This window comes from Arvicola amphibius, chromosome 4, assembly GCF_903992535.2.
Source record: "Arvicola amphibius chromosome 4, mArvAmp1.2, whole genome shotgun sequence".
NCBI classification, from domain to species: Eukaryota; Metazoa; Chordata; class Mammalia; order Rodentia; family Cricetidae; genus Arvicola; species Arvicola amphibius.
The window spans coordinates 70525309-70667516 of NC_052050.1; the positions used below are offsets into that span (position 1 = coordinate 70525309).

General features: G+C 44.9%; 4 protein-coding genes across 9 annotated transcripts in view; 3 read left to right on the forward strand and 1 right to left on the reverse strand.

Annotated features, from left to right (window-relative positions):
• The first annotated feature begins 36763 nt into the window (after nucleotides 1-36763).
• Canx (calnexin) lies at nucleotides 36764-67228 on the forward strand. Of its 5 annotated transcripts, none has more exons than XM_038324640.1 (16): nucleotides 36764-36919; nucleotides 37211-37333; nucleotides 48510-48690; nucleotides 50138-50211; nucleotides 51412-51470; nucleotides 52975-53116; nucleotides 53521-53602; nucleotides 54463-54655; nucleotides 57168-57357; nucleotides 59416-59529; nucleotides 60151-60307; nucleotides 61815-62030; nucleotides 62609-62728; nucleotides 63869-63989; nucleotides 64120-64199; nucleotides 65029-67228. In XM_038324640.1, the coding sequence occupies exons 3-16, from the start codon at nucleotides 48517-48519 to the stop codon at nucleotides 65080-65082; spliced, it is 1776 nt and encodes a 591-aa protein (XP_038180568.1). In that variant the 5' UTR covers nucleotides 36764-36919; nucleotides 37211-37333; nucleotides 48510-48516; the 3' UTR covers nucleotides 65083-67228. The 5 variants fall into 5 exon arrangements, with proteins under 5 accessions (XP_038180568.1, XP_038180567.1, XP_038180566.1 ...); XM_038324639.1 differs by having other exon boundaries at nucleotides 37211-37267; XM_038324638.1 differs by lacking the exon at nucleotides 37211-37333 and having other exon boundaries at nucleotides 36768-36919.
• A 2146-nt stretch (nucleotides 67229-69374) lies between these two features.
• Maml1 (mastermind like transcriptional coactivator 1) lies at nucleotides 69375-108516 on the forward strand. Of its 2 annotated transcripts, none has more exons than XM_038328556.2 (5): nucleotides 69375-69741; nucleotides 96973-98391; nucleotides 99934-100167; nucleotides 102044-102140; nucleotides 105323-108516. In XM_038328556.2, exons 1-5 carry the CDS (start codon nucleotides 69406-69408, stop codon nucleotides 106300-106302), a joined length of 3066 nt encoding a protein of 1021 aa, XP_038184484.1. In that variant the 5' UTR covers nucleotides 69375-69405; the 3' UTR covers nucleotides 106303-108516. The 2 variants fall into 2 exon arrangements, with proteins under 2 accessions (XP_038184484.1, XP_038184485.1); XM_038328557.2 differs by lacking the exon at nucleotides 69375-69741 and adding an exon at nucleotides 81088-81180.
• A 23879-nt stretch (nucleotides 108517-132395) lies between these two features.
• Ltc4s (leukotriene C4 synthase) lies at nucleotides 132396-134453 on the forward strand. The gene is made up of 5 exons (XM_038327138.1): nucleotides 132396-132518; nucleotides 133504-133603; nucleotides 133680-133750; nucleotides 133847-133928; nucleotides 134218-134453. Exons 1-5 carry the CDS (start codon nucleotides 132461-132463, stop codon nucleotides 134357-134359), a joined length of 453 nt encoding a protein of 150 aa, XP_038183066.1. The 5' UTR covers nucleotides 132396-132460; the 3' UTR covers nucleotides 134360-134453.
• A 1227-nt stretch (nucleotides 134454-135680) lies between these two features.
• Mgat4b (alpha-1,3-mannosyl-glycoprotein 4-beta-N-acetylglucosaminyltransferase B) overlaps nucleotides 135681-142208 on the reverse strand; it is a 9613-nt gene continuing 3085 nt past the window's right edge. The window contains exons 2-15 of the mRNA XM_038327137.1: nucleotides 140076-140261; nucleotides 139840-139980; nucleotides 139618-139751; nucleotides 139148-139194; nucleotides 138760-138873; nucleotides 138534-138609; nucleotides 138273-138387; nucleotides 137866-137996; nucleotides 137560-137667; nucleotides 137151-137344; nucleotides 136638-136716; nucleotides 136471-136558; nucleotides 136280-136392; nucleotides 135681-136189 (exon numbers count right to left, since the gene is read on the reverse strand). Coding sequence (XP_038183065.1) covers nucleotides 136166-136189; nucleotides 136280-136392; nucleotides 136471-136558; nucleotides 136638-136716; nucleotides 137151-137344; nucleotides 137560-137667; nucleotides 137866-137996; nucleotides 138273-138387; nucleotides 138534-138609; nucleotides 138760-138873; nucleotides 139148-139194; nucleotides 139618-139751; nucleotides 139840-139980; nucleotides 140076-140261 — 1550 coding nt within the window. The 3' untranslated portion in view covers nucleotides 135681-136165. The remainder of the gene's footprint in view (nucleotides 136190-136279; nucleotides 136393-136470; nucleotides 136559-136637; nucleotides 136717-137150; nucleotides 137345-137559; nucleotides 137668-137865; nucleotides 137997-138272; nucleotides 138388-138533; nucleotides 138610-138759; nucleotides 138874-139147; nucleotides 139195-139617; nucleotides 139752-139839; nucleotides 139981-140075; nucleotides 140262-142208) is intronic.

Consider the following 142208-nt stretch of genomic DNA (forward strand, 5'->3'; position numbering starts at 1 on the left):
ATCCCTGGTGCATGAGCTAGCTTCCCTATGCATTCCCTATGCATAGGTGCATTCCCTATGGTGGGATGCCATGCTTGGTCCTGTCCCAACTTACTGTGCCAAACTTTGTTGACTCTCCATGGGAGCCCTTACCTACTGGGAGGAGTGGATAGGGTGGGCTGTGGGGGGAGGCGGGAGGTAGGAGGGGCAGGAGGAGAACTGTGGTTGGAATGTACAATGAAATTTTTTTTAAAAAATTTTTTTAAAGGACTTATGACATAAACAGGTGTGAAGAGAGAGAAAAAAGACTTCATCTTAGTCATTATCTTCCTGTGTCTGTATTGTCTAATCTGTGGTTTGAATTTCCATTTTTCTCTTTTTCTTTTTTGTTTTTTTGTTTTTCTAGACAGGGTTTCTCTATAGCTTTGGAGCCTGTCCTGGAACTAGCTCTTGTAGACCGGGCTGGTCTCGAACTCACAGAGATCCGCCTGCCTCTGCCTCCCAAGTGCTAGAATTAAAGGCGTGCGCCACCACCGCCCAGTGAACTTGCATTTTTCTAATGACTAGACAGACATGTTTCTTAGCCATTTTGACAAAGTGGTGGTTCAAGTCTTCATATTTTATCCTTTTGTTTTGGTTTTTTGAAACAGAGCCTCACAAGATAGCCCGCGCTGGCCTGGAATGTGCAATCCTCCTGCCTCAGCCTTCCTAGTGGTAGAACTATAACTGTGCGTTTTCCATCCAGGTCTTGCTTCTTTTTAAAAATTGAATTTGCTATTTTTCTTTTAGACCGCATCTCAAACATACCAGCTGTCCTCAAGCTCACTGTGTGGCCAAGGGTGTCTTACTGAATTGTAGGACTTTTTTTTGTTTGTTTTTGTATTTTCAGGACAGAGAGTGTTTCTCTGTGTAGCCCTGGCCTGGAACTCAATCTGTAGACCAGGCTGGTCTTCAGCTAATAGATCTGCTTGCCTCTGCCTCCCCAGTGCTGAGATTAAAGGCATCTGGCAACACAGCCTGGCTTGAATTTAAAAAAAATGCAAAACAAAATTTTTGTTAAGCAAATTTTGCAAATATTCCCATGGAGTCTGATTTCTTGATGGTGTAAAAGTTTTAATTTTGATAAAGCCCAATTTGTCTTTTTTTGGTTGTAGTGTTTATAATTTTTGTGTCGTATTTAAAAACTCATTGTTATTCCTAAGGAAACTAAGATTTCCTTTCTCTTCTGAGAAATTATTTTAGTTCTACGTGTAAATCTGCTTCATTTCTAATTAATTCTTATTTGTTTATAGTTTCCCCCATACAAATATTTTTCTTTTTCTGTATTATTCAGTACCATTTATAATAAAGTTGAGCCAGGAGTGGTGTTTCATGTCCTTGGTCCCAGCACTTGGGAGGCAGAGGCAGGCAGATCTCTGTGAGTTCAAGACCAGCTTGGTCTCCAGAGCTAGTCCCAGGACGGCCAGGATACACAGAAACCCTGTCTGGAAAACCAAACGAACAAACAAGTTCTATTTCCCCCCATTAACTGTGGTAGTGTCTTTACTGACCATCCTACGGGTTGTTCTGTTTCTGCTCTCCCTCCCCCTCTCGCTCCTTCCTTCCAAAGTAGAGCTGTTTTTATCTTCAGTGGCTTAAAATCACCATGGAAACAACTGTTAAGAGTGTCTGTGGAGGTGTTTTCAGAAAGTTTTAATTTGGAAGGAAGACCCATGTTGACCCAGGATCAAGGCCCTAGACAGAATAAAAGAAAGCTAGCTGAGCTCTTGGAGAGATGGTTTAACTGATGAAGTTCCTGCCATGCAAGCACAAAGATTTGAGTCTGATCCCTAGCATACATATAGAAGTCTGGGCATTGTGCCCTTGTCTGTGGTCCCAGCATTGAGGAGGCGAGGACAGGAAGATCCCAGGGCCTTGCTGGCTGTCAGTCTGCTGAGACACTGAGTCCCATGTCCCATTGGGAGACTCTGCCTCAAATAAAATGGTGGAGAGCGACTGAAGAAGACAACAGAAGTCAGCCTCTGGCCTCCATGTGTGCACATGCACACGCATCCATGTGTACATGCAAACAGGTATGCACCAGTCACTTTAATAGGAATGTTTTGATGTTTCCCATGGCCTTTGAATTTCCACATGAAATTAGGAACAAAATGCCATTTTCAGCAAACAGACCTTCAGCTGGATGCTCAGAGGTCTTTCCTCCCCTGGATGTTTAGGGGCACTCAAAGGGTGTCTGGTGGGCACGGGTGGAATCAGAACGCAGGAAACCCACTGTTTTCACCATGCAAATTGTCTGATGAAAGTTAATTTCTGCTAACAAGTACGAAGCACTGAGGTGTCATTCAGTGATGAGAGTGTTGCCTAGCATGCACAGGAGCCTGGTTCCATCTTTTAGCTCTGAAGAATACACAAAATTAACCGTGGACACTGGGTGGTGGTGGTGCATGCCTTTAATCCCATCACTCAGGAGACAGAGATGGGCTGATGTCTGTGAGTTCGAGGCCAGCCTAGTCTACAAGAGCTAGTTCCAGGACAGCTAGGACTGTTAGTCAGAGAAACCCTGGCTTGCAAAACCAATAAATAAATAGATAAACAAATAAACAAACAAACCTTGATACAGGGCATGGTGGCACATGCTTTAATCCCAGTACTTGGAAGCCAGAGGTAGGCTGGTCTCTGAATTGGAGGCTAGCCTGGTCTACATAGCAACCTGGCCAGGCAAGGCTGTGTGGCAAGAGACAAAAGATAAAACTAAACATGATATTTTGGGTAGGTCATGCATGACCACCAGAAGACATACAATTTTCAATTTCTGTTATTCCTTCCTACTCCCATGAAGGAAAAGCTGCCAAACATAAGAAAATCTTATTTGGTGACTGAAGCAGGAAGTAAGGAGGGATGTAGTTAACTCCCATTTTGCCAGCTAATTCCTTTCATGAACACACTTTGATTTTGAGGAAATTTATCTTTAAGATTATAGCGTGTGTGTGTGTGTGTGTGTGTGTGTGTGTGTATAAATTTGGTTTTTCGAGACAGGATTTCTCTGTAGCTTTGGAACCTATCCTAGAACTAGCTCTTGTAGACCAGGCTGGCCTCGAACTCACAGAGATCTGCCTGCCTCTGCTTCCTGAGTGCTGGGATTAAAAGCGTGTGCCACAACCAACCGGCCTTTTTTTCTTTATGGTTTAAGATGAATTTTTAAATTTATGTGTATGGGGGCTGGAGAGATGTCTCAGCAGCTAAGGGCACTTGTTGCTCTTGCAGAGGACTGAATTTGATTCCCAGCAACTACACTGGTTCACAAACACCTGTAACTCTAGTTTCAGGGGAATCCCATGCCTTCTGGCCTCCTGGCACCAGGCACATGGAATGCACAAACATATATGCAGGCAAAACACCCATATACAAAAGGTAAAATTAAAAATATCTGTTAAAAATTTAAGTTGGGCAGTGATGGCGCACGCCTTTTATCCTAGCACCTAGGAGGCAGAGTCAGGTGGATCTCAGTGATTTTGAAGCCAGCCTGGTCTACCGAGTGAGTTCCAGGACAGTCAAGGCTACACAGAGAAACCCTGTCTTGAAAAACAAAACAAAATTTATGTGTATCTATTTGTGCCAGTGTGAGTTTAGTGTGTCTGTGTGTGTGTGTGTGTGTGTGTGTGTGTGTGTGTGAGAGAGAGAGAGAGAGAGAGAGAGAGAGAGAGAGAGAGAGAGAGAGAGAGAGAGACGAGTCCAGAAGAGGGAGGAAGCTCCCTTGGAGCTAAAATTAGAGGTGGTTGTGAGTGCTTTGGATCCTTTGGATCCCAGATCCTTTGGGAGAGAAGCAATAGCTCTAAATCCCTGATCCATCTTTCCAGTCCCAGGAGACGTGTGTGCGATTATACATATGTACTATGTATGTGTGGAGAACAGAAGAATTTCTTAGGTGTCTGTCATCTCCACCTCTTTCTTCAAGGCAGAGTCTCTCCCTAAACCTGGGGCTTATGTTTCTTTGCTAGTCTGGAAACATGTAAGCCACAGATCCTCCTGTCTCTGCTCCTCTCAGAGCTAGGGTGACAAGTGCCCAGCTTGCTACATAAGTGCTGGGATCTGAAACCTGGTCTTCAGGCTTGAACACCATGCTGAGCCATCTCTACGGCCCCTTGCAATGTGTAATGTTAGCCAGAGGATTTGCATTCATAATAAAAAACAAAAACAAAAAAACCCCCAAACTATTCCACAGTTGGCCTTGACTATTTTAACAGCTTCCCCTTCAACATCATCCAAATCTGGTCCCTGTGGAGGGGGAGGACCAAGTCCCAACAGATTTGAACATAAGGACATAAAGGTCACTGTAGTGACAGGAAAGAAGAGAACACAAAAGCCCGGTGTGGGCCTGCATGGCTGAGCATGTAAAGACGTTTGCCGCGCAGGCCTGGCAACCTGAGTTTGATGTCTGGAATCCATGCAAAGGTAGAAGGGAAGAACCGACTCCACAAAGTTGTCCTCTGACCTGGGCAGCATCCACATACAATGTATACACAACACATTTTGTTTTGAGACAGAGCCTCACTATATAGCCTTGCCTGTCCTGGAGCTTGATATGTAGACCATACTGGTGTTAAATTCACAGAGATCCACCTGCCTCTGCGCCCCCAGTGCTGGGATTAAAGGTGTGCGCCACCACCACCTGGCACTCATAATAAATTTAAATCTTGGCGTGGTGTCATACCAGTTATCTCAATACTCTGAAGGCTGAGGCAGGAGGATTGCATCAAGTTCCAGGCCTGGGATTGAATAGTGTGTTTGAGTTTGAGGCCAGAGCTTGTCTATAACTGGGGGAAAGAATGGAAGCAAAAATAAATTTTCAGATCTCCCTGTACCACAAGCAAATCTTGGTCAGCCGGTCCTTTCTAGCTACGGAAGATAACACTCCTATAACGGAAGAAGTGAAACCTTGTTTTAGCCACACTTTTATTCTGGCTTCTGAATTAAGTTTGTTTCATTGCAGTTTTGGGGAGCAAACCCATAGCTTTGCTCCACCACTCGCCGTAGCTTCTGAGGCAGTCTGCTAGCCACACTTGTCCTCTCTGAGAAAATCAGCGGATCCCTGCGCTTTACAAAGAGTAAAACAGGCCTGTGAAGATGGCGCCCAGGTTTAAAGCACTTGCCGTGAAAGTCTGCTCAGTCCCCGGAAGCCAAGTAAAAAGCTAGGTGCAGTGGTGCACATCTGTAATCCCGGCACTCTTCAGTGAGACGGAGGCCTGGCTGTGGTGGTGCACATCTGTAATCCCGGCACTCTTCAGTGAGACAGAGGCCTGGCAGTGGTGGTGCACATCTGTAATCCCGGCACTCTTCAGTGAGACGGGAGGCCTGGCAGTGGTGGTGCACATCTGTAATCCCGGCACTCTTCAGTGAGACGGAGGCCTGGCTGTGGTGGTGCACATCTGTAATCCCTGCACTCTTCAGTGAGACGGAGGCCTGGCTGTGATGGGGCACATCTGTAATCCCTGCACTCTTCATTGAGACGGAGGCCTGGCAGTGGTGGTGCACATCTGTAATCCCGGCACTCTTCAGTGAGACGGGAGGCCTGGCAGTGGTGATGCACATCTGTAATCCCGGCACTCTTCAGTGAGGTAGGAGGCCTGACTGCGGTGGGGCACATCTGTAATCCCGGCACTCTTAAGTGAGACGGAGGCCTGGCTGTGGTGGTGCACATCTGGCTGTGGTGGTGCACATCTGGAATCCGGGTACTCTTAAGTGAGATGGGAGGCATGGTTGTAGTGGTGCACATCTGTAATATGGTACTCCTCAGTGAGACGGGAGGCCTGGCTGTGGTGGTGCACATCTGTAATCTGGCACTCTTCAGTGAGACGGGAGGCCTGGCTGTGGTGGTGCACATCTGTAATCCAGGCACTCTTCAGTGAGACGGAAGGCCTGGCTACGGTGGTGCACATCTGTAATCCAGGCACTCTTTCTGTGAGGTGGGGAATGGGACTGAATCACAAGGAAGCTAGTGGGCCAGCTGGCCAAAGTACTATTATTGTATAGCAACAGACAAGCGACCTGTCTCAACAAGGTACAAAGGAGAATGACTCCTGAAAGCTATCCTCTGACAGCCACATATGTGCCTTGGCGTGGTTGCAACCACATACATACAAAACAAAATCAAGTGGTTTTTTGTTTGTTTGTTTGTTTTTGATTTTGATTTTTTTTAAAGTAGGAGCTTTTTTTTTTTTTTTTAAAAAAAAAAGTGAGTGCTTAGTGATTTTGAACTATTGCTGTTCTTCTTGAATTTGTGTTGGGAACTGTGGACCACCAGACCCTGAATTTCCTGTAAACAACTTGTTTTCCTTTGCTCTGAGCAGCCTTCAGCTGCTCTGAGCACGAGACCCTGATGGCAGGGGAGTGGGTTCTGATGAGTCTGCAGCTGAAAGATCCCGAGAGCTGGGGCGTGGCCAGAGCCCTATATAAACTGTCCCTGAACACAATAAAGTGGGTATTCTTGGCATTCTTGTATCAAGGATGACCCGTATCACTGTGTCTTTGTCTGTCTGTGTGCATGTATTTTTAAGTCTCCAGTTTAGTTCCTAGCTCCCGTATTGTCCTGTAGCGACACAGGTGTAGTTACCGTAGAGCGTAGAGCAGGTGCTGTGCTTTACAAATTTGAGTCCCAGCACCCATATGAAATGACTCTTATCTACCCATAACTCCAGTTTTGGTGAATTATTTGCCCTCTTCTGGCTTTTATAAAAGCAACTACTTGTGCTGAACACACGCACACAAATCACCAAGTGTGGTTGTGTGCGCCCTTAATCCCAGCACTCAGGGAGGCAGAAGCAGTTGGATATCTGTGAGTTTGAGTCCAGCCTGGTCTGCCTAGTGAGTTCTAAGACAGCCAAGACTAAAAGTGAAACTATTTACATGCCAGTAATCCCAGCAGCAGGAAGGCAGGCAGAAACAGAGCTCTGAGGTCTTTAGTCACGGAAGGAATGAAGTGAACTGACAAATGCCCAGCACACATTCCAGAAGGCTCCATGACTTTTGCCTCAGACACCAGCTCATAATCCACAGCCCTTTTATCTTTGTGTGTGTGTGTGTGTGTGTGTGTGTGTGTGTGTGTGTGGTTTTTCGAGACAGGTTTCTCTGTAGCTTTGGATCCTGACCTGGAACTAGCTCTTGTAGACCAGGCTGGGGCACTGTTGTGTACCCTTTAATCCCAGCACTTAGGAGGCAGAAGCAGGTGGATCTCTGTGAGTTTAAGGCTACTCTAGTCTATAGAGTGAGTTCCAAGCTAGCCGGGGGTCACACAGGTAAAACCCTTTTGAAAAAACAAAAATAATTTTAAAGTTTTATTTTTTATGTGTATGGATTTTTGCCTGCATGTATATGTCTTCGCATATCACATAAATGTATGTCTGGTCCATAGAGATCAGAAGAGGGCATTGGATCCCCTGAACTTTTAGTTGCAGATGGTTGTGAGCCACCATGTGGATACTAGGAGTCAAAACCTATGTCCTCTGGAAAAGCAGCCAGTTTCCTTAACCACTGAGTCATCCCTCCAGCCCTGAACAGTGTTTCTTCTTATTGTTATTATCTTCCTTAAATGTTAATTAGAAAAAAATGTTAGTTTGATTTTTTAATTTTTTTTAAATCTAAGTTTAAAAATCTTTTGTTATGGGCATGGTGGCACAAGCCTTTAATCCCAGCACTGGGGAAGCAGAAGTAAGATAGATCTCTTAGTTCCAGGTCAGCCTAGTTAGTGAGATCCTATCTCAATTAAATGTAAAAAAAAATCTTTGATGAGAGCTGAGGATGTATACAATGGCAGAGTGTTGCATTAGTCCCTGAGTTCAGCACTGCAGAAATGTTTTATGGTTTATATTTATAGGATAGTTATAAATAAGTAACTATTTACTTACAGGTTTGTTTGCTCATTTATTTTTGCAGTGTTGAACTGAGCTACACTGTCAGCCTAAATGAATGGTTCAGAGTGGGTTTATGCTATGTGCACTCAAATAAGACTGTGTGGGGTTAATCTTTAGCCCGTGTGTGCTCAGCTTGCCTGGGCTGATTGTCTTTTCTACTTAGCTTCTGTTACCACTTCGGTGAACACCTGAGGTATTCTACACAAAACAGAACTCTGTTCTGAGCGTTGAACTTCCGAAACATACTCAGGTGGTTGTCCTGAAAGATAAACGCTTACCCTCCACCCCTGTTTTTTTTTTAAGGACAGGTCCTTTGAAGTCCTATCCACTTCAGCAGCACATCCCACCCCACCCAGTGCTGGTATTACACAGTCTTGCACAACCTGACCAAATTCAGTCAACAGTTCAGCCTATTGGCCTTGTTTCTAAACATTTATATACATTATAGCCCTTTATTCTTTTGTTTGTTCTTGGTTTGTTTGTTTGTTTTGTTTTGTTTTTTGGGTTTTTTGGGGGGTTTTTTTTGGAGATAGGGTTTCTCTGTATAGCCCTGCTGTCCTGGAATTCCCTCTGTAAATCATGCTGACCTCAAACTCAGAGATCACCTGCCTCTGCCTCTCGAGTGCTGAAATTAAATTAAAAGGAGTGTGCCACCACACCAAGGCTATAGTCCCTTATTCATATCTGGGGTATATAATATCTTTTTTGTTTATTTTTCCAGATATGCTTTCTTTCTGTAGTCCTGGCTGTCTTGGAACTCAATCTGTAGACCAGACTGGCTATGCACTCAGAGATCCACCTGCCTCTGCCTCCCAAGTGCTGGGGCAAAAGGCATGTGTCCCAACGCCAGACTATATCTTCTGTCTTTTGAAAAAGGGTCTCAAACTGCCCAGGCTGACTTAGAAATTGCTATATAGCTGAGGATGACCTTGAACTTGTGATTCTCCTGTATTTACTCCCTGAGTGTTGGGATGATGAGCGTCTGTCACCAAACCTAGTTTATGAAGTGCAGGGTCCCGGGCCTCACGCATACCAGCCAACCCCTATCAACTGAACTTCATCCCCACTCCTCAGTGGGAATTCTCTTAAGTGATCCCAGTATAGCTACCAACTTGATATAGAGATTGATACTTGCTATCCATGCCTTAGTTCTGCAGGTTCACGAGTAGTGTCCGCTCCAGGTTGCTGCTGTTAAAATACTCTGTTCATGCCAGGCAGTGGAGGCACACGCCTTCAATCCCAGCACTCGGGAGGCATAGGCAGGTAAATCTGAGTGTAAGGCTAGCCTCATGTACATGAAGGGAGTTCCAGGACAGTCAGGGCTACCCAGAGAAGCCCTGTCTTCAGAAAAACTAACATATGTATACATACATACATACATACATACATACACAAACCCTATTTTTTTATTTTAAAGACTTATTTATTTATTATGTACACAGTGTTCAGCCTCCATGCCTACAGGCCAGAAGAGGGCATCAGATCTCATTACAGATGATTGTGAGCCACCATGTGGTTGCTGGGAATTGAACTCAGGACTTCTGGAAGAGCAGCCAGTGCTCTTAACCTCTGAGCCATCTCTCCAGCCCAACAAACCATATTTGTAAATCAAGTTTCTCCCCAATTTTACAACTCTTGATGATTTTGATTGACCTGAATTTGTTTTTACCTGAATTTTTTTTTTTTTCGAGACAGGGTTTCTCTGTGGCTTTGGAGCCTGTCCTGGAACTAGCTCTTGTAGACCAGGCTGGTCTCGAACTCACAGAGATCCGCCTGCCTCTGCCTCCCGAGTGCTGGGATTAAAGGCGTGCGCCACCACCGCCCGGCTTTTACCTGAATTTTTAAAACACTCTTACTATATGTGTATGGGTGTTTTGCCTGCATATATGTCTCTACACCTCTTGAATGCCTGGGCCCCTCTGAAGCCAGCAAAGTTGAGTGGATACCCTGAGACTGGAGTTATAGTTATGAGCTACCATGTGGGTCCTAAGGATCAAACCTAGATCTTTTGGGAGAATAGCCATTTCTCCAACCTTTGATCTGAATTTATTTAAAAATTACTTTTGTTGCCAGGCTTAGTGATACATGCCTTTAATCCCAGCTCTTGGGATGAGGCGGGAAGCTGATCTCTGGGTCTGAGAGCAGCCTGGTCTACAACATATCCGGTTCTAGGCCGGCTAGAACTATATCATGAGACCATCCTAAAAATAATTCCTTTTGTTATGCAGCGGATCAAACCTAAAGCCTTGCAAATGGGAGGCGCATGCTGTGCTGCTGAGTTATGTCCCCGGCCGCCTGATCCTAAGGTTTCATGATGTGGAAGAAGCACCCTTTCTCAACCCACTCTTTCCCTCCATTCGTTTCTGCCAACTGACCCTCAGCAGGTGAAAGCAAGAGATCCGATCTCTTCTCTATTGACGACATAGTATTGTTTATTATCGATATAACTTACTTCTTTTGTATTCTTTACCATTTATTTCTGGTAGGGGCACATATGGCACAGTGCACACGTGGTGACCAGAGGACAACTTGGTCCAGGAGTCAGTTCTCCCTTTCACAAGGACGGCCATCAGGCTCGCTAGCAAATATATTCACCTGCTGAGTCAGCTTGCTGGCCATGATCTATCGTTCGTTTTCTTGAAGATTTATTCATGTTTATGTATATGCCTTTGGGTATATGCCAGAATAAAGTATCAGATTCCCTGTAGCTGGAGTTACGGGTAGGTGTGGACATCCCCACGTTGGTGCTGGGAACCTTACTCAGTCCCTCTGCAAGAGCACCAAAGGCTAGTAATCAGTGAGCCGTCTCTCTCCCCCATCCTCCTTGTTTTGTGTTTTGACATAGAGTCCCATATAGCACAGGTCTTTTTTTAAAAAATATTTGTTTATTTATTATGTATACAATATTCTGTCTGTGTGTATGACCGCAGGCCAGAAGAGGGCACCAGACCCCATTACAGATGGTTGTGAGCCACCATGTGGTTGCTGGGAATTGAACTCAGGACCTTTGGAAGAGCAGGCAGTGCTCTTAACCTCTGAGCCATCTCTCCAGCCCCTAGCACAGGTCTTGAACACTGGATCCTCCAGTGTTTTCCAAGTATTGGAAGAGTGGGATTACAGGTATGTGCTACCATCCCTGGATTAATTTATATTTCTCAGTGGTTTATAAACCCTTCAATTAACTTCGGTCCTCAGATGACTGATCCCTAATCCCAAAAATCTGATGCAGTATTCTGCCATATAGCTTGGGAACTGGTTTTATTTTTGTCAAGATTTCACTACAAGAAGGGGAGAGAGGAGGAGGCAAGGGGAGCAGACAAAAAAATGTATAGCTCAATAAAAACGATTTAAAAAAAACCTCACTACAACGTCCTACAGGGACTCCTTAGCTCAGTTGCCTTCAAACTAGTTATATAACACCAGGAATGACTGAGCTGCTGATTGTCTGGTCTCCACCTCCCCAGGGCAGGCATTACAGGTGTGTACCACCACATCTGCCTGCTCGATGCTACTCTGGGACTAGAACTCAGGGCTTCTTGCATGCTAGGCAACCACTGTGCCTATCACTGTGCTAACTGAGCTACATCCTGAGGCCATGGCCTCAAAGTTTTCATTTTCCTGCTTCATCCTCCTGCATGCTGGGATTACTGTTGATTTGCATTGGGATTTGAGAAGCTGCTCAGATAATACTGACATGCAGGCAGGGAAAATAAGTTATGCATAGAACAGGGACCAAGATAGGCAAGCAGGGAAGCAGTGTAGGGAAAACAGAGACTGTGGCTCAAGAGGGAAACTGTTTGGCTAATGGCGAGAGAGGCCAGTGGTGTGATAGAGTGAGATTAACACATCCTATCTCTGGCTGGAGGGATGGCTCAGCAGTTAAGGTGCTCTTCCTAAGGACCTGGGTTCAATTCCCAGCACCCATATAATAGCTTGCAACTGTCTGTAACTCTAGTTCTAGGGGATCAGACACCCTCACCGAGGCATACATGCATGCAAAACAGTGATGTACATAAAATAAGTCATTTTTTAAAAGGGAGGAAGCAAAACTACAAAACTGGAGAAAACTTAAAGCCACACAGGGGTCAGGGAGACTGTGGGTTAAAGGCCCACTTAGGCTACATAGTAAGTCCTAGACAGCTGTGTGGTAAGACCCTGTCTCAAAAAAACAAAACAAAAGGATATGGTGATGACTCGCTGGGTAAACGCACTTGCCACTCAAGTGTATAGGACCTCAGAACCCACATAAAAAATTGTAAGAATCCCAAGAACCCACGAAAAACTGGATGTAAAGCACAAATGTCTGTGATCCCACACCCCTCCGGGGAAGTGGGAGGCAGAGAATCCCCAGAAGCTTCAAACAGACTGTCTCAAAGTGGACGGTGGGACCCAACAGCCTAGGTTGTTCTCAGATCTCCACACGTGAACTGTGACATGTGTGTGTTCACACATACACATGAATGCGAGTACATGCACTTGTGTATACAAACACAGTCATATACACAAACAGACACACAGAGACACACACACAAATACAGACACAGACACACAGACACACATACACATACATACACACACAAACACAAACACACACATATAGACACACAAACACACACACACATAAATACACACATGCATTGAAAAAGATGACAGACCCAGTTAAGGCTCTAGAAGTTGAACCACAGCACTGGAACAATTGCAGAAGTGTTTAATCCAGGAGAAGCTTTGGACCTGCAGGTAAGAACTGTAACATTCTTGCCTAGGGCTCTTAACTTTGCCCCACCTGGTAAACAGGGTTGGTGTACCAAGAAAGATTAGGCAAAATGTACAGAATAACAGTTCTGCTGCCAGAGGGGACTCACCTGACCTTCAGTGAGATAGCCTCTCACCCACTAGATGGATTTTAAAAAGACAATAGCAAATCCGCAGTGACATCGAAAGACTGGAACCTTCCACAGGGGAACATGAAATGGCATAGCCACCGTGGAGGACAGTTTGGTAGCTTCTTTACAAAGTTAAACATAAACCCACAAGTCTACTATGTGCTGCCCAAGATAACTGGAAACATGCCCCTGCGAATACCTGTGTACAGATACTCAGCAGCATCCCTCGTTATAGCTGGTAACGGGAAGCCATCCAGATGTCCTTCAAATAATCAGAGAATAAGATCTGGAATAGCAGCCGGGCGGTGGTGGCGCACGCCTTTAATCCCAGCACTCGGGAGGCAGAGGCAGGCGGATCTCTGAGTTCGAGGCCAGCCTGGTCTACAAGAGCTAGTTCCAGGACAGGCTCTAGAAACTACAGGGAAACCCTGTCTCGAAAAACCAAAAAAAAAAAAAAAAAAAAAAAAAGATCTGGAATAGCCATATACTGGAACATTATTAAGCCATAAAAAAAAGGGATAAAGTATTCTTATGTGTTTCATCAGGAACAAGCTGAAAACATCCAAACCAAAAGAAATCAAACACTGTAAGTCACCACAGAGTGTATCATCCCACTGCTGACAGGGAAATCTGTAGTTAAATTAGTAGAACCAAAGCCAAACAAAACATGATTTGAAAGTCAATCAGCTTCCAGAACCAGAGCAGCCAATGACTGGATCAGACAACATAGAAGCCAAGTGAGAGATTACAACAAAGGCAACTAAATTGGTTATAGTTTAATCTACCAATCAACTGGTTAGGGGTTTTGTTGTCATTGTTTGTTTGTTTGGGTTTGGGTTTTCTTGTCTAAATATTTATTTGTTTGTTTGTTTGTTTATTTGTTTGTTTATTTATTTATGTGTATGTCTACATATGAGCAGGACAGAAGGGTGTCAGGTCCCCTGGAGCTGGAGTTCCAGCCAGTTGTGAGCTGCTTGAAATGGGTGCTGTGAATTGAACTTGGGTCCTCTTGAAGAACAGAATATGCTCTTAATCACTGAGCCATCTCCCTAGCCCCTGGGTTTGGTTTTTCTAGACAGGGTTTCTCTGTGTTGCCCTTCCCCTGGCTGTCCTAGAACTCACTGTGTAGACCAGGCTGACCTTGAACTCACAGAGGTCTGCTAGCCTCTGTCTCCTGAGTGCTGGGTGAGATTAAAGGTATGTGCCACCACTGCACATGAGTTACAGTTTTTTGCTTTGCTTGTTTGGTTTGGTTCAGTTTGGTTCTGGTTTTTCAAGACAGGTTTCTCTGTAGCTTTGGAGCCTGTCCTGGAACTTACTCTGTAGACCAGGTTGGCCTCAAGCTCACAGAGATCTGCCCGCTTCTGCCTCCCTAGTAGTGAGATTAAAGGCATGTACCATCACCACCCGGCTTGTTTTTGTTTATTTAATTTGTATGAGTGTTTGATTGTGTTCTATGTGTGTATGGTTTCATCTGTGTGTCTGATACTCAAAGAGGCCAGAATAGGTCATGATCCTTAGAGCAAGAGTTAGGAACAGGTGTGAGCTACCATGTGGCATGCTATGTGGGTACTGGGAATGGAACCCAGTATCTCTGCAAGAGAAGCCACTGAGTCATCTTTTCAGTCCCTGGTTACAGTTTTGACTAGCCAATCTGTAGCTTAGGTGACTGACCGACCATCAGGCCTTTTACAACCAATCTGGACTCAGTTACAGTGATAACACTGTCAGTTTGGTCTACTGGGGTCCAAGCAGATGCCCATTCCAAATCCATGGCCTCCTACAAAATATGGTGTAAAGAGGAAGACATATTTCGGTTGTCTGGATGTTGACTGTCAGTAAATACCAAGGAATTTGTTGGTGGTATATGTATTATATAAATTTAATGAAAGTAGTCACTCTTCAAATGGGTAACCTTTATAGTGTGTAAATTATATCAGTGAAGATTGTAGTCCTAGATCTAGTTGACTGAGCCTGGGTTAAAAGATCACTTGGTATCAGGAGTTCAGAGTCAGCCTGGGCAAACAGTCAGACACCAACCCTAAAATAAAACATCATAAAACCATGTAATGATGGGATGGGGGATTCCATCCCACACAGGCACTTCTGTATTCTACATGGTGAAGAGGATTCTGCATGTGTGTTACTATCTCAATACAAGGCAGTTAAGGACCTCTTTGTCCCAAATTGATCCCATTAGCCCAGACGGTACCTAGAAAAGCACAGAGTTGACACTGGCAGATACTCAGACAGCTCCGAGGAGTCCCATCAGTCTAGAGACACAGTACTGAGAAGAGCAAGTATGATGAGAGCCGGGCAGCTACGGCCTGATCAAGACCACACCTAGCTCCTGAATGATTGCTACCCCTCCTTTCACCCCTATAAAACCGGCAAGCTAATGTAATGTTGACGAGGTTTATCAGATCAGGGTACTGATCTGGTAACCTCAGATTTTTTTTAATATTTATTTATTATGTATACAATATTCTGTCTGTGTGTATGCCTGTGGCCAGAAGAAGGAACCAGAACTCATTACAGATGGTTGTGAGCCACCATGTGGTTGCTGGGAATTGAACTCAGGACCTTTGGAAGAGCAGGCAATGCTCTTAATGGCTGAGCCATCTCTCCAGCCCCACCTTCTCAGATTATTACACTCTGAATAAAACACAACTTAATTCAATCTCTGGACTAGAGAGGTAGTTCATTTGGTATTGTGCTTGCCTAGCATGTATGAAGCCCTTGGTTCAATCCCCAGCACTGGAAAAAACTGGGAGAGGGGTACACACCTGCAATCCCAGCACTCAGGATGTGAAGGCAGGAAATCAGAAGCTCGAGATCCTTCTTGGCTACATAGTGAATTCAAGGTCAGTCTGGGAATACATGAGACCCTCCCTGTCTCAAAAAAATCAGTTTCTAGTTCTGCTCATTGGTCTCTGTGATATTTATGGTAGTAGGAAGCACAGGGTCTAGTATTCTGGTTATAAATTTAGATTTTTTCTTTTTTCTTTTTTTTGGTTTTTTCGAGACAGGGTTTCGCTGCAGCTTTTTTAGAGCCTGTCCTGGAACTAGCTCTTGTAGACCAGGCTGGCCTCGAATTCACAGAGATCCGCCTGCCTCTGCCTCCCGAGTGCTGGTATTAAAGGCGTGCGCCACCACCGCCCGGCTTAAATTTAGATTTTTAAAAGTATTTATTTTGTGACAAGGTTTTGTCAGATTGCTCAGGGCAGTCCTAAACTCCTAGACTCGGGCATCCTCCTCTTTCCTCAGTCTCCTGAGTAACTAAGGGTACAGGTTCACACCACTCATAACTGGCTGAGAACATACATTTTTATTATTTTTTGTTTGCTTACTGTAAGGCCATATATTATACAGGCCCATATGTCTACATTGTATGGCGGCCAGACTCTCAAGCCATAGTTTGCACCTGCCACACAGGAGGTGGTCACCTCCCTAACAAAGGGTCAGGATATGCTAACGTTGTTCTGCTCCTTCTTTGTAATTATGGAGATTGCCTGGGAAGAGGTACTAATCCAGGCTATGTGACAGAGCAGCCATAGTTGCAGGCATGACTTTAGTCCCACTACCCCAGAAACAGAACGCTAATGAACTTCCCCTCAGTTTACATTTTGATATAAAAGCTGTTTGGAGCATAAACACAGGTGAATTTTCAGGATGTGAACTCAGGATTTCATGAGGGACCACTGAGAATCTCCCTCCCCATAAAGCCATGTGAGTTATGTCTTTATTCCCATGTCTCTCAGCTGGTCTGGAGAAATAATTTATGGTACGGGTTGGCACTGGACCACAACAGCTTCCCCATTATATTCTCTCTCTCTCTCTCTCTCTCTCTCTCTCTCTCTCTCTCTCTCCCTCTCCCTCCCCGTGTGTGTGTGTGTGTGTGTGTGTACCACTTCACACATGTTAAGGTCAGAGGACAACATGGTAAGGCCCCATAATGTGGAATCCCAGGGATTAAACTCAAGTTATCAGGCTTGGCTACAGGTGTCCTTCCCCGCTAAGCTGTTTCATCATCTGCAGTAGTCTGACTCTGTCTCCCCAATACTGGGATTCCAAGCCTGCGCTACAACAGCTGGATCATATTGTCTCGTTTATTTTAATATTGAGACAGGTTTTTCCTGGTGTAGGAGGTCCTTCTGTTTATGTGTTGCTTTCATTGGTTGAATAAAGAAACTGCCTTGGCCTTTTGATAGGGCAGAACTTAAGTAGGCATGGAGAAGACAGAACTGAATTCTGGGAAGAAGGGCAGACAGGGAGAGACACCATGGAGATGTCAGAGACAGACGTGCTGACTCTTTCCCCGTAGGCCACTGCCACATGGTAATACAGATTAATATAAATGGGTTAAATCAAGATGTGAGAGTTAGCCAATAAGAGGCTAGAGATAATGAGCCAGGCAGTGATTTAATTAATACAATTTCTCTGTGGTTATTTTGGGTATAAGCTAGCCAGGTGGCCCTCTCTCCTTCAACATTTTCCTATACTGGGCAGGCTGGTCTCAAATTCTTGAACTGAAATGACCCTTGAGCCTCCATCTTTCAACTGCTGGGATTATAAGCATGTGCCAGCCTACCCTGCTAGAACACACATTTTCAGGGCTGGAGACAACTCAGTTAAGAGCACTGATTGCCGGGCAATTGTGATGCACGGAGGCAGGAAGATCTCTGTGGGTTCGAGGCCAGCCTGGTTTACAGAGTGAGTTCCAGGACAACTGGGTTTACACAGAGAAACCCTGTCTTGAAAAAACAAAACAACAACAACAACAACAAAACACCCAAAAAAGAGCACTTGCTGCTCTTGCAGAGGTCATGTGAGTTCCTAGAACTCACAACCACTCAATTCAAGTCCCAGGACTTCTGACCTCCATGGGTATCAGGCACTCAGGTGATGCCTGTATATGTGTGTGTGTGTATCATATATATATAAAATAAACAAATAAGCAATCTTTTTGGTCAGCAAGTTGGCTTAGTGGGTTAAGGTACTTGACTCCCAGCCTGACAACTTGAGTTCAATCCCTGGAACCTGTTCCAGTTCAGTTCTTTCCTCTCACCATACAGGTGGCTCACAGCCTTCTGGTGTGCAGGTGTACATGGGAGGAATGTTGTTATGTATACAATGTTCTGTATGTATGTATGCTTGCAAGCCAGAAGAGGGCACCAGATCTTACTACAGATGGCTGTGAGCCACCATGTGGTTGCTGGGAATTGAACTCAGGACCTCTGGAAGAGCAGTCAGTGCTCTTAACCTCTGAGCCATCTCTCCAGCCCCAAATAAATAAATCTTAAAAAAATAATAAAATAAAAAGACCTGGCAAGATGGATCATCAAGTAAGGGTACTTGTTGCTAAGGCTGATCTAGGTTCAAGCCCCAGAACCCACATGGTACAAGACAAGAACTGACGCCTACACAATTGTCCTCAGATTTCCATACTTGCTTCATGGCACACTAATGTATATACACACATACACAGATACAATGTGTTAAAAGAAAATCCGGGCAGTGGTGGCACACACCTTTAATTCCAGCACTTGGGAGGCAGAGGCAGGTGGATCTCTGTGAGTTCGAGGCCAACTTGGTCTGCCAGAGCTAGTTCTAGAACAGGCTCCAAAGCTACAGAGAAACCTGTCTCGAAAAAACAAAAACAAAAACAAAAAATAAGAGCCAGACCCCAAATACTACAAAATTGTCTGCTATCTCTCTGGAATATGTTCTAAGATATTTCTTAGATGCCTGGAACCTAAGACACTCTGAGCCTTTTATATCCATTTTTGCTAAACTCATACGCCCATATTCATGGTAAGTTAATTTATGAACATAATAAGAGCTTAACAGCAATAGCTAGTAATAGGATAATTGCAACTATACCATAATAAAAGTTATTTAAAACTTGGTTATTTTTATTTCTGGAATTTTCCATTTACTAATTTTGGAGTGAGGTTAATCGAGGTAGCTGAAATCTTGGTAGAACCTTGGGTAAGGGAAGGCTACCAATGGTTCCACGTTCGTGAAGCTCTACAAAAGATAGACCTTACCTACAGTGAAGCTCTACAAAAGATAGACCTTACCTATAGGAGCAGACCAGCTCTCCTGGTGCTGGTGGGAGGGAGAGACTTGGAACAGGATAAAGTATAGGAAAAAACTATTTGGTTCCTACCTCAAAGTCCTAAAGCCTTTGACTTCTTGGGACTGGAACTCCTACCACGCCCCCCCACCAAGGCTACACCTACATTAAACTGTCTACAAAGCAGATTGACTGACTGAAACGTCTGTGATTGGGCAGAGCCAGGGCTCCCCAGGTGGGGAGCCAGATTCTGTTGGGATAGCTTCAGCTCTTTAAATAAGCCTTGTGTTGCCTGTCTCTCTGTGTAACCTAATGTCTTCATAAATATTTTGTAAACCCTTTTAGAACGTACCAGCAAGAGCCCTATGTTTCCTAACAATGTCATCAGATAACACCTGAGGCCTAGAGCAGAGACTTCCTCCTACCTGAAGTTTCTACCCATGTATATCTTGATTTATGGGTTTTCTGTTCTTTGTTCTGTTACTATAAAACCTTCAGTAAACAGTTAGGTTGGGGTAGCCTAAATCTGTGTCCATGGGCCCTGATCATTCGTATTTGTCCCCAGAATCAACTTATTCCCTTTTAGTAAGAGATGTGTTTTTGAGTTTTTAGTCATTTCTTGTACTTTACAGAACCCCTGTCAGTCACTGTAGAGTTTGTGTAGGTGAGGTGACTACTGGTGAACTCTAGACAGCTTCAACATGAGGGCTGGTGGCCATGAACCGCCCACGTAAGTCGGCCTTGGAAGTTTCTACTCTTTACTTTAGGAAAAAAAAAGGTCTTGGAGAGTGAGCTTAGAAGCGGCAAGTGCCTGCCCTACCACCTATCTCTTGCTCTGTGCTGCTTGTTCCTCATCTGGCTGTGCCTGAGTTATATCCTTTAGAATAAACCAGTAAATATAAATAAAGCACTTCACTGAGTTCTGGAGTTATTCTCTTTAGCAAGTTATGGAGCCCGAGGGCAGCTTGTCAGAATCTCCAAATGTGTAGTCAGTCTAGAAATGTGCCTGGGCAATCTGGGCCTCCTGTTTGTACTGGCATCGGAGTGAGTGCAGTCTTCTGAGACTAAGCATATGGAGTCGGGTTTGTAATTGGGTGGTGTTAGGAAAGAATTGAACTGACAGAAGTGGTGTCCATCAAAAAGATGTCACATTGGTAGTCAGAAGAGAGCACACCTATCTTTGGCGTCGGGGGACATGGAAACATCATTTGGGTAGTGGAAATGTTCTGTCTTGACAATGGTGGTGCTTACACGGTATGTGTTGTGCATTTTTTTAAAATCCTAGAAATGTACAACAAAGGTGATGTTTTGTAACACAGATCAAGGAGTTGGCAGATGAGTTCGGTGAGTCAAAGGGTGAAGGTGCTTGCACAAGCTTGGCGAGCCCATGTAAGTGGTTGAAGGAAAGAACAAACTTCGCAAAGTTGTCTTCTGACATCCACACAACTGGAGCATGCATCCCCCAACCCATGCACACAAAACAATTCATAAAACTACAGATCATAGGTTGGTGGTTTGCTCAGTTGATACAATGCTTACTTTACATGCAGAAGGCCAAGGTAGGGTTTCATCCCCAGCACTGCATAAACCACTTAGTAGCCCATGCCAATGCTTAGGAGGGGAAGGTAGGAAGACCAGAGTTCAAGGTCATCGTTAACTACAGATTGGGTCCAAGGCCAGCCTGGTATACTGGAAACCCGGTCTCTAAATAAGTAAAATAGATAAATAAGTAAAATAAGGGCCAGAGAGGTGACTCAGTGGCCCTAATGTCTGATGTCAATCTTGAGGACCTAAGTTTAACCCTCATACCTACACTATAGAAGAAAAGAAGTGATCTCTGAATTCAAGGCCAGTCTGGTCTACAGAATGAGTTCTAGGACAGCCAGGACTACACAGAGAAACCCTGTCTCGAAAAACCGAGAGAGAGAGAGAGAGAGAGAGAGAGAAGAGGAGAGGAGAGGAGAGAGAGAGAGAGAGAACTGATTCTCTTGCACATTATTCTTTGGCCTCCACACCCGTGTCGTGGTAATTGCACCTTCACTCTCTAGACACAATTTTTAACGTAAAATTGAAAAATTGTTTGTACTGGGTAATGGTGGCGCACGCCTTTAATCCCAGCACTTGGGAGGCAGAGGCAGGTGTGAGTATGAGGCCAGCCTGTTCCAGAAGTTATGGCAGTCGGACACTTAAAAGAGATCCCACCCTAGCTCAGAATCGAGAAATAGATAGGCATTTATTAAGGGGTAAACTCACAAATCAGAATTCTCTGCTTGGCTGGTTGAATCATGCGATCCAAAGGAGCAGCCGGTGGGAACGGAGCAAGGGGAATGAGAGAGAAGGGGCGAGGCCACGTCCCAGTAGGCGGGCAAATACAAGCTGTAATACTTCCTACAGCACCAGCCTAGTCTTTGTGTGTATGTATGTGTTTGTGACGATGGTGTAGCTTAGTGGCAGAGTGCTTATTTAGTAGGCACAGGTGGTGGGTGGGGTGCAGGAGCAGCTGTGCTCAGTGGTACAGGCCTGTAATCCCTGAATTAGGAGGCAAATGCAAGGCCATTCCCATCTGCACATCAAGTTTCAGGTTAGCCAGCTCTGTACTGGAAGATCCTGCCTGAGCCAATGGGAGCAGAGTGTTAGTGAAGGAAGGGAGGAGGAAGCAGGAGTCAGGCAGCTCCAGAGGAAAGAACAGCGTCCCTTGCAAGTGCCAGGTTGGAATGGCATAAGGTGAGGTGTGCTGGTATTTTTTTTTCTCTTTGTGGGTCTTTGCCATCACTATGCATTTAAGTTACTGTGTGTATGTTTATGTATGTTTGTATGTATATGCACTAAGGAGATTGAGGCAAGAAGATTTCAAATTCAAGGCCAGGCTGGCCTTTGTAGTGAGTTCTATCTCACAAAAGAAAACCAAGGGAGCTAGTGAACTGGCTCAGCAGGTAAAGGTATTTGCCACTGTGCTGCATAGTCAAGTTGACACAAGCTAAAATTATTTCAGAGGAGGGAACCTCAAATAATAAAAATGTCTCCCTGCTTAGCATGGTACATGTCTTTAATCCCAGAACTCAGAAGACAGAGGCAGGCAGATCTTTGAGTTTAAGGCCAGCCTGGTCTACAGAGTCAGAGGACAGGCTGGGCAGTCATAACTCTTAGAGAGAAACACTGTCTCAGAAAGAAAAGGAAAAAGAAAATGCCTCCATAAGGCATTACGGTTGGGCTATTGAAAAGCCTGTGGGACATTTTCTTAATTAAAGATTGATAGGGGATGGCCCAGCCCATTGTGGGTGGAGCCAACCCTGGATTGGTGCTCCTGAAGTCCATAAGAGAGCAGGCTGAGCAAGCCATGGGAAGCAAGCCAGTAAGCAGCACTACTCGAGGCCTCTGCATCAGCTCCTGCCTCCGGGTTCCTGCCGTTTGAGTTCCTGTCCTGCCTTCCTCTAATGATAAACTGTAATATGGAAGCATAAGCCAAGCAAACCTTTTTCTCCTCAAGTTGCTTTGATCATGGTGTTTCATCACAACAATAGTAAGTATGAAATAACCACCAGGCCTGATGACAACCTCAGTTCAGTCCTTGGTACCTACAAGATGGAAAGAGAGAACTGACCCTTGCTGTCCCTTCAAAGAACAGTCATTGCTCTCACCCACCAAGCTATCTCTCCATCCCCAAGAACATATTTATTTTTAAGGAAAAAATATAGCCAAGGGTGGTGGTGTATATCTTTAATCCCAAAACTTGGGATTCAGAGGCAGGTGTATCTCTGAGTTTAAGTCCAGCCCGGTCTACAGAGCTAGTTCTAGGACAGCCAAGGTTACATAGAGAAACTCTCCCCCACCCCTCTCTCATATATATATGAGATTACTGGAGTGCTGTTTAATATCTGCAGCACAGCAGTTACACCTAATCCCATCAATGCCTCAGCTGCTGTATCTGCACAGCTGCCTCCTCACTGATGAAGCCAAGCTCAGGGGAGCCTTTGCATCTCACCGCCACAGCCTCAGCCACCTCCACATAGGGAGACAAATGTTGTTTTAACCAAGTTATCCTCTTGTTTTACCAGTAAAGACTTGGGAGCCAGATAATGGGGTGAAAACCTGCTAGCTCAGAGAGGCAGAGAAAGCAGCCAGCTGATCTTCCTCCTAATAGGTTTTCTGGCCCCAATAAGAAGTTTCTCTGCTGACTCAATAGGTCAGATCAAGCTTAATTGAAAAAGGATAATAACAGGTTTGTTTGAGCAAAGCAACTCCTGGGCCGAATTCTCCAGTCCCAGAGATTAAGGCCGGAGAAGCCACGCCCCTGAACTAAAACAGGGAGACTTTATAGGTTGTAGGCAAGGTTTGATGACATGTCCTCCACAAGCTGAGTTTGTGCCCAAGTATGGTCAAAAACTGGTTGCTTAGGTGGGGGTTGGCAACTTCAGGGGAGAAAGTTGTAGTAGCCACTAAGAATGGTAACTGGGCTTTTGGTGCTTTTCCTTTGTCCAGAGACTGTTTCAGCAAGTAGGGGTTGGAGAGAGAGACAGGAATGGGGCTTTCCAGATTGTGCAGGAGTGAGCTGGAGGTTCCAACTGAACACCTTCTTCACTGATGTCCCAGAAAGAGAGCTTATCTTCTGCCATCCCAAACCAAAAAGGGCCATCAAACTCAAAGTCCCTCCCTACTACTTCCTGTGCATCTCTCTGTCTTTCTGACTCCTTCATACTCTCTATGATTACTTTCTGTCATTAGCTGCTCACTCCTCTTGATCTCTAGTTGATTTTATTTATCCTATTTATGATAAATAGAAAATTCTTAGATTAAGGATGTGAACTAAGGCTGGGCCACATCACAGTTAGAGGCAGGTTTTTCCAGTAAGTAACGCAATCCCGGGGTTCACTGCTGTGCAATAATGCTCTCGTACACTGTAAAGATTTGTCACTCATATTAGTTAACAAAATGCTGATTGGCCACTAGCCAGGCAGGGAACCAGACTAAGAGAATTCTGGGAAAAGGAAAGGCAGAGTCAGTCACCAGTTAGATGCAGAGGAAGCAAGCTGAGAATGCCTTACTGAGAAAAGGTACCAAGCCATGTTGCTAAACGTAGACAAGAATTATGGGTGAACTTAAGTCATAAGAGCTAGTTATTAAAAAGCCTGAGCAATAGGCCAAACAGTATATAATTAATGTAAGCCCTGTGTTTCTTTGGGACTGAATGGCTGTGGGACAGGGCAGAACAGAAACTTCCATCTACAATTGGTGCCCAAACATTTGGCAAGAATTTCCACATAAAGCCTGAGAAAACTTTACAAAAGGGGGGAGGGGCTGGAAAGATGGCTCAGTGGTTAAGAGCACTGCCTGCTTGTTTAAAGGTCCTGAGTTCAATTCCCAGCAACCACATGGTGGCTTACAACCATCTGTAATGAGATCTTGTGCCCTCTTCTGGCCTGCAGGCATGCATGTAGGCAGAGTACCATATACACAAAAAATAAATATTTTTTTACAAAAGGGGGGCCTCTAGACAGATAACAATAGAGTCAAGCACAGCTTCTTAGTCACTGTATTTTCTCCGGTAGGTTCTGTTTGCTGGCAGTGAGCAGAGGCATGACTCTTAAGAGAGGCTTCCTGACTCAGCATTAACAGCAGAAACCCCACAGCTCTTTTAAGAGGCTCTGCCACCAAACACTTAAGTGGTGTTTGTGAGCAGCAGGCAGCAGGCTTCTTGGTGGTGGCATGGACCTAGAAACGCCACAAAGTTGTGGCAATAAAGTGGCTCCTGCCTGTACCTCCTCCATGAAGCTAGATTCTTCAGGAGGCTAAGGAATGGGGCGGAGTCAGCTGCCAAAACCACAGTTTTAATCCTAGCCATGCTGCTTAGCAGATTAAAGACTCGTGCTCAGAAAAAGATAGATGTATACAGTAAATACAGATTTAGACAGAAAAAAAACCCTCTAAACAGTTCACAGTGTGCTTAAAAATATACATAGGCTAGGGAGAGAAAAAAAAAAGGATAGAGAAAGTCCTTAAAGAAATAGAGAAGCTTTGAATACTTGGGACAAAAAAAAAAAAGAAAAGAAATAGAGCTGGGCAGTGGTGGCACATACCTTTAATCCCAGCACTCGGAGGGCAGAGGCAGGCAAAACTCTGTGAGTTCAAGCTCTGCCTGGTTTACAGAGTGAACTCAAAGATACACAGAGAAATCCTGTCTTAAAAAAACAAAATTTAGGAGCTGGAGAGATGGCTCACAACCATCTGTAATGGGGTCTGGTGCCCTCTTCTGGCCTGCGGTCATACACATAGACAGACAGAATATTGTATACATAATAAATAAATATTTAAAATAAATAAATATTTATTAAAAAACAAAAATTTAAAAAATTAAAGAAATAGAGTTTTAAAAAAGCCATGTAAAGATGGAAAATACACATAGAATCTGAATACCATTTGTTATTGTGTTGTGTTGACTTTGAGTTGTTTGAGGAAGGATCAACAGCTGCTAAGAAGACATTTGATTATAAATGCTGCTGAATTAATACAACCTATATATTTTGAAAATGCCTTGAGTTCAAAATTTAAGTCACAAGATATGTTACTTTGTATAAGAGGTTTTGCTTTTGTTTCCATGGAAATGAGAGGTTGTGGATTCATTCTGGATTAAGTAAAATAAGGTTTGATCAAGGAAGATCCCCTGAAAAGTTTCAACAGGAGCAGGTGGCCCAGATGATGCAATGTTTCAGAGCATCTCTGTTGCAGTTTCCTGTGAGTTCTACATCCAGAACAGCCTTGAGACTGCTGACTGAGACGATCCAGCCTCACACAATACTCCAGTCAGGATTTGACCACAATTCTAAATTTTCTTTGGATCACCATAAGATTATCAGTGCCCCCAATCAGCAGGAAGTAACCTAGAAAACTAAACCCACATTCCCAAAAAATGAATTATGGATGTTTTCTTTGTTTAGAATGTTGCTTACAAGTTGTTATGGATAATGGTCAGGAAAAAAGCTAAACAAAGGAGATAAGATTCAGAGTTCTTGTTTTGAAAAGAAAAAAAGGGAAAATGCTGGGGGATAATGCTCTTGTACACTATAAAGATTTATCACTTGTATTAGTTTAATAAAATGCTGATTGGCCACTAGCCAGGCAGGAAGTATAGGCAGGGCAACCAGACTAAGAGAATTCTGGGAAGAGGATAGGCAGAGAGTCAGTCACTATCCAGATGCAGAGGAAGAAAGCTGAAAATGCCTTACTGAGAAAAGGAACCAAGCCACGTGGCTAAACATAGCTAAGAATTTTGGGTGAAAGTAGCAAGAGCTAGTTAGTAATAAGCCTGAGCAATAGGCTAAATAGTTTATAATTAATATAAACCTCTGTGTATTTCTTTGGAACTGAATGACTGTGGGACCAGGTGGGACAGAAACTTCTGTCTACAGTTCACAGTGTAATCAAATATCCTACAACACTGAAGGATAAGTAAAAACTTATTCTAAGAAATCAAGGACATGGTGCAAATGCCTATAACCCAGTGCTGTGGCAGGTAGAGACAGGAAGAGCATTAGGGAAGGCTGGCTGCCCCTCCTAGTTCCAGGTTCAACAAAGAGATCCTGTCTCCTGTGTTTTAAGGGATTAGGGTGAAGAATGATAAAGACATACTCACCTTGCTTCCACACACACAGACACATGCACATTTAGCACACGCATACAGTCCTCAAACCCACCCAAACCATAACAAGAAAAAAAGGAACAAATGTGTTGAGAGAGAGAGAGAGAGAAAGAGAGAGAGAATGCACTCCTAATTCAAAACTTTTAATGAATCTGGAGATGGGTTATAGTAGTAGATAAAAGAATGTACCAATGCATAAAGATTTCTTACAAATCATCCAAACATCTCATCCAGAAGACAATTAGCTGAAGATTTCTTACAAGTCAATAAAAGACAAAGCCTATAATAGAAAATTGGACAAGTTACATGAACATTAAGAACAAAAATTAATAAATGGGAACTCATGAAAATTGTTGTGAGATAATTTGATTACACTGTATAAAGATATGTCAAGGTGATTGGTTTAATAAAGAACTAAGTAGCCAATAGCTAGGCAGGAGGTATAGGCGGGACTTCTGGGCAGAGAGAAAGGAAGTGAGGGATGACGCTAGGCGCACGAGAGATGCCAGAGGATATGAAGAGGAAACAGGAGGTACAAGATGGAAAAGAAGTAAAATGTCACAAGGCAAAATGTAGATTAATGTAAAGGGGTTAATTTAAATTGTAAGAGCTAGTTAGATACAAGCCTAAGCTATAGGTCAAGCTTTCATAATCAAAGACCCAGTCTCCATGTCATTATTTGGGTAGCTGACTGGGGCAGAGTTGGACACATTACAGAAACTGAAAAGATAATGTTCAGAAAGTGAGAGGCCTCAGAACTTTGCATTCTAAATGGGATAAATGGGATGGCTTCATTGTCGGGTCCAGTGCCACCCGGACCCTAAATTGTTTCTCCAATTTAGACCAGAGGAGAGGCATGGGAATAATTGAGACAACTTGCATGACTTTATCGGGAGGGAGATTCTCAGTGATCCCTCATGAAATCCTGAGTTCACATCCTGAAAATTCCTCTGTGTTTATTCTTCAAACAGCCTTATATACCAATACATAAGATGAGGGGGAAATTCATTAGCATTCTGTTCCCTATGTAACCAGGTGAATGGTTGTGGTCATGTCCACATCTACCTATGTCTGCTCTGTCACGTCTTCCTGCTCTGTATGCCAGCTCTGTCACACAGGCTAAATTAACATCTCTTTTTAGGCATCCTCCAAATTACAAAGAAGGAACAGAACAACATCCTGACCCTTTGTTAGGGATGGCAACAGGCTAGGTGAACGACCATCTCCTGTGTGCAGGTGCAAACTATGGCCTGAGATTCTGGCCACCATACCATATAGAAATATGGCCTACACTTCATCAAATCCTTCCTCTCAGGGCTTAGGGAACCTTGAAGAAGAGAAAACAGGAAGATTGTAAGAGCCAGAGGTGACAAAAGACACTAAGAAAACAAGGCCTTCTAAACACATGAGACCCAACCTACATATCACTCACTGAGACTGTGGCAGGATGCACAGGTATGCACCAGAACACTAGAAATGTACTTGATTGGGGCTGGAGACATGGCTCAGAGGTTAAGAGCACTGACTGCTCTTCCGGTGGTCCTGAGTCAATTCCTAGCAACCACATGGTGGCTCACAACCATCTGTACTGAGATCTGGTGCCCTCTTCTGGTGTCCAGGGATACATGCAGACAGAACACTATGTACATTAAAAAAAAAAAAGAAATGTACATGATTAATGCAAAGTGTTTGAGATCTTTGCATGAGATGCTTTCCCCACCAACTAATTTGACAGTGTCAGATTAATGTGTGTACAGAAAAATGACCAACAGGGGCTGGAGAGATGGCTCCGCGGTTAAGAGCATTGCCTGCTCTTTCCAAAAGTCCTGAGTTCAGTTCCCAGCAACCACATGGTGGCTCACAACCATCTGTAATGAGGTCTGGTGCCCTCTTCTGGCCTGTAGAACATAGACAGAATATTGTATATATAATAAATAAATATTTAAAAAAAGAAAAATGACCAACACCAGTGTAGCCAGTAAGAAAGGATTGGTGTGCTGGGTGGTGGGGTGGCACATGCCTTTAATTCCAGCACTCTGGAGGCAGAGGCAGGCAGATCTCTGTAAGTTTAAGGTCTGCCTGGTCTACAGAACAAGATTGAGTTCCAGGACAGGACAGGTTCCAAAGCTACATAGAGAAGTCATCTCGAGAAACCAAAAACGGGGGGGGGGGGGGAAGGGGGAGAAGAAAAGAAAAGAAAGAAGGGTTTGGGTAGAAATGTAAGTGTATTTTGTGATAGGATCCAATCAAGTCAAAAAGGCTAGGGTTAAGGACAGTGAGAGTGGTTTCAATGGAAGGGTGAGGGAAGAAATTAAAGTTTAAGATAAGGGTGGAAATGAGCTAAATGGTGGTGGCACACTCCTTTAGTTCCAGCACTTGGGAGGCAGAGGCAGGCAGATTTCTGTGAGTTCAAGACCAGCCTGGTCTACAGAGACAGCCCAAGACAGCCAGGACTTCACAGAGAAACCCTGTCTCCAAAACCCAAAACAAACAAACAAACAAACAAACAAACCAAAGCTGGATATGAAGCACAAATTGATCAAGAATTTTGTTTATGGTCATTTTATTTTGTTTTCTTTGAGATAGTGTCTCATGTAGCCCGGGATGGTCTTGAACTCACTATGTAGCTGAGGATAACATGTGTTTCTGAACTTTTTTCCCCAGCTTCTCAGGGGTAGGATTAAGAGTGTGCATCAGTATGCCTGGGTTGTCTGTGCGGGCATTCAGCCTACAGCTTTGTGTGTACCACATTCTCCCCACTGAACTGCATCCCTCCCCTCATTACTTTGCTTGCTTTTTGTTGCTTTTTGTTGGTCCTGGGAATTAAACCGAGGGCCTTACATCTGTTAGGCAAGCACTCCAACACTCTCCATTGAAGTAGAATTTGTGTGTCAGATGAAGTGTATGCTTTAAAATGGATATAATTTGTTTCAAAACCATATCCTAGCCATCTTATATACCATGAATACTAGATTCTACATCTAAGAACTAAGACAAAACAACCAACAACAACAACAAAAATCCCAAGACCCCGTTTTCCTTCTAAAAGACTGGATCTCAATATGCTGACCAAGAAATCCTCCCCCTGTTTTTAGGGCAGCTGGCACTCCAGGCTCATTCCATCACACCTGGCTCTGTTTATTTATTTTAAAATATCTCAAAGTTCTTTTGGGATTATCAAGAAAAGAACCTCATTCCTTAGGGTTTAGTCCGTGGTCCCTCTTTGAAGAATCCCAACCTGTAGCTATGCCTTGGACCCAGAAACAGGACTCTTGACTTACTTTCTGCTTTGCATTCTGCTGTGCTTGCCAGCCATCCAGGCTGAACCATCAGTGTTGGCTCTGGTAGCTCATTCTTCAGCAACAACATCCATTGGCTTTGTTTCTCTATCCCTGCTAATCCCACTCCTGTACTCTATAGTGAGATGGTCTCTTCACTGCTGCCAGACTTGTCTGGGATAGCATTAAAATATTTCTTCCCTGAAAATCTCAATTGTGACCACAATCTATGTTGTTATGTTTCTACAATTCTCTGGCTAAGGTAGGCTTTCAGAGCCTGGTCCCAACCCAACTCTGGAGCCGACTTCTGTTTATTCCCTAATACCCTTTTTCTGTCAAAATATTTTATTTATTTTTGTTTTTCCCCCAAGAAAGGGTTTCTTTGTGTAGCCTTGACTGTCCTGGAACTCAGTTTGTAGGCCTTGACTGTCCTTGAACTCAGAGATCCACCTGCCTCAGCCTCCCAAGTGCTGGGATTAAAGGCATGTGCCACCACTGGCCTGCAAAACATTTTATTTTGTCAGGTCCCAAATGGCTAACTGAGATGGTTATTAGCATACCAAAGTAGTTGCTGCCCTCTAGGTTAACTGGGTACCTGTGACTCCCTCTGCTCTTCTCACACTTGCCTGCTACCTCAAACCTCTCCAGCCCAGGGGCTTCCCTTTCCTTCCCCCAGCTTATTATTATTTTTTAAATATAAGCCTGTCATTTTGAGCATGTTCCTTTTTGGTTCTCAGCTCTCTCTTCTCTTCCTCTCTTGTCTCCCACCTCCCGTGGTTCAGTCTGTTGGCCATATTCAGTCTACTTCTTTCTTTTCCTCTTCTGGACTCTTCCAGATGCCTCTAGCTGAACTTTCATATCTACAATAAAATCCTTCTCAACCATACCCTGCAGCGGTCATGTCCTTGTTGATGTTCTGTTTTATGTGGATCCATGGAAGAAAAAGATTGCTCCAAGATGAATTTGGATTTAGCAAAAGCAGCAGGGTGAATCAGCATCTGGTGAACTGACTGCCAAGTCCTCTCATTATTAAGTTTTGCAAAGGTTCTGGAGTCCTTCAGGAAGAATGCAGATAAGAATCAAACACTTCAAATAAAAGGTAGCAATCACAAAAGGCAGTTCAAGGCCTAGGTGCTGACTCTCCAGAATTCAAGCCAGATGCAACGTCTCTGTGGGATCTTTCATACATGTCTTCATTTGCATTTATCTGGTGCCTGAAACCTGGGAGGGGCATATATGAACTCCCTTCCAAGGGACTCAACTCCTTCAAACCAAGATGCTGATTTGATTCTCTCAAGGTGTGGATTGTAGATGGGGTTTTCAGTCCCACTGGCCAGCTCCCAAATAACCACAGTCTTATTACTAATTATAAATGCAATGCTCGGTTTATAGCTTAGGCTTGTTACTAACTAGCCCTTACACCTTAAATTAACAAATATTTCTTTTTTTGTTTTCAAGATTTATTTATTATGTATCCAATATTCTGCCTCCATGTATGCCTGCACACCAGGAGAGGGCGCCATATCTCACTACAGATGGTTGTGAACCACCATGTGGTTGTTGGGAATTGAACTCAGGACCTCTGGAAGAGCAGCCAGTGCTCTTAACCACTGAGCCATCTCTCCAGCCCCCTAACCCATAATTCTTATCTACGCTCTATCCTGTGGTGGTAACTTTTTTCAGCATGGCTTGTTCATCTCCTGCTTCTTCTGTGTCTGGCTGCTGACTCCGCCTTTTTCATCTCTATGCTTTCTTTTCATCTACAGATCCTTCCTAACCTCCACCTGTCCTCATGATTCGTTCCTCCTTGCCTGCTCCATAAGTGTTTTCTCTGGCTCCTGGAACCTACTATGCCTCCCAGGCACTCATCACACATCTCTCAGTCTCTCTGGCTCCTGGAGTCTGCCATGCCCTCCTCGGGCACTTGCCACCTGGGCATCTCTCAGCTAAGACACTTATTCCTCTTTCTCTGTTGAAACCCTCCCTTTCCCCCAAAGCCTCTCCTAGTCCACTTCTTCAGCTGTTTTCTTGTACCACCCTCCACTTGTTCTCAGCTCCCACAGGAGCTGCCTGCTAAGTCCTACAGCTTCCCTGTGCCCTCCTAGGACCCTGTGATATTGGAATCCTCCCATGGGTAATCTGTGACCCCGTCCCTTCTATCAGCTCCCTCCTGGAAGTCCCACTGCTTCCTTTTTCCCTCCTGAGCTTCTAACTTCCTTATACCCTCTGGGCCTTACATGACCCCATCCTCTCTTCCTCCTTGGTTTCATTATAGCTCAATGGCCAAAGATGGCACACTAGATTTCCAAATTTCTCATGTGGTAGCAACTTCTGCCCCTGCACAAATCTCTCATACCTAAACTTTCTCTGTTCTACACTTTCAACTCTATTTCTAAGGTTTTTCTACTTTCCACTCTTAAAAATATTTTATCTCTATAATGTCTTGGCTCTCTACTCTAAAAACAACAACAAAAATCCTTAAAACTATTGATGAGTAAACTCTTTTTCTCAGGATTTGGAAGTGTAACAAAAGGTTTATAGTTAAAAACAACTGTACATAGCTAATCTCAAATTGCTACAACAAATGAGATATGTGATTCAACTTTTGTTTAGAATATACTGTATGTCTCAGGGTTTCTATTGCCATGAAGAGACACCATGGTCATGGCAACTTTTTTTTTTGAGGCAGAGTTTCATTGTTTTATCCCTGGCTGTCCTAGAATTCATGCTATAGAAGAGGCTGACCTCAAACTCACAGAGATCTGCCTGTTTCTGCCTCCAGAGTGCTGAGATTAGTGGTGTGTACCACCACAGCCTAGGGGTCACAGCAACTTTTATAAGGGAAAATATTTAATTGGGGCAACTCATAGTTCAGAGATTTAGTTTATTATCATCATGGTGGGAAACAAGGCAGCGTGCAGGCAGACATGGTGCTAGAGAAGGAGTTCAGAGTTCTTGCAGCTTGACTCACAGGCAACAGGAGGTGATCTGAGACACTGGGCACAGCTTGAGCATATATGGGACCTTAAAGCCCACCCTCACAGTGAAACACTTCCTCCAACAAGACCATACCCACTCCAACAAAGCCATACGTCTTAGTAGTGTCACTCCCTATGAGCTTACGGGGTCCAATTATATTCAAACTACCACATTTCACTCTCTGGCTCCCCAAACTTGCAAAAATATCATAATGCTAAATGCATTAGTCCAACTTCAAAAGTCCCCATAGTTTATTATAGTCTTAACAATGTTTAAAAGTCCAAAGCTCAAAGTCTTTTCTGAGATTCATGCAATCTCTTAACTGTAACACTATACAATCAAAATAAAGCAGATCACATACTCCCAGCATGTAATGGCATTCCAAAATGTAACAAAGGGAACATAGTGAGGAAATACTGGATCAAAGTAAGACCAAGAACCAGCTGAACCAACTCTAAACTCTGCATCTCTGTGTCTGATGTTAAAATGATCTTCAGATCTCCAACCCCTTTCAGCTTGTTGGCTGCAACACACTTTTCTTTTTGGGCTGGTTCCACTACCTGTTAGCAGCTCTCCTTGGTGGGTATCCCATGGTTCTGGCATCTCCAGCATCTTAGGGTCTCCAAGGCAATCCAGGCTTCAACTTTACAACCTCACACAATGGCCTCTCTGGACTTCCATTCAGGGACACCCCTGACACATGCCTGACCTCGGTGACTTTCCTTAGTTGCAGAAGGAGGGGGATTCCATAATGCCTTTATTCAATCCTTGACTCTAAAGCCAGAACCAAAAGGGAAAATATTTAATTGGGGCAGCTCAGTTACTTTAGAGATTTAGTCCATCATCATCACGGTGGGAAGCAAAACAGCATGCAGGCAGACATGGTGCTAAAGAAGGGGCTGAGAGTTCTTACATTTTGACTTATAGGCAACAGGAAGTAGTCTGAGACACTGGGCATGACTTGAGCATATATTAGAACGGAAAGCCCTGTTCCACAGTGACACACTTCTTCCAACAAGGTCATACCTCTTAATAGTGCCACTCCCTATGAGTTTATGGGGACCAATTACATTCAAACTGCCCCAGTGTGTATGTAACTTGGATTTAACTCTTGTTTTTTTTTAAATAGATATACTAGAAAAGTAGATGTTTTTAAATAGTCACCAAGTGTCTTGCCTCCATTTTGGTTGATGTAAGAATGCCATGTGGCAGTTGGGCAGTGATGGCATACTCCTTTAATCCCAGCATTCAAGAGGCAGAAGCTGGCTTCTATAATCGCTGTGAGTTCAAAGCCAACCTGGTCTACAGAGTGAGTTCCAGGACAGCCAAGGCTGTTACACAGAGAAACCCTGTCTCAGAAAAAAAAAATTGGGGAAAAAAAGACAATTGAGTGGTATAAAGCAAGGCAACACACACCAAACTTAGTCCTATGAACTCTTTTATCATTCTGTCTCCTTTTAGACTAAAATGGTAACAACAGGCCTACAAAATATTTTGGATTAGAATGGAATTTTCCTCTTTTTTTTTTTTTTTTGGCTTTTTGCTTTGTTTGAGACAAGGTTTCTCTGTGTAGTTTTGGAGCTGTCCTGGAACTGGCTCTGTAGACAAGGCTGACTTTGAACTCACAGAGATCCACCTGCATCTGCCTCAAGTGCTAGGGTTAAAGGCATGTGCTGCCACTACCCAGTTTAGGTTAGAATTATTTATTTATTTATTTATTTATTTATTTATTTATTTATTTATTATGTATACAATATTCTATCTGTGTGTATTCCTGCGGGCCAGAAGAGGGCACCAGATCTCATTACAGATGGTTGTGAGACACCATGTGGTAGCCGGGAATTGAACTTAGGACCTTTGGAAGAGCAGGCAATGCTCTTAACCGCTGAGCCATCTCTCCAGCCCTTAGTTTAGAATTTTTATATCATGATAAATTCCTAAGGTTTTAAAGGTCTACTCAGGTTAACAGAAACCAACTTAGAAATGAATGTCTAACCACTTAATGTTTTTATTGATAATGCCATGCTTGTAGAAAATTTTTAGATACGTAACTTATGTTTGATGAATAAGGTATGTTTGATAAATAGGGTTTGTACATTCCTAAGGTCTATTCAGGTTAACAGTAACCGACCTGAAGATACACATGTCTAATCCCTTTGTGTTTGCCAACTTTCTTAAGCTTTAGCTGTTTGGATGAACTGAGTTATATGCAAACGGTGAACTTGTGTGATGGCGCACTATGAGGATCAGGAAGCCGGGATTCCCAGTTTCTCTGGCCTGTCTACCTTGGAACAATCATGTCTTCATTTTCATTCAACTTCCACATTTGCTATTGTGTGTATGTGAATGTATCTAGAGATCAGAGTACAATTCAGTTCTCTTCTTCCACAGTGTGAGTACTGGGAATCAAATTCAGGTCATCAGGCTTGGTGCCAAGTGCCCTTACCTGCAGAGTGCTGTCATCATGATGGCCCCCAACACATTTTTGTATATGAATCCTCCAAACCCCTGTGATTTGCTTCCTGTTTTCCCATACACCGCTTCCTCATCTCGAGAACCCTCCTTCCAACTCTTCCTTCAGAAATTCTGCATATCTATCTACATGAGGTCAAGTCTCACCTCTTCCTCAGTTTCACACAGAAAGGTTTCAGCTCCTCTACCCTTTAGACATAAGCTTTCTGCAGTGGTGGTCTTTTGACTCTCTTAGGTTCCAAGCCATCTTGGGTAACACAAGCCAGAGCCCATCTTAAAGACATTAAAAAAAGATTTTTAAAGTTATGTGTACTTATGTAGTATATGTATGTGGCTATTATGTGCACCTCAGAGTACAGCTGGTGCCCTTGGAGTCCGGAAGAGGCATGAGATCCTCGGGAGCTGGAGCTATAGGCAGTTGTGATAGGTGCCTGATGCTGGTGTTGAGAACCGAACTTGAGTTCTCTGCCAGAGCAAGCAAGGGCTGTTAATGGCTGATACTCTCCAGACCCTTAAGGGGGTGGGTCCTCCTGCCTCAGCCTCCTAAGTACTGGGTCTGGGACTAAAGCATGTGCCAGCACACTTGGTTTCAAATTTTTGAACATCTCTCCAAGGCAAATAAGGAAAGCAAATTCTCTGCTATAAAATTAGGAAGTGAGAATTGGCGGCTACTAAATTGAGTCAAACAAACCCTGACTGCCTTTCCCTTGGGATGGCAGGAATAGAGCTGGTTTTATGTAGGTAGTTACATAGATGATTAAGAACATGCTGGTTCTTTTCCCAGTATTCAAAGCTTTGGGTCACGAAACACAACCAGAGGCGACCAGTGGTCTCACAGGGTTTTTTCAACATATTAAAAATGAAATACGAGTGGGTTACAGAAACGGGCATTTTGAATCTGCACATGGTTACCACCCTGTCGTTAGGGTATGTCTGATTTTAATAACCAATATCAGGAAACAGCACAGGAACACGGTGACGGAACTTCATGTGGCATGATTGTGAATCTAGATTGTGTTTTGTTGGGTAAAGAGGTCTCAAGCTCCCCGGCTCAGGGCGATGACTCCGCAGGAACGGTGGCGCCTGCGGCCCAGCGGGATCTCTCTGCACAGGCTTACCGCCCAGACCTCCCTCCATTTCTTATGAAGGCCACGTGTCCCTGCAACGAATGGCAGCAGGGGTTGGAACAGGGTTCCTAGCTCAACGGGTAGGAGTCTTCCCGCAATGGCCGCCCACAAGCCGCCCACTGAAGAACCAAGGCTACCCTACTTGAGAACGCTTGCCAAAGCGGAGCGGCTCGGGGCGAGCGCACCCGCCCGCTCCGTCACGGCCCGCCTTCTTCCCACTTATCCAATCAACAACCTCTTCCTGCCTCGCTGTTGACCAATCATCACGCTCCACGAAGAATAGCCCTAGGGGGCGTATGGGAAGGAGGTTTGAACGATTGCTGTATCAACCAATAGAATTGCAGAATCTGCGCTACGGGGCGGGAATTGACGTTCGTCGTAGCCAGTCAGGACCGAGGGGCGGACGTGGGGTTGGTCTTCGTGCGGTGGGGCTCGCTCGCGCGGCAGCGGTAGCCGAGGCCTCTTAGTTCTGCGGCACGTGACGGTCGGGCCGCCTCCGCCGCTGTCTCCACTGCAGCGCGGGGCTGGGTGTGCGGGTGGGAGAAGGTGCGGGAGCCGCCAGTGGTCCCCGGGAGGCTCGAGGTGAGACGGGAAGCGTATGCGGGAGCCTCAAGCCTGGGACGAGCCTTGGGGGCCTGGGAGAGCGGCGCCGCGGCGGAGGGGTCGGGTGTGGCCGGAGTCTCGACGTCCGGGGGGTCGGGCGGGCGTTCGGCCGGCGTAGGCCTTGGCGGCCGCTCAGGGCCATAACGCGAGCGGCCCAGGTAACGAGGCAGGCCTGAGAAGCGCCCGCCGAGGTCGGGAGGCGTGGCAGGTGACCTGGGGCTTTCCTTGACCTCTGAGAAAGCTAACAACTTTCTCTGGTTTTGCTTCTAGAGCTCTCTCAGGCCGGGTCCTGGCCCACCCGGAGGTGAACTGAGTAACCCGGTACAGGTGCGGAACTAGACTCGGGCCTAGTAGGTAGCCCGAGGAGTAGGGAAAGGTGGAGTAGATCGAGAGGTGAGCGTTACAGTTCCAGGGAAAATAACATGCCCCGAGCACTCTGACGAGGGAGAAAAAATGTCCTAGAACGTATAGCGCTTGAGAAAGTTAAGGCTTAACTACTACAGCACCTGCCTAGTCGATGGTGGATAGCAATCCAGCGTGAGTATTCACTGGACCCTAAATGCAGGAGAAACAAGCGAAAGTTCTACTAGCCAACGGAGGAAACTGAGGCCTAGAAGTTTGAAATGACTGGCCCAAGGTCATGCAGGTAGTTTTAATGCCTGCATTAAACGTTGCGATTGTAACTTGAGAGCTAGACAGTTTTGGTTTCTTAGTTAAGGTTAAAAGCCCCGGTTTCAAGCACTTACCTGATGTGGGTTTTTTTGTTTTTTTGTTTTTGTTTGTTTGTTTGTTTTTGGTCGGGGGATGGGAATTTGGGAGATTTTTTTTACTTTAGTACTTATTCCCCAGTAGTAGATAGAATGCCCGATGGCCTCGTATTAAATTAAATGGGAAGTGAGATGTGTAGTAAAGGTTCAGTGGGTATTCATGGCAGTGGCGGCTTGTGCAATCTGAACGCCTTAGTCCATTACACTTGACATACTAAATTTTGGATTAAGTCCTGTATGCCAGGATCTGAAGACACAGTCATGGTACCTTGTGTATTAACTGCTGGTCATGGCACTGAGATTGGTTGTGAGGTTAAACTGAGCTGAATATTAAAAGCTCGAGGACAAAGGTGAGCTACAGTTTCTTTGCCCTGAGGAAAGGAAGGTGCCTTTAAAAAAAAATGCCCTTTTTGTTTCTTTTTTTTATAAAGGGTTATCTTAAAAATATTTATTTTCCAATAATATTTGAAAGGGCACGAACAGAATTGGTCCCCATGTTGTATTTCTGCTATAATTAAGTTCACGGACCAGGCTGGGTGCACAGGCGAGCCAGGCGCCAATGAACAGTGTATTGTCGTGAGCTGTCCACAGTAGAAGTTTACTGATCTGTCTAAGATGGGTGTCAACATCTCTTCTCCACCTTGCTATCTTAACTCAGCAGTGCAGTTAGCTCCGTATCTTTCAAGGGCCACAGGGCACGTGCATATTGACAAGAGTTGCTGCGGCTTTGACAGTCACACTGTTGCTCCCTTATCCCGCAGAGGTCACTTGCCCTGCAAGAGAGCTTTAAGGGAGAAGAGTGGCAGTTGGTAAGCATAGCTGTAGAATTCTGTGTCATGGTAACTTTGGTTCCTAGACCTTTAAAATGGGAATGAGTCTCCTACCTGCCTCACCTTTGAGGGGCAGACAGTGTGAAACTGCTTTGGAAGGTGTGAGGAACTGGGTAGATACAATCAGCAGCTCATAAAAAGTCCTAAGAAATGAAGAGCTGAAGATAGTTGTATTCGGGATCGCATACTGTAAAACTCACCAGGAAAGTGCTTGCTTGTTGAATGTTTTGTTGTGCTAAGTGAGAATTAAGACTTTTTAGATTTATTTGTTTTTATTTTATATGTATGTATGTTTTGCCTGCATGTATGTCTGTGTTTCATGTGTGTGCCTGAGGACAGAAGAGGGCATTGGGTCCCTGAGAACTGTAGTTACAGGTGGTTTTGAAGTCACCGTGTGGGTGCTGGGGATCAGATCTGGGTCCTCTGGAAAAGTGGCCAGTTCTCTTAACCACTATGAACTATGTCTCTATCCTGGAGTCTTTGGCAGGGGGTGGATCTAGCGAACTTTATATTTAGGTATTCAAGTCTTTTAAGAATCTCTTTAAGAGTTATTGTCATTTTTTTTTGCCTGTATGCCAGTGTGAGTATATATTTGTAGTTGTCCATGGAGGCCAGAAGAGGGCATCATATTCTCTGGAGCTGGAATCAGTTTTGAGCTGCTCAGCTGGAAACCGAACTCTTAAAACACTGAGCCATCTCTCCATCCTGGGTATGGTATTCATATCTTAAAGTGAATTAATAGGGGAAAAGTTACTAAAAGAAAACACTTAAAATGTTATAGTCAATGAAAAAATCTAAGAAGATACGATGTTGTAGAGTTCTTGCCTAGCAAGCTTGAGACACAGGGCACTATCCCTAGCTCTTGAACAAAAAGCTGCAAGTCTAAAAATGTAAGTAAGATATTAGAGATCTGCCGGGCGGTGGTGGCGCACGCCTTTAATCCCAGCACTTGGGAGGCAGAGGCAGGCGGATCTCTGTGAGTTCGAGGCCAGCCTGGTCTACAAGAGCTAGTTCCAGGAGAGGCTCTAAAAAAGCTGCAGAGAAACCCTGTCTCCAAAAACCAAAAACCAAAAAAAAAAAAAAAAAAAAGATATTAGAGATCTCATTTTTAGAGCAGGTCACAGATAATACTGTTTCCCAGGATGTTACCTCCACCACCCACCCCCTCCAAATACTGAGAATTGAACCTAGGGCTTTGAATTTAATGGTTAGGAAAACACTACCTCTTAGTTATATCCCTAACTGCCATGGGGATCTTGAAATTCTTGCCTCACGTATACATCCAACTTCAGCTGCCTAAGTGTAACGGAGACTACAGGAATGTGCCATCTTGAAAACTTGTTTTTTATTTAGACTTGTATGTATTTTTCTTTAATAAATGTTCTTTTTTTGTTTGTTTGTTTGTTTGTTTGTTTTGCTTTGTTTGAGGAAGGGTTTCTCTGTAATGCCCTGGCTGTTCCCGAACTTTGTAGGCAAAATTGGCCTCGAAGTCACAGAGATCTGCCTGCCTCTGCTTCCCTAGTGGCGTGCGGGGATTAACAGTGTGTGCCACCACCACCTAGCAGATGTTCTGAGTTTTACAAACATTTTATTACATTTATTTTTGTGCATGCAAGTACAGTGGCATGAGGGCGTGAATGAAATCGATATGATATTTGAGAGTTAATTCCTCCCTTTTGCTACGTGGGTATTAGAAATTGAACTCAATTTGTAAGCCTTCTTGACAAGCGCATTTACTTCTGTGCCTTCCTGCTGGTTCTATTAAGTGTTTTGTTGTTCTCCCCTTTGCCCCCTCAGACAGGGTTTCTTTGTGTAACTGCCCTGGAACTCGCTCTGTAGACCAGGCTAGTCTTGAACTCACAGAGATACTACGCCACCTGCTTCTGCCTCCTGAGTGCTGGGATTAAAGGCATGTGCCATTATTATCTGGCAACAAAGTTCTTTAAGTGCTTATTTTTGGGCCAGCAAGTTGCTTAGTGGATCAGGACACTTGATACCAGACCTAGTGACTAGAAGTCCATCTCTCTAGGAGCCACTTGGTGGAAGGACAGAACTGACTACTGAAAGTTGTCCTCTGACTTCCACATTTGTACCCGCACAAAATAAGATAAATAAATATAATTGCTTATTTTCTCCCAATATAAAGTTTAGAGCATTTGCCTTAAAATTCAGTTTTGTGCTTGGTGGTGTTGGTATTAATCCCAGCACTGGGGAGGAAGAGACAGGTGGATCTCTGTAAATTCAAGGCCAGTCTGGTCTGCAGAGCTAGTTCCAGGACAGCCAAGACTACACAAACCCTGTCCAAAAGTAAAAAAATAAAATTCAGTTTTGGAAACATTAAAAATTGACAAGTATAAATATTAGTAAGCAGTATCTAGTAACAGCAGTCATTACTAATTTTGAACACATGCTGTAAAACAGGCCTTATTATAAAGCATTTTACATATTCTTAGCAGTTCTTAGAGGTAAGAGTTAGTATTGGCTTAGAGAAGAAACCAAGACCCAGAGATTAGTCGTTTACCCACGTTATTAAGTAGGTAACCAGGGATTGTGATTTGAATTTGTGTTCAAAAGATTTCAATTTGTGCTCTTGGGCAAATATAAAATGGTGATGATAGACTTCCCTGGAGTTATGTGGGGATTATTAGGCTACCAAAAATTTTTTAAAGACTATGTCAGATGAGGGCTGATTAAATGGCTCAGATGCTGAAGTGCCTGACCTGTACAAGCATTAGGGATGAGTTCAGAGTTTCAGCTGGAGACAAGTGGGACCTTGAAGCTCATTGACTAGGTAACCCCCACGTGGGGCTTCAGGTTCTCTGAGGGACCACCTATCAGAAAACAAGGTGGAAGGAAATGGAGGAAGACACCAGGTGTCAGTGGACCTGTGACACATTCACATCAGTGTTATGCTGGAATGAAGTCATAGCTTACATAGAAATCACATTTAAAAATTTTGTGTACTATTTCAAAAATTACTTAATATTTATTTTAGAATAACCAAGAACATTTGGTCAAAAATTACTTAATATTTATTTTAGAATAACCAAGAACATTTGGTCATTTTACTGTTCCTGTAATTTTATTTTTTTTTTTTTTTGAGACAGTTTCTCTAGCTTTGAAGCCTGCCCTGGAACTCACTCTGTAGACCAGAGCTGGTCTCGACCTCAGAGATCTGCCACCCTCTGCCTTCTGAGTGCCGGGATTAAAGGTGTGCGCCACTACCACCCAGCTTTATTCCTGTAATTTTTACAAATGGTAGAAATTGAAGTTTCTTTTGTTTGATTTTTGAAACAGGGTCATACTAGGTAGCGTTGGCTGGCCTGGAATTCACAATGTAGACCAAACTGACCTCGAACTTGTGATCATTCTGTTCTGCCTCTTGAGTACTGGAGTTATAGGTCTATAACACCATGCCCTGCGTGAAATTGTTTGTTTTTAAATTCGATGAGAAGTATTTGGAGGCTGGAGAGATGATTCATTGGTTAACAGTACTGACTGCCCTTCCAGAGAACCTACCCAGCTTCAGCTCCTAGTACTTACATGATGGTTCACAACCGTCTGTAACTCCAGTTCCAGAGGATCTGATGCCTTCTTCTGGCCTCCTTGGCACCAGGCACTCACATGATATGTAGACATACATAAAGGTAAACTCTCAAACATGAAATTAAAAATAATATTTTTATTTTATTTTATTTTTTATTTTTTGCAAAGCTACTTTGATGAACAAATGTGTGATGGATAAGGGGGAAGGATATCAGAACAGGGCAGTGGGTGCACAGAGAGAGGCAGAATTAGAGACACAGTGGCAACAGCAGGTGTGTATGGCTGCGGTGACTGAGGGAATATGTTGACGCTGAGTAGGGCCGGAGGTGGTATGCAGCAGCTTGTGCTTGTGCAGGCTCTGCCCCGAAACTTGCAGCTCAGCTGCATAATCACTTTGGCTCTGAGCAACTGCAGGATGTCTGAGATGCAGATAGGTTCGTTTTCTGGATTGGGCTTCTTTGAAAGGCCTTCGTTTTTTGTGTGTGTGTGTGTGTGTGTGTGTGTGTGTGTGTGTGTGTGTGTGTGTGTGTGTAAAATTTGTTTTTCGAGACAGGGTTTCTCTGTAGCTTTTGTAGACCAGGCTGGCTTCGAACTCACAGAGATCCACCTGCCTATGTCTCCCGAGTGCTGGGATTCTTGTCATCACTCGGCTCTGGTTTTGATCATCAGCACTGCAGAATAATAAAATCTGAAATTTCCACCACTAGGATTTAAGATAATACGCCATTTCCAGAAGGGAAAGAAAAAGTGGAAAACAGATTTTTTACAAGGACATACATTGAGATAGTTGTTTGTATTTGCAGCTGGTAGCCACACAGCCTGGCATTTTCATCCCAGCTCAAAGGGCGTCTATGACAACAAACTTAAATGACAGAATCCTGTGTGCTTGTGTAAGATGATAGGGTGATCCTGAAGAGTAGTAGGCAAGGCTGAGGATGTAGCTCATTGATAAAGCATTTGGTAAGCGTGTGCAGGGTCAAGCACTGTAGGAAAAACAGTAAATGAAGAACTTAAAGAAAACCATTATGTCAGAGTCTGGAAAAAAAAAATAGTATATAGGAATGCCAGAAGCCTTACCTTAGAAATAGAAAAGAACTGTAGGAAATGTGTTTCTGTATAGGAGTAAGATAATCTCTGTATTGACTTCCCCTTGAGCTTTAAAATTCCAGGGAGTTCTTACTAACTGTGGCTTCAGAGCTCTTTAGAGCTCTGCTGATTGTTTTCCACATTGACTGTAAAGACTGGGACTTGTAGCATGCTAGGCAGGTACTCTACTTTTAAGTTCTAATCTGTTCCCTGCTTGATTCCCCCCCCCCAAAAAAAACCCCAAAAATCCTATTGCTCTGGTGGTTCAGTGGGTAAAGATGCTTACTGCCAAGTTTGATATCCTGAGTTCAATTTCCAAGCCCCACGTGGTGGAAATTGGGAAAGGGAACAGACCCTAGAAGTTGAAAGTAGTTTTCTGACCACCACCCACAATAAATAAATGTAAAAAACAAAACCATATTGCTTTTTTTGTTTTTGAGACAGGGTCTCTAAATACCTCTGACTATATTGGAACTCACTGTGTAAACCAAGCTGACCTTGAACTCACAGCCTGCTTCTGCCTTAGGAAACTATAGATGTAAATATAAAAGATTTGGAGTGGACAAATGTGATGAGGCAAGCAGGCCTGCTTTTCGTTCCACCCGGCTCCCACACAGCTAGCTTTACACCTGAAATAACAACACACAAATAGTATTCATTTAAACATTGCCTGGCCCATTATATCTAGCCTCTTCTTGGCTAACTCATTATTTTGATTAATCCATTTCTAATAATCTGTGTAGCACCACAAGGTGGTGGCTTACCGGGAAAGATTCAGCATGTCTGACCTGGTGGCTGGCTTCATGGCGTCTGACCCAGAGAGGAGAGGCATGGCGATTGCCTCACTTCCCTCTTCCTCCCAGCATTCTGTTCTGTCTACTCCACCCACCTAAGGGCTGGCCTATCAAATGGCCAAGGCAGTTTCTTTATTAATTAACCAATGGAATAACAGATAGATATACGACACTCCTACATCAGACAAAAAAAATGTGTTATCGTAGACATTAAGATGTATGAATAATAGCCAGGAATAGTTACTTGTTAGTCTTGTTTAATCTTTGAAAGACACAGGTGTTACTCTTTTCCTTAGGCACCTTGTAGCAGTAGTTTCTTTTGAAAGTTTTTCAAACTTTCATTTTTTAAAAATTTATTTATTATGTATACAATATTCTGTGTGTATGCCTGCAGGCCAGAAGAGGGCACCAGACCCCATTACAGATGGTTGTGAGCCACCATGTGGTTGCTGGGAATTGAACTCAGGACCTTTGGAAGAGCGGGCAATGCTCTTAACCTCTGAGCCATCTCTCCAGCCCCCGTCAAACTTTCATTTTTGTTGTTGTTGAGTGCAGATATCTGTAAAGGCTACAGTTGTTGTATCCCCGTGGACTTGGAGTTGTAGACAGGTGTATTCCTCTTGACAGTGGTGCTGGGAACTGAACTTGGGTTCTCCAGAAGACAGGAAGCACTTGCAACTGCTGAGCCATCATTCCATCTCTGTCTTTTTTTTTTCTTTTTTGGATTTTCAAGACAGGGTTTCTCTATGTACCAGATAGCCCTAGTTGTTATGGAACTTGCTATAGATGCTATAGACCAGGCTGGCCTTAAACTCACAGAGATCTACCTGCCTCTGCCTTCCAAGTGCGGGGATTAAAGCATGCATCACCATGCCCAGCTCTCCATCTCTTAAAAAAGTCTTAAATCTATATATATGTATATTGCAGAGTTTATAAGGAATTTATAGTTCAACATTAGAACAAATTGGTTTACATTTTGGTCAATATAGTAAATTGGTCCCATTTCCTTTTCCTTTTTTTTTCAGTCTGGCCTGCAAAGTAAAGAGAAAAAAATAAGTTCAGCCTTTCTTTGTTTCTTTCCTCCCTCCCCTCTCTTTCCTTTTTCTTGTTTATTAAAAAAGTTTTTTTTTAAAAAAATATAGTTTTAAAAAGAAGTTTGTGGGACTAGGAAGATGGCTCAGTGATTAAGAGCATTGTAGAGGGCCTGGGTTTATTTCTCATCACCCACATGGTGGTTCACACTCATCCATAATTCCAGTTACACAGAATCTGACCTTTGTAGGCAAAACACTCATACAGATAAATCTAAAATTTTTATGCTATCTTTTTTTTTATTGATTTTTTTTTTTGAGCTATACATTTTTCTCTGCTCTACTCCCCTTCAACTCCCATGGTCCCCATGCTCCCAATTGACTCAGGAGATCTTGTCTTTTCCTACTCCCCATTTAGATTAGATCTAAGTATGTTTTTCTTAGGGTCCTCATTGTTGTCTAGGTTCTCTGGGATTGTGATTTGTAGACTGGTTTTCTTTGCTTTATGTCTAAAAACCACTTATGAGTGAGTACATACGATAATTGTCTTTCTGAGTTTGGGTTACTTCACTCAATATGATTGTTTTCTAGCTCAATTCTAAAAATTTATTTTGTTCCCGCATGCTTGTGTGTACGAGCAGAGCACCACAGCACATCTGTAGAGGTGACAACCTTAGTTTTTTAGGTTCACCATGTGGGTTCTGGGGGTGGAACTCAAGTTGTACTTTATTCACTGAGGTATCTCATCTGTCCTCAATTGTGGTATTTATTGTTTTTGTTTGTTTGTTTTATTTTTATGAGATGATTTCTCTGTGTAACCTTGGCTGTCCTGGAACTCACTCTGTAGACCAGGCTGGCCTCAAACTCTCAGAGATTCTCCTGCCTCTGCCTCCCAAGTGCTGGGATTAAAGGCATAATCCACTACCGTCCAGCATATTAACTATTTTTAAATATACAGTTCAGTAGCACTAAACATATTTACACCATCACGAAGTGGATCTTCAGAACCTTTTCAGACTCTTCATATTAAACTCTCTTTTGCTTCTTTCATCACTTATCACAGTTTTGTTTCTCTACCTATGTATGTGGACACTGTGTAGGCTGGAGAGATGGCTCACTTGTTATTCTAGGACCCAGGTTTGACTTCCAGCCCCCATAAAGTTATTTTTGTTGCTACTTCATAGCTATGATTTTGCTGCTGTTAGGAATCTTAATAAAAATATCTGATATGCAGGATATCTGATTGCTACCCCTGTGAAAGGGTCCTTCACAACCTCCCTGAGGGAGGGGGTCAAGACCCACAAGTTGAAAACCATTGTAAAAGGTATCATACAGTATCTGTCCTTTTGTAGCAGGTTCGTATTACTTAGTAATTGCGATAGTGGTGAACATGGATGTGCAGATTCCTCTGAAAACCTGATTTTACTTATTTTGGTTGTACCACCAGAACTGAAGTTGCTGGATTGATTGATTGTATGGTAGCTATTTCTCCCTTGCACTATTTTACAATCTCACTCTTGGTATGCATGAGTTCTGACTTCTGTCAATTTACTATTGTGTCTTGTATCTGGATTATAATTTTAGTAAAAACTTCATAATTTTTTTCAATTTTTGTACCTCAGCCTTTTTACAACAATATCATGCTGAGTTTTAGCAGAAATTGTGGGTTTATGTTGCTTTGAGAACATGGGAAGAAACAGTCTTCAAGATAGACAGCCAGTGTGCAAAAGTAACGGTGTAGTGTGATAGTCACACTGTGTGAGTCAGTCACCAAGAGAAAAGTCACAGGAAAACACTTGGCACTTGTGTACATTTTGATGTTTTTGTTTTGTTTGAGATAACTTACTAGCTGCACTTACTTTGCCACACTAGCCTAGAACTCTGAGATCTGCCTCTTCTGCTTTCCATTTGCTGGTATTTATTAAGTTGTATTTATTATCATGCCTGGCTGTTTCTTTCTTTCTTAGCAGTTGTGGATTATTGGGAAGAGTTCAATATATTTTCACATGGAGTTTAATAGGTAGGTGCTCAGGGGAGAAGTAAGGCTCAACCAAGAGCTCAGAATTTTTGTGTTAAGAATTTTTTAGTAGTGAGCTAAGACAGTAGTAGGGGGGAATGGATAATGAACATTAGTGTGTATGGGGAGGTTGAAAATTTCTTGACTGAAGTGAGTGGTGGTTTTTGAAAATACTATGCAGAGTAGTCTGAGAGAAAGGTCTGGTTGCTAGTCAGGATATACAGGTGTCGGCAGATACAGCCTTCCATGACAGGATCTGGGGTAAGGAATCTTTATCTTGGTGTAGGGTGACTTCAGAGACGAATAATTGAAGCCATGATGAGACTGGATGTCTGACGGAAATGGAAACTGAAAGATCAGGGTTGACTTGGTGACCATGTGGGAAAGAGAAAATTGTACCCCGTCGAAGGAATGTTTATGCTTGTAGGTCATCTACTTGTTTCTTTTCCCAGTGTCTTGGCTCTGCTTTCTCAGGCCCCACCTACTCTGAGCTCACTTTGTATGCCCTTAATAGCTTGCTCAGCTTTTATTTTAGTAGAACTGTGATCCTTAAAAAGAAGGCCTACCTACCACCCCTGACAGTCTAGTTTAATACAAAGACCTAAGTGCTTAGAAGATGATAGATTGCAGTAGTTTGTACTCTGCTTAACGGATTCTTTGAACACTAATTTTCAAATGAGCAGCAATGTTGATAGTAAGTCTTTAAATGTGAACCGAATTATTTGTTGCCTCTGTTATTTCATTTTAGTATTTTAATCAGTAGTTACTGTAAATTAGATGTGAAAGATATTTCGGACATTATGAAACAGATTAGGAGTTAAGGAGATGGCTTTTGGGTAAAGGTGCTTACCACCAAACCTGATGACTTAAGTTAGATCCCTAGGCTCTGTTGGTAGAAGGAAAGACTCCTGAAAGTTCTGTTGCCAGCTCTCAGGAAGGGAGCACATCGTAAATAAATATAATGAAACTAGTTAATTCAATACCCTTGGTATTGTTTGACCTTGTATGTGAAAGAGACAGGGTTTCCCGTGGTTCAGGCTGGCCTTGAATTCAGGGTTTTCCTGCCTCAGTCATTAGAGTGATGGATAGTACAAGTATGTACCAGAACATTCAGTTTATATTGGTAAAGTTAGATATGCTTGAGTGTTGCCTTTAATTAACTGATTTTAGGAAAATCCTTTCATCTCCCAGGGTTCACTCTCCCTTCCCCTGCAGCACACACACATACCTTTTTTCCCCCTGGTTTTCTCTGTGTAACAGCCCTGACTGTCCTGGAACTTGCTTTGTAGACCAGGTTGTCCTCAGACTCACAGAGATCTGCCTGCCTCTGCCTTCCAAGTACTGGAATTAAAGGTGTGTACCACCACACCCCGTTCACTTCCTTTTTTGTAGGTTGAAATACGGTATTTAATTCTTTGATTTTAAACAAGGAGCAGGTGAAGTTTTTATGAAATTTAAAGTGGAAGACAGCACATCTTATCTTCTGTTCTTTTTGCAGGTAGATCATGGAAGGGAAGTGGTTACTGTGCTTGCTACTGGTCCTTGGAACTGGAGCTGTTCGGGCTCATGATGGACATGATGATGACATGATTGATATTGAAGATGATCTTGATGATGTTATCGAAGAGGTAGAAGATTCAAAATCGAAATCAGATAAGACCACTCCTCCATCTCCAAAGGTTCGAAGTAGATCTTTCTTTTCCCTTTCTTTTTCCTTTTGGTATTTCGAGACAGTGTTTCTCTGTGTATCCCTGACTGTCCTGATAGATCAGGCTGGCCTTGAACTCAGAGATCCACCTGCCTCTGCCTCGAGAGTGCTCGGATTAAAGGCTTGGGCCACCACACCCCACTTGATGTTGATCTTTTTCTTTCTTTCTTTTTCTTTTTCTTCTTCTTCTTCTTTTTTTTAGTCTCTTGGTTTAAAACTCAAAAAAAAAATAAAATAAAGGATGCCAGAGTCTGGGAATATATAATTTAGTGGTAGAGTACTTGCCTGGCATATTTAATGTAGTATGATGTTTTTTACTCTTTCGGCTCTTTTGGTGGGCCCTGCCACCTAGCTTCCAAATGAATCACACAGGGAGTCTTATTCTCAGCTATAAACGTCTGACTTTAGCTTGGCTTGTTTCTTGCCAGCTTTCTTTTTTTTTTATATATTTATTTATTTATTATGTATACAATATTCTGTCTGTGTATATGCCTGCAGGCCAGAAGAGGGCACCAGACCCCATTACAGATGGTTGTGAGCCACCATGTGGTTGCTGGGAATTGAACTCAGGACCTTTGGAAGAGCAGGCAATGCTCTTAACCTCTGAGCCATCTCTCCAGCCCTCTTGCCAGCTTTCTTAACTTATCACCTCAGTCTTTTGTTTCTGGGCTTTCCTATTCTCTTACTTATGCAAAACTTACTCTTATTCCGTGGATTGCTCTATAGCTGGATGGCTGGCCCCTGATGTCCTCCTCCTTCTCTAGCCATTTCTCCAGCAAACTTCTAGTTGTCTCCTTCTGTATATTCTCTCTCTGCCTGCCAGCCCCGCCTATCCTTTCTCCTGCCTCGCTGTTGGCCATTCAGAGCTTTATTAGATTATCAGGTGTTCTAGACAGGCAAAGTATCACAACTTCACGGCATAAACAAAAGTAACACACCTTAACATAACCATATAATCCGACAATGTAAGACTCTGAATTTGATCCCCAGGAACTCCCATCCCCAAAAAGATTGTTTTCAAAAGATATTTGCTAAGCCTTCTAGCAACCTTTGGTTACATGTGGATTGAATTCAGGGACAGCTGTGACAATTGAAATCAAACCAAGAGAGTAAACTCTATGGAATGTTACTAAATGTCCCTCTCTTCCAACACAACACAGTCATCTTTTAGCTCTGGATGGCCTGGGATTTGTGGTCTTTCTGAAAGGCTGGGATTACAGATTTGTGTCACAGTGCTTGGCTAAAAGGTTTTGGTTTTGTTTGAGACAGAGTTTTTCTTTGTAGCCTTCCTGGCTGTCCTGGAACTTGCTCTGTAGACCAGTCTAGCCTTGAACTCCCAAGTGCTAGGATTATAGGCATGTGCCGCCACTGCTCAACTTAAAATTTTACTTCTTAATTACACTTTGTGTTTAACACAGGTCACCTACAAAGCTCCAGTTCCAACAGGGGAGGTTTATTTTGCCGACTCCTTTGACAGAGGGTCTCTGTCAGGGTAAGTGTTTTCCTGGGGGGAAAGTTTGAAAGGTGCATGGCTTGTAAATAAGAAAGAGAATAGTGGGAAAGTTCCTTCTTTTTAAGTAGTATTGGGGTTGAACCTAATGTCATACGTGGGAGGCAAGAGAGATACAGCCTTAAAAATTGGGCCTCTAAGCCCGGGTCTACAAGAGCTAGCTCCAGGACAGGCTCTAAAAAGCTGCAGAGAAACCCTGTCTCGAAAAACCAAAAAGAAAAAAAGAAAAAAAAAAAAAATTGGGCCTCTGAGAATCCTGCTGAAGAGAGGAAGGATTGTAGGAACCAGAGGCATCAAGAACGTCGCAAAAAAAAAAAAACCACCTTAGAACCCTAACCTCGTCATAGGAGCTCATTGAGACTGAATTGACAACCAGGGAGCCTTCATGGCACTGAAGGTAAGTTAGAGTTGTGTAGCTTGGTCCTCTTGTGAGACTCCTAACAGTTAGACTGTCTCTAAGTCTTTTGCTGGCTTTTGGACCCTACGCTTTATACTGTATTGCCTTGTTTAGCCTTAAAACAAGGGGAGGGAGATGTTTAGTCTTAACTTCAAATTAATATACTATGTTTTGTTGATTGATATCCATGGGAGACCCATCCTTTTATGAATAGAAAAGCAGATGGGAGGGATGGGGTGGAACTAGGAGGAGAGTAGGGCAGGGAAACTGGTTGGGATGTAAACATTTTTGTGTTTTATATTTATTTTATTTTTGGCTTTTTGAGAGAGACAGTTTCTCTTTGTAGCCCTATGTAGGCCTGACTGTCCTAGAACTTAACTTTGTAGACCTGACTGACCTTGGACTCTCAGAGATCCGCCTTCTGCTGGGATTAAAGTTGTGTGCTACCACCACATAGCCAAGACGTAAAATTTAAAATAAATGAATCAGTGAATCTGGCCAGGATGTAAAATTTAAAATAATTTAAAATGAACTAGTGAACAAATGAATATAAATAAGTGGGATGTGGTTTGAGCAGGCATGTCCAGTGGTACATCTGCAGTGTTGTACCTGAAATTTGTCCTGGAACTTGGCCTCTTGTTCTTCTACTCTGTATTTCATTGTTTGGGGATTTTCTTTTTTCTCTTGAGCCTTGTTAAGTAGGCTAAATGGAATAGGAAAGATGTTACTTGAAACAGTACTTACTGTCACTTGAATTTTAACTCTGAGGTTTGTCTTAATTACAGGTGGATTTTATCTAAAGCCAAAAAAGATGACACTGATGATGAAATTGCCAAATACGATGGTGAGGATGCGTTCTAGATACAGTGTGATATCAGAGTGGCGTGTTGACTCCATGGCATCTCTCTTTTTAAAACATAGCATGTTTTTCAATTTTTGAGAATTTTATATGTGCGTGTAATGTATTGATCACACTCTTGTGCCCCCCTGCCCCCAACTTAAAGTCCACTCTTTGCAATTTGTGTTGCCCATGTGCTCATGCTGGGGTTGTCCTCTAGGTCCATGGCCTTAAGACTAATTCAAAAGATGTTTGGGGCTAGAGTGATGGATGGTTCAGCAATCAGGAGCATGTATTGCTTTCTAGAGCCATGTTTGGTTCCCATCACCCATGTCAGTGGCTCACAACCACCTCTAACTCAAGCTCTGGGGATTATAAACACTCTTCTGGTCTCCATGGGTATTCACATAACAGACACACTTACAAACAGAAATAAAAACAATATTTTACTTTTAAAACTATTTTATATCTGTGGTTAAAACACATTATTTTCCTTCTTTCCTTCCTCTAACCTTTCCCATGCACCCCACTACTCTCGTTCAAATTTATGGCCTTTATTTTTATTACATATTTTCCTCTAAGTATATAAATACAACCTGCTCATTTTGTATACAAAGTTATTTGCTTGTATATGATTTCAGGGCTGACCACTTGGTAACCAATTTGGGGGCTGTTCCTAGGAAGACTATTTCTCCCGCTCTCAACATTCTGAAATTGTTTATAGTTCTTTGTCTAAGGGTGAGGCTCTGTGAGTTTCCCTCTTGTGAACTGGCATGTCTATTGGTGTCCTCCTTGTTCAGGTTAAGACTTGGCTCAATTCAAACCTCCTGTGTAGAGCAGGCTTCCCTCCAACTCATAGGTTTACATCTGCCTCCCAAGTTCTGTGATTAAAGGCATGTGCTTTCATTCATGCACAGCTGAAAAATTATTTATTTATTTTTTAAAGATTTATTTATTTATTATATATACAGTTTTCTGCCTGCACGACAGAAGAGGGCACCAGATCTCAGTACAGATGGTTGTGAGCTACCATGTGGTTGGTAGGAATTAAACTCAGGACCTCTGGAAGAGCAGCCAATGCTCTTAACCTCTGAGCCATCTCTCCAGCCCCCAATTTATTTATTTTTGAGACAGGGTTTCTCTCTGTGTTCTTAGCTGTCTTGGAACATGTTCTGTAGACCAGGCTGGCCTAAAACTCAATTCCTGCCTCTGCCTCCTAAGTGCTGAGATTAAAGGCTTATGCCATCTTGCCTGGCTGAAAATAGTTTAAAAAGGAGATTTTCAGATTTTTTTCCTTAGGAACTATACATCTTTGTATCTGGCGTTATATGTTATAGAAATAGACCTATTTAATTACCATGTTAGAAATGGAAGTTCTTCTTTAGGTACGACGAATAAGTTACAGTTATTTCCAAACCATGTGCTACCATTTGACAGATTCACATGCACTCTATAGTAAAATAAACATTGAAAGGGTAACAGTGGAAAACCTTTTTGTATTGTCTTTTAGGAAAGTGGGAGGTAGATGAAATGAAGGACACAAAGCTTCCAGGTGATAAAGGACTTATACTGATGTCTCGGGCCAAGCATCATGCCATCTCTGCTAAACTGAACAAGCCCTTCCTATTTGATACGAAGCCTCTCATTGTTCAGTAAGTTCAGTGCCTGCTTTATAGAGTTTATTTAGAAACTGTAATCTCAGTTGATGATTTAAAACTTAACATACACTAAAAAACCCATGAATTGTTTACAATAGGAATTTTGTCTAAAGTCGAACATGTTGAGTGGTTTGTTTTTAACTGCTTAGCAAGTTACTTTAAAGCAGTCTGATTGTTTACCCTCTTGCTAGCAAGCAGATGTCTGGAATTTGCATTAAGGATTATTATTTTTTTTTTTTAAATGATTGAGTGGCCACATGAAAACAGTAAAGGATCAAATCCTTTGTATGGAGCTAATCATATGACCTGTGATAAAACATGACCAGGCTGGGGAGAAATCAATTAGGAAATTCTTTCAAAATGCCAAGGGAATTTTTTGCTTTTCTCTCTGAAACTAGGTATGAGGTTAATTTTCAGAATGGAATAGAGTGTGGTGGAGCCTATGTGAAGCTGCTTTCCAAGACCTCAGAACTCAACTTGGTAGGTACTCTGTCTGCTTATGTAAAATTTGTTTTAAGAGCTCAGTGGTAGGGTAGGGACCTACCATAGGGCCCTGGGTTCAATTTCCATCATTTAAAAAAAAAGAGAGAAAAAGAAGTTTGTAAGACCTCTGAAAAGAAAGGCTGTTCTGCTGTTGAGCCATGGAGGTTTGATCCTGATGGGCTTGTGACTTGAAAAGGTGACTGTTGAAGCTCTAGCTGTATTTTGTCTCTGGTTTATTAACTGGAATCTTTAGGGTTTTTTTTTGTTTGTTTGTTTTGTGGTTTTACTTATTTTATTTTGACATAGGATCTTGCTGTGTATCCCTGGCAGGCTTGGAACTTGCTGTGTAGACATAGCAGGCCTTGAACTCTCCCAGAGATCCACCTGCCTCGCCTCTTCCTTAGGGATTAAAGCCATGTCCTGGCAATTTTCTGTTTTCTCACACTTATTTCTTGTTTTTGAAAGAAACTTACATGCATGTAGCTTTGTTTTCTTCAGCATTTTAATATTTGTGGAGATTACTAGGTTTTTTTTTTTCGTTTGTATCAGAACAAGCTCTGTAAAACCTTGAGATTTTCTTTAATAGGCTAATTTGTATGGAGTTTTTTTATGTTTTTAGTGCATTGGTGTTTGTATGAACGTGAGTTGGATTACAGACAGTTAGTTGTGAGATGCTATATGGGTGCTGGGAATTGAACCTGTATTCTGGAAGAGCAGCCAGTGCTCTTCACCTCTAAGCCATCTTTCTGCCCCTTGTATGAAGTTTTATGATGAGGAAGTATTATATACTTTTCAAAGATTGCTTTTTGAATTTTTTTGACTAGAGTTATTAAATCACTCCACCTTTGTGTCTTAAGGATCAATTCCACGACAAGACTCCCTATACTATTATGTTTGGTCCAGATAAATGTGGAGAGGACTACAAACTGCACTTCATCTTTCGCCACAAAAACCCCAAGACAGGTGTATATGAAGAAAAGCACGCTAAGAGGCCAGATGCAGATTTAAAGACCTATTTCACTGACAAGAAAACGCATCTTTACACATTAAGTAAGAAAAACCAGCTGTTTGGGAGTATAAGACATTGTGTACTTATCATCTGGTTAATGTGAAGTTTGCAGACTTGAAGAATACTGATGCTTACAATTAAGCCGTTTCTGTATAAAAGATCTTTGGGAAAGACCCTGTTTATTACCTTCCAGTGAAAGTGGATAGCAGACTATGCTCCCACTCACCAGGAAACTGCTAAACTGCTTATGGGCTCAAAGGAGAATTTGATGGAGAGGAGAATGTATGGTGACTGAGAAGGTCTCGATGTCATGTGTGTAAATTAACTTCCATGGTCACAGGTTTAGTACAGAAAGAAAATATGTGCTAATACCAGGAATGTGAAAGACTGTGTTGAGGGTTCCAGGCCAGTGTGCTGAGAAAGAAAAAAGTGAGGTCAGTTTTAGCTCCCTTCATGGCCAGAGTATGGGTGTTCACTTACATGGCCTGTATTAGAATGGAAGTTTCCAGTTGTACCTGAAATTGCACTAGAACTACTACTGACGGAAAACTTCCTAAATTATTACATTAAAAATTATAATGAAATATTAGCATTCCAATATTTAATACCTGTAGGTGAGCTAGTTTCTTTTTCATATGTAGTGTGTTGCATGTAAGCATTTGGGCTACAGAGTTGTAGAGCAGATCATCTTCTGTTCCTTTATGTAGCAATAGGAGTTAAGATTTCTTCACTACATCAGTCAACAAGTTAGGATGTTTTTACAATCTGAGAAAAAAATGTCTTTGGTGTTTGAGACAGTATTTTCCTGTGGATCCCAGGCTGTCCTAAAATTCAGAGATCTTCCTGCCTCTGCCTCCCAAATACTGCTCTTAACCACTGAGCCATTTTTCTGGATTCTTTCAGTGAAGACCTTTGTGGGTCGTGGTTGATTGTTTTCTTTCCAGCCCTAATGTGGGTTATTGGGATCTAATTGGGATTGTGTAGCAAGTGCCTTATATGCTGATACGCCATTTCACCAGCCCTTCCTTTCTTCCTTCCTTCCTTTATTTCTTTCTTTTTGAGACAGTGTCTCACTGTGTAGCTCTAGCTGTCTTGGGAACTCATTATGCAGACCAGCCTGTCCTCAGACTCACAGAGATCAACTGTCTCTGCCTCCCAAGTGTTAGGATTAAAGGCACATGCCATTACACCTGGCCATTGTTTTTGGTTGTTGCTTGGGCTGACCTCAGACTTCCTGGGTAGCTGAGAATGCCTTTGACCCTGCTTCTATCACCCAGGTGCTAAGATCACGGGAGTGTGCCACCATGCCCAACAAGTTTTTTTATTTTTTTTTTTTTTTTTTTTTTTTTTTTTTTTGGAGACAGGGTCTTGCTACATAACCTCTCCTAGCCTCAAACCTGGTTTGTCTAGCATGTGCTGGTCTTAGAGAAATGCACTACCACGTCTGGCCTGGTGTCATAAATTTTCCAGCTTTTTACGTTTTAATTTTATGTGTATGGGTGTTTGCCTGTGTGTATGTATGTGCATTGTGTGCATGCTGTGCCCTCAGAGCTCAAAAGAGGGTGTTGACTAGACCTGGAACTAAAGTTACAGATGGTTGTGAGCTACCTTACTATGTGGGTGTCATGAACCAAACCTGGGTCCTTGGGAAGAGCAACCAAAACTTTTATCCATTGAACAATCTCTCCAACTTATTTTTAATTATTTAAAAATTAAATACTTTACTTACTTATTTTTAATTATTTTTTACTTATTTTTAATTATTATTTATGTGTATGGGTGTTTTTCCTCAGTGCATGTTAATGCACCATATGTGTGCTTAGTGCTTATAGAAACCAGAAAATGTTGTCATATCCTTTGCTACTGAAGTTATAGAAGGTTGTGAGCAGCCATGTAGATATTGGGATTGAGCGCTGGTCCATTGGTAGAGCAGTGAGAGCTCTCTTAACCACTGAACTATTAATCCAGCTCCTTTAACTATTTTAATAGTTAAATAATAATAATAATTACTATTATTAAATTGATAAATTAATACTATCATTATTAGCCGGGCAGTGGTGGCGCACGCCTTTAATCCCAGCACTCGGGAGGCAGAGGCAGGCGGATCTCTGTGAGTTCGAGACCAGCCTGGTCTACAAGAGCTAGTTCCAGGACAGGCTCCAAAGCCACAGAGAAACCCTGTCTCGAAAAACCAAAAAAAAAAAAAAAAAACTATCATTATTAAATAGTTTAGTAACTATTTGATAGCTCCGGGGTAAGAATGCTTGTCTAATGTGTACAAGACCATAGGGTTGATCTCCAGATTGGAGGGGAAAAAATACCTTATTAAAATTTATCATTTGTAGTTTCTAGGACCCCAAGAAAATGGCATTGAGGCCTCCAGGCTCTTAAGAACTAGGCTTTGTTGACTGACACTCTGACCCCAGTACCCTGAGCTCTTTGTCCATGACTACTCACTGGCTCTTTCTCTAGAAGACATGGTGTTGGATTGATGGGAATGTTGGGATGAGTGGTTAAGTCAATATTTTTAATTGCATTTAAACTTCTTTTCAGTCTTGAACCCAGACAATAGTTTTGAAATATTAGTTGACCAGTCTGTTGTGAACAGTGGAAATCTGCTAAATGACATGACTCCTGCTGTAAACCCTTCACGTGAAATTGAGGACCCAGGAGACCGGAAGCCTGAGGATTGGGATGAAAGGCCCAAAATACCAGATCCAGATGCTGTCAAGCCAGATGACTGGTAAATTTTGGTGCTCCATCATTGAGTATTAGCAAATAGTTTGTGTATTCCACATAGCTTGAACATCTAAATGTTGGTTGAATGAAATCTGATTGTTTAAATAATCTGTAATCTGAATATTCAGGAGGCTAAGGCAGAAGAAATATTGTAAGGTGAAGCTGTAGTTGTCGAGCAGTGGCAGAGAAAGAAGGAAACACAATATACAATAAACCCATGTGGGAGTTTATTGATAGGGAGATGAAGGGGAGTGTGACAGTCAACTAGGAGTAGTAAGAGTGAGGGGCAGGTGGAACTTGTTTGTAAGGGAACCTTTTTGCATGCATACAGATCCCTATGCAGCCACATGGCATAGCCACACAATGCATGACAGCTGTAGGGCCCCTGCGCTAAGTATTTGCCTGAATGCCAGTGGACACATTCTGCAAACTGACAGAAGGTGGGCCAGCATAATGCCTGGGTCCTAACAGAAGCTAGTTTGGGCTACCTTGTGTCCAATTACAAGAAGAGAAGGGGGAATTTATACAATTATTATAGGGGAGAAGAGTACCAATTACTGTGGCAGGAAAGAACCCAGTAGTGATAATATAAATTATCTCTCACCATTTTATAAACTACAGGATGCTAAAACTGTTGTGGTTTCTTTGCACTGACAGAGTTGGCTTGTGGCAGTATCTTGATCCAGCCATTCCAGTGCTTCTTTCCTACTGGTTTTTACTGAGTTTTGTGCTAGGGATTGAACCCAGGGTCTTCACATACTTACTAAATGTGTGCTGTGTTACTGAGTGATACTCCACTACATCTACATTTAAAGCTAACATTCTGGGCCGGGCCGTGGTGGCGCACGCCTTTAATCCCAGCACTCGGGAGGTGAGTTCAAGGCTAGCCTGGCCTACAAGAGCTAGTTCCAGGACAGCTAGGACTGTTACACAGGGAAACCCTGTCTCGAAAAACAAAACAAACAAAAAAAAAGCTAACATTCTGAATTTTTTAATTGATATTTTCTTTTTGTGTGCATTGATGTTTTGCCTGCATGCGTGTCTGTGTGAAGGTGTCATGTTCCCTAGAATTGAAGATACAGACAGTTGAGCTGCTTTGTGGGTGCTGGGAATTGAACCTAGGTCCTCTGGAAAAACAGCCAGTGTTCTTAACCAATGAGCCATCTCTGCAGCTCTCATATTTTTGTTTGCTTGTTTTTGTTTTTTCAGTATTTTGGGTTTATTTGTTTAATAAAAATATTTCTTGGAATTTATTTTTGAGACAGAATCTTATCATATAACCCTAGCTGGCCTGGAACCTACTATATAGACCAGGGTGGCCTCAAACGAATAGGGATCTATCTGCCTCCAAGTACTCGAATTATAGGTGTGCACAACCATACCTGATGTGGGAGAGTCTTCTGTTTGTGTTGATTTCGTTCGTTAATAAAGAAACTGCCTTGGCCCATTGAATAGGCCAGCCTTTAGGTGGGTGGAGTAGACAGAACAGGAAGAAGGAAGTGAGGTAGATGGCTCAGACAGTCGCCATGCCTCTCCTCTCTGGGTCAGATGTGATGGAGCCAGCCACCAGGTCAGACATGCTGAATCTTTCTCGGTAAGACACCACTAGTGGTGTTACACAGATTATTAGATATGGGTTAGTCAAGATGTGAGAATTAGACAGTAAGAGGCTGAAACTAATGGGCCAGGCAGTGTTTAAATGAATACAGTTTGTGTGTTGTTATTTCGGGTGTAAAGCTAACCGGTGGCCGGGAGCCGGGCAGGATGAAAAGCAGGCCTGCCCGCAGCTCCCCACTACAGAACATACCCAGATAATTTTAAATTTGTGTTTATTTGTATGTTGAGCATCTTTTCTTCTGACTCTGGATTATTCCTATAGTTCCAGTAAAGAAATGTCTACATGATCCTTGGCTGCTGTTTTCAGTTGAGTTTCAGTAGGTCCAGATACATGATTTACAAATATTTTCTAGGTTGAATTAGTTCAGTTTTCTAAGAGACAACATTGACTGCTTTTCTTCTCTGGCCAGTGTTATCATAGCTGGTGTTTTCTGTTTTGTTTAAGGGATGAAGATGCCCCTGCTAAAATTCCAGATGAAGAGGCCACAAAGCCTGAAGGCTGGCTAGAAGATGAGCCTGACTATATCTCAGACCCTGATGCAGAAAAACCAGAGGATTGGTGAGCATTCGAGTTTGCTTTTAGAATTACCTGTTGTTTTGTTTTAAATTAAAAGCAAAAGCTATGGACGTGATGTTGTAATAAACCTTTGATCACAGTACTGGGGAGGCAGAGGCAAGCAGATATCTATGAGATTTGAGACCAGCTTGGCCTATAAAGTCAGTTCCAGGACAGCCAGGTTTGTCTGTTATACATAGAAACCTCTGTCTTGGAAAAACATGAGTAAATAAATAAAATAATAAATGCGTGCGCTTGCGTACACAAAAGGAAGCAAGGGAAAAGACAAGAACCCAGGTGTGTTGGTGCATACTTTAATCTCAACACTCAGAGGCAGGCAGAGCTTTTTTTTAGTTCAAGGCCAGCCTGATCTACAGAGAATTCCTCGACAGCCGGGACTACACAGAAAAATCCTCCCCACCCCACCCCCAAAAGTCAATAAGTGAGACCTACAAACTTTATTTCATTTTGTAAAAACAAAATTGATCTTTTATGAAAGATTATTGCTACTGGAAGTGAGAAATGAGATTACTGTTCTGTAGTTTGCTGCTGATACAGCTCCAACAGCATCTTGAGAGCATAGGGCTGGCTCTTCACTTGTAACTTGTTTGTACCTCTCCACAGGGATGAGGATATGGATGGAGAATGGGAGGCTCCTCAGATTGCCAACCCTAAATGTGAGTCAGCTCCTGGGTGTGGTGTCTGGCAGCGACCTATGATTGACAACCCCAATTATAAGGGTAAATGGAAACCTCCCATGATTGAGAATCCTAACTACCAGGTTTGTGCCTCTTGATGATTTAGTTCTTTTTATTAATCTGTTTCTATCTGGGTACAAGCTTGAGCAGTAGTGAAGGTAGCAGGTTTGATGACTGTATTCAAGATGCTGAATCAAGAAGAGAAAGTAAATATAAGAGACAATTGGATAATAGGCTAAACATAAAACCTAAAACAGCAGAGAAAAGTGTTCACAGTTGCTATGTAACCTTTGTTTAAAAATGAAAGTAGAAGCCAAGCAGAGGTGGTGCATGCCTTTAATACCTTTAATCCCAGCATTTGGGGAGGCAGAGGTAGAAACCTTGCCTCGAAAAACCATAGACAAATAAATAAATGAATAAGTGTGGGGTAGAAGAACTTACATGCCCTATTGTCAAGTGTCAGGGTTGCTTCAGCCACAGGATCCACATGTTAGATTGACCATAAGGGAATTGTGATGGGAGTTGGATCTTGCCATGTAAAGTCAGTCCATTGCTTGGTCTCATTGGTTTTCTTCACCTGCCAAAAGACAAGTACACATGAAGTGACTGGAATATGTATAGTGCAGTTGTGAAGCCCCAGTTGTATTTTGGGAATGTATCTATTCAGATCTTTATTTGGCTTCAGTTTCCAAGCAAAGAAAACTAATCATTTCCACTTAGACTTTAAGATGTAAGGTATAGCCAGCTACATCTGTATACATATACTGTGTGTGCTTTTTCTATTGTATGTTTTTAATTGTACATTTAGATAACCAAGATGAAATAAAAATTGTACTTTGGCTTGCCATTTAGATGTCTGAATATGTCAGTACATGCCTGTAATTCTAACACTTGGTTATTGGTATGAGGACCAGGAGTTGAAGTTCAACTTCAGCTATAATTAGGAGAATCAGGAGTAGTTTGAGGCTGTCCTGGGCTTTGTGAAACCTTATTTAACAAAACCAAACCAAATTGACATTTAGCAGTTATTCTGTAGACAGCCACCTAGTGGGTTGTTTTGTTGAGGATTAGTATTGAGACTGAATCCAGTGTCTCATGCATGCTAGGTAAGCTCTGTACCTCTGAACCACATCCCTAGCCATCACTGTTTGAGAGTCATCGCAGCTAAAACTTGTTACACATGTGTCAGGATGTTTGTAGTCAGTACTTTTTTAGTTATTATTTAGAGGTAAATTACAGTTGAAATCTATAAATTTTATTTTAAATCACCTCTGGGAAATGGCTTTACTGACTGCATTCCACCAACACTTGATAAGGGTGGAGTGGGCTGCACAGAGCCACCATGGGTTGGTTCAGAATAAGATCTGGAGGTTGGAAATTGAGTTAGGTGGAATCCAGAAATCAGAGTATAAAATCATCATTAGTGTTTATTGTTCTGCTGTTCATTTAAATTTTATAAAGTTAATGGTTTTCTCCGTTGAACATGCAAAATGAGCTACAGATTTTCTTTATCTGAAATGATGTTTTGAAACTTCTTTTTTTCTCCACCCCCCACCAAAAAAAAAAAAAAAAAAAACCCTCAAAAACTAGGGAGTCTGGAAACCAAGGAAAATACCAAATCCAGATTTCTTTGAAGACCTGGAACCTTTTAAGATGACTCCTTTCAGTGCTATTGGCTTGGAGCTCTGGTCCATGACTTCCGACATTTTTTTTGACAACTTTATTATTAGTGGTGACCGCAGAGTAGTTGACGATTGGGCCAATGATGGGTGGGGCCTGAAGAAAGCTGCTGATGGGGCTGCTGAGGTTAGTGAGTGTTTATTACTGTACATTTGTATCTGCTTCTGGGGGGTACTGATCACTTGGTGAAAAGTAGGGTTTTTTGTTTGTTTTGTTTTGTTTTTTTAGTATTTAGACCTGATTTTATTAGTCTCATATTCTGGCTTTAGAGTCCTGTATGTGTGTGTGCAGTGTAAGTGCGTGCATGTTTACCATTTAAGTATGCTTTAATGCATTAACATTGCTGAATCTTAGTTTACCCCTTGTATGGAGTTTTCAAGTAACTAATAGTGTGGCTGAGCTGGGATTTGAAGGGTCAAAGAACTGGTATGAAGACATTACGTTCTTCGTCTCTGTTTCCTGTGTAAGGGGCCTTTTGCGGTTATTACAAGCCACCTTTTGCTGTGTCTATGAAGGTGAAACCTCATCATGGCAAGACAGGAAAATGGGGGCTTTTTTCTATTTTCCTTATGTGTATCTTAGTTTGACTTTGAAAAGGCAACAACTTAAGTTGCACACGATGCCTGGAGTAAACATGGAACAATCAGTCTAGCCTGTATTTGGTATCAAAAGCCAGTTCTCTGAATTATTGTTTGGTTTTTCAGCCAGGTGTAGTGGGGCAGATGCTGGAGGCAGCTGAAGAGCGTCCATGGCTCTGGGTAGTCTACATTCTGACTGTAGCTTTGCCAGTGTTCCTTGTGATCCTCTTCTGCTGTTCTGGAAAGGTAGGATGCCTCTTTAGAGCTACTTTTAGAATGAGCTCTTTTGATGTTAATGAAAAATAACTAACATTGTATTGACTGAGATTTTCTTTAGTAGCTATTTGATAAGTACTTGATTATTATTTTGCATTGACTTTTTTAAAAACAAGTTTACTTTTGGGTTTGAGCCAGGGGAGGTGACACTTCTATCTTGCCAGACTTCAAAGGAGGCTACTCTAGCACAGGTCCTCTGACCACCTTAAATAACAATTAAAAAAAGTAAAATAGAAACCTTTATTTAAAATTAAAACCTACCCTTGAGTGTGACAAACAACAGCATTCAACTCAAATTAGCACCCTACTAATGGAGTGAGCATTTTATTCTGCACAATCAGGACATACAGGCAAACCTGGGATAGGATGTAGGGACACTGGGCAGGACTGGCACCTAGTCCTCCTTGCCTGGCTCCCCTCTCTAGTAAGTACACCATGGTTGTATTGACTTGTAAAACCTTAGCCACCATTTCTCAGTGCCCATTGTGCTCAGATGACAGGGCTTGTCACTCTGTTCTACTGTTCTTAATGTTCCTTTTAGAGAAAAAAGGAACGACTTAGATATGAGATCAGCCATCTGGGCACAAGTCAGTTTTTCTCCTGGTGTTATTTTATTCTTACCTTTTGTTATTTCACCTATAGGTATTCATGCATCTCTCCCTCTGTGCTTTCACTCTCTCAAAGCAATACTTCTTTAAACTGTACGTGCAGATTTTAAAGCTTCAGTGTTTTTCTTATTCAGACCTTGTTACACACTGTCTTGTAACTTAGGATTGGACCTGTATATATGGCACTCTGTCAGATTCAAAGGTCTCTTTCCAACCTTACCTTCACCACTCTTGGGAGTATCTGTGTCTGAGTCAGCTTGACAAGCTAGGCCTAGACTTCCTGCCTAAACCTTTGTTCTTATTGTTTATTCTATTTTGGTACTGCTCTCTCTCTGCTTCCCTCATTTTCCCTCCCATAAGAAATGAATTAGAATTATGTCTTTTACATTTCTGCATATCTGCCCTGTCCAAATGTGGACATATTTTTTCCACAGACATTTAGGAGTTGAGTAATATATTTGTGACGACATAACCATGATTCTTGCACTTGGTAACATTTCAGAAACAGTCCAGTGCTGTGGAGTACAAGAAGACGGATGCTCCCCAGCCAGACGTGAAGGAGGAGGAAGGGAAGGAAGAAGAGAAGAACAAGGGGGATGAAGAGGAAGAAGAAGAGAAACTTGGTGAGTGGTGCCGAGAACTCTGTCCTAAATCCCGACTAACAAAACATGTTACAGGAAAGATTGTTTTTATGCTCATTGTTGTCAAAGCCAGACGTGAAGGTTTGTTCAATTATTTTATTTTCTGTCTTAGAAGAGAAACAGAAAAGTGATGCTGAAGAAGATGGTGGCAGTGGCAGTCAAGATGAGGAAGATAGAAAACCTACAGCAGAGGTAAAGGGGGCTAATACCTCCAGCCATCTAAGCTGAGAGTGTATCTATTAAGTGATTTTTTTTTTTTAATTAGTGTGAGGAGTGTATGTGAGTGCAAGTGCTTAAAGATGCCAGAGGATTTTATTTGATCTCAAAAGGTATTTTTCTGTGTGGAAACTTTTTTTAAAATTTGCTTATTTGTTTGTAATATGTAGAAGTTGGGAGAGAAAATATGCTTTCTGAGAGAGGGGTATTGAGTTTAACAGTCCTGTGACATTTGTGTCTCCTCCAAGGTATTTTTTGCATACCACTACATTTTAAACTTTTTGAGGTAGGGTTACATATAGCCCATACTGAGATTGAACTCTGTAGTCAAGGATAATACTGAACTTCTGACTTTTCTGCCTTCATGCCTAGTATTATAGGTGCATGTTCCACCCTACTTATTTTATGTGGCACTGTAGGTGCTCTTAAGAGCACCTGGGTTCAGTTGTTGACAATCATATGATGGCTCACAACTGTCTGTGTAACTCCAGTCCCAAGGGAATCTAGTGCCCTCTTCTGGCTCCAAGGGTACCGGGTATGCTGTGTGGATACACATCCAGGCAAATACTCATAAAATAAAAATAATGACCCTCCCAAATGAAAGAAAATGTTGATAGGTTTGAGGAAAGTACATGCTTTTGGAAAAAACTAAAATTGGATGCCTGTAATTCCACTACCTAAAACAATATACTTTTCCTCCTGTTTTTCCCCAATTATGAGTTAAATGGTTATGGAAATATGGCAAAAAGTTTGTTTTAAAATATGCTAATTACATGGTGAACTTCTCTTCTTTTCATCTAAATAGGAGGATGAAATTTTGAACAGATCACCAAGAAACAGAAAGCCACGAAGAGAGTGAAACAATCTTAAGAACTTGATATGTGATTTCCTCCCTCCCTTCCCCCTGCAAGTATGGTCCTAGGAGAGGGCCTGGTATACCTTAGGTGGGAACTCAGAAAACCTCAAGACACCACCATCTACAGGTTCCAGTGGATACTAGTCTGTAATTTTAAACATCTAGCAGTAAATAATTGCAGTTGTAAAGGACCCTGTTTCTGTAGAAAAGAACATTTAACATAATAATGGTTGTGAAATGTAACATTAAGCAACTAACTTGTGTTTTTGTTTTGATGTTTTTAAAATCTTTGGGCCCCCCCCCCCTTGTTTTCTTTTTTCTGGGTTTTTTTTTTTTTTTAATAGAATTTTTGCCAGTTTAAAATCTTGGTTTAATTTAATATATTAATCTATTCATGCAGAAATAACACCAACATTAGGAATGCTAGGGGGAATGAATTGCAGTTTTTATAACAATTTTTTTAAGTTTGGTATTAAAACATTCATGTGTCTCTCTGTCCCTAAAATTGTAATCACGTTCAAGTGCAGTCATTTGTGATTATAATCTTGTTTTGTGTGCTTCCATTACTTAATTCCTCCTAAGGATATAAGAGAGGAATTGGATGGAAGCCCAAATTTATATCAAAAGTTCCCTTTGAGTTGTATTGAATAGACCCAAAAAGAACTAAAAGGAGACTTTCACTTGGTGTTGGTCAAATCATAAAGTGCAGTGTTGTGTTGTCCTTGGGACTGCTCCATTCACAGACAGCTTTGCAGAGGAGAGGAGCTGGCTTAATGCGGCTGTTCACACTGCACTTCCCATACAGGAGGCCAGACAGCACGTGACCTCTGGAACTCAAGGCTTTTTAAGGAATGCTGGTGGTGCCTCAGTAGACAATTTCATCACTTGTTCCACTGTGTTGACACTGTTTTCCTCACGGGTCTCCTCAGTCCCCAGCTTTCTCTGCTATGCATTTTCTTCACAGTGCAGCTTGCAGTCCGTTGCTGAAAATTATAAGCTCTGCATAGTGTTAGCTTTACTGTGATTACATCTGTTTCTTATTTTAAGCAGGCCCATACCTTTCCAGGGTCCAACTACAGGATAGATTACAGACTTCATTAGTGTCTATTTCTTTTACTCTGTCTGGACTTTAGAAAGTCTAATCCAGAGGTGGGCCAATTCAGAATTAACTGTAATTGAACATAGGCTAAAAGTGTTTATGGGAGAATTGACACATAGCATGAGTTATTTGACTTTTGTAGGATATTTAAAATCTTCATTTGCAGTTCATGTAACAGTTGTGTCTTAAAATTCACACAATAAAGCAGTCCTGTTCCAAAAATTTTTTTTATTGTGGCTTGAAGAATTTTTTAAAGTGAATTTAGAGTTGTTTTTCATGTGGAATGCAGATGGGTGCTAGAAGAGCCTCTCCCGCATCACTATGGTGTGATGATAATATCATTATACCACACTGAAATGTATTCAGAAACAGATGTTTCAAGTTTATTCTTTCTCCAGAGGCGTTCCAATTGTACCGATGATACTGTTCCTTGCACTGAATATATATAAACACTCCACAGTGTTTATATTGGGGAGATACTGGGAAAGAAAATATATTTGTAATGGATGAAGGCTTGTTATTTGTTGTCTTTTTAAACACTGGTTCATTTCATTTCTTTTGAGGGTGGAATGCATTTTTCTTGCTGTTCAGTGCTTTATCCCCATCTGTTGTTTGTGGTCACAGTACCATAGCTATGTAGCAGATGTTACCAAATTGTATAGAGTGAAATAAACAGTTACTAGCAAGAAATGAATACATGTCTGCAGGTTTCTCCTTGAAGCAAACATGGCGATGATTGCTTTTTAGAAATCTGTTTATCTGTTTAGTCATTCTTCATTGACATGTTTGATGCCTACTTTATTTCACCCAGGCTATAAAATGACAGATTTTTTTATATCATTGGTGATGTCATTGTCTTTCTGGGACCCTCTTCCTCCTTAAATGTCTGACACAGTAATGAATGACCAGCAGTCATCTTACAAAAAGCTTACTGGACTGGTGTTATAGCTCAGTAGGTAGAACTGTCAAGCATGCGCAAAGCGCCATAGGTTTTATTCTCTGGCACTGAATAAAAATAATAATAATAAACTCTTACATTCTGATATTCTATGCTGGATTCCTTGTTGCGTTGTTGTAAAATGCCCACGCCTTCAGCTGTGGTCTTCCGTTTCTTGTCCACAAAGTACTCTTCACTTTCAGATTGTCATGTTACTACATGGTGTTACATTAAAGCCCTGTGTTTAAGTCTGCTTTTGACTGGACTTTATGATAACCTTAGATATGTTTTACTGGTTGAATAATGGTTTGATCTTTTTGTTGGCTTGTGTTTAACTTCCTCTGTCCAGTAATGGTTTAGTCATATAATTGGGTAAAATGGACAACAGCTCAAGCAGGGAACCTTTTTTTTACGTTTTTTTTTTCTTTCAGTGCTGAGATTTGAACTGCTGTGTTACCATTGAACTACACCCTCTCCTAAAATAATATTTTTTAAGATGTATGGAAACTATTTTAATGTTTTTATTAGAAAATAATCTTTGTGCCAGTTGTGTCATACACCTTTAGTCCCAGTGTTAAGGAGACAAGAGGCAGGCAGCTCTCCATGAGTTCAAGGCCAGCTAGGTCTGTTATACAGAGGAATCATGTCTTGAAAGGGGGGTGGATAATCTTTGCTTTGGCTCCATATTGGAGATTATTGAAAGTCATACTGAAGATCTTTTTTTTTTAAGGTTTTAGATTGCTTCCTGAATTGATACATTATACACAGTGTATGTAGTGCTTCTCGTTAGAGTTTTAAAGACAACTTTGTATTTCTAGCTGGGTCATAATAGTGCACCCTGTAATCCCTTCTCTCAGGATGCAGAAGGAGAATAAGTAAGGTCAGCCTCAGCTAGACAATTCTTTTAAGGCCAATCTGGGGTACTTGACACGTCTCAAAAAGGTTCATGGCTGGGTGTGTAGTAAGTGGTAATGGTGTTGTTTGCTTGAGGTCCTGGATTCAACCCTTCAGCACTGCCCACAAAAAGTTAAAAGATTGCTCCTTTAACTTGATTGATTGTTATTGGAATGTTTAGGTACTGGTAAGAAGCAGGACACCATTTACCTTTGTAGCCAACTTCCTTTACCAAAAAACTTAAAATTCCTGTTTTTCTACTACATTTGGCTGTTAGCTTTTTAAAATAAAACTTTCATGAACCCTTTTAAGAGGTTAAGAGTAACATGTTTGAGTTGGTGGTGTCATCTAGTGCGCAGCCTCGAAGCATCTTCTGTGGCAAACAATATCCATTAAGATTTTTTTTTTTTTTTTTTTTTTTTTTTTTTTTTTTGGTCCTTTCCCGGCTTGTTTCCTTCGCCCATTTGCTTGCTAGTTGCATGACTGGAACCTAGTGTCTTTGGGTTGGAGTTTGAGTCACTCAGTTTTATTTGCCTATCGGTTTTAAGTGTAAGCCCCTGGGGATCTAATTAACTCCGGTTTCCGCTAGTGAGGTTGAGGACTGCTTCGCGCTTTTCCCCCCTCCAAGTTGTGAAATTTTGCTGACAGTAACAATGAATCCTATTAGATCTGCCAGCTATAATGGGGGAAACCTCTACTAGGTCACTCAAACAATTATGGAGCTGCATGTAAGGAATTAGGTCAGAAATGGGTGACCTCGTAATAGTGTGGGCGGACTGAAAATGTAGACCGCTTTGGGTATCTGGGTCTGGCGGTTTCCACCACACTCGGATTTACCCCGTTTTCCTCGCGAACCCGGAAGGGACTGCCTTCAGGGGGCGGTGTTGAGAAAACGTGGCTCCTCTTGGATAGGCTGCTGTCAGTCACAAGTCTACTCTCCAGCACTGAGCCCGCCTCGGGGCTTCCCTTCTCGCCTGAGTGTTCAGTTTAAATACCCGAACATCCGTAACGTGCTTGTCCCCACGCCCTCGGGCAGCGGCTTTTGTCTGGTTGGATAAAGCTGCTGTCCATCAGCAGTGACGCAGGTTCGCCGGCCCAGGCCCCACCCTCTTCCGAAAGCCCCGAAAACAATTTTAAGATGGCGGCGGCAGCGGCGCGGAAAACAATGGGGCAGGGGTGCCGGGGACAGGCCAAGGCCTGAGGCGGGCGGCGTGCGCTGGCCTGGAGTCGGGCCGAGCGGGGTCGGAGGAAGACCCACCGCCGCGCCCGAACCCGCTACACCGCCCGCCGGGGCATGGCGCGGCCGTGAGGCGGACCGGGGCCACCAGAAGCGGAGGAGCCCCAAGTGCCAGCCGGCGCCGAGAGGCTCGGGCCCGGCCCGCGCCGCCTGCGGCCCATGGTGCTGCCCACCTGCCCCATGGCGGAGTTCGCGCTGCCGCGGCACAGCGCGGTCATGGAGCGCCTCCGTCGGCGTATCGAGCTGTGCCGGCGCCACCACAGCACCTGTGAGGCCCGCTACGAGGCCGTGTCTCCCGAGCGCCTGGAGCTCGAGCGCCAGCACACCTTCGCCCTGCACCAGCGCTGCATCCAGGCCAAGGCCAAGCGCGCCGGCAAGCACCGGCAGCCGCCCGCCGCCGCCCCAGCCCCGGCATCCGCTCCGGCCCCCGCCCCGGCCCCAGCGGCCGCTCGCCTGGACTCAGCCGACGGCCCGGAGCACGGCCGCCCGGTTACGGTGAGTACGGCAGACTCTTGCCGCATCAGCCCTTTTCCAGAAAACGCCTCCCCCGGCGCGGATCGGGCCTCGGGGAAACTTCCCCGGGCGTCCCCACTTCTGGGTCTGGGTCCTGGGAGGAGGCTAACATGGCAGGGAGCTGGGCGCTTGTCATCTTCGGGAAGTGGCACTGCAGTGTACTTTGGGAAAACGTTACTACGGTGGGGATTTTGAGTGAAGTCGGGGCCGGAAAGGCAGAACTTTAGTTGCTGATAAGCTTTTCTCCCAAACTTGATTGCCGACTGTTGAGAACTTCATCTTGTAACAAGTCCGGCGTTGGAAGTGCCTACGATGTAGGGCGTTCTGGCACAGTAGGCCTGGCCTCCTTTAGTCTGCAAATGTTGATTGGATCCTTACTCTGTGGAAGGTCCGGAGCTATAGGCAGGGTTAGAGCTTTAATATGGAAATAAGTCTCCCTTCAGTTGACAGTACCCTATGGCTTTCGAATGGCAAATTGAAAAACCTTTGGAAGCTTCAGTAAACTATATGGTCTGCTCATTGAGTTGCATAAGAAGTATTACTTTGGGGGACCCTGGAATTTTGTGAAAACGAGAGTCTTGCTATACTATTGACAGTTCCAATTTTAACCTGCTAAGCCTTTTTAAAATCTCTGATAATATTAATAGTTGTTGAACGGAGGAAATGACGTTAGTTGTTGGTCAGTTGTGGCCTTTGGTTTTTTTAGTAGTTGATCCTGAGATTTGTTAGTTAGAGGTGTTGCCGCTCTGAAAAAGGAAACCTGTGTGTGTGTGGGGGGGGTGTTAATAAATTCTTGGTAATTTAAAAGTAAAAGTTTACAACACTTAAATTGTTCATTAATTCTAATTCATGTCTTTATTGGCTCACTTGGTACATTGTAATACTCTTTCCTGGGTGATTGTAAAACTGGTGTTAGATTTTCAGTCACTTAATACTCTTCCTCTTGAAATGTTAGAAACCTTTCTGTTGCTGGAAGGAAGTTTAGTCTCTGGTTGGCTTTTGGGACCAATCCGACCTAACCTTTCTTTCCAAATCCCCCACACAATTACTGTTTTCAGTCTTTCCCACATTCCTTTGCTGCTGGACTAGAAGGCTGAATCCTGGGTTCTGACCCAGCGGGGCAAGGCTGTTTGTCCCCACTTTTCTCATCTGTAAACCAAGATGCTGGGCTCCTTATGAGGTTGCTTGGAGGAGTCAGATGAGTATGAGGTCAGGTGTGGTAGTTTTTGCCCAACGGCCCAGCGGCTGGCAGGAAGGAGAAATGAGCGTGGATGTAGGGAGTGTCACAAGCTGAAAGATGGCTGGCAGAGTCTCAGCGCTCTACAGAGCCCTTCCGTCTTTCAGCTCCCAGCCCACCAGAGCCTCCTCTGCCAGTAGTTATGAAGTATACTGCTGTTTGTTTTCAGCATAGTCTCCTATTATTTCAGCCACTCTATGTCCTGCCAGGTAGACTGTATGCTTTTGGAGTCCATACATATTTTAGACTTTCTGTATATTGTTGAGTGATTGATAATGAACATGGTTGTGCTTTACCCAAAATGACTTAACTGAATGAGCTGTCTTTTCTAACAAGTCTGAAGGAAATATTCCCCAACTCTCCCCCAATCCCTCCTGGGAATTGGGCCTAGGATTTTGTACTTACTGTTTTAATCAGGGTTTCTCTTGCTGTGAAGAGACACCATGATCATGACAACTCTTTAAAGAAAAACATTTAATTGGTGCTGGCTTACAGTTCAGAGGTTTAGTCCAGTATCATGGCAGGAAGCATGGCAGCAAGCATAGCAGCATGCAGGTAGACATGGTTTGTGCTGGAGAGGGAGCTGAGAGTTCTACATCTAAATTGGCCGTCCGCAGGAAGTGAGTGACACTGGGCCTGGCCTAGGATCTGAAACACCAAAGCCCACCCCTAGTGACACACTTCCTCCATCAGGGCCACTCCTAATCCAAACTAATAGTGCCAAATAAACCTATGGGGGCCATTTTCATCAAGCTACCATACTATGTAAGTTCTTTACCACCAACTACACTGCTAACCCTACAGAAAGACTTCTGAGAGTAGTGGTGGTCATCCCAATTGAAATAGATTATGAAGGCTCTTTAAAAAAACATACTTTGGGGGCTGGAGAGATGGCTTAGCAGTTAAAGCATTGACTGCCCTTCCAGAGAATCCAGGTTCAGTTCCCAGCAGTTCCCTTGTGTCAGCTCACAACCATCTGTAACTCCAGGTCCAGGCCTCTGCCACCCTCACACAGACATGCAGGGGGGAAAAACCAATTAACATAAAAATTATTAAATATATAATACTATAATTTTATAAATACTTGCATATATAAGCACTTGCCTTGAACACCTAGAAAGAACATTAATGGTGTTTGAATTTCTGTTTAAATCTGTGGTAAATTTTTAGAATTTACATAATTTTATGTTTTTTATTTCTGAATTACTAAAGAAAATTTGAGTTCCCACCCAGTGTTTTTTTGTTTTGTTTTGTTTTTTTGGCTTTTTTGTTTTTGTTTTTCAGTTTTTTTCGAGACAGGGTTTCTTCGTAGCTTGGGAGCCTGTCCTGGAACTCACTTTGTATACCAGGCTGGCCTCGAACTCAAAGAAATCCACCTGCCTCTGCCTTCCGGGTGCGCCACCACTACCTGGCTCCCATCCAGTGTTTTTGTTTTGTTTTGTTTTTCGAGACAGGGTTTCCCTGTAGTTTCTAGAGCCTGTCCTGGAGCTAGCTCTTGTAGACCAGGCTGGCCTCGAACTCACAGAGATCCGCCTGCCTCTGCCTCCCGAGTGCTGGGATTAAAGGCGTGTGCCACCACCGCCCGGCCCATCCAGTGTTTTTTTAAAAAAATGGTAGAACTTAAATCTGGCAGGACTTGGTGGTACATGCCTGTGATTCCAGTACTCGGGAGCAGAGACAGGAGGATGGCTGCAAGTTCAAGGTGAGCTTGGCCAGCTAGATCTATGTAGGGGAAGCCTATCTCTAAGGAAGGGTGGAAAGGGAGACACAGAAGAGATGGCTTAGCAATTAAGAGCTCTTGCTTCTCTTATATTGAGAACTAGGTTTGGTTTACAGCATCCACCTGGCATCTAACCATCTGTAACTCAAGTTACAGATCCAATGCCCCCTTCTGGCCTCTGAGGATACTGGGCACATATATGATATACATACATATATTTAGGCAAAACACTCAAAAAAACTGAATATAAAAACTTTTTTTCCCCTGAGACACAGTTTATCTGAGTAGCCCTGTTATCTTGGAACTTACTCTGTAGACCAGGCTGGAACTCAGAGATGCAGCTAATATTTCTGCCTGCCAAGTGCTGGGGTTAAAGGCGTGCGCCACCACTGCCCACCACCGCCCGGCGAAAATAAACGTTTCAAAAGCACTTTGAGTCTGACTTATCAGTAAGTCCTTAAGAGTATGAAACCTGACATGTCAGGTTGATGTTACCATGTTAAACCTTGACCTGAGTGTCTTCGGACTTGAAACTTTAGAGTGGATTTCTTCTTTATGGAGGAAAGACCCTTTTCACTCAGAGCTGCTGAACCTGGGGATAGGGCCCAGAAGGTAGGTATCACTAAGAAAACGGGTGTTTCCATTTTAGAGGGGAAAAGAGGCCTTGACTCTGTAGGATTTTGACTTGGAGACCACAACTTTGAATTTTCTTACTGCATTTTAAAAATTTTTATGTGAGTGCATGTGGGTGGGTAGGCACATGCCACAACATGCCTGTGGGAACTGGAAGATAACTTGCTGAAGTCGGCTCTCCACTCCTACTAAGTGGGCCTCAGGGATTGAACTCAGGTCATCAGGTTTCATGGCAGACACCAATCAGTACTAGCTGAGCCATCTTGACAGCTCAAGAACACAGCTTTGGGGCTGGAGAGATGGCTCAGAGGTTAAGAGCATTGCCTCCTCTTCCAAAGGTCCTGAGTTCAATTCCCAGCAACCACATGGTGGCTCACAGCCATCTGTAATGGGGTCTGGTGCTCTCTTCTGACCTGCAGGCATACACACAGACAGAATATTGTATACATAATAAATAAATAAATATAAAAAAAGAACACAGCTTTGCAGAGAGATGAAAAGAACACCTCTTACTCCTGATTTTTGACACTTGTGTGTTTATTTGATCTCATTCATCTTTCCTGAAGGACCCCACCCACCCACCCACTTCCAGTTTTGTCAAGCTGTTAGGCCGTCACTGCACAGCCAGAGTTCTCTAACTGGCATACTTAGTATGTGACGAGATCAGATATTGCTCTAAGTGTTCCCCTTTTCTTCATGTTGTTTTCTTAAGATAACACACACACCCACCCAGCAAGAATGGGAACACACACGCCTTAGCAAGGACCCGACGACTCTGCTGTGTTAGAAGTGAGTCAGGAACAGAACTTCAGGCTCTTTTCTATCCTGGCTTTTGAGGAATGAGCCTGTTAGGTTTTCTTTGTAATCTGCTCTTAGAAGAAAAATACTAGTATCCTACTTTGCTTGTTTGTTTTTGTGTGTGTTAGGAATGGGGTGTATGCATGGGTGCTGGTGTACTACAGTTTGTGCGTGGTGGGAGTGGGGTGTATGCACGGGTGGTGGTGTACTACAGTTTGAGTATAGATGGCAAAGGACAGCTTTTAGGAGTTTGTTCTTTCCTGCCATGTGGGTTCCAAGGAACAAACTCGGGTTGCAAGGTTGTGGGCAAGCCCCTTTACTCACTGAAATATCTTGCTGGTCCTAATAGCATGATTGCCTTCTTTTTATTGCTAGAGTATAGAAAATTATCCACTACTTCATAAAAACTTTCATTCTGTGAGTGAAAGAAGTCTCCTATATTAGCATGGGTAGTTTATTTCTATAATAAAATGTTATAAAGGTTTATTCCAAGTTTCTCTATGGACTTTTGTTAGACTTTTGCTACTAAGTCAAGAGGAACTTCCTCTAAGTGGTTATGACAGTTGACAAAATGTTGACAGTTGCATTGCAGCCTATTCATCTCTGAAGCTGCTTTCTCCACCTCATTTAGTAATGAGCAACTTAGCTCATTTAGCTTATTTGTTTTGTTTGTTTGGTCTGGTTTGGTTTTTTATGAGACAAGGTCTCACTACAGACCAGACTGTCCTGGAACTCACAGAGATCCACCTGCCTTTGCCTCTTGAGTGCTGGGATTAAACGTGTGTGCCACCGTGCATATTTTAACTTGTCTTTAACGGGGAAGCACTACATCAGTAGTACAAAGGATACTTTGTGCAGGGTGGTGGTAGCACACACCTTTAATCTCAGTACTTGAGAGACAGAGGCAGGAGGATCTCGTGAGTTCGAGGACAGCCTAGTTTACAGAGTGAATTCCAGGACAGAACAGGGCTACTTAAAGGAAACCCTGTCTCGAAAAACAAACAAACAAAAAAAAAAGCATATTTTGCTTTGATTGACCTATCTTCACTTTTGGGCTTCAATTGCTTTGTCATTTGTACATTGCTTCCCCTCCCAAAGCCCAACTCTTTGTTCTAAAGATTCACACTTCTCTGCCCCCAGTTACCCAGCGTGTATTGCCTAAGACTGGAAATTCACATGAGAATTACATCAGTAAATTAATTCAAAGACTACATCTTCCTGGCCTGGCATTGGTGCGCACGCCTTTAATGCCATCACTTGGTAGGCATAGGCAGGCCAATCACTGAATTCAAGTCCAACCTGGGCTACAGAGAAACCCTGTCTCAAAAAGCAAAGAAACTAAAAAATTCTTTCTAAGCACGAAGAAACTACTGTACTGTGATGGTGGCGGGCCGGGGCAGTCTTTTGTGTTTGAAGATGACTGATGTGGCTTCAGGATCCCATTTTCCCCCGGGGCCTCCCACCCTCTCCTGTGATAGTCATCATTTCCTTTCTCATGAGCCAGTCCCTTTAGTTTGAAAACAAGAGCAAACACTCTGCACTCAGTCTTTTCTCTTGTGTTTTCTCACTCTCAAACTCACATTCTGTGGTCTTCCTTCCCTTTTTGTCCTTTCCACCTGTACTTACTAGCCCATTGTTATCTGCTGTTTACCCCTCCTACTTTTCTGAAATTGTCCCCTTAAAGGACACCAAAGATGGTATTGCCAAATTCAGTGGCTTCTTAGTCATCGTTCCTGACTTCCTCCTCCGACCAACTCTTAGCTTCTGCTCTCTTCTGATTTTCTTTCCAGTTCTCACTGTGTGTGTGTGTGTGTGTGTTGTGTTTCTCGTCTCCTTCCTGTTTCCCTTAGTATCTGAGCTACTGTGTGGGGCAGAGTGCTGTCAGTACTAGACGTATACCAGTGAAAAGACAAAACTTGGCTGCTGTGGAGAGAGAGGATCAGTAACTTTAAAGGTTAACTCTTCCTAGATGTGTTGATGTGCACTTACGAGCCCAGCTGCTCCAGCTGCTCAGAAGGTTCAAAGGAGGTTCTCCAGTTTGAGACCAGCCTGGGTAACTTAGTGAGGCCATATTCAAAATAAGTAAATGTGTTTATTTATAACACATGGTCTCACAGTGTAGTCCTGGTTGGCCTGGAACTCAAGGGATCCAACTTCCTCTCCCTCCCAAGTGCTGGGTTAAAGGTGTATGCCACTACGCTACCAAGATGCTCTGTTCTTATTTGGACCAAAGAGGAGGACATTGGCTAGCTGAAAGTCTTAAGAAAGAACATTCCAGATAGGCCCACATGCACAGATTTTCTGTGTGTGAGAGGAAAGGTAGGTGGCTGGCAGATAGGTAGCTGTTAGGTTATGTATGGTAAGCAGGGACAGAAGTCAGGTTTGTTGGAAAACGGGAAGCGGTAGGGCTTGAAACAGAAATATGATCTGGCTTTGCTTCAAGGTTTTATTTTTAATTTTTATTATATTTATTTATTTACTGTACGAGGGAAGATACGTGGGTTTATTTAATGGCAATTTCCTCTTTCTACCATGCTGGACCCAGGGCAACTGAGGTTATCAGATTTGGTAACAGTATCTTTACCTACTGAACCATCTCACTGGCCCCTGCCTTTTTTTTTTTTTTTTTTTTTTTTTTTTTTTTGATCATTTTGGTGCCAGATGGAAGATTTTGGGGGTTGGTAAACAGTTCCTGAAGGCAAAGACATAGTTCTGGATTGCTGGACTAGGTAGTTTGACCATGTTAAGAAATGAATAGTCTTCAGTTGACTTAAAGAAAAATGGTTGGGGGCTGGAGAGATGGCTCAGCGATTAGGAGCACTGCCTGTTCTTCCGAATGTCCTGAAGAATTCCCAGCAACCACATGGTGGCTCACAACCATCTGTAATGAGATCTGGTGCCCTCTTCTGGCCTGCAGGCATACATGCAGGCAGAATACTGAGAATATTGTACACATAATAAATAAATCTTTATTAAAAAAAAGAAAAGAAAAATGGTTGGGGGGGAGGGCAGTGATTTAGAACACTTACTGCTATTTCAGAGGACCCAGGATTGAGTCCCAGCACGCATATAGTAGCTCACAACTGTCATGCAACTAACTCCAGAGGTTCTGAGGCCCTTTTCTGACATCTGTGGGCAGTGCATGGATGTGGTGCATATTTATATACACATGCAAGTTATAATACTCATATATAAAATAAAAATAAATTTTTTAAAAAAGAAAGAAAACTTGGGACTGAAAGTATAGGTCAATAGTAAAACAATAACACAAGCATGACCCTGAGTTCAAGTCCCAGTTCTTCAGCAGAAAAAGGAAAGAAAAGCAAAACAGCTTTCCTTTGCTTTTGTTTGCTTCTTTTAAGGAGAACAGGGTCTCATGTAGTCCAGTCTGGAGGTATAGCTAACATTGACTCTGAATTCCACATCCTTGGCCTCCACCTCCCAGTCACTGGGATTACAGGCACCACACCTGACATTTTTCCTCTCAGATTTCTTTTCTTTTATGTGTTTGCATATGCACACATGCATGTAGGTGCCAGAAGAGAGTGTCAGATCCCCTGGAGCTTGAGTTACAGACAGTTGCAGTTCCCTGATATGGGGCTAGAAAGAGTAGAACTTGTCCTCCACAAGAGAGGTTAAGTGCCTGCACTTAATCATTGAGCATCTCTCCAGTAAATGCAGCACAAGATCTCACTGTGTTATCCAGGCTGGTCTTGAACTTGTTGTGATCTTCCTGCCTTAGACTCCAAAGTGCTGGTATTACAGGCATGTATTACCTGGTTCTTTTCTGCTCATTTAGAAAAATATTAATGTTTCTAGGCAATTATCTCCTCTACTTTTTTCAATAAGTGTTATTTTTTTCCTAAGTAATGTCATTGATTCTTCTCTGACTTTGTATGTTATCTGAGAATTATAATTGTCGAATTGCCAGGCAAGATCCATGTTTCTGCCAGTCTACTGGCCATTCCCTCAGTTATTTCCAGCATATCTAAAATGGCCTTTCTTACCCCTTCTCACATGTCTTCTATTACCGGTCATACCAGCCCACACAGCCACCTGTATTCCCTTCCACTGCCGCCAGCTTTCAGCTGCTTGTTCTTTCAGCACCAATGTTAACAGTTTGATGGACAGGGATGGCAAAGCTGTGTCAAGGGTGGGAAAGCCCTGGGACTGCTGGGGGAAGAGATGCCTCTTGAGTGCAGTGTGGAACACTTGAAAAGAACCGGCTTAGCAGATGAGTCTTGATTTAGCCTTGATATTTCAAGGGTTGTATGGAACACCGATTTTGTTGGCTATTTCAGAAGTTCTAGGGGACAATGGGATGGCTTTGGTGGCTCAGTGATAGAACACTTGCCTAGAGAGTCTGGGTTTGATCCTCAGCACTACACACATACAGAAACTGAAGTGAAATATTTGGGAAACACTGGGCTTAACAAATGTCATTACAAACTATAACAGGGTGATACCCATGAAGACTTGTTCACTGACCAAAAAGCATCTAGTAGGACTTTGATTCCTTTAGGAAACTAAGATCTATTTAATTTTATTTGTGTATGTGTTTAAGACTGTGTGAGCATGTGGCACATATGTGGGGGTGCCTGTGGAGGCCAGAAGAAGGTGTCAGATACTCTGGAACTGTATTTAACACATGGAAACTTGGATTCTGTGGAAGAGCAGCAGGCTTTCTTTGTTGTTGTTGTTATTGTTATGCTTGGTTTTTTCGAGACAGGGTTTCCCAGTAGCTTTGGAGCCTGTCCTGGAATTCACTCTGTAGACCAGGCTGGCCTTGAACTCAGAGATCCGCCTGCCTCTGCCTCCTGAGTGCTGGGATTAAAGGCGTGAGCCACCACCGCCAGCTAAGCAGCCAGCTCTCTTAACCACTGAGCCATCTCTCTAGCCCTTAGACTGTCATTTTGAAGCACTCTGGACCCAATAACCTTTGACATACTAGACCAGCTCTCTACTACTGAGCTGTGTCCCTACCGTTCTCACATAATTTTAAGTTGACCCCTCAAACTTATTTTGTTTTTTTGAGTTAGGGTGTCACTATGTAGTCATCGGGCTGGTCTGGAACTCAGATCTATTGGCCTCGGCCTCCCAAGTGCTGGGATTAAAAACTAAATGTAAGGATAGATCAGTGGTTTAGTGGTTAAGAGCACAGACTGCTCTTCCTAAAGACCCAAGTTTGGTTCCCAGTACCTACATGATGATTCAATACCTTTTTGTACTGCCATTTGCTGGGGATCCAGTGCCCTCTCTTGGCCTCCTCCAGAAATAGGCATACATGTGGTACATGGACATACATGCAGGCATAGCACTCGTTCATATACATTTTTTTTAAAAATTAAATATTAATGCATTTATTTTTAGACCAGTTGTATACTGAATTATAATTAACTTTTAGGTGAAAAATGAAATAAAAATTGTATGTAACAGCTTTATACATGCTACATGCTTAATATAAATCAGCTATTTTAGAAAGTGAAATGGTTAAATATACTATTTATAGTTGCAAGGAATTTAACTTCCAGAGAATTATAAATATTAACATTTAAAAATAAAATGGTGACATCACTTTTTAAATGGAGCCAGTAAACATCTTAGCAGCATGCTATCTTTTAATAACCATTTGGAGAATGCTTTTCTTTAAACAAAACTTTGAAGCTGACACTGGTAACACATTTAAGGCCCAGCACTCAGGAGGATCTTTGTGAGTTCCATGACAGCCAAGCTATACAATGAGTTCCAGGACAGCCAGGGCTACATAGACTATCTTGGAAAAAAAAAAAAAAAAACTTGAATCATTACTATTACTTTTTCTCTTAGAACTTACATTTCTTTTACATTTTACACTGACTCCATATATGTATTTTGATTTTTAACATGTATATGAAAATCTTTTTATTGATCATGCTTCCATATTTCTCTATGACAATATAACTTTATAATTGAACTTTAGACTTTTACTGTTTCCCTTCAGCATGTGTGTGGTGCAGGGGATTGAACCCAGGGCTACTTGTGCATTCTAACTCTAAACCTAGCTTAGAGACAGGGTTTCTCTATTTAACAGCTCTGGCTGTCCTTGAACTCTCTCTGTAGACCAGGCTGGCCCCGAAATCACAGAGATCCTCCTGCCTCTGCCTCCTGAGTGCTGAGATTAAAGTGACACCACCACCTGGTTAGCCTTTTGTTTGGTTGTTTTTAAATAATAAATTAATTAAAATGACGTCGGTTCCTAGAAAAGAATATATGTGCAGTATCTAGGATTCTTTTTTAATGATTTAGTCACTTCTACTCAGTGTACATTGGTGTTTTGCCTACATGCATGCCTGTATGAAGGTGTCTGGATTCCCTGGAACTGGAGCCACAGACAGCTGTGAGCTTCCATGTGGGCCCTGGGAACTGAACTCAGCCTCAGGAAGTGCAGCCAGCGATCCTAATCACATGTCTTTCCGGTTCCAGAATCTAGAGAAAGGGGAGAGAGGTGAGAAGAAAAGGTCAGCAGAGATTGTAGGTACACGTGACTGTCGTGAGAACCCATTATTCTGTACAAATGATGCATACTAAGTGTTGAGGAATAAAGGATGTGGACATGTCTGAGTGTCTGTGTGCCTCATCTGTTTCTTAAGTTGCATTATAATGATTTAGGATGCAATGATCAGCCAATGCATCATATATTTGTTTTAGACAGGTTTCTCTATGTAGACTTGACTGTCCTGGATCTCCCTATGTACACCAGCCTGGTTCAGAACTCAGAGAGATCCACCAGCTTCTGCCTCCAGAGTGTTGGGATTAAAGGTGTGCGCCACCACCACCCAGCTAAAACAGAAGTTTCTTCTTTTTTTTTCAAGACAGGTTTTCACTGTGTAGCACACACTGTTAATAGCATCGGAAAAGAACTCACTGTTTCTGCTGTTCTGCGTACTCAGCGCAGTTCCGTACCCATGTCCCATGTCACTAAAGAAGTGCTGGGATTACAGATGCTCTCCACCACATCCGTTTGTCTTCCATGGGTTTTGGGGATTGCACTCAGGTGAGCAGATTTACCCACTGTGTCATCTTGCTAACCCTGGAATATTTTTTAAAACATTCAGACTTTTTTATGTGTATGATGTTTTACCTGCATGTGTGTATGTGTGCCACATGTGTGGCTGGTGTCCAAAAAGTTAGATTCCTAAGGATTAGAGTTATAGACAGTTTTGAACCACCATGTGGGTGCTGGAAAAAAGACAAGAATAACCTGTGCTTTTAATCACTAAGCCATCTTTCCAGTCCCTTTGTTTTGTTGGTTTTTTTTTTTTTTTTTTTTTTTTTTTTTTTTGGTTTCTTTGTATAGCTTTGGCTGTCCTGAAACTAACTCTGTAGACCAGGCTGGCCTCGAACTCACTTAGATCCACTTGCTTCTGCCTCCCAAGTGTTGGGATTAAAGGCATGAGCCACCATTGCCCAATATAATATTACTTTTTTTTTTTTTTTTTTTTTTTTTTTTTTGGTTTTTCGAGACAGGGTTTCTCTGTAGCTTTGAAGCCTGTCCTGAAACTAGCTCTTGTAGACCAGGCTGGCCTCAAACTCACAAAGATCTGCCTGCCTGTACCTCCTGAGTGCTGGAATTAAAGGCATGCGCCACCACCGCCCGGCATAATATTACTTTCAAAAGAAGGAAATCCTGTCTGGGGGGGAGGGTTTAAAGTATGTTTGTGTGTGGTATATGTGTTACATGCAGACCAGAGTCTGGCATCAGATGCCTTCCTGGATCACTTTTCACTATATTTTATGAGACAGGGTCTCTCACTGAATCCTGCACTCACCAGTTGGCTAGCCTGTCTGGCAAGCTCTTTGGGTTCACCTATCTTTATTTCCATTCCCCACTCCCAGTCACATGCTAGGGTTACAGTATGTGCCCAGGGGTGTGTGTGTGTGTGTGTGTGTGTGTGTGTGTGTGTATGTTGCTGGTAATCCAAATTCAGCTATCTCCCAGCCCCAGTCTTTTCATTTTTAGCCCGATGAACCCAAAGGAGATTCTAAATGAACCTAGTAACAAAAAGACAAACACTGCATAATTCTACTTGCGTGAGATACTTAAAAGAATTAAAGTGGAAGCTTGGTTCCTGGGGTCTGAGGGAATGTACAAAAGAGAATATCCAGTGGATACTGAGTTTTAGAGCTTTGTGGTTTCTTTGTTCTTAGTGTTGAAGGTTGAATCCAGGCCTCATCATGCTAAGCAGGTGCTCCACTATTGACCATCTGTAGCCTCTAAGGTTTCAGTTATATGGAAAACAGTGTCTAAACATGTGTGTTAGTCTCCTCTACTGGTTTTTTTCCATGGGTTTTGTGAATGGAACTCAAATGGGCTTGTTATTGGAGGCTACTCGTTTGTTTCCCAGCTGCCCAGACTCCTGAAATAATCACCCAGAAATCTGTATTAATTAAAACACTGCTTGGCCCATCACTTAGGTGTATTGCTAGTTAGCTCTTATATCTTAAATTAACCCATTTCTATTAATCTGTGTTTCTGTGACTGTGGCCTACTGGTAAAGTTCTTCCAGCGTGTGGCATCTGTCTCCTGTGGTGGCTGCTCCGTGGCTTCTCTCTGACTCCACCTTCTTTCTCCCAGCATTCAGTTTAGTTTTCCCATCTAGCTCTAGTCTGCCCTGTCATAGGCCCAAGCAGCTTCTTTATTCATTAACCAAAAAAAAAAAAAAAAAAAAAAACACACACATATACAGAAGGACTTCCCACATCATGGGCTGGCTTGCACAGCTATCTTACCTACTGAATCACCTCTTGCTTTGGATGTGTTTGTGATCAGAAGACAAGTTATTTTACAAATCATATAGCCTAAAATTTTTTTCTAATATTGTATGGAATTCTTATTTTTCTTTTTCCAGTTTGTGTGTGTGTGTGTGTAAGCATGTTTCGTTTGTGGGTGGAGGTCCCTCAGTACTCTCAGTCAAACCCTGAGCTAACTGATATGGCTAGTTTTGCTAACCAGCTTGCTCCGAGAGCCCCTGTATACCTTCTGAAGTAGGAATTAGAGACAGGCCTCCCATGCCTGTGTGGCATTTATGTGGGATTTGGGGATTCAGACTGTAGCCCTCAGATGAACCATTGAGCCTTCACCCCATGTCCTATATGGGATTAATAAAAGCATAGAACATTGCTCTTTTTTTTTCTAGACAGGGTTTCTCTGTAGCTCTGGCTGTCCTGCAGCTTGCTCTGTAGACCAGGCTGGCCTTGAATTCAGAGATCTGCCTGCCTCTGCCACCCTAGTGTTGGAATTAAATGTGTCCGCTGCCACCACCTGGTCAAGGCCATTGCCATTTTAAAGGCAGTTCAAAGAAAGATGTCCATGATTTTCTTCCTGCATATGAGACAAAGAAAATCTTTTTATCTCTTATTTCATATTCATTTTAGTCTCACATAGTAGACATTATTTGTTTAATTTGCATGTAACTAAACTGAGACTTATTTTTGTAGGCTAGTATGACAAAGTTGCCAGCTAAGTGGTAGAACCAGAATTCAACTAAAGACATTGTCAAGGTTCTTTATCCTTTCACTAGGCTATTTAGTTTCTGCAGATGGATCGTATATGAAAGCACTCTAGAAATTACACATTTTTAGGAAATAAATTGCTCATTTGTATTTTATTCAGTGAAGAACAGTGGTTTTTCATCAGAGATTTTGTGGTGGAGAGCCATGAGGTACCTCCTAGCAGCACTTCTGTTTCCCACCTTGCTTACTCGCACTGTCCATCCCTCACCTACCTTCCTTCTTTCCTCCCTCCCTTCCTTTTTATTTATTGTTTGCTTTCAAGAGTCTCATGTAGACCAGACTGGCCTCAAACTGTGTGTCTGAGGCCGGCCTTGACCCTTAGCGGTGTGGTGATGGGGAAGCTCAGCCAATCACCTTGTTTGTGGGGTATGCCCCCCCCCAAATAGCCTATAAACCATCGTTGTGCGCTTGTTTTTTTCTCTTTGGTTTCCTGCTCTCCTGAATCGCTGGAACCTTGGCTTTTGTAAGTTCCCATTTCTTCCCTTTATTAAAGCTAAATATTTTATATTAAAGCTAGTCTGGTTAATTCTAACTGCCGATCGACCACGCCCCAGCAGTGTGGGAGTAGGGAAGTGATTAATTGCAGTTCAGGTCATTCATGCGTCCACATACACCATCACAGAAGGCAGGATGTGCTTCCTCATCCTCTTATTTGGGTTTAGCCATATGATTTTCTCTGGTCACTAAGAGTTGGTTTGAAAGTTGGGAAAATACCTGTTATGCATTCATAGACAGGAAGAGCAGAGTCTTAGGAAATTTTACAACATTAAGTGTATATGTGGAATTCATACACGTGTAATTCTCCCAAACAGCAAAGACAGGGGCAGCAAAAAGGATGTGTGCAATGTAAGGCTGCGAAACACTGGCTTTGTGCACTGCTGTCAGCTGTGCTGAGACCCAGGAACTATGAAGGTTATGTTCTTTTTCTTGTTTGTCCCTGTTGTTTGGTTTTGACAATTCAGAGGATTGAACTGCAGGCACCATACTAGTAAGGCAGACACTGTGCTACTTTGGCCTCAGCTTCTTATAGTTTTTGGAGACAAGGTCTTGCTGTGCCCTCGGCTGGACTTCCACATGTGATTCTCCTGCTTTCCTCCTAGATCCTAGGACTTATGGGTGTTCATTCCTCTAACTGCTGAAGTTAATATTTTTATCTAGGCATAGATTTACCAAGTAAATGGAAATTTACATTTACTAGGATCTCAGACAGGAATATTTCATCAGACATGATAGTTTCCGGAGTTCTATTGTGAAGCAAAAAGGGAGATTTGGTTGTGCTACTGCATCAGGGTCGTTATTTAGCTACTCAGCTCATTAGGGTTCCCCCTGGTTAACCACCTCCCTGTAGAGAGGGTTGGGAGAGACTGAAGGACAGGTAGATCAGCCGAGCATAGTGGACCTGAAGATCTGGGTGAGGGGTGGGGTGGGGGTTTATATGTAACAAAGACTGCAGAACACACTGACTGCATCCAGGAGACAGGTGAGCTGATGTGCTCCCAAAGCAGCCTGTATTCACAGTGACGTTTAGACTGCCTAACCCCTGCTGCACTTGAGACGAACAGCTCAGGCCTCTTATCCCCAAATAGCCATTTTGCCATTGATTGTTTGAGATGGGGTAGCTTTGTAGCCTAGGTTAGCTCAAAGTCCTGCCTCTATGCTAAGAATGCTGAGATGGCAGTGTGTGCCACCATGCCTGGGGCTTTTTTCATTTGTGTTTTTTAAGTCTGTCATCTGGTATGGTCTTAAACTCCCAGTCTCAAGCAGTCTACCCTCTTCAGCCTTTCAAGTAGGGAGCACCTTAGCACCACGGGGTGCCTAGCTGTCTTATAGCTGTTGCCCAAGGTGTTCTCTTGCTAGGCCAGTACTCCACATTCAGCTACATCATCAGCCCTGTAGTTTATTTTTTAAGCAAGTTCTCAAAAATATCAGAGGTAAGGCCTGGAGACTGGAGAGATGAGTCAGCAGTTAAGAACACTGGCTGCTCTTCCAGAGGATCCAAGTTCAATTCCCAGCAACCACATGGCTCCTCACAACTTTCTGTTGTAGCTCCAGGTCCAGATGATCTGACATCCTCTTATGGCCTCTACACACAGACTTCCATGCAGGCTAAACATACTCATAAGATTAAAAACATTTTTTTTTTTTAAAGTGAAACCTAGAGCTTTCCTGATGGCACTGGCTCCTGTGGGGATTCTTTCCTGATGGCACTGGCACCTGTGGGGATTCTTTTCTGGGTGAGCTGACATCAGGACTTCAGAGTGTTTGGGGGTTGGTTTTGGTTTTCAGACAGGCTCTGCCCATGAAACCCAGCCTCAAACCTCCTGATTCTGGAATTACATGTGTGTACTGTCACCCCTAACTTGTTTTTCTGTTTTGTTTTGAGACAGGGTTTCTCTGTGTAGTCCTGGCTATCCTGGAACTTTCTCTGTAGACAAGGCTGGCCTGGAACTCAGAGATCTGCCTGCATCTGCCTCTTGAGTACTGAGATTAAAGGCATGTGCTACCACTTCCCAGCTTTTTTTTTAATTGAAAAAAATAAAGCAAGTAGAAAAGAAATACATTCAGTAGAAAAGAAACAAGAAAAAAAAACCAATAAGATAGACAAAATGGAAGGTAAGGGTATGTTGCCAAGTTTGACGGCATAAATTCAGTTCCTGGAGCCCATGTGATAGAAAAGGAGAACTTTAAAGAAAGAAAGGAGCCAGATGTGATGACACATACCTTTAATCCCAGCACTCAGAAGGCAAGGACAAGCAGATCTCTGAGTTTGAGGCCAGTTTGGTCTACAGAGGAAGTTTCAGCATGATTAGGGCTACAAGAAACCCTGTCTCAAAAAACTGGGTTAAAAAAAAGAATTTAGTGGACAACTCAGTAGTCCAAATATCAGAATAATAGAAATTATAGTAAAAAAAAAAAAAACAACAGCAGGAAATGACCTACAGAATTTAGTTTGACAACTGCAGGGAGTAAGGTGCCCAGCACTAGGTTAGTAAAACAGACCCACATCAGGCATACTGTTTCACACTTTAGGAAGGAGGGTCCTACCTGACATGTTAAGACCGACACCAGCAGTAGGAACCAGGAAGGTAGCTGAACAGTCCTTTAAAATCCTAAGGGAGGGCTGGAGAGATGGCTCAGAGGTTAAGAGCACTGGCTGCTCTTCCAAAGGTCCTGAGCTCTATTCCCAGCAACCACATGGTGGCTCACAACCATCTGTAATGAGGTCTAGTGCCCTCTTCTGGCCCGCAGGTATACACACAGACAGAATATTGTATGCATAATAAATAAATAATACTAAGGGAGGGCTGGGGAGATGGCTTAGTGGTTATGAGCAATGGTTGCTCTTCCAAAGGACCAGGGTTCAATTCCCACCACCCACATGGCAGCTCACAACTGTCTAATTCCGGGTCCAAGGGATCTGACACCCTCACACAAAAAAGTACATGCAGGCAGAACACCAATGTACATAAAATAAAAATAAAAATCATTTAAAAAAAATCCTAAGGGAGAGTCTAGAGAAATGACTCAGTGAGAAAGCATGTGTTGTCCTAGGGGAGGAGCTGAGTTTGCTTCCCTAGCCCCCAGTGAATGCTGGGTTGCTGTGGTGGCTCACCTGGAGTTGCAGTACTCAGGAGGGTGAATAAGTGGACTTAACTAGACTAGTCAGAGTGGTGGACTCTGGGGTCTGTGAAAGACACTGGCTCGGAAGAGGGTGCCTGATTTCAGCGTCTGGACTCTATATGCACACACACACTCGTGCAGCCTGTGTGTCAGAGGGCCGCTTGAAGAGTTCTGGGAAACAAACCCAGGTTGTTAGGCTTGGCAGCAGGCGTTTCACTCTGAATCCTCTAGCTGGCCCTCCTTCAGTTATAAATAAGGCTTTACTGAGATAACATTCACATGTCATATCCTCCTACTTCAGATACACAGTTCAGTGGGCATTTTAGAATATTCATGGAGTTGTAGAGCCAATGTACTGTCAGTTACAGAATGTTTTCATTAGAATAGTAAGAAATCCTCCCTCTCTACCCTCTTTGTATAGACCCCCAATTATTCCCTCCTCCCAATTTTAATCTCTCCTCCTTCTCCATCATTCCATCCATCCCCTCAGACCCTTCCCCTCCCCTTCAGTCCTAGGCAACCACTTACTGTGTGTATTCTTCAGACTGAATTTGAGAAAGAACAACTATGATCACCTTCCAAGCCTTCGTACTCTGTAACTTCTGAAACTGCTCAGGGAACAGTGATGCTCTCACTGCTGGTCCCCTGCACGTGTACAGTGGTTACCTTTCTGTTGTATTTGGCCTGCTATTCTGCCTTATGTTCTGTTTGCTTCCCCTTTCCTGGGTGATAAGGTCTGCTCCTCATGCTCCAGCCACATGTCCTGCTGATGCTCTTTGCACAGAGCACATAGTTACTCACTGCTCTTAGATACGACTGAATGGAAGTTCCCCTTGTTCCTCATCAAGGAGGAGGTAGAAGCTTTCAAACTGGCTAGAAAGCCTTTCTCCTTCCCTGTAAGAAATTAGAACCTCCTGAATTGTGTACAGCCTAACTAACTCTAACATACTTCCCTTTCCTCTCATAAGGCTCTCATCTTTCAGAGATAACTCACACTACTTCAGAGGCTGATGAATCTCAACCGGTGAAGTCACCGTCAGCTAAGAAGAACATCAAGGCCAGCCTGGGCTATATGAGCTAGTTTAAGAGAAATGGGAGAGACTGGTGGACTGAGTGGCCTTTCCACACTACCCTGTTGTTTCCTCTTAACCTAATTACTTCAGAGTAAACACTTAAGGACAGTGGTGGCAGGCAGCTCTCTGGTTGCTGCCAGCCCACTGCCCTTTACCAGTGTACTCAACAAACCTGTTTTCTTCCTCAAAGAAAACAGTACTGTGTGCGCTGTGCAGTGTCTATAGCGCCAGCAAGGTCCTGACCCATAATGACCCTCCAAAAAGTACTTAGGCACCAAACTGTGAAGTCTTGTGGAGTCAGTCGCCATCATCAGGATGCCACTGGCAAGTGGAAGGACCCTCCAAGAGGCCTTAGGTCTTCCCATGCTGGGTTGTTTGCATTCTAAGTGGGTGACTATTCTAGACCAGAGGCAAAGGATATGAAGGTGGAAAATTTAAATAACAGAGTATATATAAGCAGTTCTGTGTATTTCTTTTCCTTTAAGTATCTTTTGTTTTTGCTTTTCCCAGACAAGGTTTTTCTATGTAGCCTTGGCTGTCCTGGAACTCGCTCTGTAGACCAGACTGGCCTCAAACTCAGAGATCCTCCTGCTGCCTCCTAAGTATTGGGATTATAGGTGTTCACCACCACTGCCCAGCTCCTTTAGTATTTTTTCTTTTTATTGATTTTCATTGAGCTCTACATTTTTCTCTGCTCCCCTCCCTGCCAACCCTCTCCCAAGGTCCCCATGCTCCCGATTTACTCAGGAGATCTTGTCTTTTTCTTTTTCCCCATGTAGATTACATCCATATATGTCTCTCTTAGGGTCATCATTGTTGTCTAAATTCTCTGGGATTGGGCTGGTTTTCTTTGCTTTATGTTTAAAAACCACTTATGAGTGAGTACATGTGATAATTGTCTTTCTGGGTCTGGGTTACCTCACTCAAAATTATGTTTTCTAGCTCTATCCATTTGCGTGCAAATTTCAAGATGTCATTTTTTTTATGCTATGTAGTAGTCCATTGTGTAAGTATACCACATTTTCCTTATCCATTCTTCAGTCGAAGGGCATTTAGGTTGTTTCCAGGTTCTGGCTATGATAAACAATGCTGCTATGAACATAGTTGAGCACATGTCCTTGTGATATGATTGAGCATCCTTTGGATATATACCCAAAAGTGGTATTACTGGGTCTTGAGGAAGGTTGTTTCCTAATTTTCTGAGAAATCACCACACTGACATCCAAAGGGGCTGAACCAGCTTGCATTCCCACCAGCAATGCAGGAGTGTTCCTTTTACCTCACAACCTCTCCAGCATAAGTTGTCATCAGTGTTTTTGATCTTGGCCATTCTTACAGGTGTAAGATGGAATCTCAGAGGTGTTTGATTTGCATTTCTTTGATGACTAAGGATGTTGAAATTTTCTCCTTAAGTGTCTTTCAGCCATTTTAGATTCCTCTGTTGAGAGTTCTCTGTTTAGGTCTGTATTCCATTTTATAGGATTATTTGTTCTTTTGATGACCAATTTTTTGAGTTCTTTGTATATTTTGGAGATCAGACCTCTGTGTAATGTGGGGTTGGTGAAGATCCCATTCTGTAGGCTGTCGTTTCGTCTTGTTGACCGTGTCCTTTGCTTTACAGAAGCTTCTCAGTTTTAGGAGGTCCCGTTTACTAATTGTTTCTCAGTGTCTGTGCTACTGTGGTTCTCTGTGTTAATGCGTTCAAGTGTACTTCCCAATTTCTCTTCTATGAGGTTCAGTGTGACTGACTTTATGGTTTTTTTTTTTTTTTTGATCCATTTGGACTTGAGTTTTGTGCATGATGATAGATATGGATCCATTTTCATTCTTCTACATGTTGATATCCAGTTATGCCAGCACCATTTGTTAAATGTGCTTTCTTTTTTCCATTTGATATTTTTTGCTTCTTTGTCAAAAATCAGGTGTTTGTAGGTATGTGTATTAATATCCCGGTCTTTGATTCACTCCCACTGGTCCTCCTGTCTGTTGTTATGGCAATACCAGGCTGTTTTCAGTACTGTAGCCCTGTAGTAGTTTGAAGTCAGGGATTGTGATGCCTCCAGAAGTTCTTTTATTGTACAGGATTGTTTCAACTATCCTGGGTTTTTTGCATTTCTATATGAATTTGAGTACTGTTCTTTCGAGGTCTGTGAAGAATTTTGCTGGGATTTTGATGAACATTGCATTGAATCTGTAGATTGCTTTTGGTAAGATTGCCATTTTTACTATGTTAATTCTACCTACCCAAGAGCATGGGAGATCTTTCCACTTTCTGGTGTCTTCTTCAGTTTCTTTCTTCAAAGATTTAAGTATCTTAAAAAGAACTGTTGTGGGCCTGCGTGGGCTTGTTTTTCTAGCAGTTTGTGGATGCGGCTCTTCATTCTTTGCTGAGGGGAACATTTGTACAGTCTGAAATTCTGATGCATGCTATTTACCCACTGACATTTTGTCTGCAAGATTGGGCTAAGGGATCTGCTGCAGACCCCAACATTTACAAGGATCCTTCCTGTTAGGAATATTTCCTAACGCGAGCTCTCTGCCAACGCCAAAAATCCCAATCAAGCCAAATCACAAGAAGCTGAATTAAAGGATATCCAGGTTTTAATGGGATTTCTGCGCTCTCTGGTGACCCCCCACCCCTCCAGGGGAACTGGGAAGCCGCCAATGCGACCACTGGGGGAGGGGAAGGTAAAAGCGGGAAGACCACGGTGGGACTCTCCGGGGAGCAATTTAAATTGACTTGGGGGAGTGGTCAAGGTTTTGGCAGGCTGCCTTGACCCTCCTCCGGGGGAGGGGCCTCCAAAGATGGGACTTACACTTAAGATAACCAAAGAGCTGAACAGTGAAAGCTTTAGAAAAATTACGGGATTTACTGCGTTTTATTGGATATATAGGAACAATGGGCCTCGTGTTCTAGGGTTGTTTAAATATTGAATGGGTTCCTAGGTTCAGACATTCAAACTTTTGGACGGAGGTGATGCATGCTTTTAATCACAGCACTCAGGAGACAGAAGCAGGCAGCTCTCTCTGTTGGAGGCCAGAGGCAGGAGGATCTCTGAGTTCAAAGTCTTAGCATTCCAGGACATCTAGGGCTTTTACACAGAGAAACTGTGTCTTGAAAAACCAAAAAGGTGTGTGCGGGGGTGTTATGGTGCATGTTTTTTCCTTAATAGAAATAGCAGTAAGGCCTCTGAGTGTATATATGCAGAGTAGAGCTTGTAGGGAAAGAAAAGGGAGCCCTGGGTCAAGTTGAAATTGTCAGTACTTAACAGTTTTTACCTTTAAAAGTTTTAGCTAGGTTGTGGGTACACACCTAAACCCCAGCATTTGTGAGGCTGAGAAAGGAGAACTGTAGACAGGTGGTGGTGGCGTGTGCCTTTAATCTTAATACTTAGGAGGCAGGGTCAGATGGATCTCTGTGGGTTTGAGGCCAGCCTGGTCTACAGAGTGAGTTTAAGACAGACAAGGCTACACAAAGAATCCCTGTTTGTAGAAACCAAACACACACACACACACATGGTTGTGAGTCTCCAGGTCAGCCTGGGTTTTATAATAAGATGTAGCAGGGGCAGAGGGAGAAATATGAGGTTTTTGTTTTAGTTTTAACCTGTGTTCTGGAGGATTCCAGGGATCCACATCTTGTTGTGGCTGGAGAGATGGTGCTCAAGGACAGCAAAACCAGAACTTGGGGCTGTGAAGACCCTAGAGCAACCAGGAGCCACAGAAGGGCATTAAAAAAAAGAATTGGTCACACATTTGCTAGTCACTGCCATCACTTGACCATGGTGTCAGATGTGGGCAGGAGCTAGGTTGCATTAAGACTGGTTTTAGAAATGGTGAAAAATAGTTCAAATAAGAGAAACTTCTGGTGTTAGTAGATGTAGCAAGTGCGTGAGGTGAAGAAAGGCTATGGAGTAGGTTCCTCAGTGGTAAAGTGCTTGCTTGATGTGCAGAGTCCTGTTGACTCCACCAACATTAAGAAAAAAGCGGGGCATAGTGGTGCGCACCTTTATTCCCAGCACTTGGGAGATGGAGGCAGGTGGATCTGAGTTCCATCCTGGTCTGCACAGTGAGACTTGTGATGGTGGAGACTGCTTTGATGCAAGGGGTAAAGGGACTCTGGCTTCTGTCTGTGTAACTGGCTGGCTCCTAGTGACATCCTCCAAGATAAGAACAAGGACTAGTTATCACCTGAAGGTGTCTGTGTGCCCAGGGGCAAGGCATTCAGGTAGGTAGATGGGGAAGCAGTCTGCAGAGGTGGGTGGGCAGGAGACAGCATCCTGTCGCCTGTTTTTACCACGTGTTCTTCACTGTCCCAGGAATGGGGACTGGGAGAGTGTTTGCACAACATTCTGTTGTACACAAAGTCAACCTGGAACTAAGAGAGCCCAATTGTAGGGAGGTGCAGATGGTGTGGTGTGACAGATAGTCACTCTGAAAGGATTAGAGGAGAGCTGTTCTGGACAAAATGAGAGAGTTCCAGAGCCGTGGCACAAATGAGCATGTGTATTTGAGAGTTTGGATGGCTGATGGTGTGCACTGTGGGAGCAGGAAGGATGATGGAGAGGCAGCTACTAACTCAGCATTCCAGCCTCTGGGCAGGTGGACGCGTTCTGGGTGTGATAGTCAGCCCTGGGGGAATGAGGAGAGGGAAGTGGGTGTGATCTGTTGGATGACCGTGTGGTGGGAACAGAGGAGAGCACTGTACTGTTTTATACATACATAAAGGTAGGAAAGATAGAAACAAAAGAAATGCTGGAGCCCAGTGTGTGCGCTAACCCAGCCCTTGAGAGGGAGAGGTAAGAGGATTGAAAATTCAAGGCCAGCCTGAACTATATAGCTAGACTCTGTCTCTAAAAACAAAAGAGGAGGGGAAATATTATCAGCTGTATTTCCTCTGACTAGTTAAAGGGGTAGTAGGGGACACATTTACATTCCCCAAATAAAACTTTCCAAACTGCATTTTATGAAAAATGCATTTTAGGAGGGTGGCTCTCTTCTCCCCAGCCACCCCTAGGTGGCAGTAGGAAGCAAAAGAAGCTCCATGGAAGCAAAGTAACACATTTGGTTTCAGGGCTTGTTCTTTTTCAGGGGGGGGGCGGGGGAGGGACGGAGGGGGAGACGGGGGGTGAGGTTGTGCATATGACCAAAACACCCATAAAATGGACAAAAGAAAATGTTGATGAGGTGGGGGAAAAGGATGGCAGCAGCTGAGACTGATGGAGGAAGCCATCCTCAGTGACCAGAACACAGCCTGCTGCGGAGAGCTGCCCCGCTCCTTGTTGCCTTGGGCAGCTAAGTCTGGTCAGAGCGTGCCTGCACTCTGCTTCCAAGGCAGTCCTCTGCAGCAGAGGGACAGTATGAAACTCTGAAACTTAGCAGCTGTTAGTCACTGAAGCCCAGACTGACTTTGAACTCTCGAGACTCCTAAGTACTGGGGTTACTAGTATTCAACACCACATAGTGCCAGGCTGGAGCATTTATAATAGCATACATACTTCATGTGTCAGGAGTAGTGGGAGGCAGGCATGGTCCTGGGGGTGAGGGGTAAAGGGTAAGATATAAGTTAATAATAAAAGTAAGCATAGAAAGGACGGGCTGAGAGCTGGAGCCCAGCCAGGAAGGAGTAAGCCACAGCATCTCCCCAGCGCTCTGCCAGTTCTTGTCATGGAATTCCCACCCCCAACTCTAACTGCACAATTCTACAGCATGTAGGGCATTAGCCTCATCCTGTAGTTGTGTCCAGTTTGCTCTGTGCTCTGAGATACTGGAAGGCCATGAAGAGCAGTGACTTTTATTTGCCTTTGTAGTCCCCACAGCACTTGTTCCTGGCACACATAGCCCCTTAATAATGCTAGCAGGGGGCTGGAGAGATGGCTCAGTGGTTAAGAGCATTGCCTGCTCTGACAAAGGTCCTGAGTTCAATTCCTGGCAACCACATGGTGGCTCACAACCATCTGTAGTGAGGTCTGGTGCCCTCTTCTGGCCTGCAGACATACACACAGACAGAATATTTTATACATAATAAATAAATATTTAAAAAATAATGCTAGCAGGGTGAAGCTAGTGAAGAAGAAAATGAGGATACTAGGACCGACATGATCATGTTCAGTGACAGACTTGATGAGGAGCAGCAATGTTTGTGAGGTTGGCAGTGGGATAGCTAGTTGGAAATTACTTGGGAGGTAAGAGGGCAGCTGGTAAGATAGCTAAATAAGTAGTTCAAGACACTTGCTACCAAGCCTGACATCCACAACCCATATGGTCAAAAAAAAAAAAGAGCCATTTTCAGCAAGTTGTCCTCTGACTTCCACAGACCTACTGTGGCCTGTGCACGCGCACACACACACCCCCCCCCACACACACACAAACAGATGTAAAAACAAAAGTGAAAAGGAGGGCCAGGCAATGGTGGCACACACCTTTAGTCCCAGAGGCCAGTCTGTACTACATAATGAGTTCCAAGACAGCCAGAGTTTCTCAGGGAAACCCTGTCTCAAAAAGCCAAAAAGAAAAGTTGTCTTGGTTTAGATAAAGGTTGTTGTCTCATTGCTGTGAAGAGACACCATGACTACAGCAACTTTCATAAAGGAAAACATTTAATTGGGCTGGCTTATAGTTTCAGGGGTCAGTTCATTATTATGGTAAGAAGCATGGCAGCATGCAGGCAGACATGGTACTGGAGAAAGAGCTGAGAGTTCTACATCTCCATCTGCAGGCACCAGGAAGTAGCCCACTGGCTAGACAGACTTGAGCTTATAAAACCTCAAAGCCCATCTCCACAGTGACACACTTGCTCCAGCAAAGCCACACCTCCTAGTCAAGCACTCAAAACATATGAATCTGTGGAGCCATTCCCTTTTTTTTGTTTGTTTGTTTGTTGTTTTCAAGACAGGGTTTCTCTGTAGCTTTGGTGTCTATCCTGGAACTAGCTCTTGTAGACAAGGCTAGCCTCGAACTCACAAAAATCCACCTGCCTCTGCCTCCCAAGTGCTAGGATTAAAGGCATGCACCGCCACCACCCAGTTTGTGAGGCCATTCCTATTCAAACCACCGCAGAGAAGATGGGAAGTGAGTGGGACAAGAGCTGAAAAACACAAACCAGCCCATATCGTATGTGAGGAAGTGTGCACCATGAAGGAAAAAGGTAGCTTTGAGAAGGGTACAGATATGGGCAGTTGGGTGGATGTGGGATTATTGTGGTTTACACTGCCACTGCCTGAAACACAAACCACAAGTCAGGGCTCCCGTCTCAGTCACTGCTCTGTGCTGTGAGGAGACGCCATGGCAAGGCAACTTACTTATTTTTTTTTCTCCTCCCCCCCACCCCCGTTTATTATTTGGTTTTTTGAGACAGGGTTTCTCTGTGTAGCCTTGGTTGTCCTCGAACTCACAGAAATTCACCTGCCTCTAACTCCCAAGTGCTAGGATTAAAGGCGTGTGCCACCACTGCCCAGCTGGACAAGGCAACTTTTTAAGGGAAGCAATTAATTGGGGGAATTGGTTACAGATTCAGAGGGCTAGTCTACAACCCTCATGGCAGATAGTATGGTGGCAGCCATGGCTCACATGATAAGAGCTCACATATGATCCACAAGTTGCAGGTAGAAAAAGAGCAGTCTGAGCCGGGCGGTGGTGGCGCACGCCTTTAATCCCAGCACTCGGGAGGCAGAGGCAGGCGGATCTCTGAGTTCGAGGCCAGCCTGGTCTACAAGAGCTAGCTCCAGGACAGGCTCTAGAAACTACAGGGAAACCCTGTCTCGAAAAACCAAAAAAAAAAAAAAAAAAATTTATAGGGCTGGAGAGGTGGCTCAGAGGTTAAGAGCACTGGCTGCTCTTCCAGAGGTCCTGAGTTCAATTCCCAGCAACCACATGGTGGCTCACAACCATCCGTAATGAGGTCTGGTGCCCTCTTCTGGCCTGCAGGCATACACACAGACAGAATGTTGTATACATAATAAATAACTCTTTCTTTCTTTTTTTTTTTTTTTAAAAAGAGCAGTCTGGGTATGGGGTAGGCTTTTGAAACCACAAAGGCCATCTCCAATGACTTAACCTCCTTCAACAAGAATATACCTCCTACCTTCCCAAATAATTCTACTAACTGTGGACCAAGAATTTTAATATACAAGCCTGTGGGGGGCATTCCCATTCAAACCACATAGCTCCTTTGGTTGGGAATAATAGAATCCATGTTAAATCAGTCTAAGCACAAGGGAAAAAATATATTGGTTCATGTAAGTAGGAAGGGGTTTTGTCATTGGCAGGTCTTGGGTATGACAGGGTACAGGATTCCTGTGTGATGGTCTTTTGCAGACCCTCAAACTAGATGACAGTAGCCATCATCACACTGTGTCCCGCGACAGTCCAGGGTCTAATGCTCACTTTCTCACAGTAAGCTAGACTGGCCAGGCACAGATCTGGTGATAGAAGCGGTACTCTAGGGGAAGCAGAAGTTAACGGAGGTGTGTACCCACAGAGTGCTGCAAGAATGCATATCTCTGAAGTCACTGTTGGAAGCACAGGGACCTAAGACAATGTATCCGTGTTCCTAAGTCTGTTATTCCAATGTTTTTCAGCATCTTCATGATACAGTGAAGAGGAACCTTGACAGCGCTGCCTCGCCTCAGAATGGTGATCAACAGAATGGCTATGGAGACCTATTTCCTGGGCATAAGAAGACCCGCCGAGAGGCCCCTCTGGGCCTCAGTGTATCTGCCAATGGGCTTCCTCCTGCCTCACCCCTTGATCAGCCTGACAAGCCTCCTGGGGGAGATACCCTGCAGTCTGGTGGAAAGCACTCCCTGGGGCTAGATCCCATCAACAAGAAGTGTATGGCAGACTCAAGCATCCACCTGAATGGAAGCAGCAACCCGAATGGGCAGTTTCCTCTAATCCTGAGTAAGGAACTCAAGCAAGAACCAGTAGTTGACCTGCCATGCATGATGATTGCAGGAGCCGGAGGCTCCGTATCCCAAAGCAATCTTATGCCCGATCTCAACCTTAATGAGCAGGAGTGGAAGGAGCTCATTGAAGAGCTGAATAGGTCAGTGCCTGACGAAGACATGAAGGACCTGTTTACTGAGGACTTTGAGGAGAAGAAGGATCTAGAGTCCTCTGGTTCTGCCACACAAACCCCCTTGGCCCAGGACATTAATATTAAGACTGAGTTCTCTCCAGCAGCCTTTGAACAGGAGCAGTTAGGTTCTCCACAAGTGAGGGCTGGGTCTGCAGGACAGACCTTTCTGGGACCTTCCTCTGCCCCTGTGGGAACAGATTCTCCGAGCCTTGGGAGCTCTCAGACTCTGTTTCACACCACTGGTCAACCTGGGTCGGACAATCCCAGTCCAAACCTGATGCCGGCGTCAGCACAGGCCCAGAATGCACAAAGAGCCCTTACAAGTGTGGTGTTGCCTAGCCAGGGCCCAGGAGGGGCCTCGGAGCTGTCCTCTGCTCACCAGCTCCAGCAGATAGCTGCCAAGCAAAAGCGGGAGCAGATGCTGCAGAATCCACAGCAAGCCACCCCAGCACCTGCCCCAGGCCAGCTGTCCACATGGCAGCAGGCGGGGCCCTCCCACAGCCCCTTAGATGTCCCTTATCCCATGGAGAAGCCTGCCAGTCCTTCTGGCTATAAGCAAGACTTTACCAACTCAAAACTGCTCATGATGCCTAGTGTAAACAAGAGTTCTCCTCGGCCGGGAGGTCCCTACCTCCAGCCCAGCCACACGAACCTGCTGAGTCACCAGTCACCAAGTAACTTGAATCAGAGCTCTGTGAATAACCAAGGGTCTGTTTTAGACTATGGCAATACAAAACCCCTTTCTCATTACAAAGCAGATTGCGGGCAAGGCGGCCCTGGGTCTGGCCAGAACAAACCAGCTTTGATGGCATATCTTCCACAGCAACTGCCCCATCTGAGTAATGAGCAGAACCCCCTGTTTCTGATGAAACCAAAGCAGGGAAACATGTCCTTCCGGTCACTGGTTCCACCTGGACAGGTGAGTCAGAGCCTTCCCTTTCCATCACCACTGTGGGCACTAGTAAAGTCCCTCACTAAACTAGGCCAACATGTAGGAGATAGTAGTGGGAGCAGCTGCTGCCTTCCTTTGAAGAAAATGCACAGGGTAAGCCAGGATTGATCTGTGTCTTTTAGGCACAGTTCATTTAGGCCTGGCTGTGTAGACAAGCTGCTCTTGAACAACTGATTCCCCTGCCTCTACCTCCCAAGTGTTGAGATTACAGGTGGCTGGAATTGACCTTAATAAAAAGAGTAAACGTCCTTAGTATAGCTGGGTGTGGTGGCACAAGCCTTTAATCCCAACACTAGGGAGGCAGAGGCGCGTTACAAAGAGAAACCCTGTCTTGAGAAAAAGATAATTCCTTAATTTAGCTACACAGACATTTGAGAAATCGCCTAATTTAGTTTAGTTGTTGTCTCTTTCATGCCGAACAACTACATAAGGCCCTGTCTCAAAAAGTAAAAATAAAGCCAGATGTGGGGGCCTGGGATGTGGGTGCCTGTGCCTTAAATCCCAGCTCTCAGGAGGAAGAGGCAGAAGGAACTCTGAATTCAAGGCCAGCCTGGTCTACACATTGAGACTCACAAAACAAGAAGCCAGTTGTGGTTCGCAGCAATTTCAGAACAGGGAAGGTGAGGCAGGAGGGTTGTCACAAGTTTGAGGCCAGCCTGAGCTACAGTGTGAGGCCTTGCTTGTTTTGTAGGAAACAAAAAGAGGGGAGGGGAGGGAACTGTGTAAAAGTTACAGTATTTAAACATGAACTTAAGGTGGAGTGTGGAGTTGATGAGCGGTGCAGTCAGAAGGTGCTTTGAAGACAGGTCCTGGGGGCTCACTGGCCAGCCAGTCTGGCCGCATTGGGAAGCTCTTGGTTCGGTGAGAGACCTTGTCTCAGAAATAAGTGAAACAATAAAGAAAGACTTGATGCTGACCTCTCGTGCACACAGACACTAAACAGAATTGAAAACCTCAGGATACAGAGTACTGACAAAGCTGTCCGTGCCTCCAGGAAACTGTGTACAAGTGGGCAGAGAGATTATTTCATGCCAGACGGTGGTGGCACACACCTTTCCTCTCAGCACTTAGGAGGCAGAGGCAGGTGGATCTCTGAGTTCAAGGCCAGCCTGGTTTACAGAGTGAGTTCCAGGACAGCCAGGAATACACAGAGAAACCCTGTCTCGAAAAACAAAAAAACAAAAACAAAAAATTATTTCATGCTGTTCAGGGACAGCCATATATATAGCAAGTATATACTCTAAAGACAGCTTTTTGTTTCTGTTTGGGTGGTGGTGGGTGTTGTACTGAGTTAGGGTCTCACTCTGTATCCCTGACTGATCTGAAACTCAGATTTCCACTTGACCCCTGCCACTCAAGCACCAGGACTTAAAGATACTGCCACCACACACATAAGGGACATTTCGTATTCAAACTATAACATCAGGAGTTAAGAAAGATGATGGTGAACATCAGGGTTAGGACATCATCCATCCCACCTGACTTGGATCCCTCCATCTTTGTTGACAGGAGCAGAACCCTTCTTCTGTCCCTGTACCAGCCCAGACTGCCAACGTGGGAAGCCAACCTCCTAGTGTCTCTGTGGCCAGCACTCACAGTAGCTCCCCATATCTCAGCAGCCAACAGCAGGCAGCTGTGATGAAACAGCACCAGCTGCTCCTGGACCAGCAGAAGCAGAGGGAGCAGCAGCAGCTGCAGCAACAGCAACAGTTCCTACAGAGGCAGCACCTTCTGGCCGAGCAGGTAACAGGCACAAGAAACCACACAGACACTACTTGAGCATATTTGTACTTTTTAGCCCAGCAAGAATCCAAAATAGGTAAAGTGCTTGTCATCCTGATGACCTGAATTCAGTCCCTGTAACCCACATGCACATGAAAAGTGAGAATCAACTCCACAAATGACCTCCATACCCACACCGTGGATGAATACTCCCCCCCAACACACACCCAGGCCATACACACAAGATAGATTTTCTTTTTAGAAATTAGGGCCAGGTGTTGGTGGCGCAAACCTTTAATCCCAGCACTCAGGAGGCAGAGGCAGGTGGATCTCTGTGAGTTTGGGTAGCTCAGTGGATAGAAATCCTTTTACGCAGGTCTGTCAGCCTATGTCTGATCCAAGGTCCCACAGGCGGCAGGAGAGGACTGACTCCAGCAAGTTGGTCTCTGATCTTCACACCATGGCACACACTCATACACACACAGTAAATAAAGACTCCTAAAAGATGTTGTTAATATTTAAAATGAGTAAATAAGATCTCCTTCCCAAGACTGTAGCATCTTCTTTCTAAGATTTATTTATTATGTATAGTATTCTGTCTGCATGTATGCCTACAGGCCAGAAGAGGGTGCCAGATCTCATTACCAATGGTTGTGAACCAACATGTGGTTGCTGGGAATTGAACTCAGTACCTCTGGAACTGCAGCCAGTGCCCTTAACCTCTGAGCCATCTCTCCAGCCCCTGGCTATAGCATATCTTAGGCATGTAGTTTGTGGAGACTAATAAAGGCAGCATCTTCATGTGTAAAGGGGCATTTTCCTGTGTTTCTGTCCAGGCACACAGGCCATCCCTCCTTGCTATAAAATGTGAGGTTTGAGGAACCAAAGCATAAAGAAGGAAATAAAGATGCCCCTGAGATCTTAAAGTTCAAGATTCACATTTCCCTCAACACTGGGTTACCAGAGGTAGAGTGCTGACACCAGGCAACTATGAGAGCCTTTGAGGGTTGAACCATATCTTCTAATTAAGACAGAAGCCAGCCAGCTAGGTCTAACTCTGAGGAAGCTTGTACAGGAGACTTGCCCTCATGCTTAGCTACATAGTAAGTTCAAAGCCAGCCTGGGCTACAGAGTGATACTTTATCTCAAAAGAAGAAAAGAGACCAGGAAGTGGCTCACAAGCCTGAGGCCCTGAGTTCAGAACCCTGGAACCCATGTAAAGCAGGAGCACAGTCCTGTAGCCTCAGGGCTCCTAGGCGGATGGGAAGCAGAGACACATCCCCTGATGTTCGTGGGCCAGAAAGCCTGGCTCACTACTGAACAGAAAGAAACCCTGTCACAGCTCAAGGAAGATGGCAAGTTGTCCTCTGATACACCCCATGGCACACACACAGAGCAGACTTGGAGCCAACTCCAGAGACTATACTTTGCTGAGCTTGGTCATTGCCACAGCTCCTCCACCATCTTTTTTTCTTTTCTTTTTTGATTTTTCGAGACAGGATTTTCTCTGTGTAACCTTGGCTATTCTGGAACTTGCTCTGTAGATCAGGCTGGCCTTGAACTCAGAGATCTGTTTGCCTCTGCCTCCTGAGTGCTAACATTAAAGGTATGCCCACCTTTAATCATTGCCCAGCCCACCATCTCTTTTTAACTAATCGCTTATTAGGATATAAATCATGTCACATGGTTTTGTTTAAACTACACACTTCAGTGTTTTCCATTGTAGAGTTGTGCAGTCACTGCCTGAACCCATTTTTATCACCCAGACAGCGTACCATGAGCAGTTGCTGGCCTTCCCTGCACCCATAGGTGCCTGCCCCTGAGCCTCACACTTGAGCACCTTACTTTCCTGCTTGTTGATTTTTACACCATGTTTTCCCATTCTTGGCCTTTCTAGGAGAAGCAGCAGTTTCAGCGCCATCTGACCCGCCCACCCCCGCAGTACCAGGACCCAACACAAAGCAGCTTTCCCCAGCAGGTTGGACAGTTCACAGGTAAGGGGTGTGAACGGGGCTGTGGGGAAGGCAGTCGGGCATGGTGGGTGGAGCTCATGGTGTGTGGTGCTGATGAGTCCCAAGTTTACTTGCTCATAGGAGCTATGGTTTGGAGGAGAGGGAGGCCTGGATTTTGGTTCTTTTGTGGCACAAGGAGAAGAGGGTCTTGAGTGTTGACGAATAGGTTTTGAAGGAAAACTATTACTAGTTAGAGGGAATCTTATGTGTAAGTCTTGATTAAGATAGTTCTTTGTATCTTCAGAACCCCAAAGCAAGCGGGTGTGGTGGTACCTGCCTGTGATCCTAGTTTTTGGAAGATTGAGGCAGGAGGATCAGGAGTTCAAGGTCATTTTCAGCTTCTTAGTTTGAGAGAGCTTGTCTCAAACAAAACCACCAAAAATGTCTGATCTTCCAGGTGAAGGGTTCCCTCTCATGTACCTTTGTGGGCTTTTGCTTGGCTTCTCCTCACGTTGGTGTCATAGGGAAGACAGAAACACCTAAGCCTCAGCTGTCACCTCTGAAATGGATTGAGCAACTAGTTTGGGTGGGGATTGCAGGTTATGTGTCAGTCAGGTGTACTCTGGTCTGCCTTTCCTCCTGACCTTCACTGTGAGTGTTCGGAGAAACTGACTACACCCATGTAAGAACCTAGGTGGGGCTTCCTGGTGTGCTGACTAGGAATATGGAATTAAAGTCTCTAGAGTCACAGAAGCCTGTGTCTGGCTGGGTTTCCCAACTCCATCCCATGCCACACTGATAAGTGTTCTAATAGGAGTGAAGTTGTCAATTTCAGCTCTCCCCTTCACACCTTTGTGTGGGTTTTGTTTGGGTTTTTTGGTTTCTTGAGACAGGGTTTCTTTGTATATTCTTGGCTGTCCTGGAGCTTGCTCTGTAGACCAGACTGGCCTTGAACTCCCAGAGATCCGCCTGCCTCTGCCTCCCAAGTGCTGGGATTAAAGGCATGTGCCACCACCCCCTGGGCTTCACACCTATTTTTTAAAAGTTATTTTCATTATGTCTACATTTGGGGTCTTATGTGACTGTGATGCAGGAACCTGTGGAGCCCAGAACTATCATATCCCTGTGGAGCTAGGGTTATGGGCAGGTGCTAGAGACCAAACTTAGGTCCTCTGCAAAGCTCGGGCCAGAACCAATAGACAGCAAGCTCCAACCAGACATGGTGGTGATACCAGCACTTGGGAGATAGAGGTGGGAGGATCAAGAGTTCCAGGTCAGTACGTAGGTCTCTGTAAGAAAGGAGAGGACTGGAAAGTCATCAGTTGGTAAAGTGCTTGGAAGGCTGAGGACCCAGTTGATCCTCAGCACCATGTAAAAGCCAGGTGCTGTAGCATGTGTGTGTATGTAATCCAGGCACCACAAAAAGATGCGGCCAGATCCCTGGAGCTTTCTAGCCAGTCGTCTAGCCCAGTTAGTGATGTTCAAGCCAGTGAAACAAAATAGACAGCTCCTGAGGAACTAAGCTTAAGGTCAGTCAGCCTTTAGCCTTCACATGCTGTGCCTGCACACACACACACACACACACACACAAGAAGGGCAGACAGCAAGTTTCCTGAGGACAAAGGCTTGTGCTCAGTAAATACCTGGTTATTCCATACTAGATTTCTGCCTCCCTCAACCACCTTGCCACCTTATGTCATTATGTCATAAATAACAGGGTGTAGAGAGATGTCTTCAGCTATATATAGCCCTTCCCAAATTGCCACTGCCTCATCCAAGAGCCATCGTCCACCAACAGACCCCAACAGAACTAAACTGCAGTTTCAGGCTTTACTGTCCTGCTCTTGACACACCCTAGTCATGACTGGCTCTTAATGTCTCATAGCTTGTCACAATTCTGTTCCTTCACAACCTTTTCTGTTTCAAAGGCCCCTCTCCTCTAAACTGTCATATTGTCAAACCTCATGTGGGTACACATTTGTGTATGTGCATGTGTATGTATACTTTTATGTGTGCATCCATGAGTTTGTGTTTACATGTGTACATGTGCATTTGCATGGGTACATATACATGTGTATGCATGTTTTGTGCACATGTGTGCTTTTTTGCTGCTGGTGATTGAACTCAAGCTCTTGTGCATACTAAGTAAGTGTTCTACCTACTGAGCTACACTCCCAGCCCTAAATTCAATTCTGAGCCCCCTTCTTTATAAAGACTTCCGTATCTTGGGCACAAAGCCTTCAGACCCCTGCTTCCTATATCCTGCTGCTCAGACTTTGACCCTTTCACACAGTGTGGTGGCTTGCCTTCCACAGACAGATGCTGGGCTATCTGTCTTGAAATCCCCAGGTCCTACCCGAGAAAAACTTTGTTGGATGCTTAATAAGAAAATGGACAAAACAACTGGCTTCACAGCTCTGGAGTTTCCCTTTGTCCTCTGTTTCTGAATACTGTCCTTGTCTCACTGCCCATGATGTATGAGGGTTCTGTCCATAGAAGAAGAGCTGCATCTTAGGTCTAGATATCTCCACCACACTAGTCAGGAATGCCAACATGGGCTGGCAAGATGGCTCAACAAGTAAAGACATTTGCCAGCACGTCTGATGACCTGAGTTTGATGACCTTAGGACCTACGTGGTGAGGGAAGGAAACTGTCCTGGCTAGTTTTATATAATCCTGACACAAGCTAGAGGCATTTGGAGAGAGGGACTCTCAGATGAGAAGAATGACTCCATCAGTCTAGCCTGCAGACACGCCTGTGGAGCATTAGTGTGGGAGGGCCCAATCCACTGTGGGTGTCACCACCCCTGGGCTGCTGGTCCAGGGTGGAAAAGAAAGCTGACTGAGCATGCCCTGGTAAGCAAGCCAGTAAGCAGCATTACTCCATGGTTTCAGTTCCTGCCTGGCGTTTCTGCCCCTGACTTCCTTGAGTGATGGACTGTAAGCTAAGATGAAATAAACTGCCAGGTGCAGTAGCGCATGCCTTTAATCCTAGCACATGGGAGGGAGAAGCAGAGGGGGGGAAAGGATGAAATAAAGCTCCCTGCATTGCTTTTGGTTATGGTGTTTATCATAGAAGAAACCAGAACTAAGACAGGAACCAGCTCCCACCTGTTGTCCTCAGACTTCCACACGCTTGTTTGGCATGTATGCACCTGCACCTACTCACACATGTAAAGAAAAAGAATGAATGCCAACTTGATTGCTAGAATTTTCTCTTCTAGGACCTGCTGCTGCTGTGACTGGCATGAACAACTTGGGTCCCTCCAATTCCAGCTGTCCTCGAGTGTTCCCGCAGCCTGGGACTCTGATGTCAATGGGTCCTGGACACGCTCCTGTTTCGTCTCTCCCCTCCAGCTCAGGCCAACAGGACCGAGGAGTGGCCCAGTTTACTGGGTCCCAGAGCTTGCCACAGAGCAGCCTTTATGGCATGACCTCTGGCCTATCCCAGATAGTTGCCCAGCCCCCACCACAGGCTACCAGCGCACATGCCCACCTTCCACGGCAGACCAGTGTGGGCCAGAATGCCTCTGCTCCAGCTGCCTATGGACAAAACTCTCTGGGGAGTGCTGGTCTCTCCCAGCAGCACAATAAGGGAACCCTGCCTCCTGGTTTAACAAAGCCACAAGTCCCAAGGGTGTCAGCAGCCATGGGAGGCCAGAATGCCTCATGGCAACATCAGGGAATGCCAAACCTGAGCAGCCAGACGCCAGGGAACAGCAGCGTGAGCCCCTTCCCTGCAGCTTCCAGTTTCCACATGCAGCAGGCTCACCTGAAAATATCTGGCCAGCAGTTCTCCCAAGCCATGCCCAGCAGGCCCATGGCCCCCATGAATTCAGCAGGTGCAGCAGGGTCACTGCTGCCCCCGGTGAGCACACAGCAGAGGAACAGTGCCCCTGCACCCGCACCTCCCCAAGCAGCCCCTCAGCAGGGCTTGCCTGGCTTAAGTCCTGCAGGACCTGAGCTGGGGGCCTTCAGCCAGAGCCCCACTTCACAGATGAACAGCCGGGCGGGGCTGCACTGTACTCAGGCCTACCCTGTGAGGACCATGGGCCAAGAGCTGCCCTTCGCCTTCAGCGGACAGCCGGGCAGCAGTGGGCTGTCCAGTGTGGCTGCACACACTGATCTGATCGACTCACTGCTGAAGAACAGGACTTCTGAGGAGTGGATAAATGAGTTGGATGATCTTCTAGGGTCACAGTAATGGAGAAATTTGTGGTGTTTTCCATGTTTAGACATCTTATTTTTGTTCTCAGATTCAAGAAAGAACAACTACTTTGGACCAAAAGCCCATGGCCCAGAGAACTGGGCCAGTAGAACTTAAACCACGGCTGAGGCCAGCTCTGGTCAGTACCTGCTGGTCCGTTGGGCTGGCCCAGCCCATTGGCATCACTACCTGGGATTGGGATAGCAGGATAGGGGTTTGAATGGTGGCTTCCTACCCAGATGACCAAAAAAGCCAGTGGAAACAAGCCCTGCCATGTCAGACTTATCAAAAATAATGTGCTGTCTTTTTACCCAAGATTTCTCCATTTGCCTCAAGGCTGGGAACAAATTTCTGTTGAAATTTTTAAATAGAATTATTTGCATTTTGTAGCATAGAAGTAATTGTTTTAATTTAAGATTTTTAAGCAGATTAGGATAGGTGGTGGTTGTATTCATAAGTGGCACTGGAGACCAAGGGTTTCCTTTTGAGTCGGAGCCTTTTCTGTTTCTGCTCTGTCAGCTTTCATGGTCACTGGAAGTCATTGCTGTAAGTATAGACTGTGACTGCAGATGCCAAAATGATCAGGAAGCCACACGATGTTAGGTGTAGTGGTCCAGATAGGGTCCTTCATTAAAGCTCCTACTTCCTGGCTGCCATTCACTCTTCAGGATATTGGGCCCCCATGGAGCCCCCTCCATAGCCTGGCATGGCTAAATGCTGAAGGTGGAGATTTAGGCTCCAGCCTTCTGCATCTCTGACAACCTGTATTTACCACAGTAGAAGTGCCATTCAGTTGTGCGCACATCTTTTCTTCTCCACATCATCCCCATGACCCTTCAGTCTGCCTCCTCATCCTCTCCCAGCCAAAATGGGAAACGGTGATTTACTTTACTACATTAAAAGAGGAAAAGTCAAACTCCGTAGGGAGCCTGAGCCTTGCACAGGTTTGGGGAAAGAAGGCTGCAGGCAGCCCACCACCTAGGAGTCACTTTATTCTTTATCCGCCATGCGTCTGCTCCTCCCACGGCTGATGATTTGCACTTTTAAAGTGGCTTTAACACTAACCCACCCTTGCTAAAGATGCGAGTGGATTCTCTTTGAAGGTCTATTGATGGACGTGTCTTAGCAGAGAAACCATGAACTAGAACATGGCAAGGGGGCTGCTGACAGCACTTGCCGTATCACGAGCATGATGGTGCGCACAGAGCAAGACCTTGAACAGGATGGCAGAGGGAAAGGTTCTGCTGGAGTGACCTCAGTGCAGCTCTGCCCACTGTCCTGGGTCCCAGAACACTTCATCCAGTGTAAAGAACTGAGCCAAGGAAATGACAAGAGCAGCCTGCGCACTCAGAGGGTCGGAGGGACACACTGCTAACTAGTTTGCACCGGCAGTGCCTTTTTCACTGAGGGCACCTGTGCTCTCGGGTTCTCGTCTCAGCCATTTCTCCTCCACCTGTCCTCCCCAGGAACTCAGTTCAGCTCTCAAAGAAGCAGGTGGATCATATAAAGCCAGTGAAGACACCACCCTCTGGTAGTTCCCCAGTTGTAGGGATAAGAGGGTGGCTTCAGCAGGTTCTCTACCAAAAATATGGCCGAGGGCTGGAGCCGGATGCTGTTTCCTCTTCCAGCCTCCTGCGACAGCTGCCCACCTCCTGCCCCCATTGCCCAGGGCACGCCAGCTGCCCTTGGCACTCTACCTTAGGCCCAGGTTGGCCGCACAGGCAGTGGGCAGCTCACTTGCTGCAGTGTCATAGCAATAAAATGTGATTCTTGGGGTCCCCCCAGAGCTGCCCACGGCTTTATTTATGAGTCTGGCTTTGAGGAGTTGGGAAGAGGTGACCCCACTTCCTCGCACAGCTCATCTCCTCAGAGCCACGACTCAAGAAGAAAAGGGTGCTGGGACTTCCTTACACACATGTGCTTTGTGTAAATAAATGTTTACAATTTTATATTGAAGATGAATTAAGTGTTAGAGTGTCCAACTGTATATTTTTTACTTTTATAGATTTTAAAACTGATCCTTTATATGTGTTTGGAGCTATGATAAGTTTTATGGTAAGCAGTTGGTATTGTGAACTTTTTATGGTCATCAAAAGTGCAGAAAAGTCCTATTAATCCCCTTATTCTGCTTCCCTTAGCTCTGGTGTACACCAAAAAGTCTCTACTTTCCTGTGTTATAAAAATAATAAAAATATTTTACTAGTATGGAAACCACCAGTGTGTTTAACGCCTGTTGGTTGGAATAGCAAGGGACATTTGACAGCTATCAGTTCTCCTGCATCTGTTGGGGACCCCACTTTGCGAGTGAACCACTGGCATGCTGCAGAAGAGCAGTCCCTGCACTGTAGTCAGACCAAGACAGATGTGCACGAGAACACATTTCAGGCCTCCAGGAAATCAAAGGAAGCGGGAACAAAAAGCTGGGACTGGTGGCTAGCAATGAACACTGGAAAAGAGCCAACTAAGATGAATCTCTAAAAGCCTTCTTGATAGCCCATAATGATCCTCCTACTTTAGCCTCATGAGTGCTGAAGTTGGAGACACCACTATGCCCAGATACTAAACCTCTCAAATTTAAATTATTCAGCCACAAGTATTTTTTTATAGGAACAGAAAATGAACTAAGGACTGGTGTGTGTCAAACAGGAAGGGACAACATGCTAAGGCACTGCAGGGTATTGCCTGTAGGACCCAGTCAAAGGACTATCAGTGCTAGATTGGGGGCAGGAGAGCCCTTGATGTGATGCAGGACTTGCCACCTTGGCAGAACCCCCAGCAAGCAGTACCAACAGGCTTGGCCCCTGGAAGTTTTGAGGAAGTCGCCATCCTCACTACAGGAAAGCCACAACACAGAAGTGACTGTCAGGTGGTGGGGAAAGGGAGCAGACTTCCATAGGTGCAGCTGTTGTGGGATGGAGCACTCTGCTTGGTGGGCCCCAACTCAGCGGCCAGATACATCCAGTAGGCCTCAGAGCACATGCCATTTGCCAGAGAGAATGCATGTGTGGGAAGCCAGCCCAGGCCTCTGAAGCTGTGTTCCTCCAAAGGCCAGCTTCCCAGTAGAAAAGGTGCCCTGATAACAATGAAGATTAAGGATCTTGAAGGAATGGGGCCAGGAGGGAGCTCAAGACCTCCCAGAAGCCAGATGGGGTCAATTATAAGGAGAATGAGACAGAAGAATCATAAATTCCAGGTCAGCCTGGGCTATATAGTGAGACCTTGTCTCAGAAACAAAAAGCAAACTCAAGAGAATTGGTGTACTCATAAGTGTCCAGGCTGGAGGGGCAGCCAAAAGCTGACCAATCTGGGCTAGAGAGATGTCCGTGGACAGGAGCACAGCCAAGGGGACCTACAGCCAGTTCACATCTAAGATGCTCGAGCAGTCTGTGATTGCTCCACTTTGCCACAGTGGGAATTTGATGTGAGGTCAGGAGAAACTGCTTCCCCGTCCACCCACACACAGCACTGCCTTGTCACGGTGCTCGCTGCTGACGTAAGTGCAACTCCTAAGTGCCACAGCATCCTGAAGGGAAAGGATGGCGGCTTTGCACTTCACTGTTACCGAGCTGGCCATGTGTACAATAATAAATGTCTTAAAATTTAAAAATATACCACATGGAATATGAGCAGTGTGTCATGTGTCTAGACTCTAGCACTCAAAAGGCTGAGGAAAGAGGCTCACGTGAGCCCAGATAGTACATAGGAATGAAAGGAGGGAGGGAGGGAAGAAAGGAAGGAAGAAAAGAGTTGGAAAGGATGAATTTAAAAAGAAGAGATGGGGAGTGGGTAGTTGTAGTTCAGAGCACTGCCTGCTCTTCCAGAGAACCCAGTTTCAGTTCCCAGCACCGACATAGCCCCTCACAACCATCTGTAACTCCAGTTCTAGGGATCCAACACCTCCCGCCTCTGGGGACATCTGGCATGCGCATGGTGTACACTCATACATGGGAGGCTAAACAAACAATTCTGAAGACAGAAAGATAGAACTGGATCGGTAACAGGAGCCTGGGTCAGCTGGAACGCTGCTGACCTGGTTACCATGACAACCCTGGAAGAGCTGCAGCTGCTGTAGCACTATCACCCAGTAGCTACCACCGAACACCAACTCTAACCCGAAGCCTAGCACCACAAGCAGCACTGGCCTAGGTGAAGTCTGCCGTAGCCCCGTGACAGGAGCAAAGAGGTTATCTCAGTCAAGGTTGTGTGACCAGTAGAATGCTTTGATGTAAGAAATAGAAATGGAGGCCACACGCGATAGCACCCACCTTTAATCCTAGCACTCGGAAGGCATAGGCAAGTGGACCTCTGCAGATTTCAGGCCAGCCTAGACGACATGGTGAAACCATGTCTCAAAATCAGCAGCCATTGGAAGTACCTCCAAAGAATATGAGTTCAATACTGAGGTAGAAATGGATTCAAAGGTGGCCAACGTTACAAGCCCTGGTAGAGGGATAGCCCACGGCAGTAAATACACAGCAGAGGGAACCACTGTAGGCGCTGTCTGCTTCCTAGGGGCTCTTCAAGCAATAGCCAGCAGGATTACCCCAACAGTGTGAGGGTAGGAGTGGCAGAGCACTCTTGAAGGGCAGACCCAACAAGACCAGCCCTTCAGCAGGTGAAAGCTCCCACCTTCATCTCTAGAAGACTGTAGACAAGTTTCCAGCTTCCTGTGCCGTGAGAGTGATGGACTGCTGCCAGCCACAGGGAGGGCAGGAGGGGACCAGCGAGACAGTATGGATATGTGACACATCAATCCCACAAGGCCCTTCCTTGCCCGAGAGCCCAGAGAGGGTGGCAAGGAAAGTCAGGACCCAAGGACAGCAGCCCTCTCAACATCAGTACCAACAGTGTCAACTGTCCACATAGAGGCCCAGAGAACCCTAAACCAAAAGATGGCAGGGACAAAAGTTGCTCGCCCACCAGCTGATAATCTGACCCCTCCCCAGGCTGAACAGAGCAAGGCTGAGCATCAGCTGGCTTAACACCTCAGCTCTCGTCTGGTTTAGCCATCCACGAAATGAGTGTACAATCCCAGCTGCAGGAAATGGAGATTGGGGCAGAAAGCCTTCGGTGCTTGCCTTAGCCATTGACCAGATATGCTCGAACTATCCGCGTCTTCACACAGTGGGGGCTTTATCATTTTTACCCAGAGACACCTTTCCGGTAACAATGCTCTATGTGCTTTCCTGCTGCCATGATAAACACCGTAAGCCAAAGCATCTTGGATCTGACAACTATCAAGTCACATGTCCCCAAACAGAGAAAGCAGGGCAGGAGCTCAAGGCAGGAACAGATGCAGAAGTCATGAAGGAACTCTGCTTACTCCCCCATGGCTTGCCTGACTTGCTTATTCACCCCAGAACCACCAGCCCAGGGGTGGCATGATCACAGTGGGCATCAATCTTTAATCAAGACAATGCTCCCCACACAGACCCACAGGCTAGTCTGATAGAGGCCGTTGGACGGAGGCTATTTCTTCCCAGGTGACTAGCTTTCAATCAAGTTGACAAAACTTAACACAATTTACCCCTTGTCAGCTTCACACACAAAGCATCACTATTAGCCCATAGGTTTCTTTTCTTGCTTGTACCAAGATCATGTTAATACTAACGTCAAACATAGTACCACTTTAGAAGTCCCACAAACTTTAAAAAAATCCAAACACTGGGGACTTGGTGGGTGGCGCGGTGTGGGAACTGGAGCCTCCACCACGGCCACCTGCACTGCTGCCAGCAAGATGTCCTGGTACAGCCAGGACTGCAGCTTCAAGTACGAACGTGTCTACAGCAAGCCCGCCAGCAAAGAGAACTGCTACAAGTCGGTGGCCATCACACACAATACTCATGACAACCACTTCTGTGTTGTGAACCACCAGATGGGAAAGTTGAACCCTCACTACCCCAAGGTTTGCGGGGACAGAGGGAACATCTTGGGCATCAAGTAGAATCCTTTTGATGACTTTGAGATCGCCTTCTATTTCCAAGATGCCATGATTAAGATCTAGAACATCCCCAAGCAGCTGTTGGCAAGGAACCTAGCAAACAAGAATGAACTGTTGGGTTCTTCCCCATGGCTGCCAGCATCCTCCTCAGCACTGGCTATGACTACAAGGGATGGTGTGGAACCTGGACACAAAGGAGTCTGTAGTTGCTGTCGTTTTGTCTTGTTGACCGTGTCCTTTGTTTTACAGAAGCTTTTCAGTTTCAGGAGGTCCCGTTTATTGTTTCTCTCAGTATCCGTGTGGCTTGGGGTTCTATTTAGGAAGTGGTTCCCTGTGCCAATGCGTTCAAGTGTACTTCCCACTTTCTCTTCTATAAGGTTCAGTGTGGCTGGCTTTATGTTGAGGTCTTTGATCCATTTGGATTGAGTTTTGTGCATGATGATAGATATGGATCGATTTTCATTCTTCTACATGTTGATATCCAGTTATGCCAGCACTTGTTAAATATGCTTTCTTTTTTCCATTTGATATTTTTTTGCTTCCTTGTCAAAAATCAGGTGTTTTTAGGTATGTGGATCAATATCCCGGTCTTTGATTTGGTTCCATTGGTCCTCCTGTCTGTTTTTATGCCAATACCAGGCTGTTTTCAGTACTGTAGCTCTGTAGAGTTTGAAGTCAGGGATGGTAATGCCTCCAGAAGTTCTTTTATTGTACAGGATTGTTTTGGCTATCCTAGGTTTTCTGCTTTTCCATATGAATTTGAGTACCATTCTTTCAAAGTCTGTGAGGAATTTCGCTGGGATTTTGCTGGGCACTGCGTTGAATCTGTGCTGGTCTTTTCTTAATCACAGCTGATTAAGCAATATCCATTGTCATAGGGAAGCAAAGATTTCATTTGCACAGACTCTGAATCCCAAACATTACAGGCCCAGGAGCAGCCCTGGTAAAGCTTTGCTTTCCTCCAAAGCAGGGATTCTCGACCTGTGGGTTGCGACCCCTTTACAAACCTTTATCTCCAAAAAATTATTTACAGCTGGGCGGTTGTGGCGCACGCCTTTTCCCAGCACTTGGGAGTTAGAGGCAGCTGGATCTCTGTTAATTCGAGACCAGCCTGGTCTACAAGAGCTAGTTCCAGGACAGGCTCCAAAACTACAGAGAAACCCTGTCTCGACAGCAACAAGCATATGCACATTATGATTTACAGTAGAAGCAAACTGACGGTAGTGAAGTGGCAACAGGAATCACTTTCTGGTTTGGGGTCGCCACAAGTGTGAAACTGTATTAAAGGGTTGCAGCCTAAGTATGGCTGAGGTCTAAGGCTTCACACGCCGGACCCCACTGCACAGCGTTATCGTCCCGGTTCTGACAGCAGCTCATCCTGCTCTGAGCATTCAGTGACTCTCCCAGTTCCAAGCTCCAAACACCTCCGCCTCCCCCCACAAACAGGCCAAGGTGTAAATGAGCAGGTCCCCTCCCCAACAGCCCCCGTGCCTTTTCCCAAGTTCTGCTCTGGTTTCCTCCCTGCTGCTGTGATGGGCACTGTGGCCAAAGGCAGCACAGGGAGGAGAGGGTTGATCTCCACTTACAAGTCCCAGGTCGCAGCTCCACCACATGGACATCAGGGCAGGAACCTGGAGACAGCAACTGAAGCAGACCCGTGCAGGAACGTTGTTTGCTGTTCGGTCACTTTGCTTACTCCCAGGACCACCTGTGTAATGGTGGCACCACCCCCAGGGGGCTGGGCCTCCCACATCAATCATTAATCAAGAAAATGTCCCACAGACTTGCCTATAGACCAATTTTTCTTTTTTATTGTTTTTATTGAGCTTTATATTTTTCTTCGCTCCCCTTCCTTCTTCCCCTACTCCCGTCTCCCCTCTCCCATGCCCCCCCACACTCTCAGTTTACTCAGGAGAGCTTGTCTTGTTCTCCTTCCTATGTAGATCCCTCTAAGTCTGTCTTAGGGTCCTTGTTGTCTAGGTTCTCTGGGGTTGTGAATTGTAGACTGGTTTTTCTTTACTTTTTGTCTAAAAGCCACTTATGAGTGAGTACATATTTGTCTTTCTGGGTCTGTTTTTTTCTAGATCCATCCATTTGCCTGCAAATTTCAAGATGTCATTATTATTTTTTTAATTGTTTATTTATATTTTATGTATGAGTACTCTGCAAGCCAGAAGAGGGCACCAGATCTCATTATAGATGGTTGTGAGCCACCATGTGGGTGCTGGGAGTTGAACTCAGGACCTCCTGAAGACCAGCCAGTGCTCTTAACCTCTGAGCCATGGATCCAGCCCGATGTCATTATTTTTTACTGCTGTGTAGTGCTCCTAGACCAGTTTTCCAGCTGAGGTTCCTTTTTCCCAGGTGACTCTAGTTGGTGTCAAACTGGCAAAAAGCAGGCAGCATAAATGATAAATGTGTTGTTTGAAGACCGGGTATGGCCCCTGGCAGACCTTACGCACACAAACAGCCTCCTTTCTCTTGCCTCCTGAGTGCTCGGCTTAAAGCCAGTGCTGCCGCGTCTGGCTAATAAACATTTTTTTAAAAGCACAACTTTTTCGAAAGCACCTTTAAAGGTTTTTAAATCACTTCATATCTGGTCAAGATGTGATTTTTTGTTGGTGGTGGTGGTTTTTAAAGAACTCCATTAAAAAAAATTTTTTTGGGGGGGGAGGAGGTTTGAGACAGGGTTTCTCTATAGCTTTTAGAGCCTATCCTGGAACTAGCTCTGCCTTCCGAGTGCTGAGATTAAAGGCGTGCGCCATCACCGCCCAGCTCCCATTTTTAATTCTTAGCAAAAGTTTATGACTTTTTTAAAAAATCACTTTTAATAAAGGTCTTAAATTATTTTACAAAACATGAAAACTAAGCCTGAAGTTGTTCCCACACATGCTGAGCTACAGGAAGATGGATACTGTGAATGCCACGGGAATGGGGGGGGGGGTCAAAGAGATGGCCCTCCATAAGAGCCATGCTGTTACCCAGCATGCTCTTGGCACTGTTGTAAACAAGTCAGTTCTTTTCTTGTTTTCTGTTTTGTCTTTTTTCTTTATTTTTATTTTATGTGCATTGGTGTTTTGCCTGCACATTTGTCTGTGTGAGGAGATCCCTGTTACTGGAGTTACAGACAGCTGTGAGCTGCCACGTAGGTGCTGGGAATTGAACCCAGGTCCTCTGGAAGAGCAGCCAGTGCTCTTAATCGCTGAGCCATCTCTTCAATCCCTTGTATTTTGTTTGTTTTTTTGTTTTGTTTTGTTTTTTGAGACAGGGTTTCTCCATGGAGCCCTGGATGTCCTGGAATTCGTTCTGTAAATCAAACTGGCCTCAAGCTCAGAGATTCTCCTGCCTTTGCCTCATTAGTGCTGGGATTAAAAGCACTGCCCAGCTGGTCCATTCCCTCATCTTAGATACCCAGCTCGGTGGGTATTTAGTACTCAGAGCTGTGGAGCCACTGCACTGTCAGAGAGCATTTTCATCAGAGCGCCGGGCTTTAAGTCAGTTCTTACCAAGAGAATAAATGTATATCAAGAATATGTTAAACATTCTGAGAGCAACACACGATGACGCAGGCTGTGATCTCAACATCCAGGGAGCAGGGGCAAGAGTATGGTTGTAACTTCAAGGCCAGCTTGGTCTATATGTCAAGTTCCAGACCAACCGGGCTACATAGCAAGATCCTGTCTCAAAAAACGGAAGTAGGGGCCAGTGGGACGGCCGGTGAGGTACAGACACTTGCCAGCAAACCTGGCAGTCTGCGTTCAGTCCCCAGCACCCCGGAAAGGTAGGCGAGAACTGGTTCCTCAGAGCTGTCCTCTGGGCTGCGCATATAACTGTGGGCACACACAGTGACAACAATATTCTAAGGCCTACACAGCTTCCTGAAAGTGTCAGAAAAAGGAAGACCAAGGCCAGCCTGGTCTACAAGAGCCAGGACAGGCTCTAAAAAAGCTGCAGAGAAACCCTGTCTCGAAAAACCAAAAAAAAAAAAAAAGAAAAAAAAAGAAAAAGGAAGAAACCAAAGAGAAAGATGTCTGTCCAGCTGCAGCTAGTCTGTTCCCTCGGGGGCAGCGCACGGGCCGAACCCATTTCCTGGGTTTTACCACAGTAAAAGACACTAGCTTTAAAAAGTAAAAATCAGTTCAGGTGACAGTTGCACCGGGGCCTTTGAGTTTCTCGTACCAAGAAGATGAGCCTGAGCCTTAGGAGGGGACATTAAAGAGTCAGACTAAAGGGGACCAAGTGTAGGCGAGGCAGAATTCCACCTCCGTCCTCTGAGGGACCCAGTACATGGGACTGAGGCAGGAAGATGACAGCATCCGAGGCTAACCGAGACTGTGTGAGACCCTGACTCAGGAAACAATAAAATAAAAGGCCATAGATGGGGAAGTCAAGAGGCCTCATGTTCAGATGTTGGGGCGAGTGGGGGGCTCTTCCCTTCCTTCATCTAGACATCAGCTCCAGCGGGTGGGCCATCCCAGGGACAGAGGTCAACTGCTAACAGCACTGCTACAGTCTGGGTACTTCCCATACCACAGCCAGCATGCAGCAGACGCCAGCCCAATGCCACAGTTGGTACCACCATCTGTAGGACAGACCAACATCTTCTTCTTTCTGCGATAAGGTACTGAGAACCCACGTGCATCAGTCCGTTTCTGCCATGCAGGAACCTCAGACTGTCTGAATCAGTGGACTGAGCAGCAGCCGGCCTGAAAGACTCTGCAGACTATAGAACACTAAAACCGCCGGAAAAACTGCGGTATAGCTCAGTGGTGGAGCACTTGTGGGAACCTGGGCTGGACACCCAGCTATTCACACACAACATAAAACAGGGGGATGGAGAGATGGCTCAGGGGTTAAGAACACTGACTGCTCTTCCAGAGGGCCTGAGTTCAAGTCCCAGCAACCACATGGTGGCTCACAACCATCTGTAATGAGATCTGGCGCCCTCTTCTGACCTGCAGGCATACATACAGACAGAACACTGTATCTATAATAAATAAAAACAAAACAAAAAAAAACTTCTGATCCTTCAGTCCCCACTTCCCAGGTACTAGGATTACTAGGATTGCTCTGTGAAGTGTCAAGTGTCAAACTCAGCGCTTGAAAAATGTTAAGCAAGCACTCTCAGATGAACTATATTCCCCAGTTTCTAAGGTGATTTTCTTGAGCTGTTTGTAGGCAACAGAAAGATACCACAGTTACAGAGCTTCATAAGCTAACATGGGAGACTGCTATGCTGATCTGAGAGTTAGAAAAAGTTCCTTAGCTCAAATATAAAAATTAACTTGCTAGGATTAAATTAAGAGTTTGGCGGGCAGTGGTGGCACATGCTTTTAATCCTAGCACTCGGGAGGCAGAGGCAGGCAGATCTCTGAGTTCAAGGCCAGCCTGGTCTACAGAGAGAGCTCCATAGCTATAGTCTCACTGTGTAGCCCAGTGTCCCTTGTACCTATGATCCACTTACCTTTATCCATACCTGGCTCACAATACAATTTTTGAAAAGTAGAGACTTCCTGTATACACGGGTTCCAGATGTGAGGATCTAGCCAACCTTGAATGACAGCTATTCAGAAAACAAAATCTTGCCTCTTTACCAGACACATGCGGAACCCTTTTCCTGGTCTTTATTCCCCCGAACAATAAAAGTATTTACATAATGTTGATGTTGTATTAAGAATTATAAACCAGCTGGGTGGTGGCGGCTCATGCCTTTAATCCCAGCATCTGGGAGGCAGAGGCAGAGGATGGTGGATCTCTATGAGTTCAAGACCAGTCTAATCTACAGAGTGAGTTCCAGGACAGCCACAGATACACAGAGAAACCTTGTCTCAAAAACCAAAAAGAAAAAAAAAAAGAATTATAAGCCCATCTAGACATGGTTTAAAGTCTACAGGTGGGTGTATATAATAGCTTATATAAACACTACCCGCCGGGCGGTGGTGGCGCATGCCTTTAATCCCAGCACTCGGGAGGCAGAGGCAGGAGGATCTCTGAGTTCGAGGCCAGCCTGGTCTACAAGAGCTAGCTCCAGGACAGGCTCTAGAAACTACAGGGAAACCCTGTCTCGAAAAAAAACCAAAAAAAAAAAAAAAACCCACTACCCCATTTTACTCAAGACTTACATGTTTGCAGATTTTGACAGGGAAGGAAGATCCTTTTTGTCAGGGTTTCTGTCCTGCTTGGTTCTCACAATCCTTAAATCCCAAAGAAATCACACAGAGGAGGTCTACATTAGTTATAAACTGATTGGCCCATTAGCTCGGGCTTCTTATTAACTCTTATAACATATATTAGCCCATTATTCTTGTTTATGTTAGCCACGTGGCTCAGTACCTTTTTCAGTGAGGCAGTCATATCTTGCTTCTTCTGTGGCAGGGCCAGAACTGTGGAGGAATGGGCTTCCTTCTTCCCAGAATTCTCCTGTTCTTGTTGCCCTGCCTCTACTTCCTGCCTGGCTGTCCCGCCTATACTTCCTGCCTGGCTACTGGCCAATCAGCGTTTATTTAAAATATAATTGACAGAATACAGACCATTCTCTAACACCAGGTCCTGGAACCAATCCCTGGTGAATACTCAGGGATGATCAAATCCTTTCCACAGTGGGTAGCAACTAAGATTCTTCTTACTCTGATACCTCTTAATCTGCACACCAAGGAATCAAAGTGGGATTCTGGCTGTTTCAGTGAGAACTCCGAGGCCAGGACCTGGTGGGGTGACTTGTTGGAAGGATGCTCAATTCAAATTATGATTCATTATCGTAAATGGATATAGAGTGGGTTAGAATGTGGCTCATTTAGTGGCAAGTTTGCATGAAGCTCTGGGTTCAATCAACACCATCAAATAAAAGCCAGGCATGGTGGGAACACCTGTAATTCCAACACTTGGGAGGCAGAGGCAAAGAGACCAGGAGTTCAAAATCATCCTAGGTTGTGAAGTGAATTCCAGCCAGGGCTCTGCAAACCTTCATCTCCCCTTCCCCCAAAACACAAGGAAACCCATGGCTGGGTCCCTACAGAGGAGACCAGAGAGGATAATGAAGACAAAGTGTCTCCTTGGCAACAGTACACACTATCAAAAATTAAGTTTGGCAGCTGAGAGTCAGAAAAGAAAGTTTGTATCCAGGACCAAGGGGACTCACTCTAGGGTGAGACTTCCTTCAAAGCTTGTCAACTGTGAACACCATGTCTAGACGTGTGATGTCATCACAGATTACACAACAATGGGGTTTGCTTTGTTTAGCATCAGTGAATCACCTTTCACTTGGTGCCGGTTCTCAGTTGGGATATGAATAGAATATGAATATGAATAGATTCAACTGTGACTGAGTTACTCCAAGAGGGAGGCAAGGTAGTTCACAAAAGTGAAACCTCCTCTTCCTCCACTGTGTCAGCACAGAAATATTCAACCTCTGACCTCTAAGCTCCACCTCCAGTCTTACTTTTCTGAAACAGGGTCTGTCTCACTAAATTGAGGTTGGTTTTTGTTTGTTGTGAGCTGCCATGTGGGTGCTGGGAATTGAACCCGGAACTTCTGGAAGAGCAACCAGTGCTCTTAACCACTGAGCCATCTCTCCAGCTCCCATAGATTGAAAAGTTTTTGACCCTGGGGTCCTCCTGCCTCTCCCACCAAGTGACAGGATTACAGGTGTATACTCCATGCCCAGTTCAATATTGGCTTTATTTTAATGATGACATAAAGTTTATTTCAAAAATTTAAATTAAAATGTTGATAATCCTCAACAAAGACTAATAAATGGAGTCTGGAAATATATAAAATCATTATATACCGATTTGCAGAAGCAGGACTGGGCCATTGACCAAGGCCAGATTAGGCCTGAGACGACGAGCTCCACGGGAACAGGATTGAGCCAGATACCTAGGCCAGAGCAAGCCTAAGAAAGCAAGTTCCATGGGAGGAGCAGATCCAGGCCAGGGACATTTGTGGAGGCAGGATTGAGCCAGCAACCTGGGCCAGAGCAAACCTGAGACAGCAAACTCCAAGGGAGTAAGTCAGAGCCAGAGACGGTTGCAGGTCCAGGCATGAATCTGAGACGTTTGAAGAAGTAGACCTGAACCAGGACCCCTGTGGGTCTGGGCGTAAGTCTAGGACCTCCCAGGAACTAGGCCTGAGCCAGGACCTCTGCGGGTCTGAACATGAATCTGGGACCTCTGAAGGAGTAGGCAGGAACCAGAGATCTCTGCAGGTCCAGGCATGAGTCTGGGACCTCTGAGGGAGTAGCTTGAAGCCAGAGACCTTTGCAGAACCAACCCCAAGCCAGGGACCTCTGCAGGAGCAGATCCAGACCAGGATTTACAGAAACAGGTCTGAGCCAGTAACCTAGGACAGAGCAGGTTTAAGGCAGAGAACTCCAAAAGAGCAGGACTGAGCCAGCAACTTGGGCCTGAGGAGGCCTGGGACAGTGAACTCCACTGGAGCAGGAGTGGATCCAGACCAGGGTCATTTGTGGAAGCAGAACTGGGGAAGCCACATAGGCCAGAACAAGCCCAAGGCAGCGAGTTCCATGGTAGCAGGACTGGGGCAGCTACCTAGGCCGGATCGGGCCTGAGACAACAAACTCTGCAGGAGCAGAGCAAAGCCTGAGATCACTGGGCGTCCTCCAGGAACATGGAGTGACCAATGGGGTAACTAGAACCGTGGCACTGACTGTACCATGAGGAACAACCATCTGAGCCTTGGATTTACTGGCACCTAGAAGATTAATCACCAGAATCACAGAAAGCCCCAACCACAACAATTAGAGGAAAAGATGAGTAGACAAGGTAAGAACACATGTAACACCATGAAGAGCAACATGACACCAGTAAAATTTAGAGACCCTATAACAGCAAGACTTGAACAACCAAATATAGATGAAGAAGAAGAAAATGACCTAAAAAATAACCTCAGGAGAATTTTTGAAACTCTTAAAGAGGAAATGAGAAATTCCTTCAAAGAAATGGAGGAAAATGGCTCTAGAGGGGATCCCAGGTGTCCATAGGGATGTCCCCAGCTAGGGCCTCGAGCAGCAGAGGAGAGGGTGCCTGAACTGTCCTTGCCCCGTTATCACACTGATGATGATCTCGAATATCACCATAGAATCTTCAGTCAGCGACGGATGGAGAGAGAGACAGAGACCATCATCAGAGCAACGGACTGAGCTCCCAAGGTCCAGTTGAAGAGCAGAGGGAGGGAGATGATGACCAAGGAAGTCAGGACCGTGAAGGATTGGTCCACCCACTGAGACAATGTGCCTGATCTAATGGGAGCTCACCATTAGATCCAGCTGGACCGGAACTGATCGAGCCTGTGATCAAACTGGACTCTCTGAATGAGACTCTCTGAATGTGGCTGCCAATGGGGGCAGACTGAGAAGCCATTGATAATGGCACTAGGACCTGTTTCTACTGCATGTACTGGCTTTTTGGGACCCTAGTCTATTTGGATGCACACCTTCCTAGGCCTGGATGGAGGGGGAAGGGCCTTGAACTTCCCACAGGGCAGGGTACCCAGCCCTCTCTTAAGGAGGGAGGCGGAGGGGGAAGGGGGAGCAGGAGGGGAATGGGAGCAGGGGAGGAAGTGTAAATTTTTGAATGGAAAAATAAAAAGAAATGAAGGAAAAGATAAACAAAAAATCGGAAGACATCAGCAAATCTCTTAAAGAAAACCAAGAAAAAGCAATCAAACATCTGAAAGAAATTATTCAAGACTTGAAAACTGAGAGACAATAAAGAAAACATAAGCCAAGGGAATTATAAATACAGAAATCATGAGAAAACAACCAGGAACCACAAACACAAGCATGAACAGCAAAATACAAGAGATGGCAGAGAGAATCTCAAGTGCTGAAGATATAATAGAGGAAATAGACTCATCAGTCAAAGAAGACATTAAAGCTAACAAAAGCTTAACACAAAATATCCAGGAAATATGGGACACCATGAAAAGACCAAAGCTAAGAATAATAGGAATAGAAGAAGGAGAAGTTCAATTCAAAAGCTCAGAAAATATATTTAACAAAATCATAGAAGAAAACTTTCCCAACCTAAAGAAAGATATGCCCATGAAGACACAAGAAGCTTACAGAACACCAAACAGACTGGATCAGAAAACAAAAAGTCCCCTTGCCACATAATAAACAAAACACTAAACATACAGAATAAAGAAAGAATATTAAGAGCTGCAAAAGAAAAAGGCCAAGTAACATAGAAAGGTAGACCTATCAGAATTACACCTGACTTCTCATTGGAGACAATGAAAGCCAGAAGGTCATGGTCAAGTGTTATGCAGACATTAAGAGACCACAGATGCCAGCCCAGACTGTTATACCCAGCAAAACTTTCAATCACCATAGAATGACAAGATAAGATATTCCATGACAAAATCAAATGTAACCAATACCTAGCCACAAGCCCTACACAAAGTACTAGAAGGAAAACTCCAAAACAAAGAAGTTGGCTACATCAAGAAAAATATAGACAATTGATGGTCTCATAGCAGCAAATCCCAAAAAGGGGGGAAAACGCACAAATTAACATCACCAACAATGAAAACTAAATTAACAGGAGATAGCAATCACTTGTCATTAATATCCCTTAATACAAACAAACTCAACTCACCTATAAAAAGGCACAGGCTAGGGGGATGAAAAGGAGAGATGGCTCAGAGGATAAGAGCATTGCCTGCTCTTCCAAAGGTCCTGAGTTCAATTCACAGCAACCACATGGTGGCTCACAACCATCTGTAATGAGGTCTGGTGCTCTCTTCTGGCCTGCAGGCATACACACAGACAGAATATTGTATATATAATAAATAAATATTTTTTAAAGGCACAGGCTAACAGATTGGATATGAAAACAGAATCCATCCTTCTTCTGCATACACGAAACACCTCAACCTCAAAGACAGACATCGCCTCAGAGTAAAGGGTTGGGAAAAAAATTTCCAATCAAATGGACCTAAGAAACAAGCGGTGTAGCTATCCTAATATTTAACAAAATAGAATTCAAACTAAAATCAATCAAAAGAGACAAAGAAGGACATTTCATATTAGTCACAGGAAAAATCCATCAAGAGGAAATCTCAATACTGAACATCTATGCCCCAACTACAAGGGCACTGTCTTATGTAAAAGAAACACTTCTAAAGCTTAAATCACACATTAAACCCCACACACTAATAGTGGGAGACTTCAACACTCCACTCTCAGCACTGGACAGGTCAGTCAGACAAAAAAAATTAACAGAGAAATAAGGGAATTAACAGATGTTATGACTCAAATGGACTTAATAGACATCTATAGAATATTCCATCCAAACATAAAAGAATATACTTTCTTCTCAACACCTCATGGAACCTTCTCTAAGGACCACATACCCAGTAACAAAACAAACCTCAACAAATAATACAAAAACTTGGAACCCCATGTATCTGATCAGATCACCATGGCTTAAAATTACAATTCAACAGCAATACTAATTCCAGAGAGCCCACAAACACATGGAAATTAATCAATGCTCACCTGAATCATCAGTGGATCAAGGAAGAAATACAGGAAGAAATTAAAGACTTCCTAAAATTCAATGAAAATGACCACACAACATACCCAAATTTATGGGACACAATGAATGCAGTGTTAAGAGGAAAGTTCACAGCATTAAATGCCTACATAAAGAAGCTGGAAAAATCCCACACTAGTGAATTAACAGAACATCTGAAAACTTTAGAACAAAAGGAAGCAAAATCACGACAAGAAATAATAAAATTGAGAGCTGAAATCAACAAAATTAAAATAAAGAAAACAATACAAAGAATTAATGAAACAAAGAGTTGGTTATTTGAGGAAATCAACAAAATAGACAAACCTTTATCCAAACTAACCAAAAGACAGAGAGAGAATATCCAAATTAACAAAATCAGAAATGAGAAGGGGGACATAACAATAGACACGGAGGAAATCCAGAGAGTCATTAGGTCATATTTCAAAAACCTATACTCCACAAAATTGGAAAGTTTAAAGGGACAACTTTCTGGATAAATATTACCAAAATTAAATCAAGACCAGATAAGCAAATTAAACAGACCTATAACTGCTGAAGAAATAGAAGTAGTCATCAAGAGTCTCCCAACCAACAAAAAGCCCAGGGCTAGATAGTTACAGCTCACAATTCTACAAGATTTTCAAAGAAGAACTAATACCAATACTCCTCAAGTTGTTCCACACAATAGAAACAGAAGAAACATTGCCAAACTCTTTTTATGAGGCTACAGTTACCCTGATACCCAAACAACAGAAAGACAATAAGACAACAAAAGGAGATCAAGGGTATACAAATCAGAAAAAAAGTCAAACTTTCACTATTTGCTGATGATATAATAGCTTACATAAGTGACCCCAAAAATTCTACCAAGGAACTTCTACAACTGATAAACACTTTCAGTAATGTAGTAAGATACAAGATTAACTAAAAAAAAAAAATCAGTAGCCCTCCTGTACTCAGATGATAAAAGGGCTGGGGAAGAAATCAGAGAAGCAATACCCTTCACAATAGCCACAAATAGCATAAAATATCTCGGAGTAACTCTAACCAAACAAGTGGAAGACTTGTATGACAAGAACTTTAAATCTTTGAAGAAAGAAATTGAAGAAGACACCAGAAAGTGGAAAGATCTCCCATGCTCTTGGGTAGGTAGAATTAACATAGTAAAAATGGCAATCTTACCAAAAGTAATCTACAGATTCAATGTAATGTCCATCAAAATCCCAGCAAAATTCTTCACAGACTTTGAAAGAACGGTACTCAAATTCATATGGAAAAGCAAAAAATCCAGGATAGTCAAACCAATCCTGTACAATAAAAGAACTTCTGAAGGTATCACAATCCCTAACTTCAAACTCTACTACTGGGCTACAGTACAGAAAACAGCCTGGTGTTGCCATAAAAGCAGACAGGAGGACCAGTGGAACCAAATTGAAGACTGGGATATTAATCCACATACCTACAAACACCTGATTTTCGACAAAGAAGTAAAAAATATCAAATGGAAAAAAGAAAGCACATTTAACAAATGGTACTGGCATAACTAGATATCAACAGGTAGAAGAATGAAAATATCTATCACCATGCACAAAACTCAAGTCCAAATGGATCAAAGATCTAACATAAAGCCAGCCACACTGAACCTCAAAGAAAAAAAAGTGGGAAGTACACTCGAACGCATTGGCACAGGAGACCACTTCCTAAATATAACCTCAGGCAGCACAGACACTGAGAGAAACAATTAATAAACAGGACCTCCTGAAACTAAAAAGCTTCTGTAAAGCAAAGAACATAGTCAACAAGACAAAACGACAGCCTACAGAATGGGAAAAAATCTTCACTAACCCCACATCACACAGAGGTCTGATTTCCACAATATATAAAGAACTTAAGAAATTGGTCATCAAAAGAACAAATAATCCAATTAAAAAAATAGAGTACAGACCTAAACAGAGAACTCTCAACAGAGGAATCTAAAATGAAAGATGCTTAAGGAAATGCTCAACATCCTTAGTCATCAGAGAAATGCAAATCAAAACAACTCTGAGGTTCCATCTTACACCTGTAAGAATGGCCAAGATCAAAAACACTGATGACAACTTATGCTGGAGAGGTTGTAGGGTAAAGGGAACACTCCTGCATTGCTGGTGGGAATGCAAACTGGTACAACCCCTTTGGATGTTAGTGTGGCAGTTTCTCAGAAAATTAGGAAACAACCTTCCTCAAGATCCAATAATACCACTTTTGGGTATTATATCCAAAGGATACTCAATCATGCCACAAGAACATGTGCTCAACTATGTTCATAACAGCACTGTTTGTCATAGCCAACCTAAATGCCCCTCAACTGAAGAATGAATAAGGAAAATGTGGTACATTTACACAATGGAGTACTACACAGGAAAAAAAACAAATTTCTTGAAATTTGCAGGCAAATGGATGGAGCTAGAAAACATCATTTTGAGTGAGGTAACCCAGACCCAGAAAGACAATTATCACATGTACTCACTCATAAGTGGTTTTTAAACATAAAGCAAAGAAAACAAGCCCACAAATCACAATCTCAGAGAACCTAGACAACAATGAGGACCCTAATAGAAACATACACAGATCTAATCTACATGGGAAGTAGAAAAAAACAAGATCTCCTAAGTAAATTGGGAGCATGGGGACCTTGGGAGAGGTTGAAGAGGAGGGGAGAGGCAGGGAGGGGAGCAGAGAAAAATGTAGAGCTCATTAAAAATCAATAAAATTTAAAAATAATAATTATATACCATGACCAGATAGCAATGATAGCAAGAAAAGAAAGTCGGTTTAACATTAAAAAAAACAAACAAACAGCTGGGTGTATTGGCACAGGCCTTTAATCCCAGTACTCTGGAGGTAGAGGCAGACAGATCTCTGAGTTCAAGATCAGCTGTGTCTTCAGATGGGTTCCAGGACAGTCAGGGCTACACAGAGAAACTTTGTTGGTGATATTATTTTAAGGTGTGTTACTTTTGTTTATGTTGCATTCGTTTAACTCTGTGAAGTTGTGATACTTAGCCTGTGTAGAATGGCCAATATCAAGGCAGGAGAAAGGATAGGTGGGGCTGGAAGGCAGAGAGAACATATAGTAGGAGAAATCTGGGGTTCACAGAAGTAGCCTGAGAAGGAGGAGGATATCAGGGGTCAACCACACAGCTACACAGCAATCCATAGAATAAGATTTAAAGAAGTAAGAAGAGAACGGGAAAAGCCCAGCAACAAAAAGTAGACGAGATAATATAAGTTAAGAAAATTGGGCAAGAGCCAAGAGGTAGTAGCACACATCTTTAATCCTATCACTCGGGAGGCAGAGGTAAGCGGATCTCTGTTAATTCGAGGCCAGCCTGGTCTACAAGAGCTAGTTCCAGGACAGGCTCCAAAGCTACAGCGAAACCCTGTCCCTCGGGGGTGGGAGGTAGAAAAGAAAAGCAGCCAAGAAACAAGTCAAGTCTGGATGTTTATAAATAAGACTAAGACTCCGGCCAGGTGGTGGTATTGCATGTCTTTAATCCCAGCACTCAGGGAGGCAGAGGCAGGTGATCTTTGAGAGTTCAAAGTCAGCCTAGTCTACATAGTGAGTTCCAAGACAGCTGAAGATACATGGAGAAACCGTGTCTCGAAAAAATAAAAAACAAACAAACAAACAACAACAACAACAAAAAAGACCTCGTGTGTGATTCAAAAGAGCTTAATGTCATACTACTACTAAACCCTGTATCACAAACAAAACAAAAGCAATGTGTGCACCAAACACGGTAGCAAATGCCTGTGACCCCAGCATGTGGGAGGTAGAAGCAGGAAGGTCAGGAGCTGAAGTAATACTCAGCTAGTTACATTGTGAGTCTGGGGCCAGCCTGGGATACATTAGTACATGAAACTTTGCTTCACACCACTCCGTCCTGAAATTATTGAATGCACTCAATATACAGCATTGATTACAAAGACACTAGACAGTATCAAGAGCATGAAAAATAAAGGCCAGATGTGGTGGCGCACACATGTTGTCCCAGCACTTGAGAGGCAGGCAGATCTCTATGAGTTCCAGGCCAGCCCCAGCTACAAAGAGAGACTCTGTCCCCACAAAAAACAAAACCAGACGGGGATTTGTATCTCGCTTAGGATGTAAAGACACATTCCAGTGAAATACAATGGGCTAGAAAAAGGACACTCTGAGGTAATTGTGGAACTTTGAACACGGTCTACCCTATGACTATTTTCCCCCTCCAAGGTCATGCAGGAGTCTGATTCTCAGAGCTCTGTGTTCTCAGAGCCCTGTGTTCACGGTGTTAGCGAGTAAGATGCTAACCAGGTTACTGTATCTAGTGGCGAGGCCTCGGGGCATGATGAGATTAGATCTGCTCGTGAGAGTGGATCCCTCAGGGCTGAACCCTCGAAGCTTCATAAAGAAAGCAAAGGTAATGTGACCACACAGAGAAGCACATGGACTCTGAACATACAGATACACACACTCTCATGCTGCAGTGAGACCCAGCAGCTTCCAGCCCCCAGCAGCCTGTATTTTTGAACTATGTGGACTATTTGGCTTTGTGTCCCTAACAAAAGCCCTTTTCTCTATAAAATAACTTGCCTCTAGTAATGAAAATGAACAACGCACAGATTAGCGAAAAGGCTCATATCAGTACTAATAACTGGGGTCGGCAACTATATTGTCATTTTTTTAAAAGCTTGGCATCTGGGGAGGAAGGCAGGGATGAAAAGAATACATTCTTTTTTGGGGGAAGGAGGTTTGGTTTTTTTGAGACAGAGTTTCTTTGTATAACAGTCTTGGCTGTCCTAGAAGTCTCTTTGTAGACCAGGCTGGCCTCGAACTCACTGAGATCTGCCTGCCTCTGCCTCCATAGTGCTAGATTAAGGGATTGTGCTACCATACCTTCCTTGGTTTTTTAAAATGGTCATGGGCTTTTTGGTGAATATCAATAATCCCAGCTGAGGGGAAGAGAACAGATCCAGGTCCTGAGTTTAAGGCCAACCTGGGAAACTTAGTGATCCTGCCAAAAATGTAAAGTAAAAATGGCTGGGGGGGGGGAGGCTGGAGAGATGGGCTCAGAGGGTAAGAGCATTGGCTGCTCTTCCAGAGGTCCCGAGTTCAATTCCCAGCAACCACATGGTGGCTCCCAACCTCCTTGCCAGTAGTACATTGTGTACTTAATAAATAAATCTTTTTTTTTCTTAAAAATGGCCTGAGGACATAGCTGAATGGTGAAACACCTGCTGAAGATGATGTGTAAAACAACACCTGCTGAAGATGTGCAAAGCCCTAAGTCCAACCTCTAGTGTTGCACACACACCAACACTGTAGCCACCCAATGCTCTCAGCCCCAGGTAATCACAGAATGTTTTTTGTCCACTGTCTATAGTATCATTTGCCTTTTCTGGCCGCTTCATGCTCATAGAATCAAACGACACGTGGCTTTGTGTGTCTGACAGAACTTAGCATCTTTTGAGGCCTTGCCTCTCTGTGGGAAAACTGAGGAAACACGAATGAGAGCTATAAACTGGCCTGGTGGCTTTCTGTCCGTGCTACTGTGTTGGTTTGCAGGCTTCTGTTCTGGTTACACAACACAGTACTTTAATATTGGAGGAAGCTGGTGAATGGCATGTGGGAATTCCTACCTGCAGTCTACAATAGAAGCATGCCTCTTATGTAGCCCAGGCTGGCCTGAGACTCTCCATCCTCTTGCCCCAGCCTCCCAAGTGCAGAGATCATGGGCGTATACGCACCTTTTACGTCCAGCCTAGAGTCAAGGGTCTGACTGTGCACAGCTGCTAGGTCCAGTGTAGAAAACAATGGTTTCTTTCCATCCTTGTGGTCTGCCGGCCTTCCCACCAGTCAGAGGTCACTCTTGAACTCAGTATCCAGAAGACTTCGCAGGGCCATGTAGGGGCTGAGTCAGGAAGGGTATATATATCTTTCAGGGTTCAGGGAGGATGATGTTGGTGCCTGCTGGACTGATTCTTTGTTTTAGTAAGGCCACTTCTTTGTCCCAGCTGCCCAGAACCAAAATAACCACACAGAAACTGTATTAATCAAATCATTGCTTGGCCCATTAGCTCTAACTTCTTATTGGCCAACTCTTACATCTTAATTTAACCCATTTCTAGTAATCTGTGTATCACCACATGACTGTGGCTTATCGGCAAGATTCCTACTGGCGTCTGTCTCTGGTGGGGCTACATGGCTTCTCTCTGACTCTACCTCCTTTCTCCCAGCATTCAGTTTAGTTTTCCCCACCTAGCTCTATTCTGCCCTATCACAGGTTCGAGATAGCTTCTTTATTAACCAATGGTATTCATAGCATACAGCTCTTTGGTCAGAGGGTAGGCAGGCCCAGTAGAGCCCTCAGAAATTAGGCACAGGATAGAAGCAGCAAAGGAGGTCAGGAGAGAGTCAGAGATTGATGTGGGATTTCCCTCTGTGTGCTATGATTACTGTTAATGAATAAAGAACTGCTTTGAGCCTATGGCAGGGAAGAACAGAACTAGGCGGGGAAAGCTAGGCTGTATGCTGGGAGGAAAGAAGGGCGGAGTCAGAGAAAAGCCATGGAGCCGCTGGAGATAGATGCTGGGAACTTTACCCGGTAAGCCACAGCCACGTGTCCATACACAGATTAATGGAGATGGGTTAAATTAAGATGCAAGAGTTAGCCAATAAGAAAATAGAGCTAATAGGCCAAGCAGTGATTTAATTAATACAGTTTCTGTGTAATTATTTCAGGTCTAAAGTAGCCTGGCGGGAACCAACAAGCAGCCTCCAACAAGAGACTGAGACCCTTGTCTCTGTCCTGAACATCTGCTCACAGACTTCCTGAGGAGTTGCTGATGTCAGGCCTCTATTTCCTGTGGCCAGGCCAGAGAGAATGGATGGGCAGATATGTGAGCCTCGGAGGAAATGCCAGCTTGGCAGAGCTGAGCCTGAAGTAGCACAAACACAGACTGGCTTGAAGCCTGTACCCATGAGCACCCACACCCACAAGCACAGACACACGGATATGTTTGCTTGCGGATGGGCATGCAGACAGGCACCTCATTCACATGGGCATACAGGAGGACCGCCTGCCAGCGCCATGACAATGCCTGGGTTCCAAACTTCAGGATATCCAGTTGGCATTGGGAGCAGAGACAGAGGAGGCTGCCATCAGGGAAGCTTTGGGGAGGGAGGGGGTTAAAAGGTAAGGCAGCACATAAGGATACAGCCCATTTTGCCATGGGATGCTTGTGTCCTGCCCATTCCTCTATCACTAAGCATGGGCTATTGTTATTACACCTTGGTGAAAAGCAGGGACCAGCATAAAACCCAACTCCGCCCTGAGAAGCCTGCAGAGCCCCAGCTGGGACTCATCAGACCTCCTGGGCACAATGATGAACAAAGTGACAGGGCTTCTGGGAGAGCCCACAGGGACAAGGCCTCAGGCCGGCCCTTGGGCTTAAGGAGAGTGAGGAAGGAGGCTGGCTCTGTGGCAAAGGTACAGCTCCCAAGGATGCCCCTGATGTCTGAAGACTCCCATTGATATGACCAAGCTGGCTGCAGGGGCAGTAAGAGATGAAGAGCTTATGCAGGAGGTGTAGATTTGGTAATGAGGCAGTTAATTCCTTAGCACCCACCCTCTCCTGTCCTACGGTGGTCTGTTCCTTTTACCTGCAGCTTTAGACCAATCTGGACTTTGCCACTGCTGACCAGATTTGCCTCAAACCAACTTCATCAGAAAAGAGAAGTGACTGTTTTGCCTCGCACACACCAGAGGGGAGGCCCCAGGGCCCCAAGGGCTCACCAACGTGAATCCTCAGCTTCCATCAGCTGAGCTTCCTTTTCCAAACTGCTAATGAAGTTTCCAGAACGGGGTCTCGCTTTCTCTGATCAGCCTTGGCACACATATCTGCATCAGAAGTCTGGCAGCAGAGGAACTGTCAGCTCTGTGTGATGTGGGAAGGTCCGGGCTAAGCCTTGAGCCGGGTGGGATGCTGGGCAAACGCACTGGCCCAGAGACAAATGTTCCCTCAAAGCCCGAACGAGGATGGAACTTGTTATTCATGAGCCTGTGGGGTTCTGAGGGTGGTGGGCCTCAGGATGCCTAGAAGGAGCAAGAATGGAGTAGGTGGCTGAGGACACTTGGACAGCATTATGAAGCCAAAGAGAATTGGGAAGAATGTGTCAGCACTATGTATTACAGAGTAGCCCTGGATAGAGGTGCAGGTACAGCTTATACAGGTTAAATAATTGTAGGTGTGGGAGAGGTCAGGGCTGGGAGCCTGACCTTGAACCCAGGAGTGAGAACAGGTCTCAAAGGTCACTGGGAGACTACCGAGGTGCAGGGCACGGAGGATATGACGGCTGGAAGCATCCAAGTCTAGGCCGGGCCTGGGTGAGCAGCTTGAGCACCGCTATCGCAGGACTAAACCCAGAAGGGTCAAGAACAATGGAGGGAAGTGGCTGAGCTGTCACAGGCCTGGTTTCTACCTTCCCAGCCTGGCCAGGCTTCCTGCCTCTGTGGATACAATCATGCCCCCACCCTCCCCGCCTCTACTGAGAAGGGGTGGGGTGGGTTCTGAGGCTCTTCCTCTCCTGGGCCAGTTCTAAGCAGCACACTGGCTGATAAGAACCTTCCAGCTGACTCTGCCCGTGACTGGCACCATGAAGGACGATGTGGCTCTTCTGGCTACCGTCACCCTCTTGGGAGTTCTGTTGCAAGGTGCGCTGGTTCCTGTCTGGGAGGCGGGTGCAGCCGGCTGTCTGTCCTTCAGGTCCTTGGGTTAGGGAATGGGGGTGCTGGCAGGCCTACGCTCAGGCTTAGGTGAAAGACAGGACACTCCCAGCCCAAGATCCTGGTGCCAAAGTCCAAACTCTTCAAGAGCTACTGGAGTCTTGGTGTCAATGGACCTGAGTCCTGGCTAAGGGGCCAACACTTCCCTGGAGTGAGGAAGAAGCCCCAAAGGAATGTCTTCAGGGGAGCAGTGGGAAATGCACATGGGTCAGGGTCTGGAGGAGTGCACAGCCAAGGGACCAGATGAAGGATGGCAAAGATTGCAGAGGGGCCACTGAGGAAAGCGTGTCAGGTACCTGCCTTGTGGTGGGGGCTGGTGTTTCCTTGGGAGTATGATGCATAGCAGGATAGCTATGGGCTTAGATGGAGTGAGCCCTTGTGACAGGTACCTGGAGCATGTATCTGTCAGTTAAAGTTGGGCTCCTGATGTCTAAACAGAAACGGAGACGAGTTTCTGCCATTGTTTGGTGGCACTGAGACCCAAGCTACAGTAACCCTGGCCTGAGGCAGGGTCCCTTCTGGCTGGCTCTGTAGAAGGGAAATGAGGGTCCCTTAGTGACAGGACATGAGCTTCCTGTTCCTGGTGTCAATTCTGTCCTGGGACACTGGCTTCTCAGGGACTAAAAGACTGGGGGTCCAGACCTGCAGAACGGGAGGTGGGCATTTGCCTGTGCTTTGCAAGTCAAATAGTTCAGAAGAAGTCTCCTGTTGCTCCGCCCACCGACAGGTCTTACTGGCGTGTGCGTCACGCCGGTCAATCCTCAGGCCAGGCCTCTCCAGTGAACACAGCTGATGGGGCAAGTCGGAGGAGGGAGTTAGAAGGGAGTCACGCAGCGAGAGGCAGGGGAAGAGGGCTAAGGGACAGGGTCTACTCTAGGCGCCACACCTGACTCCTACGTCCCCACGGCCGTAGCCTACTTCTCCCTGCAGGTGATCTCTGCGCGCAGGGCTTTCCACGTGTCGCCGCCACTTACTTCTGGACCTCCCGAGTTCGAGCGCGTCTTCCGAGCCCAGTGAGTGTGGCGGATCCGGGCGGGTTCGGGTGTCAGCCCAGTCCGACCACGCGCTCACCCACCCCGTCCTACGCAGGGTGAACTGCAGCGAGTACTTCCCGCTGTTCCTCGCCACGCTCTGGGTCGCCGGCATCTTTTTCCACGAAGGTGCGGGACGGCGCGAGGGAGCGCTCGGGGGTGCGCTTGGGTTGGTCCCCGGGTGGCGGGCGCGCGTGTTCACCGCGCTTGCCTGGCCTTTCGCAGGCGCCGCAGCCCTGTGCGGACTGGTCTACCTGTTCGCGCGCCTCCGCTACTTCCAGGGATACGCGCGCTCGGCGCAGCTCAGGTAACCCGGGACGGACTTCCGGGAAAGCAAGGCAGGGAAGGGTCGCTCCCGGACGCGGCTCTGCGGGTGGGAGGCGGTGATCAGCTGCAGGGGACCGGGGAAAAGATAGCCTTCGGGGACCGCAGGTGGGTCGACCTAGCCCGAGAAAGCGGGTCTAGTCCGCTGGGAGGGGCCTGAGCCTGAGGGGCGGGTCCGTCCTGGCACGATGGGGGCGGAGTCTGCGTCTGTGGGGCGGGGCCTGGTCCTCGGGGCGGGCCTTGGCTAAACTCCCGCTGAGATTCGCCCGCAGGCTGGCTCCTTTGTACGCGAGCGCGCGCGCGCTCTGGCTGCTGGTGGCGATGGCCGCGCTGGGTTTGCTCGTCCACTTCCTCCCCGGCACGGTACAGGCAGCGCTCTTCAGAAGACTTCAGGCCCTCCTGCAGATGGCTTGAGGCGAAGGACCTCCGAGTCAGCGCAACTGGAGAGCAGGGGTGCCCGCTTCCTAATCCCAGATTCTAATTAAAGTTCCCACGACTGTCCCGCCTACGTTCTCTGGGTCGGAGAAGGTTGCTTACCAAGGACCCCATCCCCCCGACAGACGTAGCCAGGCTTTGGGAGGCGGCGTGGGCTTGCTTGGATTGGAGCTTCTCTCTATATATATACCCTCCTCTAGACAGCACCTTGCCTGCGCCATTACCTCTGCCTTGACATTTATTTCCAGAGATAGCCACGCTTCACCCTCCTTTCTGTGCTTGGGGCTCTCCTTCCTTCAGCTGCCGGAATCTTGTGTGCCTTCTTGCCCTCCACTCCCAGCCCCGACTTCACAACTAGAATCAGTTGGTCTTTCCCCAGGAGTGAGAACTGGGTTCCTGATTTCGATCAGCCCTAGATCTCCAACATCAGATGGGTGTAGGTGTTCACGGTCCCTGCGGAGGCCCACATAGCAGTGAGCATGACCAGGAATGTAGTCAGTGATAGTTCTCTGAAGTGGACCTCGGGGTGCTTGTGGAGGGCCGGACTTGAGGAAGGTTGCTGACAAAACATCTCTAAATGACTTTCTTATCCTAGCTGGCCAGGGAAATGCTTCTCAAACAGGCCTGACACTGTGCAAAGGCCCTGACGTGGGTGGAGATGGCCCATTTATCTTAGAGAAGACTATAGTCTTCTCTAAATGAGCCAGATGCTGTGGTTCATGGTTGTGATCCCAGTACTTGGGAAGCTGTGGCATAAACTGAAGGCCAGCGTGGGGTACCGTGAGTTCCAGGGCAGCCTCACTGTCTCAGTTCCTCTATGTCCCCAACTCCTGGCCCTGCCATACACACATACCAGGGTTCTACTACATGAGACCAAGGGAAGAGGAGCAGGGAGAAAGACACTGAGGACCACCATGAAAGGGGGTGGGGGAAGAGGAAGGAAGTTGGCTAACACCTCTCCCACTGAAGTATTCAGGATCTCAGGTCTTTACAATAGTTCGGGTGGGTACCGTGATGCCACCCCAAGATGACAAGAGAGTGCTTTGGAAGCGGATTCCTATAGAATAGGTAGGCACAACTTTGGGTACATGAAACCCCCAGTTACTGACTCAGTGGCCAAGACCTTCCTGCTAAGTGGGAATGAGATCCTGTTGAGAGGTACGACAGAGATCAAAGTCACCTTCACTAAGTAGTCAGCCTGCCCTGGAGGAGAATCTCCCAGCGGGAGGCCATGGGGGATAGGCCAAATACAGAGAGGCCGACAGGCAAGTGCCTGGCCTGAACAAGCACCTATGAGGCATACACTTCATTAATCCTTTATTACAAGTCACGCTCTTATAGAAGTATATGCGAACTTACGTGAAAAAATCAAATGTATCCAAGAATAAAAAACACAGCACATAAAGTAGTGTATGCATTCCAGTGTTCGCGCCGCACACAGCGGGCGCCCAAGAAAAAGCTCTTCTAAAACGGCCTGGCTCTAGCCGACCGGCCAGGGGCAAACGGTTCGGTTCGGTTCTTTTTGGGCGGCAGCAGGCCGGCCCTCAGGCACAGTGTGGGGGCCGCCTGTCTCCTCTCGCGGCCCGGCGCAGCACCAGCTTCTGGGGCCTCCGGGCCAGCGGTGGACCCCAGGCCAGCCCGAGCCGCCTGCCAGGCAGAACCCTTCAGGTGGGGTGGATATGCCTGGTCCTTTGGGGCGGCGGAGGCGGCGGCAGCAGCAGCAACACCACCCTCGGAACCGTGGGCTCCAGAGCCGGCCATGGAGCACCCTTGGAAACCTTCCATTTAGTCGGCCTTTTTCAGAAAAATCTGTAAGAGTCAGGCTCAGGATGAGCAGGTGTCTCGGGGCTTCTTATGGCCTAACAGGCTGGTCCCATCCCAGCACCCAGCCGATCTCACCTCACTCAAGATGACCCACACGGGGGAGTCAGTCTGGATGGAGAGGCGCAGTGCTTCCAGGGGCCCAAAGGCAGGATCCACTTCCCCCTCGGCCACACCCTTGTAGAAGGAGCCTGTGGAAGGGCGACACCTAGAAGTAAAATCACAGCCACACCCAAAAGCCTATCCCACACAGGCCCTGCCTTACTCACCAATCTGGAGGTAACCATCAGGGCTTCTAGGGTACCGGAGAGTGGCTGAGCGGCCCTCCTGAAGGGCCTCCTTCTCTGACTGTGGGTTCTGAGGACAAAGCGGCAGGGCTGGAGTGGCTGGCCAGGAGGAGGTAGCCCCAGTTCTCACCCATACCCACCACACTCACATCAAAGGGCAACACCTCCACGGAAGTGTTGAAGAGTTTATCTTCTGGGTGCTCAATGTTCCCGCTACGGAAGAAGAACCTGCAGGTGCCAAGCAAGCCAGGTAAATGAGCCATGATAAAAAGGTGAGGTACTGCCAGGGCACAATGCCCAGGTCCAGCAGAGAGGTCATGCCTAGGCTAGATCAGATGGGCCTCCAGGTGCTGGGGGAGACTGGGCACCATTTTGGACAGTACATGGGCTGTGCCAGGCAGCCAGGGCCTTACCCTGAGGCTGTGGTGATGGTTGTCACTGAGTACCTAAAGAGAGCTCTGCCTGCCTTGGTTCTCACAAGGTAGTTAATACTATTATGGGGAGTGCTTTTCAATAAGGAAACTGAGGCATGGTGGGGTTAGATGGTGATGGGGGCAGATAATTCCCTCAGGAGTTATAGAAGGGGTATCTAAAGACCCAGAAATACATGCCGAGGCCTCTAGCTCGTGTTCAGCCTGTCCCCTTCCTCAGGGAGCACTGACCGCTCAAGGCGCAGTGGCTGGAAGAAGCGGAAGCGGATAAAGTCTCCTGCAGCAGGTGTGAAGGCCCAGAAGAAATCCTCTCGCAAGTAGGCCTTCTCCAGGGTAAAATGCTGGTATGTCTTGAGGCTTGTGCTCACTTCCGCTGGGGGGTTCACATGCTCCTTCCGTAGAGCGTGCTTTCCAAAATCTTTATCCTAGAGAAGAGCAGCAGGCATCAGTGGCATCCCCCAGCCTGGCCTCCGCAGGGCTCTATCAAACTCTGTGGCATCCCCCAGCCCGGCCTTCATAGGGCTCTATCCCAAATTCTGAGGCATACCTAGCCCGGCCTCCACAGGGCTCTATCAAACTCTGTGGCATACCCCAGCCTGGCCTCCGCAGGGCTCTATCCAAACTCTGTGGCATACCCCACCTTGAGTTTCTGGATCTTGCCCGCCAGTGAGGAGTGAGTGCCCACATGCTGGAAGAGGGACGGCTTGAAGCGGATCCGGAGGTTGGCCTTCTGCCTGTCACAATGTTTCTGTGAACAGAGAGAGTGACACCTTAGGGTTTAGCTCAGCCCAGACTCCGAGGATAGGGCCTTTCCTTAGGATAACCAGGGGATTTCCTCAGCCAGCAGTGTTCTCTCCTTGCCAGAGAGGCACGGCCAGGAACACAGTGTGAGCTGGCAGCTGATGGCCCGCCTCCTTGGTGCTGGTTCCAAGCATCTCCGGCTCACCGCATCTTTCTCAGGGTTGCAGACTTTGACCCACAGGATGTGGTCCAGGAGCCAGTCGATGGGCTTGTCTCGGTAGAACATAAGGATGAATTCCACAATCAGGCTCAGATCCAATGACTTGAACATCTTCCCTGAGGGCAGGAATCATGGAAAAGGGTTGAGTGGAAAACACTGCCAAACCCTACTTCTTCTTTCTCGTGGGGGCCAATGTGGAGCATCTCACAGCAAACCTGTGGGCAGACTTCGGGCAGGTGTGGGTTCAAGAAGACAGGGCAGGGCTGGGGACCCTGGGACATCCTCACACAGAGGGTGCTTCCAGCAAGGCTCTCTAGTGAGGTACTGGGGCTGAGAGATGATAGACGGAAGGGCATAGGTGGTCTAACGGGACCAGCACGGGGGTGGCCTACCAATGAAGCCCAGCTGGGAGAACTCCAGGATCATCCAGTCCTCAGAGGGCTGCTGGAGGGCAAAGTTCCTCATAGTGCTCAAGTAGTTGGGCTTGGCTACAATGTCGTCCTCCAGCTGCACAGGGAGGAACAGGAGGGGGCTGGGACTCAGGACCAACATAGGGCAGAAGTGGGGTCCGTCCCCCGAGTGTGACCATGTGCAGAGTAGGCAATGGCAAAGTCAAACAGGGTTCAGGATGGGCAGAAGAGCGTCCAGCTGACCTGCACATAGTAGATGCCCTTGGACTGTGCGTACATCATGAGGAAGCAGTAATCGAGGTTCTGTTTGGTCCTCCACCTGTGGGCCAGGGGGAGGGGCTTCAGAAGCAGTGGACTGCCACAGAGAAGCCCCTGAGGCAGGCAGGCCCCAGCTCACCCACCAGACAGGGTCCTCCAAGGAGCCGTGGCCTGGCACCAACAGACTGCTGGCGACTCTGAGCATAAGTACCTGACTCTCTCCTTGGGGTCACCGAAGGACTCTCGAAGGCGGGAGAAGTCAGGGTAGAAGTGAGGGGAAGGGGAGATGACTTCCAGGAGCCCAGAATGGATCTCTGTGGGGAACCTAGGTGGGAGAAGGTTCAGTGGGTCTGCGGTCTCCAAGGGCAAAAGAGGGTTGGGAGCTCTCCAGACTGCCCTGCCCAGAAAGCTCACTGAGCAAAAGCCCCTCTCCTCCACTAGCCTCCTGACGCACTGGGGCTCCAGGAAGGCTGGGGCCCTCACACACTTTCCCTCTAACAGAGAAGGGAAGCCCCTCCCCCCACAGGGCAGATCTCTTAGGGGAGGCAGGCATCTGGCTGCCCTCCCTCCAGCAACCTTTCCTGGTCGCTGGTACTCACAAGGCCTTGATGTTCTCTGTCACTGCCGAGGTGTACTGTGGGTCGGTCTGTGGGAAGACCAAGAACGCTTAGCTTAGCTACCACTCAAAATGGTCTGGAAGAGGGAGGGACAGGAGTGTGGGCTTCAGATGTCCCCATATATAGGGGTGAGTGACTTCCTGTCCTGAGTGCCCAGAGAGATGAGGGGCTGAGCCTGGCAGTGATCCCAGTTACCTCAGAAAACAGCCTTGTCAGAGTGTAGGGTGAAGGGAACCAGATAACTAGTGTCTCCACAAGGGGGTGCAAGATTCATCTTTGTAACTTTTTGTCTCGATCCATTTGCGAATGAAACTAAGACTGCATTTCAGTTTGTGTCCCTGTCCCCCTGCTCCCCATGCCGTTCTCTTTCTTTGTATTTCTCTTTTTTGGTGGATCATTACTGTGTGTCTTCCCCTCCATTTTCCTGTATCCCCAGGCCCTAGGCCACTCGCCTCGGCGATCAGCACCACGATGACTGAGTCTTCCTTCTCCTGTGGGCTCAGCTCCGAGATGAGCGAGTGCAATGTGTCAGTCAGGTACGAGTGCACCTCGCGCCTCACGCTTGGAATGCCCATCACCACAGACACTGCAGGGGCGCGGAGGGGTGACACTGGGCAGGGCTCCGGGGACAGCCTCTCTGCCCGCCTCTCGCCCCTCCCGGGTCACGCCCATACCTCCCGTGCGGCCCTGGCCCACCCGCACTGCGGGTTGCAGACTGCTCTCCTTGGCCAGCAGATGCGGCAGATGGTGGAAGACGGTGGGCAGATGAAGCACGTGCCTGTTCGAGACGTTCCACGGCTTCAGTCGCGGATCCTCTGGGTGGTTGGGAAAGGGACAGGTCAGACTTTGCTGGGCCTGAAAACAGCCCCGTTCTGCAGACCTCCATGTACCCAATCCCGCTGGAGCTCACCAGTTAGGCGTCCCCAAGTACGATTGCCCTCTCCGTCCCGCAGCGCCTGCCTCTCAGACACTGCCCTCTTGATCTCGTCCAGCACCAGGTTTAGCTCCTTGGAGCGCTTCAGGCTCTCCTGCTCAGCCGCGTGCAAACGGTCTCGCAGTGCCAAAAACTCCCGCTGGTAAATGTCTACCACGTCACCTGGTGGGGAGCAGGGGGGTGACACACACTGGCTAACATCAGGGAACAGTCGCCTGCAGACCCAGTCCCAAACATGTCACCACTGAATGCCTGTCTGTGCAACAGCACACCTGTAAAGGTATGCCTGCCACACCCCAACTAGGGGACAGACACCAGTTCATGTGAAGTAACACAGATGTTCAGCCTGGGGTTGAAAAGCCCCACCAAGAGGATTCAGCATTGCGAGTATTCTCCCCAGCCAGTTCTCTCATCCTTTAACATATCCAAGGTGGGAAGGGGGTATGATCACCTCCCAGTCCTGGGGGCAGTCCTAAGCACAGGCTGGAACCGCCTCAGACTGAACCCTCTCCACCCACGGGGTCTCAAAGTCCCCTCTTGCTTTTGAAGACTGTGCTCCTTGCTGGGAGTCAGAAACCCAGAGTCCCAATTCAGGGCACAAGGACACAGTTCTTCCTCAAGGAGCTCCTAAACCCCAGCCTTCTGCCTCTCTCCTACCCTCCCTTCAAGGTTGCAATGACAGACAACCCCATCCTTAAGGCTCTATGGGTATAACCAGCTTCCCCAGACTCTCACCCTAAGTCTGAGTCAGGCTGGTCACAGTACCTGTGACTGTGTGCTCCTGCAGGGTATATGTGGTGTGTATGTGGTGTGTGTGGGGGGGCTGCTCTTTGCTCATGGTTGTCACTAATTGCTCACTCACTGGGTTCTTTCTCCCTTACACCCACTCAGCAGAGCCCAGTCCACCCCCATGCTCACATCAACAGATGAAGTTGACTAACGAGCCCAGGGATTGCTCAACCAGTCCACAACAGGAGCCCCAACCAAAAGTGACCCGTGCTAGGCTTGAATCACCTAGAAGGTCCCTGCCACCCCAAGGAGAACTGTCAGACCCTCAGCTCTGTTCCAGAGCTAGCAGCAGCAGGGCCCAGATGGGAGGAGTGCACGAGTAATTGGGACCCTGAGGGGAGCTGCCTGAGGGTGGAGAAGAGTCCCCAGGGTGAGAAGCACCTGGCCTCGCTGGTCTGGCAGGGGCCAACAGCAAGAGGGATAAATAGCATCTCCCTGGCTAGGGGCCAGCAGCAGCCTGCCAGGCTGGGTAGTCAGGCCTTTGTCTGGTTAGCTTCTGCCCTCTTCCTTTGCTATCATGTATACCTCCCTCTGCTTTGTCAGATGTCTGGCTTCTGCACAAGCTGTTTCTTCTGCCTGGATCCCACATCATTCTGGCCATAGCCTTCAAGGCCTTTTCTCTGAGTCTAGGAAGCCTTTCCAAATCCCACCCATCCCCAGGCATCAAGTCCTTGGTGGGCAAACAGCCCCAGGAGGCGGGATGAGTTACCGCTAGAACCTACAGACGGAAGGTGAGGCTCAAGGCAAGTGGAGTCACTTCAGGACACACTTCCTCCTCAGAGCAACCAGGGCAGGTCAAAGGGGAGGAGTGCCGAGGAAAAGGAAGAGGGTTGGAGACAGAAAAGTCAAGTGGATTCTGCTGAGGCATCCCTTACCTGAGGTGCCCCCCACACCCCAATATTATACCCTGTCTTATCCAGGGCTAACGTCCCAGGCCACACCCAGGCTTAGGAACAGCCTGAAGGGGGAGGAAGAGGGAGTCGAGTTACAGGATCTGTGAGACTCAGAGCTGGGCTTAGGGGCCAGGTTACCCTGGAAACCTGACCCTTGAACACTGAGAGCCCACCCCCAACCTCACTCTCCCAGCACTGGGCTATACCAACAGCACACAGGGTGGAGGGATACAGGTACAGCCAGGGAGGCCTAGACAGACAGGTGCCTGCTTCCTTCTGGATGGGAAGCCCCTGCCTTCCCCTCACAGTGAAGTTAAAGGGCAGCCTGTATCACTGGCAGTATCCCAAGCAAACTGAGGGGGACCGTGGAGGAGACAGAGGAAATAGCACAGATCTCAGACCTGCTCTGCTCTGGAAGTAAGCCAAG

What these genes read in the sequence shown, in the direction of transcription:
- Canx (XM_038324640.1), top strand. Translation starts at nt 48,517, where the DNA reads ATGGAAGGGAAGTGGTTACTGTGCTTGCTACTGGTCCTTGGAACTGGA. An exon ending in AGACCTCAGAACTCAACTTG is followed by an intron (nt 53,603 to 54,462) that starts GTAGGTACTCTG and finishes TTGTGTCTTAAG; the next exon opens with GATCAATTCCACGACAAGAC. An exon ending in TTGAGAATCCTAACTACCAG is followed by an intron (nt 60,308 to 61,814) that starts GTTTGTGCCTCT and finishes CTCAAAAACTAG; the next exon opens with GGAGTCTGGAAACCAAGGAA.
- Ltc4s (XM_038327138.1), top strand. Translation starts at nt 132,461, where the DNA reads ATGAAGGACGATGTGGCTCTTCTGGCTACCGTCACCCTCTTGGGAGTT. An exon ending in CTTGGGAGTTCTGTTGCAAG is followed by an intron (nt 132,519 to 133,503) that starts GTGCGCTGGTTC and finishes CCACGGCCGTAG; the next exon opens with CCTACTTCTCCCTGCAGGTG. An exon ending in GAGCGCGTCTTCCGAGCCCA is followed by an intron (nt 133,604 to 133,679) that starts GTGAGTGTGGCG and finishes CGTCCTACGCAG; the next exon opens with GGTGAACTGCAGCGAGTACT.
- Maml1 (XM_038328556.2), top strand. Translation starts at nt 69,406, where the DNA reads ATGGTGCTGCCCACCTGCCCCATGGCGGAGTTCGCGCTGCCGCGGCAC. An exon ending in AGCACCTTCTGGCCGAGCAG is followed by an intron (nt 100,168 to 102,043) that starts GTAACAGGCACA and finishes TGGCCTTTCTAG; the next exon opens with GAGAAGCAGCAGTTTCAGCG. An exon ending in GCAGGTTGGACAGTTCACAG is followed by an intron (nt 102,141 to 105,322) that starts GTAAGGGGTGTG and finishes TTTCTCTTCTAG; the next exon opens with GACCTGCTGCTGCTGTGACT.